Here is a 142,214-nt window from a genome sequence, read left to right as displayed (position 1 = left end):
TTTTTCTTGAAATTATGGTTATGTAAAAATACATCTAAGCACCTTTATGACGTGTCAAAATTAATTATAAATCTAAAATTATAGTCTTCTTAGAGATAGCTAATCACACACCCAATAAGCATTAAATTCAATCAATTATAAATTTAAAATCTTGGTCTTCATAAAAATATTCAAACAACCCCCATACACGCCAAAATTAATTATTAATTAAAAATCATGATTTATAAAATATAATGATTAAAGTGCACATTTAGTACTTTATTTGCTGCACAAGTTTTTTTATTTTGGTCATTTAATTTTATAAAATATATTTTTTAATCATTTAATCCTAACATAATTACTTTTATCAATGAAAGATCCTTATATTAAACTTTTAAATATTGATAAAATATTATCAAATATTAACATATATACTAAGTTTATTTTTTTAAATGATAATAATTGATATAAAAATAATTATTTAAAACCAATAATGTTAAAACTAAAGAACTTAATAGATTTTTTTATAAAATTAAATCAACAAATTAAAATCATATATAAACTTAGGAAACCAGAATTAACCTTCCGCCAAGTTGATTTTATATGGTTTTTGAATAGATTTTTATGAAAAAAATAATTGAAATTTTTAATTAAAAAGTATACAACAATCATTTACGAGATAACCATTCATAATTGATTTTAATAAACAGTATTAGTGTTTTGATATTTTTGAAAAGACCATGATTTTTAATTCATAACTAATTTTGACATGTAATATAGATATTTAGATATATTTTCAAAAAATTCTTATTTTTTATTTTTAAATTCCACTTTATTTTTTAAAAAATTAATCATATTTAAAATTAAAATTAATCATATTAATCAATTTTCTTATGATAATTTCATTTTTCGGGAGCGGGGAAGGTTCTGGGGCGGGAAAGTTTAATGAAGCCCGAAGACAAGTTCCCTAGCAGGTCGCAGCTCACGCCTTGTCCCGGCCTCGCCTTCTTTTTTTTTTTTTTTTTTTTTAAAAAAAAAAAATTTAAATAGACGTTCAAGCCCTAGGTTCCCCAATCTTCAAATGTTCATTCAAGTTCAGGCTCACTCCTTCGGTTCCTCCCTCGTTCTTGTTCTTCAATTTCAGACACTCCTCCTCAGATTTCGTCCTCGCAAGTCGCTCTCTTCCCTCATTCTTAGTCATCGATTTCACCATTTTGGCCGCTCCCCCTCACCCTTCATCTCCCCTCCTTTGGCAAAGTCGTTCTGCGAAGAAGCGAAGTCATCTTACGAGCGAGGTGCAGGTGAGTAAGCGCATCGCATTCCCTACATGTTCCCACTGCTCGAAATCCTTCCCCTCATGGTCCCTACTGGAATCGTTATTTTTATGCTTCGATTAAACTTGCTTATGTTTTTTCTGCCTATGCTTCTGATTCCATTTCCATTTTTCTGAAAATGCCATCCCATTTCCCCTCGAAATTAGCTCGGCTTTTGATTAGACTTTAGATAGGTTTTGGTCTCTGCTTAACTCTTTTAACTTATTGTTATCTACTTATCTTTCTCCATTAAAGAAACTATGGATATTTAACTAGCTCGTGTGTTTATTATTCATGAAATTTTAATATAAACGAGTGTTTGATTTGATAAACTTGCCCATTCTTCATGTGGGTGATCTCTGATACAGTGTGGCTGGCTGATGGTTCATAATCTTCTAAAATCAAGTAGATTCCTCAATCAATCTAAAAAGGCCCTTGGTTTGCCCATTGCCTATAGCCGTTGCATCTGTGATTCTAAATTTGCCTCAATGAAAAACATGAATGCTGAAGTTGCATCTAGTTTGTATACTTTTGGCTCCAGTGCAGAACCTGGCAGCATAGATTCCGTATCAGGAAGTGAAGATTCTAACACCTCATCATTGAGTGTTCAATCCACCCCTGAAATTGAAAAGAAGTATGTGCACCATGTCTATGATGCGATTGCTCCCCACTTCAGTTCAACCCGGTTCGCCAAGTGGCCAAAGGTTGCCTCATTTTTGTCATCTTTGCCGTCAGGGTCTCTTATCCTTGATGCAGGCTGTGGCAATGGGAAATACTTAGGCTTAAATCATGATTGCTTTCTCATAGGATGTGATGTGAGTCCTCCCTTGATTAAAATATGCGCAGATAGAGGGCATGAAGTTCTGGTTGCAGATGCTGTAAATCTTCCATACAGAACTGATTTCGGGGACGCAGCAATATCTATAGCTGTGTTACATCACTTAAGTACTGAAAATAGACGGAGAAAAGCAATAGAAGAATTAGTACGGGTTGTCAGAAGGGGTGGCCTTGTCCTGATAACAGTTTGGGCTGTAGAGCAAGAGGATAGATCATTGATTAGCAAATGGACTCCACTTGCAGAGAAGTATGTTGAGGAGTGGATAGGACCGGGAAGTCCATGTGCTCGGGCCCCTTCATCCATAACATTAGAAAGCATCCCAGAATATGATTTGAGTTGCTCAGATGAGCAACTGAGAATTTCCAAGGAGCATTCAACCAAGGAAATCCAGGAAATTCCAGATCTAACTAATCGGAGTCAAAATGTAGTGAAGGCGAAGGATGAAAAGAATATAAAGAGCAGACAGGAATATTTTGTTCCTTGGCATTTGCCTTATCACCGGGCTGAAATCAGTGGTGCATCTGCTCATGCTCTTGCTACTGGTCTGGCAACAAAAGATGACAAAAAGGGTGCTGTAGTGTACAACAGATATTATCACGTTTTCAGAGAAGGGGAGCTTGAAAGGTAAATACATTCAAAATTAATTTTGACAATCATTGTTTGCTAACTAGGCAGCTAAGTATTTAAGATTAAAATTCTCATTTCTCCTTAATTGTTTCTGAGTTTCTGTTTTTTTTTTTTTTTGGGCCAAACTCAGTTCCTGGTTAAAGAAGGGTTCTATTCACTTTATTTTTGTTACCCATCATGTAGCTTGTCCAATTTAGCTTTATGTTTGGTTCGCCTCATTTCTTGTGAGCATAGTGTTCATCTTAACCTAGAAACGGTTTTGAATAAACGAACTCGGATGAGATCAAAACTTGGATTCAGCTAAACCCACTCAAGGTTCAGATTGTTACTTGGTGAATTTAAGATGGAGCAAAATGCGCATTTGTAGCCGGTAGCTCAGAAGCTTCTTTCTTCACTTCTTTTGTGGGATGTGCTTGTTTTGTTGGCCTCTTCGCGTGTTTCAGCTCACTATAATTTTGGAATGTTCCTTTGTCTTAATCAGCGTGCTGATTTCGGCTGATGCCGGCTCTTCTTTTATGGCTGTTGCTAAGGAGGGTTTCATGATTCTGCTTCTTTGTATTCCTTTCTGTCTTAATTATTTATTTCTTGATCCAAAAAAAAAAAAGCAGGACTGTTTCAAATGGTTTAACATATGTGCCGATGCATAAGTTCTGCTTTTTTTAGATTATATTGCTTTTTTTTTTCTGCAGGTTAGTATCTGGAATAAACAATGCTAAAGTTGTTGATAAGTTTTTTGACAAGTCCAACTGGTGTATCATTCTTGAGAAGACATTGTGATCAAGAAAGAAATGTAGCTGATACGTCAATAACTTATCAATGAGAAGCGAAAGTTGAAGAATGACCACATTGTGCTTCTTCAGCTGCTATTTTGGAGCTCTCTGTTTTCCATAATCGTGCGAGGTAATTGATAGTCAGTTTGATCAGCCGATCACTTGCATCAGTTCGACTTAGCGAGGCTAGATTTTTCAACTTTGTATCTAATTTGACACTGAACCTGTAATTTTTTACAGTGGAAGGGGATTTGTAATTGCTGCAGCATACAAGGGGAAGCCGATCACTTGAAAGTTTTACCCATTATGGTGTAAAATTGCTAATTTGGTTATATTGATTTGAATTATGGAAGGAACACAATTCGACTATATAAGCATCAAGGATTTTATGCCTTGCTATTTTTATCAGCGTTTTAAAAACCAGACTGAATTGGCTGGTTCAACTAGTTGAACTTGGAATTAGCTCTTAGTCTGGTTTGGTTGATCCCTCAAAGCCCAAAACTTGCTACAAGGACACGGGTTAACAACCAGAAAAATCAGTTAAAAATAAAAAAAAAATCAGTTGAAAATGGAACTGGTTTCCTTAAAAACTGGTCTAAAATAATTAAAATTTAAAAAAATTAATTAGAACAAAGAACAGTCAAGAATAATTAATATTAATCACATATTTATTAATAATATATCATTTTATCAAGCAATCTTTAATTTTTTTTGAAAAATATAAATATTTGTATATATTTTTATTTAATTATGATATATAAATTAAAAATATATTAATTTAATATCAAGTGATTCATTTACAGTTTGTTTATGGTTGAATCAATGATTAGTGCGATTTAATGATCAGTTCAGTTTTTAAAACTTTGATTTTTATACCAATGAGGTTCATAGAAGATTTTATATTTTTACATTAAAAAATTATTAGTAAGAAAGCTTTACACTTACATGATTCAATTCAATACACTCCGAGTTAAATAGGTTGGGCATGTATAATTATTTCTTCGAAGATGCAACAAGAAATTATTCAGCAGATTTTCAATGGGCTATTGGCAAAGCTAGTAAGCCATGGTATTATTACATCCATCCATCCTTTTCATAAAAGATGATAACAAAAAAAGATTACATAAGGCTTTTGTTATTGAGTATATCTTCCCCTTTCAACCATCCCTACCAACCAAGGCGAAGAAAAGTTAAAGACATTACTCTAATTATGCTCATCATGGGTATGTCTTGCTAGAGCATCAGCTTTGCTAGCAAAAAGACATTACTCTAATTATGCTCATCATGGGTATGTCTAGCTAGAGCATTAGTTTTGCTAACAAATTCTCTATGCCTAAAGTTAATACTTGCAGTCCAATTTTTAGACAATAAATTATGGCCTTTTTGAATAATATCCTCAAATGGATATTCCTCTATTCCATCACGTGTGACAAAATTGATAGCTTCAATACAATTAGTTACAACTACAATATCTTTAAAAGTTTTTTTCAACAAAGATCCAAACCAAAGGTGATAGCTTTAATCTTTGTAATGGCTAGAGGAAGCGGTTTTGATGTGTTGCTAAAAGCAACAAACCATTGACCATCATTGTCCTGTACAATACATATTGACTCATTCTGTTGTGAGATGAGTGCTTGGTTTTGAGTCTGTGAAGAGAATTCCTCAATTTATAGTCCATTCAATTGTAGAAAAGCTTTGTATAGCATCACAGCTCGCGTAATTTTCATCATCACTAAATATGACTTTACATCTAAAGGTCCAAATCTCCCAATAGATATATGAAAAAAGAAACTACCATGAAATGCTGTTAGTGAATTTCTTGCCAATTTCTTCTTCGAAATTCTAAGAGATCCATTCTATACCATTCAAGTGCCAAAAAAGATCATAATGTTTAGGTGAGACGAGGTATCTCCATTTTTGCTTCGCTACATGACAGTCGTGTAGAAGATGCATCAAGTTCTCCTCCTCTCCACACCCCATTGGGCATAAGCTGTTGTTTGAGAGTCTCCTCTTTGCATGAAGTTCTTCTGTATGCACCTTGTTAGCTAACCATAAGAAAGATTTAAGCTTCATTTAAATATATTCTTACATTTTAAGGTCTTCTTTTATTCTTTTTTAGGCCTGGCACGTGAATATCACGATAGTGTAATGAGAAGAAAAACACTTGAAAACAATATATACCCTTTTTTTTTAATTTAGGCTAATAGTATATACAAAAAAATGAGTATATCAAGAAGGGCTTTTAAAACAGAAACTAAAAGTCCTAGAAGATGATCCAACCTAAAAGACAGATCCACAAATAAAAACTGAAGTACAGAAAAGAAAGGTGGTTAGACGACTAGGACTAATACCAACTCCAACGTTGAAATAGTCTTTATTGCCAAATTGGAGTTAATGCAAATGATTGTTTTGAATACTCATATAAAAGCAATAAGTAGCCAATTCAAAAATTGCCCTATTTAAAAAGGTCGCAATCACAGTGAATGAAGGATGAATGAACTATTTTTTTTTTTCCATGTGATATTTGGAAATCAGTTCAATTTGAGATATCCCGTAAGATTTTGAATAACAAAGCGATAACATCTTTGATATGAAAAGAAAATCATCCACATGAACCATAATGAAGCAATAAAAAATTATGGCTGCAAATGCAAGCGAACATATATGAACAGCACAAACATTAAATACTAAAACCAAACTCAAGAAACAATGAAAACAATATTTATACCTAAAATTACGTGCATTATGTGATCATTGGATTGTACAGATGTTTTTTTTTTCTTGTTTTCCACACATACTTTTATATTAAAGATAATTTTATTTGAGGTATTATTAAATGCTAAATATAAGCAGGCACTTCTCTTAATAAGAATTCAAATTTTGACTTATCCTCCCCTTTTTGCCATCTTGATTCTCCACATTTGCCCATATGGAGCTCTATTTCACCGCCCCCAAGATTGGGTTTCTCTAAGTTCTGCTTTATTTTCGATGGGGGAGTTCAATTATTTCAGTCATTAGGACTTGCTGAATAATATGGCAGAGTCATTTTCCAGCTCTGCTGCCAACATATCTCTTGCCAACTCATCACACTTTAACAGTGTTAATGCCAAGTGACAACAGTAAAGACTCATTTGTAAATGGAATAAATTGTGGAACTAACTTGCAAGCGTGCAAACGTCTGATACTTATGAGGATTGATTTTTAAGAAAGAGCAGTGAGTAACTAAATGAAAAACGAGTATAAATTATGGTGATTCCTTCACTAATTTTTCTTAAAAATAAATTAGACATGTCTCTCCCTATGCTACAGAATTTGAAAATGAGTAGTATGTAACAATAGTATTAGGACAGCGATTACAAAAATTACGAATAATGCATCCCTTTTCCTTCTAGATCATGTATTGCTATTCACATTTGATAAATATTATATCTTGATAAAGTGAAGGAGCTTAGCGTTTGGTCCCGGAACTTTCAACAATAGAGTTGACCATTTTGCCAAGTACTATTCACTACTTAGTTATACGAGGCACCGTGTTCAGTTTCCATGGTCACCGGTGTTCTATTTTTTTTATAAATTATTACCAAAAAATATTGATAAAGGCCACTTGAAAATTTTTTGACAATATCTTCCTAATATTTAGGGTCGCCCTGAGGGAACTTTCATACTACACATTTGGGTATTCTCTTTGGCATATGGATTATTAAAAAAAAAAAAAACATCATATATACAATACTTCCCACTTAAATGATGAATTTTCCAGAAGAGACAAATCGTATGAAATTATACGCCTGCGATGTTTTTATTCTTGAAATTAAAATCATTAATCTTGAAAAATATGAAAAATTTAAATCTGGATATAAATAACCACATTTATCATTTATGTGATAAAAAGCATCACAGACCACAGGTAAGGGTAGAGGTAGACAGTGGTGAAAACACGCAAATTTTAAATTCAAGGCATATTCTGATACTGAGGGGTATCATCATGTGCTCAAAATTATCGAGTTCTTTAGCTCCATTTGTTTAGGTCGCGTGCACTTCTAGTTTTGATATAATAGATGAATCACGCATGAAGCAGGTAACAAAGTGAGCACATAACATTGACTGCTACAAATACAAATCCTTCTAATAGTTTTAATATACACGCATAACGGGTGTTATTTGGCTAGGTTCACAGCATATTAGTAGTTTAAACTCCAATCATAAGGGACATGAATCACCTTCAATTCAGAAGTGGCAAGCAGATCCAACAATACTGCTGCGTCAGCTGGGTCTAAGTAATTTGACACATGCCTCAGTACCTCTACATCGTTCTTGCCAAAATCTATACTAAACCTGAGTAGTGAGTATCAATAAGGAGAGAGAATTATCATCAGATGTCAAAATCAATATCAACATAGTCATAAAATACAAAATGTATAAAAAGTCCCATTATTCACAAAATCGCTAAACAGTATAGTTGATTTTAAGCCCCATGCAAATATGCAGGGGCACACTTTATAGTTCATAACATTGGCTGTACACCTAATCATTAATATATCAATCAATATATTATTTAAAATCCATTGAAAATCACACTATTGAAAAGTCATGAATAATTTGGCCTTACCTCAAACTCCGTACAAAGTATAGACCTATATAGTTCTATTTAATTGATAAACCAGACTAAACTATTAATGTCAATACTCAATAGTAATGCATGCAATATTATTATTATTATTTTTTTAGAGTAATGCATGTATGTGTTCTTGTGTTTTTCACTGCATTACATTGAAGAGAAGAATAGATTTGCATGTGTTGTGTTTGGCATCTCTGCAAGATCCCTTTGAACCATTCAGAAATATATAATATTTGAAAGCTACAATCTCGTCAAGAGAGAATATGCCTGTAAACATGAGAGATTCAAGTTGTTCTTTGTCTAAATCCTGCGAGGACCCCTACCAGAAAGCATTCAACAAAATGTTAAGCATCGACCATAGAAGAACTTACCACTTAAGGATCTTACTAGCGTATGCAGTCTTCGTATTCAAATCAATGGCAAGTCCTCCACTTCTCAAGAAATTGCGAGCAGCGTCCATTAGTTCTTTGTCAATATCTCGAGGAGAATAGCATCTAAGTGCAGGCCCAGATCTGGTGCCACATACTAGAGCAAAATGAACAAGAGGCTCAGGGTAAGGAAGAGCCACCTGGTACGGGATAAACAACATAAAAGTGAGCGTCAAGTACGTTAAAATGCCAATCAACTTCATAGTGAAAGCATGTGGGCCAACAGATAATGAAACAGCCAAGAAGAAAGCACCAACATACACTCACGAGACCCATTGTTAATCCAAGTGCAAAAACTAAGAAAATCATTCAAAGTAATCAATCTACTTTACAACGAAGTTTCCAAGAGAGAAGCAAATGCAGAGACATAAAACTACGCCCGGGTTGGGGGGACATTAAAGATTCAGCCTCCCCGTTTTGCAATCAGACCTTCCATTATCAAAAGGGAATCTTAAGGGCTATCACAGGCCAAGTTCAGTAGGCAGTATGAGGAGACAATCCGGCACACCCAACAGGATGGATATAAAAGCTTAACTATAAGATCATCTTCATCTCTTTCAAGATCGAATATATTAAGAATATGAAATAACTTACCCTCAAACGTTTATCTTTTGCACCAAATGGCTTCAAAAGATTGTAAGGTGGCCGCTGGTTTCCCCGTAAAATGCCATTTTGAATGGCTGAAAGTGAGTAAGTGGACCCACCAATCACATATTTGAAGTCTCCAAACAATTTCCTTCTTTCCAGTGCTCCAGCTGGATGACCCCATTCTAAGATTGCATGAATGGCCATCATATTATAAAGATTGATGAAGAAAGCTAGGTTCTCTTCTCTAGACATATCCCATATTTCCACTCTTTGGAGCTCCTCTACTATTCTCAGATACCTTAAATGGTGGTAGAATTAATGACATCGGGAAAAATGTTAGATATATTGGTATAACTAGATGCATTGCCAAGTTAATGTACTTTTAAATTTCAAGCTAGGGGGCAAATATTAGGAAACCTCGCAAACTCCTCGCTTCTGTGGAGACTTATGTAATTAACATGATGGCCATCTTCAGAAACATAGGCTTCAAATATTGCACAAGACAGAAACCTCAGCCTTGATGCAATTTCTACTATAAGCTTTGGCTTTACAGTGGTTATGCCCCTCTGAATATTGTGACATTGAGAAGCCACGATTGGGTCATCATCCAAAAAACGATACAAGTGGTTACCATCCTCGAATAGATTCTCACTATGCCAAGATGATATCATCAGAGATAGGGAAAGATATTTTAGTTATACAATTGAACACATTTAAAACAATGGAAACAACCAAAAGAGGATACTTACTCAAGAACATGTTGGAAGAAGAATTTGCTAGCAAGATTCTGTGCAAACTCAACAGCCTATGCAACCAGAAAAGAATTAAAATGGATGGATATCATTAATAAAATGAAGATAGGAATTGTACTTAGATACTCAGTGAATGGTTTGCTTCACAATGTGAATGAAAATAGAGCAAGACCAAAACTAAGCAAGATCATGCTTAGAGATTCATGCACCGTTTGCCTGTTTGTACATGGGTATCAGGGTATTAAAGCAAGATCCATGCTCAAGACATAAAACCAAGCTCACCTCCTGCCTTTCCAAGTATTGATCTTCTGATAAGAAGTCCACAGCTTCTGAGCCAATAAAGCATTTAGTGAACCTTCGCATTTTGTAAAATCGGTCTTTTACAACAATGAATTCTTTCAATTTGCTGACAATTAAAGCCATTTCATCAAGAGCTCCACTACTAGACTCATCATCCTCTCCAGAAAGCGGCGGTAATGGAGCTTCAATTGATGGTGCTTTAGTGATGAGAAATTCAATCTTCTCATCGAGCTTACCAGATTCATCCAGGGCCTTTAGCTCACTCAAACCTCCAATAAGTATTTCATTAAAAAACACCTTGGGAACAGAAGTAGATCCAGAAATCTTCTCAAGCTCCTGTTTTCTACTTGGGTATATGTCAATATTGATTTCAACATACCAAAGCCGTTTCATATACAAAAATAGCCTAACTTTTTTAGATTCCTGGCAACCTAGTCTTGTGTAGAGTATAATCCTTCCTTTCATGGTTATGGGATATTGTGGACCTTCAGTTATCGGTTCCCTCCATTCATTTTTACCTTCCAAATCAGCATCGAGTGACATCCTAATATAATTAAGGGGGTTCCAAGATTTTTTCTCAGTAACTTCTTTATAATCCACGTTTGAGGATTCTGAAACATTCTTACTTTCATCATCAAAATTGCTCATGGGACCTTCATCACCTTTTCCGGAAAGGCGACGTAGCACAGTAGAGACTGCTACAGCACTTTTCTCCCTAACAAAATTCTTAAGTGCCACAGCCTTCTCAACCACACCATGACTGTCCGAATCAGACTCCACATCTAGAGAAAAGTTATCTGTGCTTCTGCTAGCTTCCATGCCAGGAACCTCTGTTCCATCAAACACGGGCTCTAGATTATTGCCCTCACTTGGAATTTCATCTGTCTTCTGATTCATTGGTGTGGATTCCATGTTCCCACTCTCGTTCATCCCTTTGGCCAAGTCGTTTTGTCCAGAAACCTCATCTGCAATTCCTTCTTGACTGGTAAACTCAGACCCTTTGCTGCCATCAACATTATCACCAAAGGAATTTAGTCCAACAATATTGAAGGGTTCATCTTCAGTTTCAGTCTTCATGACATTACTCTCGTGCTTATCTGTCATCTCATTCGTCTTGTCAGATATATCATATTGTCTATTGTCTGACAAGAGATCATCACTGCCAATATTTTGATTTTTTACCTCTTCTCGTGGTTTGGACTTTTCATTGTGGATAGTGGAAAGATCTCCTTCCAGCTTTTCAACAGCTTGAGAATTTAATGCGATTGTCTCCACTAACTCATTCTTTTCCATGTTGGAAGAAAGCTAGAGCTTGCTTGCTATTTCATGTAGATATATGTTGTACTAACCATATGCTATGCTGTAATGATCCTGCATGAAATACGCTTGATATTTGGATTAATAAGACATTAAGACCGTTATCTTATCAAACGCATATTCCTTAAGTCTTCCTTAATAAGAACCGAATCCAATCAGTGATATTTATAGCAAGCTTTTAATTCAATGCTACACAGCTGCTAAATGATAAAAATTTTTCCTTCCCCTACTTTAAGCTGGAAACAGAAATCAATGTATCAATATATCATCTGTGTGAACATCAGTATATAATATAAATTCTATTGAAAACTGCACAATTCATGAATCATGTCCTCACACTTCAGGAATGCATGGAAAAAGGCGTCTAATATGGAGTAAAAGTGTTGCTGGTAGTAAGTTTAACATGCCTTCAGCGCAGGTCACAAAGTTCCAGTTGATTATGACAGAAATAAATCGCCATCAGAAAATGACATCAAATTTAATCTTCTTGTTTTCTTCTTGTTTTTTTTTTTTTTTTTAAATAGCTAGAGAAAGGGCCAGGAATTGTCAAGGTAAACACTTCGCTGATCATTCCTACGAAGCGTGGAGTTCAAGCAAGGGAGGTAAGCCCAAAACTACTAACCTTTATCTGAAAAACAGATGCCTTATCTCTCAATAGTAGTCATGATACGCTCTTATGGTCAATAACGTGTCCAGGAGTTGAAGTGATCGGCCTTCACTTAAGAAATCTGAACCCAACGTCCTCGTACTCGGGTTCTGGGGGTGGAGGGGCTTCAAGAAGGCTGCCACAGCAGCAAGTGTTGCCAAAAGACGATGCAAGAAATCAGATTATCGAACGAAACGGCAAAGCGGAAAAATTGTCAAAGTAGCCTCTTCCTTAATGAACTATTATTATAAAGACTGACAAGATTTTCTTGGTCGATTGAATCAGGTTACTCGTCAATCAAACAGATCAGAAATGCCAAATTCTCACTTTCAGAACTTGCTTAGCAAATAAAGCAGAATGCCAGCCAACACAACATCTCAAAAACCCGTGGGCGAAATCAGAAACATCAGTCGTGTTCGAAGAAATCAATTATAATACCAGCAATTTAGCGGAACAGGCAGAGAAATTTATGGAGGCAAACTCTGAAGAGAAGATCGGATAACTTACAGATCTGATTGGAAGTGCTGAATTGAACATGAAACTAGAATGATAACTTGATCAGGAGAATGGATTTATCGAGAAAGGTTTTAGTAGAAAGCAGAAACGTTGAAGGTTGAATTCAAAGTCGAACTGCAGTGATGTCATTGGGGACCTGTGACTAGTTTCCTGATGAGTAGGCGGGAAGTCCGTGGGCTAAGGATGAAAATCACCAACAGCATTTGAGATTCCCCCGAATCCCTCCGGCCCCTCCTCCACTTATTTATTGCTCTACATTTGTTATTAAATTGATGAGTAAATAAAATCTTAAATTTTTATTCAAAAATCATTTTAAATTTTAAATTTTTAAAATATATAAAATAAATTTTAAATTATTAAATTTATAACAAAATAAATTTTAACTATTAAATTTTTAATATTGTTACTATATAATAATAATTAATATTAAATTTATAAAAAAATAAAACTTAAACATTAATAATGATATTAAAAAAGTTAATAATTAAAATTTATTTTATTATAAATAAAAAATTTAGGTTGATTTTTGAGTAATAATTTAAAATTTTATTTATTTATTAACTTTTTGTTATTGTACCATTCGATGCCACCATTCAACTTTGATATTTTAAGAAAATATCATCAACACATTAAAATTAAAATTAAAATTAAATTGTAAAAAAAAGAAAAGTAGATGATCATGAAATAATGAACCAATACTGCCAAGTGCTAATATGTTTTTTTTTTTTTTTTTTGGCGGGGGTGCCTGAATGAGAATCGAAACCACGGGCCCAAAAAAATAATCATTTCACAAATTTTAGTAGTTTAAATTTAATTCATATTTTGTCAAAATGATCACTAATTCAGATGATATAAATTTAAGGCTTTTAAAACTTATTACCTCCATAGTATAATATAAAATCATAATTAATTAATTCATAATTTATGAATAATGTTAGTTAAAATTTTAAATTTAAAACAATGTTTACATTTTTTTAATTTATACCCTTATTAAATATTTTATATAAGAAGCTTAATAATAATAATTAAAAAATATTTACATAATTTTTTTAAAAAAAGTAATAAATGGAGTAAGATTATAGTCACAAAAATAAATATAAATATTATTTAATATTTTATATTTTGAATCAGGTATGGTTTTTAAAAAAATATCTTATATTATGATTTAAAGGAGCAGCATGTAATCCTGTTAAAAAAGTTTACTTTTTTAAATATGTCTTTAGTTAGCAGATTTTTAGTAAAATCAGGCTTAAGTTTTTTAAAAAAAAAGTTTTACATAATTTCGGGTCAAATTCAGACCTTTATTTTAACAAGTTTAAGCCAATTAGGACACTTGGCTAATTATAGAAAATCGTTGACCGCTAGCTTGACGCATTTTTATATTTAAAATGACTCATCAAGCGAGTTAAACAAACCAACAATTTAACCCGTAAAAAACAATATGAATACATGCACATATTTTTTGTCCTTGAATTTTTTAAATGCTTGCCCTCTTTTGTAATGCCATGCTCAAAATTCTATAATGTTTTACGAGCTATTTTTACGCACATCCTGTTTAATGACTTTTTCTTTGATCCCTGGTAATAAAAGTTGGAGTAAAATACATGTTGATTCTTTTTATTTTATCTTAGTTACAGATATATTTTTTATATTTTTAAAACATGAACTTCCTTTATAAATAATAGTGACTAAATACAAATATTTCTTCTACTTTTATAATTATATTTTCATTCATCCAATCATCATTTGATCATTAAATTATATGCATTCGACCACAACACTCCTCTTTGAACATAGATGTGGTTTAAAGTTCATCTAAGTTACCTAACAAACAAACTTAATGAGTATATTTGTTTATACCTTTTAATTCATGTTTTACATTTTTAGTTATATAAACTTATTTATTTAGTAATTCTCTAAAAATATAAATATATAAATTGGAGGGAGAGAGGGTAGATAATTTGATTGTAATGACATATTAATAATTTTATTTTTAAACATAATTATAAATAAAAAGCATTTTAAAATTTTAAATGGCATTAAAAATTAGACTTACATATAGGTTTTAAAAATAGAAAGGAAGCATTGGTAATTTTTAAGAAGGAAAAAATGATGTTATTATATTTGACTCTAAAAGATTTATAAATGTTTCCTCCATTAAAAAATGAAAAAAATAGTATTTTTGGTCTCTACACTTTACTTATGTTTTATTATAAATCTTTACTTTTTTTATATTCTAAATCCTTACATTTTCCTCCATTTTGGTCCTTGCATTTTCAAATGAACATTAACGTTACATAAATAGTGTTAGTAATGCGGACATATCAACTAACACCGTTAATTTCATACTTATGTGTCAAACTGGTGTTGACATGAAATTTTTAATAAGCAAAAATTTTAAAAGAAAAGCCTGTACATAGAATTTGTGCATTTTGCTAATTATTTGAAAAATCTAGGTCAATCTTTTTATTTCATCTAATGTAGACATTTTTTTTTTAAATTTTTGCTTATTAAAAAACTACATATCAACATCAATTTGAGATGTAAGTACAAAATTAATGGTGTTAATTGATATGTTAGCATTATTAACATTGTTTTTGCTATGTCACCATTCTTCTAAAAATGTAAAGACTAATGTTGCAAATGGAAGAAAGTGTAAAAACTTGAAATACTAAAAACAAGGTGCAGGGCCTATACCAAAAATTTAAATAAAGTGCAAAGATCAAAAATAGTATTTTTCTTAAAAAATATAAGATATTTTTAACTAAATATTGCCTCTCAATAAAATGGTTATTTATTTTCAAACTAACATCAGTTTTTCATATTTACTCTTATTTAATATGATGTTTCGCTTTAAATAAGTAGAAATTGATTATTTACTATAGACACTTCTGTAAAAAAAACATGTTAATCACACTTTAAAATATTAAAAATATCTTATATTTTTTAACATTCAACTCTTAAAAAAACAGGGTTAAGGGGCAAATTTGCTTTGGAAGTTTTCAAAATGAAACACTGAGTACCCTTACATTTCACAAGGAGTAATGTTGCCCTAAAAGTAGTCAAAATGGAGTAGTTTCACTCTTTTCCATCTACTAAATAATGTTGACTAATGAAGATATGGAAAGTCATGAAGAGTATATAGGCAAAACCCCACATGACAAGATTGCTACTGAAATGTGGCATTTATTTGTGTAAACCCTAAAATGAACATAAGGGTCTCCATTTGATTATGCCATCCAACAAAGACAAAAGCTCAATCAAAAGAGAAAGTCAAACTAGGCAACTGGGTATGGGCCAGCAAGTTAAGAAAAGGAAACAGGTTAGGGCAATTGTGGGTAAGGCTTTCAAGTTGGGGTTCGCATGGATCTATAAAATAAGCAGAGATTCATATTTGAGCAACAGGTATGGAATCAAATCTTGCCATGTAACTTAAAATTGTTATTAATGTGATCCACAATAAAGTTGCATTTCTAGCCCTTTAATTGAGTATTGTGTTTTATTTTCAATTAGGTTAGTTAATGTAAAATGGCATCACCTAAAAATGTGGATTGGTCTTATGTAAAAGGGTTAATGAAGGAATTTGAGGATGAAAAGGTTCGAATGAGGGTGGGTACAAGACTATTGGCAAAGAGTATAGAGCATGTGATCTACAATGTGATCAAAATAAGGCTAGAAGTAGTGGGGTCAAGGTGGGTAAATAATCATTGAATATAGTAAGCATAGATACGAATGATTTTAAGGATATTGAGGACTTTAAGGATATTGTGGATGTTGCGCCATTATCAGTTCACTTGCTAATTAGGCTTGAGGATGTTGAGGAAGAAGTTAGGAGTGAGGGGGACGACAAACAACTTGAGGGAGTTGAGGTAGTTGATCTTGATTTTGAAGGTGAAGTTAGGAGTGAGGATGAGCAAAGACACAAGGATAATGAAGTTGGAAGAATAGTTGAAGTTGAGTAAGATAATGGTGACAACGATGAGGAAGCAATTGGTGTTGAGCATAGTAACATTGAGGTCGATGGAGTATGTGATCGACAAATTAGAGTGGAGCAAGAACCTCATGTTGTAGGTGATGATAATAGAGAGAATAATAGAGTAGCATTAGCTGAATCTAAAAGTGAGCACTCAGATAGTATGGATGAGGACTTTAGAGCTAGAAAGGGTGAAAAGGATAAGTCTAAAAGGTACTTGTAATGAAGATCAGTGCTAACATATGATTTTAAAAAATATTTGAACAAGCTCCATCAAGTCATGAACAAGTGGTTAGTTAAATCAATTGTCCAATTTCTTGTTATAATTAATAAAATTAAATTTTAGACACCAACTTTGATGTGGCTATATAAGGCTGGCAAGTATATCTCTATCTTACTGGCAAAATTACCCATTCAACATGCAAATATTAAGTTTTTACATTATTTTACCTAATTTTTATACTTAACCTAGCCTTTTCAAGCATCAATCAAGTGAACCCAATATCTAAAGGGTGGCCAAATATTTAAAAGCATTGAGAAAATAGTAAAATAAATACATATATATTATCGACCATAAAAAGAGAAGAGGAACTTAATGTCAATTCATACAAATGTTTAGAATAATCCTAAAGCAAAGAGTTTAGCTATTCGTAAACATAAAAAAACTATAACTACACAATTTTTTAACCACAACAAGATTATAGGAAGAGAAATGCATAAGAAACCAAATAAATGAATAAATTGAGCTTTAAATATCTTTAAAGCTTCAATTCTTAGACCGAACTTATCCAAAGCTCAAACCCTAACAAAACTAAACTCCTATAGTGTCTTTAAGTGTGTGTGGAATGTACTTTAGGTTGAGCTCTCAACATATATGCATCTTGCCTAAGCATTTTCAAATAAATAAAACAAAGCATTTTGTTAATAGTGACAAAACTTGCGAGCAAAAGTCACGACCTTAAGATGACTTTGACAATTTTGCACCGTTTTCACTATTAATAAAACTTAGCCTTTGTGCATCTAACTTTTTCATCTAAAAGCCTTCTAAAAGCATCAACAAAAATTTAGAAATGCATATAATCAAACTTTAAACCAAAATAACACAAACTTAGCCTAAAAATATCAAATACAAACCCAAAACAAGATACACGCTTTCCTAATTTATACAACCAAAATATACATAATTGTGCAAATACATATTAGAAACTAAGGAAAACATGTTCAAATGACATGAAATTCTAGAGGTTATCAGTTAAGTACATTTTGGGATTGAATTTTGCACATTTACAGGGACATATTTTGTCAGCAAAATAAATCATCAACATATATTGCAAACTTGCAAATGGCATACATTTCATTAACAATAATGTTAGACTTACAAAATTAGGCAATTACAACAATTGAGCCACAACTACCCTTACAGCACATATGCAAGAACAAACTAAATTGATCCATATCAATTACAACCAATTAAACTATTTTAACAAGAAAAAAATACCACCTCAAAAGCAACAAAGCCAATGCAACCTTCAATTTCTTCCTTAAAATTTGCACATTAATATGATTCTTCAGGCACTCTGAATTTTCTTCAATTCAATATATATAGAATCAATTTTTTGTATCAAGTTTTGAACCTACAACTCTGTTATACTCTCGTTTGCTTTGCTTTGCATTATACAACATATCAACATGGTCCAATAACTCATTTATCACCTCCCTGGACCTCTGACCCATTTCATCACACCACAAAAAAAAACCACAACACCCCCCCTATAAAATAAATAGAAATTAATGATGGCAGGAGAAATAAGGAAGGAAGGAAACTATAGAATGCAAACCTGGTGATAGTTTGAGCAACCATGAAATTTCTTACCTAGGTTACTCTCACTTTACAATGTCCATCACGGTGCTCTCAGATCACAATGACATAATACTATTTACCCTTGTAGTCTACCTTCCTACCACGCCATCTTAAGAATATGACCCTCCGCTTGCTTCTCGTTATTGACGATACAGAGTCCACCATTGTTGTCACTAAAGTAGGTTTCAAAACAAACCTTTAAGTGGCTCAACGTGTCTCTATCTTTGGATTGATTCAATTCTAGAACGAGATATTTGATTTCAAAAAGGGTTAAATAATGTGGGTATGTTAATACTTGTTGACTACAATAATTACATGGCATTTCAAGTTTAGATGTCTTTTAAACTGGCCCTTTTAACAAGTAGTAGACTACCATCCACCATTCTAATGGTTGGGAGCAACATTGTTCCATTTTGAACACTTTCGAAACAATGTTGTTTCTTATAAAATGTAAGGATAATCAGTGCTTTATTTTGAAAGCTTTAAGAGCAAATTTGCCTCATAACCTAAAAAATGCCTTATGTGTTTTAATAAATGGAGTACATTATTGGAATTTATAACTTTTTTTGCCAAAAAGAATTCACAACTTCCTAATAACTTTCTTATTGAAATTTGCTAGCCGTATGTGTTGTTAAGGGCTAGAAATGTTATAAATGTGCATATATTGTCTTGTTTTATGAAACTTTAAACAGTAGTACTTGTTCTTTTGATAGTTACATGTGTGTGTGTTTTGATCCACCTCATATAGAATGTCGATGGTTTGAAACTTTGAATCCTAGGTTCCTCATCCCTATCCTAGACATGCCATCAATGATTATTGTTGTGTGGAGGACTATAAGAGAAACTTTTTATAATAGTGTATTTAGTTAAAGAAAAGGAAAGGTAGGGGAGGGGTTTTAATTCCTTCAAATTTCTCCAATTTAAGTCATGTTGAGCATAATAAAAAGATTTTTAACGGAATCAAAATCAAAATAGAATTTTAAAAATATGATTGGTATGAAAATATACTCCTACTATAATTTTAATAAACATGTGTTTTTAAAATAGAAAAAAAAACCAAAGTGCCCATTTCCAAAAAAAAAAAAAATCCTTGCATCTGCCTCCTCCTTTCCAGCAAAAACCTACTCCTAAAAAAAAAAAATACCACTATTCAACGATAGACAAATTAATTGCAAAAATAAAGAAGCATAACTAAATCAAAGTACAAAAATATAAAGCTATCGTAATGTATTTAAAATGCATAACACCATGCCAAAATATTCACAATCAAATAACTATATTTGTGGAGATGACGATTGAACCGTCATCATTATTGCGCCAAACCTTTAATCGTCAACACATAAGAGGAAATGTTGTCATGGTAGCAGACCAAGGTCATGGTCGTAGAAGATGGGAGGAGATTGATCAAAAAGGTAAGGGAAATTATTGTTAGACCAAGGTCATAGTCGTAGAAGATGGGAGGAGATTGGCCGAAAAGGTAGAGGAAATTATAACACGTAATAATGGGGCGACGGATGAGTACATTAAAGGCATGACAGAGAGAGTTAGTAGGCCTACAATGGAGAGAAGGATGAGAGATTAAAGAGCAAAGATGTCTATCAAAAGCAATCCTCAAAAAATGCCGAGATTTAATTGTGAGTAGTATGAAATCTGATTCTAAGCTTTTTTTTTTTCTCGAATTTGATTCTCAACGGAATTTGATTTAATCCCACCAAACATATATACACATGGAAACCTTTTTCAATTCCATCTCCCTTATCAAAACTCTAACAAACCAAACACAACTTTGGAGGAGAAGGGAGGAAAAATTATCCCACCCATCATGTTTGCTAAATAGGAGAAAGGAGCTCCTCCTCCTATTTTTCCATCCAAATAAGGGTTAAGGATTGAAATTTCATCCTATTCACTTTCCCCCAACCAAAGCATGATATTTTAGTTTTTATTAAAACAACTTGAATAAGTAAATTGTTCTCATTTAGAGGATCCCGAATGATTTTTTCATTTTTATCGAAAGAATTTTAATAATTAACTTTAGTTGCATTAGGTTTTTGTTTTCAACTTTCCCTTATTAATCTCGGCATAAATCTGTCTTTATATAAATCGCCACAAGAGCGCCCGGACGAGGCCATGGGCAGATTTCCGCGGGACCGGCCTTATATCAATTTATCGATAGATTCAAATTTTGACTGATCGGAATTCAATAAGTATACAATACGAGGCGAGCTAGGTTATTAGGTTCTTTATTCCGGCGACGACGCAGCTGCGGGCTACATTTGATCACCGCCTATTAGATTCTGAGCCGAATTTGTAGTATGTTTTGGTGAGTTATATTCTTTTTTGCAGTTCAATTTATGGCAACTCTTGTTAAACTACGAGTAGCATGTCTAGGCTATCAATTTAGATTAATTCCAACTCTCGACGAAAATTTCTCACCTTTTTCGACTTGAAAATTTAGCTATTGATGGGAAGTTGGAGATGATGAAAAAAACTAGTGTTTGCGCGGTATGTGAGAACTCGAATCTAGCTTCGATATGCGCCATTTGTGTCAACTACAGGTACATGATTTGATTTGATTATTTCTTCATATGTTCTTTTGGATGGTTAATAATTTTCGACGGGGGAAAACTTAATTGATGTTCAGCTAACTTAAGATTTAAAATCTTGCCGTCCAAGCAGGATCTCTCTACTTTTTTTTTTTTTTTTTCCAATGATGCTTATTCTAAGTTGTTGCTTATTTACGAATAAACATCCCGTCGAATTTCTTATTTCCTGGTTTATATTATTGCGTCTACGTGCAATTCTAATTTCTCTACTTCTGGGTGGTGCATACCAGTATCTGTTGCTTATTTTACTCATAAATTTATTCTAGTGATGTTTTCATTGGCAGATTGAATGAGTATTATCATTCCTTAAAATCGTTGAAAGCTCATCGGGATTCTTTGTACGCAGCATTAAGTGAGGTTCTTGTGGCTAAGGTTTGAACAATATTCATGAACATTAAGCGTGATTATATTATTTAAATTTTTAGAATAACCCTCTTGAGGAAGTTTTGACATGACAAATTGACAATCTGCTTGTATGTCAGAGAACAATTTTTTTCCTTTTCTCTTTGCATGTTTGCATTTAATACGATTATTTTCATTCTTATTTCCCATTACAAGTCTATATTCCTTTTGTATTTACAACGTTAATTTCCAATCTACTTGTACATTTTGTAATTTTGTTTGGAAAAGGTTCCAACTTTCTGATTTCATATCTTTTTTAGGAACGCTGCATTATCTTCGTTCATTTTCATTAACATATTTGTATATGATGTTATACAAGGGGAAGGCAGATGATCAAAAGAATTGGAGAATTCTTCAACATGAAAAGCTTACAAGGTTGAGGGAGAAGCTCCATCATAGTAAAGAACAACTTGCGCTAGGTTAGAATTATATATATATATATATATAAGAAAGATTGCTATGAGATGGCATTTTACTCTCTTGGCCAAGAATAATCAGTAACCTTACAGGGAGGTCTAAGATAGAGAGTCAATCTGTTGAGCTGAAACTCAAGTTCAGCATGCTTGAAGCAGCCTTTTCTACGGTGTGCTTGTTTTTCTTTACTTTTCATTGCAAATGTCATTGCTATGGACATTGAAACGATATTATCATGTATATTGTCAATTTTAATGTGCATGAGTATGATAATGTTTGATACAGTTATTTTTCCTTCTGCAGTTGGAAAAAAATCGAGTTGAACAACTGGAGAAATTTTATCCCAATCTCATATGTACCCAGATTCTAGGGCATGTGAGTACTATTGTTATTATTAACCTCCAATAATCAGGAACAGTTTTGTGAATTATACACAGGCATTCCCTTCTACATTTGCGGGATTGCAAAATGTGTGTGTAACTTTCAAGTCTTGTTTTTTAGCTGAAAGTTTATGTTCCTACCATACTTTATAATGCCTTCTATGAAACTATTCATTTTCTACGAACTGCAAAATTTATGTTCAGTTTTTTTTTTTTTTTAACTGCAGAGGGCGATTACTACTGAACATCTTCATAAACAGTCTGTGGTCATAAAACAGATATGCAAGCTGTTTCCTCAACGACGGGTAAAGTTTTATCTGGTCATCAGTGCCCTGTTGATTGTCTCAGTGAATTGTGATTTATCAAGTTAAAATGCTGTTTTTGGGATATCGTGGTTTCCCTTGATGTATGGGATAAATTTGTCCTTTTGATCTCTGTTTGATGTTTAGCCCAAGGCTTTTTAAGGGCATTTACTTATTGGATGTGGTTATGATATCTCTCCATTCAGGGTGTGGTTTATTACTAATGTAACTATATGACCTAAGCCTTGTTCATAACTTTAATGCCTCAGGTGGTCATAGAGGTAGAGAAAAGTGATGGTTCTAGCGGCCAGTATGATCAAATCTGCAATGCACGCTTGCCAAGAGCACTTGATCCCCACTCCGTTCCATCAGAAGAGCTTTCTGCTTCTTTGGGGTGAATTTCTTTTCCTTGGAAAATCGTATGCGCATGCACATTTTCTAGCAAATCTTTATAAGGGTATCAGACAGCATATCTTTGTGCTTCCATGCTTAAATATGTAGCTATATGTGTCTGATAAATTTGCAAATTATAGCCCATTTCAACCATACTCTTTTAGCAGTTCAGAATTCTATCTCCTTATTTGAATTTTTTACTGCATAGTTACCTGTTATCATCATGTTTGTAAAACAGATACATGGTGCAACTTCTAAATCTTGTGGTTCACAACTTAGCTGCCCCAGCACTTCATAACTCAGGTTTTGCGGTAAGCTCTGAGTCAATATTCTTGTATTGACTCAATATCTCCTTGAAGCCCTTGTTCCAAACTTAGTTAAATATTCTGGCCTAGCTGTTGGCAAAATAAATAAATAAGTAAATATATCAATCTGGCCTAGCAAGGTTGGACCCAGACACATATATACGCATGTATATAAATTATTTTGCTCCCCATATTTTGATCCTTGATTTGTCATTAGACCCAAACACAGCCTTTTCGCTCCATGAATATTTCCTCCAATTACAATGTTCATCGTAGGGTTTATTATTTCATAATGGATTATTACCATTTTTCCATGTTGGCTTCAATGATGACTTTTTCCCCAGAAGGAATTCGTTTAAATGTGTAATGTATAATTTACTTTTACCTCAGGGTTCTTGCTCTCGAATTTGGCAACGAGATTCTTATTGGAATGCACGCCCCTCTTCAAGAAGGTATTTTGGGTGGAAATGTATTTAGCATGATTTATTTGGAGTTACTGGCTTCTCTGATGCAAAGTACTTTTAAATTTTCAGCAACGAATATCCCCTTTTCATACCCCGCCAAAATTACTGCTCTGCTAGTGGGGAAAATTCATGGTCTGATAGAAGCTCTAGTAATTTTGGTGTTGCTTCAATGGAATCCGAAAGGAAGCCTCGCCTGGATTCCTCTGGGAGAAATAGCTTTAATTATGCTTCAGCTTCTTTACATTCTGTTCAAACGCATAAAGATTTGCAGAAAGGGATTTCACTTCTGAAGAAGAGCGTAGCATGCACCACAGCTTACTGCTACAACTCTCTAGGTTTGGATGTTCCTTCTGAGGCATCTACTTTTGAAGCATTTGCAAAGTTATTGGCTATACTCTCGTCATCCAAGGAAGTTCGATCTGTTTTATCCTCAAGGATGGCTCATTCTAGGTACTTTTCATGACAACTGTATAGCACTCATGAAAACAAATTTGTAAATTTGCAACCTATATTTATGACCACGTGCCAATTCTCAATAAAATCTTCTACCATTCTGTGTCAGTGTATCCTGTATAAAAGATCGTTTTGGAAGACTTTTTAGGAGCAGAGTAGACTTTAGTTATAACTTTTAATTACTGCAACTTTTGCCTGACTCGACTGTTAGTGATGGAAATATTCTAAAACTTGTGTTGACTTCTAGAACAGACATCATATATTAAATAACAGAAATTTGTGATGTTTATGGAGTCATGGACTGCTGCAGGAAGCAATATAGTTGTCAGTAATGCTTTGTTTTGTGTCACTATTGGGGATTATTATATCACAACTTATTCAGGTATATGATTGGTAGCTAATTTGTTTGTCTTGCTAAAGCTTCTTTCATAATTGAAACTGGTCGTGAAAACATTATCATCAACCAGAACATCTTTCTAGGTTGCAGATGCTTAGCTTCTTTCACATTTAGGTTTTAGACTTTGAAGTAAAATAATTGTTTTAACATAATTGTTTTTGTCTTTTCAATCAGGCCATGCAAGCAAGTTCAACAGTTGAACAAATCTGTGTGGAATGTAAATTCTTCTATTTCATCTACCACTTTGCTGGAAAATTCTCATTCCGTGCCAACAACGGTATATGTTACTTATCATTGGTTTTTAGGAAGAAAATGCTTGAGGTTTTATTTCAATGATACAGCGCCTTTGGTTCATAAATTGTGCAATAAAAGAAGAGAAAATTTTCTTAAGAATTGTATTTAAAAGAATAGAAAATTTTGTTCACATATCTTTTCTAATATTTAAGAACAGGAAACTGTCAACACTGGTCCGGCTGTAGTTTGGTGTCTGCCATGGCTTACTTGGATAATATTCCTTTACTTGCCTCTGAAGTTTCTTTTCTTTTTTCTTTTCACTTTATTGCTTTTTCAAGCCCTCCTCGGGAAGGCAAGCTGATCTGGGGATTATACGCTGATATGCTTTGTTGTGTCATTTCTCATCCGGGTACAACGTAGTTATAGCTTACACACGACTCATTTTATAGTTTTTTATTTGTACTCGGATGTTCACAAGAGCTATATTGAATTCATCATCCATCCCAAAATGGGCTTTTTATTTGTTTGATGATTTATGGACTTTATCAGTGGTTTCATCATTTTTTAATTTCTTGGATTTATCCCCTTTTGCAGAGAAATGAAAATTACCTTCCAAGTTCTGCTGCCAGTTTTCTTTATGCCACAGATTTATCTGATGCAAAAAGTGAGTGCCTAATTGAAGGGTGGGATCTTGTAGAGCATCCAACTTTTCCTCCTCCGCCATCACAAAGTGAGGATGTTGAGCACTGGACTCGAGCCATGTTCATAGATGCTAAAAAGAAATGATCGTTATCCGCAACGGATGGTTACTCTCTCCCAGTATGTGCCCTTTCATTTAATTTTAATATTTTAGAACCGTTTTAAAAGTGACTGATGAGGAATAATATATGAAGGTTGGGCTGCTGCCTGCTGGGTTCATTCAAGTTGCTGTCCAGTAACTGGACATGGTTTCAGACCTAGTTGCCCAGCCCTTTGTTAACTTGCTTCTGTAGGACTTGTCCGTCGATTTCGTTTCACTTTAATATGTTAGAATAGTTGATAGGCTGCTAGGATGCAAATGAGCAGAGCTAAATTTTACATTGAAAAGTTCAAGGCTGGTATGTGTCAGAACTTTTGTAATTCAACTTGCACAACCAAGATATTGAGCCTTAATAACCTACGATTTTGCATCGCGCCTTTTGTTGTTATTTGAGTTCTGGCTCGTAATAAAAACTTTAGCCAACTCGCGCGCACAAGTGTGTATATATCCACCTTCTCTTTTCCTAACTGGAAAGTATGTTGATGTGTTTCGTTTGCCAGGTGAACGGTGAGAAAAGCTGACCCACGATTGCAGGATTTACGGATCATATGCGCTGCAGATTATCTGGGAGCCTCTTTTTTCTCCCTTTTTTCTCTGTACATATAGCATCTAGGAAGTTCTCGGAATTGAGACTGTAAATATTAGGTCTGCAGTAATCATAATTAACTTGTTTTTGTTGTCGAAGTTGAAGCTATTTGTCTTGATCTGGCCCTATTTTTTTCGAGCCCTATCATACTGTATTTTAGTATTGGAACTCTGAAGGTAATCAGTGTTATAATGAGCTCCGCAAGTTCACTATTCCCTCCGCTTTAACGACATCTAAACTCAACAAAATATGAGACGGTTTACCTTGTGTAGATAATTTTGGGAGGCACATGCAAATACAATTCCTTGATTATATTGAATCCCCGTGTTTCGTGGTTTGACCGCTGTTGTTGATTGAATTGATAAGTTTGCGGTTAAGTGTTCATGCATGACGCGGGTTTGATCTCATTTCTTCTCAAGATTTAACCTGACGTGATATCTGACAGTTTGCATTTTGCAGACTCGAGAAATCCACAGTCCTAGGGAACACACTACCCGTGACGAACAATAAAATCTAATTGTCGCGTCTCAGCTATATTTGCTTGCGCATCTTATACATGTATAATTTCCCCTTCCTCTAACTCGTCAAGCCCGGTGTCTGCACTCAGTGTGTGTTACTGTGTTTGCCTGAACGAAAAAAAAAAAAAATTGAATTCATAGGGTCTTTTTTTGGTTAATTGGTATAATTTTATTGTAAGGCTATCTATCTTGTGAGAAAATTTTAAGGTTAGTGCAACCTTGTGTGGAAGTTATCAATCAGAAGAAACCGAAGCAGGCTTTGGAATTTGAGAGAAGTGCATGTTACCATTGACTTTTTTTTTTTGGTTGACAAGCTAATTGACTTTTTATTTTGGTAAGAGTACAATGTTATAAGGGAGAATTACAATTATGTTTCACATAAAAAAATTAATTACTGTAAGGTCTATTAACAAATAAACTGAACTGAAAACACAATCAGTTGTCATTGCAATTTAGTTCAATTGTTAAAAACTTTATAGTAATTAATTTTTTTTTTGTATGAAATTTTAATGTAACTCTCCTATGTTATAATTGACTTTGATATTGCGGGAAGCATTTCTTAGGCATTTCTAAGAATATTGATCAGAAGTCTCATAAATTTCTATATCATTGCTATCATACACCTGTCTTTTATTTGCTATTTTATAAGTTTAGTTGCTACTATTTTAGTTGAATTAACGATGATGTAGTTTTTCAGTTAATCGTCTTATTATCTTTGATAAAAAAAAATCAATTTTCGTATTATCATGATATTTTACGTTGTTTCCATTGTCTTTCAAGGTGCCAAAATCATATTATTACTCATTCAAACTTCTTCTGAAAGGGTGCAGCATATACCTTGCTTGTAGTCTTGTAGGAAAATGACAACCAATGAAATAAACAAGTAATTCAATTTAATTGTAAAGAACCATTCTTAAAATGTGGCTGAACTGGTCCGTCGCAGTTGATATTTCGGGGTGAGTTTTGTGAATCGTGCCTCTGCCTCCTGAAACATTGATGCAAAGAATAACAAAAATAAATAATAATGGTTCTCGAACAACGTAATACTTTTTAATTTTAACTTGCATTTTAATCAAATAATTAAAAACAATTAATTTAAACAAAAGGACTTCATTTATGTCAAGAAAGTAGCATAATAATTATAATATGTAATTTAGATTAAAATATACAGAAGTCTCTTAAACTTTGACCCATTAGCAAATAACCCTTTTAAACTTTTAAATTTTTGTAGATAACCCTCTACCTTGAATTATTTTGCTATTTCATTGATAGTTCGTTACACCCCAGGTATCTTCTTAGACTTTATTTTTATTTGTTCATTTATTTTGTCATGTTATATTACTTTAGTGAAATAATGGATAAATTATCACTGGAGAGTTATTTGCATAAATGTACAGGTTAAATGGGTTTCTTATAAAGTTTTATAAAATATTAAAAAAAATTTCACACTACTCAAATTTCAAAGTGGTTTATCTCTAATTTAGACTTAATATTATATCTATTTTTTCTTATCATATAATTTATATCAACTTTGGAGATGATATATCGGTATTGGCATTATACTATATCATATGAGTTTTTTAATAAAATATATCATATGGGTTGACCGGCTTAACCTTCATACAATTAGAAGATTTTTTGTTGGTAATATACAAGATTGGGTTGGTAAAATTGTAATTTAAATGTTGAAAGGAGATTTTTTTTTTGGTCAACTAAAAGGACATTTTAACCAAAGAGCAAAATAGTCGTTTAAGTTAATATTCGTGGTTTTTTTTTTAAATAATTGGTGATTGGATAGAGTTAAATTCACCGTGATAAATCTAGGAGAGAATTATTTACACATAATTATACACAGATCACAAGGAATAGTACCATAAAATGATTTATCGGTAAAACAAAGTCACCTTTAAAATTTAATTTACTAAAGTTTTAAATGAATACCTTTAATAAAAGTATGAAGTTGATGATGCACATAATCATCATTCATTATTGGTGTGATTGACATTTTAAAGTCTTGAATATATCTTTAACCAGCGGTGGAAAATTGAGTTGTCTCTGTTATTCTGATAAGTTTTGTTTATTTTGTTATTTTCACGAAAATGAACAGCTGAGTAATTATATTATGGCGAAGAGGAATTGCCTTACACACACACTCTCTCTCTCTTCCTATTCTTGTTTTTGGTGCTTTGAGATTTGGGTTGTACAATACAGACACTCTTCTTATTCCATAAATTTCTTACTCGATCGCTTTCCATATCCAATGCCTCCAACTTGGAGTGCCCAAGTTGTCATAGGACTTCGTGTCTTGAGAACAAAAACTAGCTTTCACAAAAATTACATATTGCATGTAAGCATGTCAGGTTGATCATATATTTACTATGCATAGTGTATCATATCGCATTCTCTCATTATATAACATGCACCAAACAAATTGGTACAAACAAGCATAGATTGATCAAGCGTGAGAGACAAAGCTAAATGAGCTCTTCAAGTGGATTGCTATATTTTGGTACCTTGATCTTCTTAAGCCAGCAATTACGTTGTTCCAACCGATCCCTTTTCTCCACCATATTCTTTGTGTACTCCTTTCAGAATATCACATATAAAACAAGAACCAAAAATTCCTATTGTGATCCTCGAGTTTGGAAAATACAGGTAGATGCATAATTAATATATATTTTTCATGTATTAAGTACAAACTGACCTGTTTTCTTGCCCTTGATCTAGCGGCGGATTCTCTGTTCTTGATCATCCTCTTCTGCTTCCTTTCAAAATTCTCATTCAAGGTCTCATCTGAATAACGTCGCTTCCTTTCCGTAGCACCTGCTTCTACTTGTGATTTCGACGAACATGTTATCGGCAATGAAATTCCTAGCGGCAGAACCTTCTCTGAGTAACATGTTACCGAAACTGACTTACGAACACCCAAATCTGAGTAGTTAATCCCAACTGGAATCTGTAGCTGCATTTGCATCCAATTTGCCTGCTGTGACACCATCTCCGTCGGATCAATTGTGATCAGTGGCTGGACATCAGCGCCAATGTGATCCTGCTTTCCATTGTTCATGGCTTCCTCACGTACCATCAAATCTGCGACTGTTGTTTCCTTCAAGCTCGGTCGATTCACCTGGTTATCTATTCGGTTCACATGCTCTTGCACAACAAAGTCGCTCCAAACTTGATCCAGGGTTTTCTTGCTCATCGTCGCATTTAAATCCAGAAAATGAGAAACGGGCGAAGAGGATAATGGTAGGTTTTGCGTAATTTGACCACTCTCGGTTGAAGTCGTATTATTCAGAAGCTCATCAAAATTCATTCTAAACAAAGGCTTCTCGCACTTGTGTTCCAATATGCTCTGAAACTCATCAAAATTTTGGTTAGGCATAGACCCGTGCCGACGAAAAGTTACATAGTCAGGATGCGGGGCCTCAGGCTCAGCTCTATTTGTAGAAACCATAGCTATGTATGTTAATGACTCTTCCAACTACAGAAGCATGGGAGCCAAAGAAACTATAAGATGTTTCTATTACGAAGAGCTTGAGTCAAAATGCTTGTAATGAAAAAGGGCACTGGAGAGCGAAGTTTGAGCCGCCCCAAAAAATAAAATAAAATAAAATAAAATAAAATACAGAAATGAGCTAGAAAAGCCTGACTCGGATTTGGTGAAGGAGATCCTATTTTTTGAGAGACATAATCGGGAAATAAAATAGTCTCTCGCTTATCATCTTTAATTAAATCTCATTAATTCCTGATTCTTTGCCCCATATTGTTGGGATAAGCATAAGCTTTTGCTTTATATATTTGATAATAAAATTGATAATTGTTCACTTTCTTGTTTAGATATTTAATTATACTTATAAAAAAGAATCTTGTTTAGACTTTATAAGTGTTACCATAGATTTAACATTATTTTCTTTACTTTTATTAAATATAAATTTGAGTTCATCATGAATTTAAATTAATAAAAATTGATATCAAGTAGCCAGTGAACCACGAAGCCAGGGTAACTTAAATTTAAACTAATTTTCTCTCTCTGTCTCTTTCAATTCTTAAAATATTAAATTTATTATAAACTATTCTTAAAATTTTTTAATATTATGATTTGTAAATTAATATAAAATTTTATTATGAGACTGGACATAGATCCTGATGTACGGGTGAAGTTGTACCACATCTCAAATATGTGAATATGATTTCCTAATGTTAAGAAATCTTTTTAAAGCTAACAAATTGTATATGATCAAATTTTCACCATTAATTTTTTGATAAAAAGGAAGAAAAACAACAGATTTTTCATTAAATAATTGTGTAATGTGAAAATTAAAGTAAACTTATTTGGAGATGTTACTTTGTTATAAATAAAACATAAAATAAATTTGGAAAAATAAAAATAAAATTCCAATGATTTAGATTGAATATAAGTTAGTTAGGAACAAGATTATTTGGATATTTTGATTTGTTAAAGAGGTATTATAGAATAACAAAAAATACAAATATATTTTTGATGTTAAATACAAATTCAAATAATTCAAATTGAATGTAGGTAGGTTAGATCTTAGGTGTATTAGGTAATTTTTTAATTAAACAATTGAATGGATCACAGTCAATGTTGTTTTTGAAAAAACTAATCTATAAATTCTCATTTTTAGCATGTTTTGAATTAGGTCTCTATATATATATATTTTTTTTAATCAAACCCCAATATATTACTCCGTTGGATCCGTCCATCCCTACAAATTGAAAACACGATCCAAAGACCAATGGACAGATGCATAAGTTCATGCCATGTAAGCAAATGAGCTGTAGTTATAATGTTACAACTTGAGAGCGTAGAATCGATTGAGGAAGAAAAAGATTTTATTTTAAAGAAAACATTAATCAAGTAAATCCATTATTGGTGTAAGTTGCATTATTTGTTAGAAAGAAAAAGCAAGAACATACCACAAAAAAATATGAATCAAGAACCAGTATGAATTAATGTAAGGTCATTAGCGAAAGTTGCATTATCTATTAGAAACTTGCCCATTAACATAGTAGATGAAACTAAAGCACTAGCATGGATTAATGCAATATCCCCATGTACTATGGTTTATACACACATACAGTTAGGCACTAGTTTAACGATAACTATTCATTTTCTGTTTTCATTTTCCTTTTTGGAACTTTCAAGAGTAATTCCTTGTAGATTACATGGGCCTACAAATATTAATTTCATAAGTGGTCCTTGAATTTGGGTTAAAAACTAATTCATTTATGAACTTGGTTTATTAATGATGATTAAAATTAGGAGATTTTGTCATTACATTCTTTATATGCTTAGGAAAAAGTATACTCTACTTACCTCTATTTTTCAAAACATAAAATAGAGACCTAAAAAATTTACATAGGACTATTGCTTACAATCTCACAAAACTATAGAAAAGTTAAAACTCTTGCAACAATGATGAAGTTTTCCAAAGGCCATGGAAGGTTAATAGTTTAGAAGCAAAGGGCTGTTGATCGAGGGTGGGCAAGAGTGGGATGGGAAGAGAAAAAGTTAAAAGAGAATAAGAAGACACAAAGCTCTGATAATGTTTCAGAAAAAGATTGAGAGGGAAAGTGTATGTGTGTTTGAACATTGAGTAAATGAAGGAATGACGAAGAGTTTTTGCTGCAGCAACATTAATCTACTTGGAGGCTTAGTCAACATTCATGTGACCGATTTTTATCCACAGCAACAATTTCAAATGGTGTTATGTAGCTCTATCGGTCCTTAAATCTGATTTTAAATCTACAGGGATGAATGCAGATGACGGTGTAATTTATAAGGATCCAGTAAAAGAAAAGAAACTTGAGGGACTTGATTAAAAATAAGCTGAAACTCTAAGGATTTGCTATTCATTTTTCCTTTTTGAAATAACAAATATGAATTAATAGTAAGTAAGAATTGTTATTTTAGTCTTCCATCCTCTTGCTTTGCTTAAGAGAAAACAATGTAAGCTGACTTTCATAAAAACAATTTTTTTTTTTCATTTATACAGGAGTAAGGTAAAATAAAAAGTATTGAATTTAAATAAAGGCGCCAGGAATTTTCTTTTCTTTTATTTTTCAACTGTAACCTCGAAGTAGAGTCAGGAAACCTCCGAAAAGCCCAAGGTCGAAATCCGGAAGGCTTTGTCTATATTATCTTCTGGTCATTTTGATAGAAAGGGTGGCAAAAGCCCAATATTGTTAGGCTTTCTATTAGTTTAGCGAGAACCAATTCCAATGTGATTGTCTGGGTTCAATCCGTGGGGTGAAATGGACATCCAAATCTTCGTTGTCACATTTAGTAGCCCATTCAAGCAGTCTCTTCAAACTGGACCCTTCAAGTGAATTTAGGAAATTGCAGATCGATGATACTGACTTATTGTGGTTCTTCTCTCAGCAATTTAGCTTCTATTATTTGTCCCACCACTGGAATTATCAGAGCAGACGGTTCGTAATCGAAGACAAGTCCGATAGATAGGATCTGAAAATGGAATTCTGAGAGGGATAATGTTTTGTTTTTCTCATGCCTAGGAGTCCAGGACCACAACAAGCGGGAAGAACTCCCGACATGTCATCGTTAACGAAAATAGAAATTAAAGATGAGGAATTACCTTATTATTAATCAAAAGCAAAAACCTCAAGATTCATGAAGCTGCAGAACTCCACTGTTCCATTTATTCCAAACAACTGGGGACCTATAGATGTGGTGAAAGAATATAGATCGTGAAGGGCCTAAAGAATATATTAAAAAAAAAAAAGATTTTTTTAGGCAGTTTCGGAGGAATCTGCAGCACCCTTTTGAACTACTGGATGGGAAAAAAAGGTAGTTTGGGGTTCTTGACTAATTAAGGCGTATCGTTTTGCTGATATTCCTTCAGAATATGCTTTATGGTTGTTACCAGATAACCTTATTAGTTCCTTTAATACTTTTACACAGGATTTTACCACCGCTTGTCATTGCTTCCCACCAGCCACTCATGTGCTGTATGTGTAAAGCTCCTTCCAATAGATCAGGCATATATGTTCAAAAGCAAAAAAGCAAGCAGAGATCCAGCGAGAGAGCCAAATTTAACCAAACAAGTTGTCTTTTTTACCGAAGGCTCAAAGGAGATACATTTACTTGTTTTTTAAGTCATCCCTAGATCGGTCTTTTTTTTCCCCCCTGCCCCTGAGCAATGGATATACAGATCAGCTAATGGGAAAAAAAATAAAAGAAAAAGGATATGGCTTTTGGTCCGTAGAGAAAAATGGTTAAAAGTTGCGGTGGATGACCTAATTTTGTGGGCTCCATCCATAAATCTCAAGATAGATCTCTCCACTTGTAAGATGGTTGACAGACATAGGAGCTTTCTGCACTAAAATGCTGTGTGCACGGCATGAAATTTGTCAGATGCTGGTTTCTATGATTTGTTGTTAGTTTCCACCACTAAGGAATAAATGATGTACTCAATTTAATTAACTTGTTAAAGCTATCAAAGAAGGATAAAATAGAGAAGGATTGAAAAATGTCATATCTATTATTGAGATAAAGAGTATACTATATACACAAAAAAAAAAGATAATGCAATAATGACTAATAATTACATAATAATATCAAATAATATCTCCTAATAATAATTGAGATATACACATAATAATAATAGAAGATATTTGGAGAATATTCTAGATAACATTTTCCTTTAAATTTAAGATGGTTTAACAAAGAGCAACTTGAGTTTGTCTACCAAAAATTGAAAGTGGCTTGGATGAAAAGACTTTGTAAACAAGTTTGTCGGTTGATATTTGATTTGAATTGGAACAAATCGAATAGTGTCTCAAACAATATGATGCCGAGTAAAGTGACAGTCAATCTCAATGTGTTTGGTTTGCTCATGAAACACATCATTGTGAGTAATCTTGATTGCTGCTTGATTATCACAATAAATGTTTGTGAAAGAGCTCTGAGATCTTCCAACTTATTAAGTAACCAACAAAGCCAAAGTACCTTAGCGATAGTGTCTGCCAGTGCATAATATTTCAATTCAACATTGGAGCGAGAGGCTAATATCTATTTCTTACTTCTCTAAGAGATAAGGGAATGATCAAGGAAGATACAGAAACTCATCATAGATCGTTATCACGATCATCACCCCAATTGGCATTAGAGTAAGCTCGTAGAGCAAGAAAGGAGCTAGCAAAGAAGTGAAGCCCATGATACAGAGTGTCTCTAATATACCAAATTATCCAAAGAACTCTTGCATAATGAGTTGTGCGAGGCTCAGACATAAATTGGTTGACAACATGAATTGCATAAGCAATTTCAAGACGAGTGACAACAAGATAGATAAGGCCCCCAACCAACTAATGGTATTGAGTGGGATTATCTAACAAGGTGCCATCGATATAAATATAGTGAACATTCGAAAGGTGAGCTTGGGATATCAAATTGGTGGCATACTTGACTTGAGAAAGAGATATACCATCACTCCCATGATGGACCTCGAGCCCAAGAAAATAGTTTAATATACCAAGATCCTTCTTTTCAAATTGCTCGCCCAAGTATGTCTTGAGCTCCTGAACTCCCGTATCATCATTGTCTGTGATAATCATATTATTAACATACAACATCAACAAAATAATACCATAAGAAGTGGAGCGAACAAAAAGAGCTGAGTCATGAGGACAATAAGAAAAATCCAATTCACTCATATTGTTACTAAATTTAGCAAGCCATGCACACGGAGCCTACTTAAGCCCATATAAAGCTCGATGAAGACGACATACCTTGTCTTTTGGATATTGATACCTAGGTAGAGGCTTCATATACACTTCTTCTTATAGATCTCCATTTAGAAAGGCATTTTTAACATCCATCTGGTGAAGAGGTTAGTACCTAACAACAGCAATAGCTAAAAGGCTACGAACAGAAGTCATATGGGCAACAGGTGCAAAAGTTTCCTCATAGTCAACACCATACTCCTGAGTAAATCATTGGGCCACCAAGCGAGCCTTATGTTGCTTCAAAGAGCCATCAGAATGAGTCTTATTCTTATAGACGCATCGACAACCAACCAGAGTTTTATTATGAGGAAGATCAATAAGATCTCAAGTATGCATTTTGTCCAGAGCTTATAATTTATCCTCCATAGCTTGCTGCCAAAGGGGATCACGAAAGGCTTCCTTAAAGGATTTAGATTCTTGAAATTGGAGAATGGTAGAAAATTAATGGTAATCTCTTACACGATTGTGCCGAGAGTCGATAGACAAAATAGGCTCAATAGGCGTGACTTGTACTAGAGGAGCAATAGGTGTAATAGTAGGCACATTTAGAGTGGGCGCAGCATTGATCATGGAAATGAGCTCAATAAAAGAATCTATACTTAAGTCACTAGGAAAAAGATTAGTAGAAATATCTGTAAAAATATAAGGTGAAGAAGATGAGAATGATGAAAGATCGGTCAGATATGAAAACTTGATATTTTTCCAAAAGATAACATGTCGAGAAATACGAATATAGTGTGAGAGAGGATCCCAACAATGATAACCTTTTTACTTAGAATTATAACTAAAAAAACAACAAACATGAGGATGAGCTTTAAGTTTGTTTATCTCATGAGACGGAAGAAGAATAAAATAGGCACAAGTAAAGACTTTTAAAAACTATAATTGAGAGGATAATCATGGAGATGCTCAAAAGAAGAAAGGTTATCAATGATAGGAGACAAGAGCCTATTGATGTAAAAGATAGAGGTTAAGGCTACTTCACCCCAAAACCATTCAGGACAAGAAGAGGAAATGAGCAATGCTCTAACAGAATCAAGAATATGACAGTGTTTATGCTCAGCACGACCATTCTATTAAGAAGTTTAAGGATAAGAATATTGAGAAATAGTACCTTGAGAATCAAGAAAGGTAAGTAATCTGGAATCATGATATTCTAAAGCATTATCACGATGAATTTTTTTGATAACTTTAGATACTAAGTGTGAATTATAGTAACAAATTTGATATAAAGTTCAGGTAACTTAGATCAATGTTTCATCATATAAATCCAAGTAAAATGAGAAAAATCATCAATAAAAATCATAAAATATTGACATCCTCCTATAGAGGGAGTAGGTACAGGATCCTAAACATCAGAATGAATCAAATCAAATAGAGAATCAGCAATAAAATTATTTTTATGAAAAGACAAAGTGGGTTGTTTGGTAGTTTGACAAGAAACGCATTGTAAAGAATGAATATAAACATGACCTAAAAAACCACTAGAACTTAAATGATGTAATTTACTTAAAGAAGGATGAGCAAGATGAAAATGCCATAAGTTGAGAAAAGAATCAAGAGAAAAGGATGTGGAGGCAGCACACAATGAGGGAACACTAATCCCAAGTAGGTGCATTAAGGTGAGCTCGAACATGCAATCAACTTTACGCCTGACCTCGACAACCTATCTTGTTTGAGAATCTATTGCAACACAACCACGTTTATTAAATAACACATCATAACCTATATCAATAAGTTATCTAATAGAAAGAAAGTTAAAGTTAATGGTAAGAACAAAATATGTATCATGAATGGATGGAAGGCAAGGAGACGATATCAATATGACTAACAGGAATTTAAGAATTATTAGTAGTATGTATAGGATAGGTAGCAGAGTTAGGTGTCATAGAGGATAAGAAATTTTCGTAACCTATCATATGATTGCAATAAGCAAAGTCAAAATACCAAGTGGATTTATCGGTGAGAGTAGATAAGGTAGTAAATGGGCTAGAGGAACTAGAGATGAATGTGCGCAACAAAGTTTCAAGTTCAATCAGAAAGGGTCCCAAAGTAGGCTAAACAAGATCATATTTTTCCAACCAAAGACAGTGATTGCAACCGTTCAGGTAACTAATATATACTGAGCAATATGTGAATTTTTCATTTTTTTAAAGGAAAAAAAGCTTACTAAGAGAATGAAGGATTAAAAACACTAAACCAGAGACTGCAGTGCAAATGGCATGGCGCTCACACTAGAAAACTAATCAACGATCTGATTATTGAAAATGATGCGCTGGATGTTCTTTATCTGCTGACCAAACTTCAGCACGATCCAACGGTTAATGAATATGCAAATATCAATTTACCAAAACTGCCCTGTGGATATGTGAAAATAAATTTAAGGTGGATTCGAATTCATGACGAAGGACGGCAATACTGCTGTGAAAGAAAACTAATGCTCTTCAAAAACTGGTTTATCGTGGGAAAAAATATTATATGGCTTTGATTCTATGAAAGCTATCAAAGACGAGAGTGATAAACTAGAGAAGGATTGAAAAATGACATATCTATTATTGAGATGACAAGTATATTATATACAAAAAAATAGATAATACAATAATGACTAATAATTATCTAATAATATTAAATAATATCTTTTGATAATGATTGAGATATATATATAATAATAATAATAAAATGTGTTTAAAAAATATTCTAGATAACAACTTGTCTGACCCACAAGAGGCAGATAATGTTAAAACCGATCCATGGTAAAAACTAAAAAGCATGGAATTAATTAGCAAATGACCAGGTATTAACTAACACGTTGTACCACTTTGCCATATTGATGAGTTACGCGCCTTTAGCTTTTTATCTCTATTCTTTATATCTTTAAAGGGAGTTCCACGTAATCCTTCCTTCTCGTGTCACCCGGAGCCTATAATGCACATATTATATATGCCACTACGCAGTTGGTACACGAAAATTGAATTAATTAAAAACTCAAACATGAATCAATAATAGATCTTCAATTTGAAAATCCGAAGTGCTTAAATTAGAATGCTTATTCCACAAGCTAGCCGGCATGGTATCCACTTTTTTGATAGAAGGCAGGAGTGGCAGGGATCGTTTTTTTATAAGGTTATTAGGAATCTGGGGGATCATGTTATAAACTTTTTATACTTTTATATTTAACAGTTAAATAATGTGTAAGAATCAGTTAAGAAAATCTATTTACTTTGATTGCTGTTAATTTTAAACCAGCCACTCGTATGAGCTAAGATTGATGATGAGGGATCGATTCATGTTACATGAATCAAACCTTATTAAAATAGCTCTGCATGATCCACAGGTAGCAGATTTAACGATGGCCTAATAAAGACAGCTAAATCCACATGAAATGCACAAGAGATGCGGGCTTGATACCGCCATTATTGATAAAAGTTGAGCTGACAGTGACAGCGTTCGCTTTTTGGTGATGATAAAGGAAAATAAATAAAAGAGGAAGGGGAAATATACAAAAGGAAACTTGTTCCCTTTTCGAAAATCTTTTATCTCTACCTTTGAAAAAAGCATGTGTTGGTGTCGTTTATGGTGCCCATGCCTTTATCTCTGAGGTAGGAAGGGACGAGTTGATTAGTTGGGGGCATAATTCAAGTAGCCAATCCATAATCTCTCATGAGTCATGACAAAGTTGAGGCGTATCACTTTAATTAAATAATTAGTCTACTCGATCAAAACTTTGCTTTTCCAGGCCAAAACAAGATAAGCTCCATTGTTTTTTTCTCTGGCTGCAGGATAAAGAAAAATAATGCCCATCCATCATTCATCAATAATATTATTCACTAGTGTTTGGATGCTGAACGTATGCGTTAAGAATCAATTGAAAACTTCACACTTCAAAAGGTATCAATGTTAGCTACGGGGTATATAATGTACTATCATCATACATTCCTTTTTACTGCTTTCTTTCTCGTCTTTTATTCTGTACGTAAATTTCTTCTCGTCAATTATTATATACATACCATTATTTTGAAGGAATAATGGTGCTAGTATTATTGGTGGTATATACCATTTTGATTACATGGCTTTAGTACAAGTAACATGCACCGTCGAGTAGCGTGTTTTCGCAGTCCGTGCAGTTTCTGTTAACGGCACTGGACTACAAAAATCTGGCCCTCCATCAAATTGGGAGGGGACAGATCGGACGCTTGTATGGAATTTGCCGGATTCTGAAGTGGGACCGTTTGATGACGTGGAATTATTTCTGGGACCTATCACCCGTATAAATAAATATTAAGCTGGTCGTGGAAGTGGCGCCTTCATTCACACTCACGCTCACATCAGACAGAGACCAGTAAGGAATCACAATCACTAGAAGGCAAAAAAAAGAAAAGAAGAAGCAATGAGGTAAAGGACGGTGAGTTTCTTCTCATTTTTCTTTTCCGCAAAAGTTTGCATTCAGTCTTCTTCTTTTTTAATGCAGCGCTGTCCTGACATTTTAATTGCGTTTTGGACAGTTTCTCTGGATCGTAGTGGGAAGGTAACGACGTTAGCAAGTTGAAGTTTTCTTATAGCAGCTTCTCTAAAAGAAGGAAAAACAGAAAAGGTTTTGCTCTCTTGAAGAATTATTAGTTTTTCTAGACGTAATTTTTAAGTTTCATTTGTTTTCTTTAGTCATTGCGTTGCTTTTGATGCTTGTTTGCATGCGAGAAAATAATGGTGTTGATTTATTTACAGGAACTGAGCTAGCGAGTTTGTCAAATATATTCCGAGAACCAATTGGGCGTTTAATGAACTAAATTTGAAGCCTGCAGATTCTTTCAAGCCAAGGTTGGTTTTATTCGCTTTGCAGTGGGTTTGGTTCCTGTTTTGGTTCGGGGAAAGTCGTCTTTTCCGGCAAATTTTAGTTATTTGAAGCTGAAACCTGTCTGTCTTCTTTCTTGTCTTGTTTTATTTTTGTTTTGTTTTCTTTTTCTAGAACTAGAACTATTCCTGCTCTGATTCTGGCTAGTCATTCAGAATTTTGGTTGCTAGCTGGATGTTGGCACCATTAGTTCTCGTTTAGGATGCACTTAGGGACGTAGTAAAAGTAATTCAGCTTAAGAAGGGCCAGTTTCTTGTTTACACGTAACTGGCATATGATGATTTTTTCTATTCAGTGAAAGTTTCTTCATCTTGCTGCAAGACATTACAGAAAACATGAAGAGGCTGGGTGCTATTGCAGGACATAGAAAATCAAATTCTCGTTTCACTTCTGAAGCATTTTTTATTATTTATTAACCGCAATCTTGAAAGCAACAGCAAATTCACCAGCAAGCATTCATTGTCAACCATAACCTCTTTCTCCCCTTCTCTGTTCAAGAGGATATTAATCTTCTGCCAGCCATTTTCGTGACATATGCATCCAGTAACTTTAGAAATCATAAAACTCTATGCATGCGTTCTCCAATGATTTCTCCCCTTGAGACATGAATTGTGCTTTGCATAGCATAAGGCGATCTTCATCAAAGAATCACTGTCAATCCAGAAGAACTAACTATGATCACAATTTAGCCATGGGCCGACTTTTGAACAATGCTCCTTCTGGTGTTCAGTTTTTATGACCAGAAACCCAGTTTCTATATTTTTCCTAATTAACTCTTCCTGTTATGTTTGTTCACAGATTGACTCTCTGTTTTTTGTATTTAGGACAGCCTCTTTCTTTATTTTATATGCGAGAATGACGTATTTTTCCTTCTATTAAGTCTATGAGTTCTCCATCAACTCAACTTGTCATCTCAAAGAGGATGGGCATATATGAGCCATTCCAGCAAGTCAGCATGTGGGGGGACAACTTTAGAGTTGAAAACAGCCTAAATCCAGGTCCTTCACAAATATTCATGGTGAACCCTACCACAGAGCCCAAGGTCAGAAAAAAGCTTGAATTTCTCTTTCCTTTTGATGGTTAACTTCTTTTTGTTTGAAGTCCAGATTTATAACAGCTTTTTGAATGTGAATTCTCCAGACTGAATATATTCCTCATGAATCGACGGGACCCTCAGGAGATGATCAAGATCAGACTACTACAGCTGTTAGTAAGGTAATAAAATGCCATCGGTATTAATCTCTTGTTTGTATTAACACTGTTGTTTCTTTATCATTTTCCTAAAGTTTACCAATATTTCATTGAGCATTATTGCATCCGAGAATTAATATGGAGTGTGAAGAGAAGTATCTTTCGAGGATGCGTGCGTGTCTTGGTTTCTTTTGCCTTTTAAATGTTGAGACTAGAGAGCAAACCCGAATGCACCAGGACCATTAGTGCTTTTGAAGGCATGAACATGAACTCTCGAGTTATGACCTTATAATTACTCAACATTTACTTGTAGGTGCTAAGACGCTTGGCACAAAATCGTGAAGCAGCTCGAAAAAGTCGTCTAAGGAAAAAGGTAATGGGAAAATGAATTTAAGGTAGGCAGCCAATGTTTATCATCTGGTTTCTTCTTATTTTTCTTATTTTTTTAATATCAATTTTACAGGCTTATGTTCAACAATTAGAAACAAGCCGTTTGAAGCTCATGCAATTGGAGCTAGAGATTGAGAAAGCAAAAAAGCAGGTGAATGCTTAAACAAATCTTTCTAAGCTGCTTTCTTTATTTTTCCTATGTACATATATTCCTTTGTCTCATGTTTAAGCCTTTACTACATTGTATGAGTCCAGGGTCTGTATATGGGCGGGGCATTAGATGCTACCTATGTAGGAACTTCTGGACCAATAAACCCAGGTTTGCTATTCTGGATATCAATTTTAATTAATCTTCCTCATTATATACTTAATGTGCTTATCCCCCAAGCATTTTCAGAACATGAAGTACGGATCCTTTCCTTTTTATTTATTGATAGGATGTTATTGTTTCCCGCACATGTTTTTTGTGCATTCACCTATCAGGCATTCTAGTTTGTATCAAACATTCGTTTCACTGTATCAAATAGTGCATTGTCTTTGCAGAACACACGTCTCAGTGAGTAAATCAATTAGCCAACAAATTTCTTTATTTTTATTTTTTGGCTTGCACTTCTAGTTGCAACAATGCAAGTTAAATCATTTTTATTCTTTGATTGTAAGCCTTTTTGGGTATTATATGTATGTGTAGAGGTGCATTTTTGCCCCTGATATATTTCCTGAGGAACACCAAATACCCTAAAATTTTTATTGAAGCAAATTTGCTCATAAAATTATTGAAACGGAGTATTTTTGTCCTTTCCATCAAAATTGTCACGTTGACCTCAAACATTGACTATTAGAAATCAGACGGAAAGGATAAAAATGCTTCGTTTTAATAATTTTAGGGATAAATTTGTTCTAACAAAAACTTTAGGATACTGGATGTTCTTTAAGAAATACATCAAGAGCAAAAATGCACCTTAACCCTATATGTATTTAGCATAACCCATATGTTATAGATTAAAGGCGAAGAATGTGTCAACCAAAGCCCCTTTCTTAGATTAGTTTCCTTCATTTACAACATACGCAAGAGATTGGTTGCAACTTTTTCAAACTGCCCATATAAACTTCTAAATATGAAAGCTTTCAATAAGTTTTGAAGTATTGTGATTATGAATGATTGTATTCCTCAAAGTATTGTTCCTTCTATGAGGCAGGGATTGCTGCATTTGAGATGGAATATGGGCATTGGGTTGAAGAGCAAAATAGACAAAATGTAGAACTTAGAAACGCATTACAAACTCAGTCACCTGATGTGCAGCTCCATCTACTTGTTCGGAGTGGCTTGAATCATTACTCAAATCTTTTTAAGATGAAAGCTGACGCTGCAAAGGCTGATGTCTTCTATTTAATCTCTGGAGTGTGGAAGGCGTCTGCGGAACGCCTCTTCCTCTGGATCGGAGGATCTCGTCCATCTCAGCTTCTTAGTGTATGTACTCTTTATTTTTCTGATTCTGAAAATCTCCATTAGCCTCTTTTTTCTCATCTTACATACTTACAATCTACTTCCTTCATTCTAAATTATAAGATAATTTTAAAAGAATTTTGTTGTTCTAGATTATAAGACAATTTGAAAAGAAAAAGATTTCATTAATGATATTTTTCTAATAGCATAAGACTTATATACTTAATTTTATATACATAACATACTTATATTTAATCAAATCATGACAAGTGGATATTAATATGTTAATTAAATAATAACAAGTGTTTATTGTAGAATAAATAATTTATAAAAATTCAAATTTCTTGATTTAATTGGAAACAAACATATTAAATGTATAAGATTTTTACTTTTCAATATTACCCTTCAAGTGAAGAGGGAATTAAAATGATATTATAGTATACTCATTACATACCACAATATATGTTATTAATAACTAATTCAAGTTTTACGAAAAATGCTAATTAAAACTTTATTTTTTTTAAAAAATGTCCATATCTTTACATTTTTTACTTTTGAGTTTTCATAGAAACATGTGCATGATTTTTAAATATGAAGCTCTTAAGGGTATAAATGGTAAAGAAATATAAAATTTACCCAATATCCTATATTTTAGACTAAAAGATGTTTCTAGAAAGCAAGTTATGTTGTGTTATGGAGAGAATAATGATTAAATATTTAAGGACATTTTTAAAAATTCATAGTTCTGTTTTAAAAAAATAAATTTATTGGGTATCATTATTATATTTTATTAATACACATAATCTTATGTTAAATTATTTTATAATTTGAAGCTGAGGAAGTATCTTAGAATTGGCACTCCTAACTCCCAGAGATTTCAGTCACGTCCCCACCTTTAGGAATGTCATGCTGCAATGAAAAATTATTCTTAGGCTTTCACCTAACAGCATGATATAGTCGTAGTTATGTTCAAAAACATGACAGGAAGCATAGAAATATTGTCAGATTGTATACACACTTGGACATGCTAACTTCACAAAAGAGCCACTCAGCATAGTTTCAAAATGATGCAACCTAGTTGCTCCTGATAAAAGAATTTCCAATCTGATGATGAAACGATACAGTGAATATAGTTGCAATGCTGTTTATATCATGAAGCACTTGACATCTGCTTGTCTTTTGCTTCAGCTCATCGTGCCACAGGTGGATGACTTGACGGATCAGCAGATAGGAAGTTTCACCAAACTCCGGCATTCTTCTCAGCAAGCTGAAGACGCTCTCTCACAAGGACTGGATAAACTACAACAGAGTCTGGTCCTCAACATGGCAGCCGATGCATTGGACATAGGAAGCTTCGGGTTTCAGATGACTTCTGCCATGGAGAAAATTGAAGCACTAGAGGGTTTTGTAAGCCAGGTAACTCCAGACGTCAAATGTACCAAATTCCATTTTTGTTTTGTTTTTTGTTTTTTGTTTTTGTTTTTTGTTTTTTGTTTTTTTTTTTTTGCATTTAAGATTTCGTAAGGTCCTAAATCACACTATCTGAATGAATATGGTTGTCCACAGGCAGATCACCTTCGACAACAAACCTTGCAGCATATGTCTCGGATCCTGTCAGCCCGGCAAGCAGCTCAAGGCTTGTTGATCTTAGGGGAATACTTTCAGCGTCTTCGTGCTCTTAGTTCTCTCTGGTCGGCTCGTCCAAGCGATCCTGCATTCCAAACTTGAGATGCTTTCTGAAGTAGAGTGCTCTGCTGGCACCGTCTTTAACAGCTATAGTATTTGAATTAGTGGCAATATAAATATGGTTTTGTAGCTGTTGCTCGAGTTTTGTTGTGTGTGCCTGAAGCAAAAATTTAGGTAACTCGTTGCTCTTGAGATGCTCATGCTTGTACATAGACTTTTCATTATCTTCTACTAATATTGATAATGTGTTTATTAATATTGAAAAAGTGAGAGAGAGAGAGAGAGAGAGAGAGAGAGAGAGAGAGAGAGAGAGAAATACTCTCAATTCAAAATTAGTTCAGGTCTGCTCTATGACCATGTTTCAAACAAAAAAGAAGGGGTAAAAAATTAAAAATCCAATATGCTGTGAAATAAAAGAAACTAAGAAAGATAAGTAACTTGTTACAGAATATTAAAAATAAAAAAAATAAAGGAAGAAACTGGGGTTAGATTATATAAACAGACAAAAGAAAAGGCTGGTAAATTATTGGGTCATGTGTAAGGCTTACATATTCCTTTTTTTTTTTATTTTGAGCAAAAAAAGCTTACATATTCCATTATTCCTAATAATTTGTTGCTGTGTTATAGCGGTACTCTCTCATTGTGGGGAGTAAACATGGGCATAACGGTAACACTGGCTATAACTGTAATGACATGATGACGCGGGAGCCAAACCGTCCACAACTTTCCCTGTTTTTTCTCCAGAAAATTTTAAGAAAAATTCCCGGCTCTCATTAATCAAGAAGAACAGAAAAGCAGAATTTCAAATTTAAAAGAAACAAAAATGGAAAATTCGGGCAACATTTATTGGTGGACGTTGTCAGAACCTCTTCACTTTCTTCATGACTTCAGCCAAGTTGCTTTTCGTCACAGGAAAAAGAAATTAAATTGTGATAAAGAGAAGGAAACATAATATAATGTTTTAACTTTTAAGGCTTCGATCGTATTGAACACTTCTGGCTTTGATTCGTTCGATTGGTTTGGGTAAGCTTCAAATCGGAGAATTATGAGCAATCTGAGAACACTGTGCAGACCGCAACCACTGTTCTCCTTCATTAGTTGCAGACAATTATTCCGATCTAGGGCTTCATTTCGAAGCCCTAATTGCAAGCCTCGTTCAACATCGCCGTCAATATATTCTACATGGTTGGATCCTCCGGGTTCAAGCAGAATGGAGTTTGGGTTTCGCGGCAGCCAGAGGAGAACCCTGGTCAAGGCATCGAATTGGACTGAGCAAAAGTCCCCATATGAAACTCTTGGTAATTATTTTCAAATTTGTTTCTTTTGGCCTAGCTACTCCAGGACGTTTTTTATAATTGCGAATATGGATGTAAAGGCAAGATATTTCAACCATACAGAAATTTTGCAGCTAAAAGGATTGGTTTGATGAAGGTTGCAGTCGTGCTGATAATACAGTCCTTTCCTTAATTGGGGAGAGTATTTGACATATCTCAAGTATTAAAGTATAGTTATTAATACATCCAATTATAGCCTTACCACTAACCAATTTTGCAGTGCATTTTTATTTATGGAAGAGAGAACTGTCATCCTCTAGAAAAGACAGACAAGTGATAAATTTGGGCCTGTCAATGATGCTTTGTGTAATTGAGGGGTAAAAAATGCTTGTGATGGCTAGGGAATGAGTTAGCATTTATTGCTAGAGAAGGAGGATGTTCCTATGCATAATTATCTTAACGATTCTTCGTCAACTTTTTATCTGATGAAACACCAGAATTAGAAAGAGATGCTGATGAGGAACAGATAAAGAATGCTTATAGACGCTTGGCCAAATTTTATCACCCAGATGGTATGTACCTTCATCTTAGCTAGTTCTTTACTTGGAGTGTCATGTAAACTGTAAATGTGAACTTGATTGTGTTTATTGGTGGCGTGATCAGATGGCAATTTTATGTTAGTTGAGACTTGAGGATCTAGAAGTCTGAATTGCTAAATCGTTCCATAAATTTGGAGTTTCATTGCTCATTTATTGTTCACTACTCTTCAATCATACAAATATCAGTGCTCGGAACTTTTGTAGGCCTTGTCTGATAAGGGTCCCTGCATACTCTATTTGTACATATCAACCAACTAAAAATTGGGATTACATCAAAGATGGTGATTTTGATTTTCCCCCTCCCATTTTTAGCAGCAGTGTTTTAATAGCTCCATTTAAGGTGAAGCTTAGCCCTTGCGTTGGGTTGGCATTGTGTCCCTTACATCTTGTTTTGGATGTTTGACATTTTTTTTTTTTTACTAGTATGTTTCTGCGAAGCTTTTGTGACTATTTCCTTTCAAAATGCTTATCCAACATTCCAACTGAGTGCCATAAGTTTTGTCTGCGATCATTGCTATAATTCAGTGACTCACGTTATAGCTTATAGCACCACAATATGGCTCGAGGCTTTACCACATCTATAGTCTTTTAGCTCTCATGTAGCTCCCATATAGCGCCACTTTGCTTAGCTATTTTTGTGAAGCAGTAGCTCAAGCTGCAAGCACCATAGGGCAACAGCAGCCCTGCTATTTCAGTAGGTTGCCATTGTAGATTCACTCAGCCTTGGACAATGAAAATCGAATGATTAATTTATAGGGCCTTGAGGAGAATATTAAATTCCTGTGATGATGGCAATGAGTGGCTGGTCAACATGGTGGACAAAAGAACTAAATTGTGAAGCCCTTGATGAACAAAGGAACTCCACAAGAGATGAAGAGGAAATTGAAGGATGGTCTAATGATCATTGAGAGGACGTTGCATTTGATCAAGAGTAAATTGGTTTAGACATCTGATATCTTGGGATAAAGTTTAGACTTTAGACTGAAACTCTGTAAAACGTTGATTTCTTCTCTTAAAATACTTGATTTACAAATAATTATTATATTGTTTTGAGCATTTTACATAAGCGATTGACTTTCATATATGTTAGTAATTATAGACCGTTGCAAATTTTTTGACACATATGCCACAATTTCATATGGCCAACATTGTACAGCCTCTGCGCCACAAGATTAATAGCTATGGTTGTGACACAGTTGTTCTTATAAATTTTTTTTTTTAAAGATGTCACGAATTCATTCCCTTTTTTCCCCCCTTCTAGTCTATGATGGTAGAGGAACCCTTGAGGAAGGTGAAACAGCAGAAGCAAGGTTCATAAAGATTCAAGCTGCTTATGAATTACTTATAGATGATGAGAGGCGGCGGCAGTATGATATGGATAACCGAGTGAACCCAATGAAGGTACAGTTTTAACTACTTATCTGTTGACATATTAGTTGATAGGGCTGCTCTAGTGGTAACATGGCTTAGCCAGCCTTGTCTCATTCGCTCATTACTGTTCAGGGAGGGGCGGGCCAAAAAAATTGGGCAGTCTGGGTCGAGTTGGACACTGGGTCAAGTATTTTGGGTTGTTTGTCTTGGCCTGTTCCTGTGTGCCTTTTTTCAACAAAAATGAAAGGTTTTATATGAAAAAAATTGAGGGCCAAATATAATTCTACAGGGACTTGCATGAATATATATTTTTTTTTATGGAATATCATTTTTATGATATTTATAAAACGTTTTGGAAAAAAAATGTGACTCAATGGGAATTGGTCAAACTAGCCTGCTGCTAAAATGGATGGGGCTGATTCTGGTCTGAATGAATACGCACTAGGTGAGTTCACCCAGATTGAATGCTCTTTGATCAAGCATCTAGACATTGATCATTTTGGATTATAATGAATGACTCTAGGGCTAAAAATTTTAACTCAGGTTCTAAATTATAATTTTTCCATAAGCATAATATCAAAATTTAAGGCCCCCTATTATAAATGATGGTACTTTAAAGTATTGCCTTGTCGACTTTAATATCGGATGTATTCTTTCTTCTTTTATGACAAGAATGCATATCTTCTTGGCTTGCTGCAATACTTTTTGGCCTGATTACTGCGGTTTGGTTTGATCATTAGTGTGTTGTTCTGTATCCTTCAGGCATCTGAGGCATGGATGGAGTGGCTTATGAAAAAGCGAAAGGCTTTTTATCAGCGAGGTGATATGGCTATTGCTGCTTGGGCAGAGCAGCAACAGCGTGAGTTAAATATCCGTGCACGTAGTCTATCTCGTTCAAAGGTATTGTCACGTACTTGGAGATGAAGTCAACTTGCTGTTGGTTTTGATTCATTGGAATTAAGATCTTTGTGAAATTTTATCCTAGCAACCCTAATCATCTGGTTTTCAGTTGCCGCAATTAAGTTGAGCAGATATTAAAGAATGAATACATGATTTGATCTTCATGCTTATCATCACTTTCACCCTGGATTGGCTGCTGAAAATTTGTTGCTCATAAGTGAAAAATAGAGTTCAGTGTATTGTGAATGTCACAGAGAGCTCATGAATGCAGACATATCATAGTCAGTATTCCAGAGTCTGACTGGAAATATTTTGTGAAATCTCAGATTGATCCAGAAGAAGAAAGGAAAATCCTGGCCAGAGAAAAGAAAGCTTTTGCCGAAAATTTCAACAATACCCTTAAGAGGCATACGCTTGTATTAAAGAAAAGAGATTTAATGCGAAAAAAGGCCGAGGAAGAAAAAAAGAAGACTATCGCTCGGCTGTTGGCTGCAGAGGGTCTTGAGCTTGACTCCGATAGTGATGAGACACTGTAGCGGACATGGGCTTGGCTTTTACTTTCCAGGAATGATAAATGATATCTGATTTAATGCTATAATGTCTCCCAGCCCAAATACAATGCTTTCAATTACTGCAGTTTTTTTTTTTTCAAGCAAAATTTCACTCACTGCAGTCTACACAAAAGAAATGTGTACATATTTTGTAACTTGCGGTATAGAGTTAGTGAATAAGTCTTGAAATAGAGCATATTGTGATGATGATGATGTCAGTTAAGTTATGAAGCCTAGGGAAAATACTGATGGAATTTGAAGCTGACATCTCGGAGACTCGGACTCTGGATTTTTGTGTCACTCTAAATATCTTTTTCTTTTGCTAATTTCATATATTTAATTTGCACAGAAAGACCAAATAATAATAATAATAATAATAAGACTTGTGCAGTCTGATTTGCCTATGTTACCTTGTTTAATCCTGTCATATTCTTAAACGAGAGCTTACTTAGAGCCTCAAAGGAGCCGATTTGATGGTAAGTAAGCGACACTCATGTTTGGATGTTATGTAGGGGTCAGCAAAACACACTCGAGTACTTGAAGAAGACGAAAGCATCTTTTTCTTTCGAGTAAGTGGAGGTTGGTTAAACAATGAATTTCACTCTCCTATTAATCAGCAATCTAAATCTTGGTTTAGACAAACACAAGCTGTGTTACCTGTTAAGGGCACTGTCCCCCCTTCCCCATACTCTAATTCTGTTAGCTTCCCCAAAAAGAGAAAGAAAGAAAGAAAAGAAATGGACTGGTAACAGAATACTGGAAAGCTGAATTGGTTACCTCTTTTTTTGAAGTAGGAGTGAGCGACTGGTATGATTGGGAATCTCTTTTTAGAGCACTTTGGGTTCTGAATTTCGGCTCCTCCTTTTGACTCCTCTGTTATTGCCCTCCTTTTTCGCAGTAACTAATAATTATCTGCGGCTGTGAGTTGTTTGAATATACAGCCGCCGCCTTTACAGTTGAAGGCCCATCATCCATTTCCAAGCAGCCAGCCACAGTGGCGTCAATGATTCCACCCAAGACTTTAAAATCCATAGCCCTCACCCCTCCCTACAATACACCCAATAACTGAATGCAGCACTGGTACGTTTGTACATCTTACTCATTGCTGAACCAACCAAGCAGATGAGTCCAACTCCGCAGACGCACGACTTGACACGAGACACAGGACAGGAAAAAGAAAAAGCAACCCTCTTTTCTCATTTTTTTCAAACTCCGAATAATATGGGCTTGGGCTCCACTTAATGATCAGATTTCGGCTCTCAACATTTTCCAGGCTCTTCAACTGGTCCTTCCCGCTGTCGGCTAACAAATCACACCCTGGACCACTGTACCCTCCAGCCAATATGCCATTAATTACCCCCACACTCCATCCTCATCCTACTTATAACCCTGCATTTATGTCTCTGGTGGATACCTGGACTGCGTCCTACTAGCCTCTGCCCATCCTAATTCATTCAAACATGCCCTGTCCTGCCCAGTTCTGATATCAACAAAAACGTAATCGTGTCCGAGTTTCTTTTTCTTTCTTTCTTTTCCTTCTTCTTCTTATTCTTTTTTTTTTTTTTTAATGAACTTGAAATCTTTCTTCGTAATGTAACTTTCATGTGTTGTAACAACTGGTGGCTTGTCCATGTCAAACTGATCCCCCAGGGAACGAGTGGAGCTGAAGACCCCTAAAACATGTTTGATGGACCTGACTTGAGAGATATTCATATAAAGGGGCTTCACGGAGACAAAAAAAAGCAACGAGGTGGAATTTCACTTAAAAGCAATTATACACAGTCTGTGTTGTGAGGTGGGATCTCCTGATGTTGGTGGGGCCCTCGGGAGATCGGGATCAGATGGAGAGTCACCCATCAAAAAATTTACAATGCCAAGTAGCGGCCATCTCCTCAAGATTCATGCACCATTTGAGTGGCTAACCACCTGCGCGGGCGACACGTGGCATCCCTCGATCATTTGAGTGTCTTGCGAGATAAGGCTTGTTTCGATGCTTTTATAAGCACAGGATAAATTCACATCAACATCACAATCGTGGAAGAAAGGGAGTTCCGGCACCCTCTCACCCCTAAGATGCCTCATTTCTAAAAGCCTACGTCCATTACCAGAAACTATTAATCAGTGGGTTTTAAAACTTTGAAGCTTTGTTCGTCCATCTACATATGATCTCAAGGATAGATTAATTAATTAAGGAGGACAAGTCGTGTGTATGATCTCTTTTCAAGTGAAAAAAGTTGGGGAGAAAGGGCCTGGTTTGAAATTGAGAGTGTCTAGCCATGAATGCAAGTCAAAAGTGGCAACAGTTGAATCATAGTAGTCTCAAGCTAGAGGGACGCACTTGAGCTCTTGATCATTGGGTTGGCTTCTTCCTTCCTTCCTTCCCATAAATTGCAACGCAATCATTTCAAAGTCGTTTACCTGTTTTACGAATGAGTGCTATCATGCTCACCGGTTGACCCTCAAGGGTCTATTTCCTTATTGCCTCTTCTCTCACACGCGTTCTCAATATATGTTAGTCCCACCATTGCCCCTAACAACTCCAAAGCCCTGATAATGCTGCGCAACAAGTGCCTTCGCAATTTAATCATGCCTCTGTGTCTGCTCGAGCACAGTTAATTATCATGTTAACTTGGCCAATATGTTACTCTCTCTCTCTCTCTCTCCATATGTGTGTGGGGGGGGTAAAATCTGAATCCATGGCCGGTATATCAATAAAGAATCTCACTTTTAAATACGTGAAACGCATTTAAAAAAAAAAAAAGGCTAACATTTTGGGCCTGGATTCCCTAAATAATTGCGCTGCATGATTGGCTGCGGAATATCAATTTTGGTCGTATTAATCAGAGCGATTCAGGAATGAAATATATACGCGAAGTGAAGTTTTTGATAATAGAAGTTATTAGATGCCCCAGACGGAAAGAAAACTGTTACGTTATTCCACTTTCTTTCTTTTTTTTTTTTTTTTTTTTTGAGCAAATACGTTATTCCACTTTCACCTTGCCTTTCTCTTACTTTATTTTTTTGCTTTTTCCAAACACACTTGTTCGTCGTGCTCGTGTCAAGTTAGTGGGAGAACGTCTTCCTCTTAGAAAGACAAAATTACCCTTTTTGATGAATCGTTCTTTTTCTAAACCGGAAAGAAAATGTTATTTTCTGATATTGTTAATCAGAGAACCGAGCTAAGAAGAATGCAACAAAGGGGGAGTGGTCCCCTGAAGCGCAATTAATTAGAGTTAATACGATAAGCAAGTTGTGAAGATTAGACTAACGAAGCCCCATCCTCCCCACACCTCATCGCTGGCTCGGCTGGGAGGGTTACATTTGTTATTTGCTCTCTCTCTCTCTCTCTCTCTTCTCTTTTTTAGTTTCCCCACTCAATTCAATTCAATTTTCCATGTAAACAATCATTCCTTTGTATCATTTTCCTGTGCGAGGAGCCGTGGACCATCCAGTTGTATCCATCTAATATGAAAATGAAATATTCTTCTACAGAGACTTTTATAGGTAAAGGATCATGACGAGGATGAAAGAGATTTGGGCTCATAACTCGATCCGTCGTCTACCGTGTTTACTTTGTTATGCGCGAACGATTTGTATTGACCTAAACGACCAGACACTACCACCGTTTTGCGATTCATGCACAAAAGAGTAACACGCACTCGTGCGCACATGGTAATAATGACGCAACGCCTCGTTGACTCCTCCTCCCTTCTTCTCCACCGTAAAACTGAGATTTAAATTTGATAACTATATTTAATGCAGACATTGAATGCCTGTGCTATCCGAATCATTAAAATTTAAATTAATAGTTATGAATTTATACTCCACCTAAGCTTAATAAATAAGTGAATTTATCTTAACTATTGGTCTGAATTTTAATAGTTTAGATGGTATAGGTACAGTCACCGAATTTAAATTTATAGAACTGAAGCCTATTCTAGCAACCCAACCTTGTTCTTTTTTAGGTTCTTTCTCGCATGCATTTTCTCTTTTGATTTCTCTCTTATCTTGTCAAGGAAATAACACTTTTACTGTGAAATTTTACTCCATTAAACACAATTAACCAATAAAAATCATGGTAATCAAAGGTTTAACTCAAAAAATAATCACCAAGTTTTAGTTTAAATTCATGGGGTCCCAAGTTTTCATAAATAAAATGAGTTTAAAACAAACATAAAGTAAAAACAAGTTACGGAAGTATGAGAGATTTCAGAGAAATAAAAAAGAATAAAAATAATTGGAAAACAACCTATATGTTGTACAACAAGGCAAAGCATCACGGCATGTTGCTCTTTATGCCACGCATCGCAACATGTTGCACAAAAAATCAATAGATTTTACTGTCATTTGACAGCAAAATCGAGAAACTTTTAATACGTCCCGATTCTCCATCTGAATAACATGATCTGGGTGTTTATGAAAATTTCTTTATATGACTAACTAATGACGCGAGTTTTACTTTCATAACAAGTTACACCAGGAAGTTAAACACCTAAACACATGTTGACTACTTTTCAAAACTTTCACACAAAAAAGATATCCAAAACTTACAACAAATGCCAAAAACCTTTCCTAACACCTAAACCTTATCTATTAAACCTATGACTATCAACACAACATGTCACACGCAGTTAAGCAATATTATAACATAAATTTACTCCTCAACCCCTTTTTACCAAAAATAGAGGGGGAAGCAAATTTCTATTGCATTATACCTGAACCAATCAAAACATGTTTAAATTCTTACACTTGCACTAATATTTTGACCCTATCAATATATATATATATAATCATACACAAATTCTCAAGGTCCAAAATACAACTTAAATGTTTGCCGCAACAAAATAATGCAAGTGTGATGGCATGTAACCTAGAATTGACATCTATATATTATTACACAAAATAAATCTAAGCTAGAGGCATATGATAAGAATGTGCTAATTCCTAAAACCTTCTCCCTCTTTGCACCAAAGCTAGAGCCTAAAAAGTGTTAAATAAAAAGGGTGAGTCTAGCCACTCAGTAATCAATATAAAACCTACCATATGTAATTATATATCAATTATAAATCAAGCACATGCATATGAAACTAAGTACTTAAACCATACTTACACACACCATAACATCATCATTACTCATTTTATAACATCTTTATCTCACTCACACTAGTTGCATTGTCACAATACTTTTAGACATGTAACCATGACCTATTATTCACGTGACTTGCCACAACTCAACACATGTAACATGTCATATATTTACATAGGTAATGATCGATCAATCTTATACTCTCCTTATTTTTTCAGAACAAAATTGTGGGCTATAACACTGAATAAAATTTCATTCATGTGATTGGACTACCTAAACTCACCAATTGTGAAGTGTGACCAGGCTAAAGATCACATAACTCACTCTCAGACCATGACTTCCCCCATTCTCAAATCTCTAGGGTTTCTTATATTCTAGGCTACTCTCTTCGTTGTACTGATAGAGAAAGCTAGGTTCTATACTCCCATACACCGGATGACAGCCTAAATATCATATAAATTTTTATTTACTCTAAATTCCTAAGTAAACTCCTGTTTACCGATTATGCTATAAATGATACTCACTCATTTTCATATTTTCATTTATCATTTATCACATTCATACATTGGGTTCACGATCATGTGCCACCCAAGTGAGCATTCAATAACATTTCGTCACAATCTCCTCTTTTATTACACTAATCCATTTATTCACTAACACACATTTACCTCAGCACAACATCATAATTATCTTCCTAAAGACATATGCATATTCATAATTCAAAACCCCCTTGTTTTCATATTTTGCATTTCAAGCCAAAAATAGCATTAAGCACATTCAAATTTTTATACACTTATTGAAGCTAATACATGATTTTACATTAAAAATCAATCTATGCATGCAACATTCACAATTCACAATTAGCAATCGATTAATAATCAATTAACATATAACTACTCAAAGTAGGTTTTTCCCGGTTACCTCAAACTTTTAAGAGGTTAAAGGTTTACCCCTCAATTAATAGCTTCCAAGCTCGAATTTCCAAGCCAATAAGTGTCTCAAAGCTAAATTCTACAATTAATCAAGTTGATCTCCATTAATATAGCTAAACTCAATCATTAAACTCTCAACTCCGCTTCTAAATTGTCTAATACCCACTTAACAAGAGTTTAAGCCTATTCATTGGGTTTATCAATTATCTTTAGTCCCTAAAACCATTAACAAGCTATTAAAACTTTATTAGTGGCATCACACTCTTTCAACTACCCACATTAATATAAATTTTGGATATTTATAGTGCCCAATAACTCAAGATATCAAAGTTTATTACACTTAAGTTTATATATTTTAATCTACTCTCATTAATTTCATTTAAATCAATAGATTCGGACCCATAATCTATATAGACTAAAATTACCATCCTCATCCAAACCCTAACTCAAACCTTTAGAAAATGGAAGAAGAAAGGAGAAAAAAAAATTTAAAAATCTTAACTTGAATGATTTGAAGCTTCAAATCTTCTCAAATCCTTCTCTAGATCGTACCTTAGTGGAGAAAATGCGAGTTTCTCCATTTTCCTTTCCTTTCTATTTTTTTGCATCGGATCGCAACTAAATTCTACAGAATTTGTACCATGAGCTGCAGCGTCTGCCTCTACACGCCACGGCATATGGTACAGAGAAGGCAACTCTCGTCTGTAGCCCTATGCATCATGACGTACCACGCACGCATCACGACATATGGCACAAAGGCTTTTTAGCTTGTTTTTCTCTACTTTCTGGTCCCAAGTAACCCAATTTCACTTTGGACTTAAACTATATCTAAAATTCTAATTAAAAACACTTATTATTCTTTTCTGGTCACACACTACGTCAACTTACTTTATCATCCTAATTAAGCTTAGTAAATTAGGAAATTAAAAATTGGGACGTTATATTTACTATGCATGAACCGACAAATCCTTGGCCCTCCATGGCCTCCTAAATCTACATGTTCTTTTTTTTTTTATCGCAAAATTTGCTAAACATGATTTTTTTATTGGAAATATTTATTTTCTTATTGAAAGCAACCATGTTCCACATATGATTATACACTAAACGTGAGAAACTCTTTTGATGAGGATTCAAACCTTAACTTTTTATATTATAAGAGATTAGCTCTTTTTATCAAACTTAACTTATATATATTGATAGACAATACATGTCTTCATAATTAGAAAATGTTTATCTAGACATACTTTTTATATATCTTTGTTGTCAAGTTTTCAAGTAAATTCATCACATTTATATTTTTTTTTAAAGAAAAAGTAACTAATCATCTAGATAAATGCTTCAAATCTCTCTACGGTGTACTTCCTTCAATCTTATTCACAAATTACTTCTAGATTCTAACATGTTTCATGAATTTATAAAAAATTTTAAATTCATTAACTCTATCTAAAAATTTAATAATTTTTAACATTGTCTCCATTAATTATACATATTTTAATGATGTGTTTATTCTCACCATTCACTTGTGTTTAATGAGATAAAAAGAAAAACTTATGATAAAAAACATCAATGACATGTCTTATAAATTAGATTGAATTTTTTTCCTTTTCCTTTGCCTTATAAATAAGAATGAAAGGAGTATAGGTTTATATTTTTTTTTTAAAAAAAGAAAGAAATTCATTCTTGAACAAAATCACAGCTTTAATTAATTAAAAAAAAGATTAGTGCCCGAGATAACATTTTTAAGGGAAAAAATAGTGTGTTGAGTGTGTCACTTTATTTGAACTTCACACCAGGGCATAATGAAATTTGTACCAAACTATATAGAAGTAGGATACAACGTAAAGCATATATTGGCGAGCAAGCATAGTCTATCTAAATAAAAAGGATGCAATGGGTGGTTGGCACATAAGTAGGGGCTGGGATGGCCATACAGGGAAAAATAGTTTAGTTATCCTTACGATTCACTTTTTGTGACGAAATCTTAATACCATAATTCTACCAGACCAACATCCTTCCCAACATATATACGTCCCATTCTCCAAAATCTCACGAGCACTCCTCCAACCCAATTTTAATACCATCTAACTCACCCCAATTCACTATTTTGATCGCTTGGTCCCCCCCCCCCATTTTATTTATTTATTTATTTAAATGAAATAATCAATACCAGTAGACAATTTTAAAGTATAAATATGTATAGCGGAGATACTAATAATAAATTACAAGAAAAATGCCGGTGGTATCTTTAAACTTGACATTTTGTGGCCTCCCATTAATGAGTGAAAATGATCAGCCAATTAAAAACCTATTCGATAAGATGCACAAATGATGGACCCACTCGCAATGCTGGACAATCATTAAGCAGAAGCAGCTCCAAATCCTTTTTCCCCCCATCAATATCTGTCCATGGATGGATAGCAAGGCCTACTGGATTAATTAATATTATTAATATTCTCATACAAGCGAGCAGTGTTTTCATTTCCCCTCTCAAATTGAGGGGCCGAATGGTAAATTGGAGGGCACGAGAGAGAAACTGGAGATTACGAAACGCATGAGTAAGAGCAACCTCATCATTCTAATTCTTCCTTTGGGGAAATCAAACAGAACAAGATATATATGGGGAACACAAAAACCGCAAACTTCAATACACAAGAGTGGGAAGAAGAGGAGCAAGTTCAGTAGCTCGAGGAAGAAATTGAGGAAAGAAGAAGCCAAGGGGCTCTCAAATCAAAAGAATGCCAATCGAATAATGACCAAAGCCGAGCCAATCCTTGCATGACAAAAGGGAGCTTATATATTTAAAGCTTCAACTTTCACTTCCTCTCGCCACCTTCCACGGCTTCTTTTGCTTCATCATGAATAATTAATTGACGTACCAGTTTATCCAAGTAAATTAAATGTGCCCAGACCCCTGAAGCTTCTTATTCTTTAGCTTAAAGGAAGACAGGAGCACATATAAAAAGAAGAAAAAAAACTAAAAAGGTGGCTAAAGATGATCTTATGACATTGACATTACATTACTAACCCCTGCCTCACTTTCTATTATGCTTTCTTTACCCTCGCTCTCCATAAGTGTCTTGTTTCTTCTTTTAATTTTCAGTGTGTGTGTGAGTTCATGTTCATTTTTACCTCTCTTGCTTTCTGCCCATTACACAATGAAAATGGCATATTACCAATCATCCTTTCCCCTTTGTAGGAAACACCCATCATTGCCCCCAACAATCCTTTTCAACCTTAGAAACCTGAGTTTCTAAGATATTCCCTCCCTTCCATTCTTCCATTCTTTTCACTTTTTTTTTTTTTTTTGGTTCTTCTTCCTCTTTCTTGTTCTCATGCCTCCACTCTCACTCTCTCTCAATTTAAATATCTCCCTCTTCCTCACCTTTTCTGCTCCCATATCTTCTCCTTCCCTCGCTTCTCCCTTCTTTTCTTTTTTCCATTTTAATCCCATAAAGTCTTGCAATGGATCCTTCTTCCACCAACTCTGTCAATGGCTTCTACTCTTTTCTCACCAGAGGTATTGACGATCTCGAACGAGTCTATCTCTCCAATAACTTCATGTCAATCCAATTCCTTCAGAGGGCGCTCTCCCTTCTTCGATCCTGCCACACCCAATTGACCCTTCTTGTCCAGAAGCTCCATCTACCCTCCGGTGACAAGTGGCTCGACGAGTACATGGATGAAAGCTCCAAGCTTTGGGAAGCCTGTCATGTACTCAAGTCTGGCATTTCTGGAATGGAAAATTATTACTCTGCTGGCTTAAACATCACCACGTCTCTCGATTCTCATCCTCGTCTCACCCCACAACTATCTCGCCAGGTTAGGTCGATCACACTCTCCGTTTTGTTTTTCTTCTCTCTTTCTTGGCATACGGCGATTGAAGTTTTGGTCGTGAATTAACAGGCTTTTCTTGTTCCCCAAGCAGGTTATTCGAGCAATCTCGGGGTGTCGCAGGGAAGCTATGGGGCTGGGAGAAGAGAACAGAGCTTTAATCGAGACAAGAATTCAACCGCTTTCCCTTCGTTTCGAGGAGAAGCTCTCGATCGAATCGAAGCTAAACGGATTCAGCGGGTTCAGGGGAGTCCTGTACGCAATGAGAAATGTCAGTTCGCTGTTGCTCTCGATTCTGCTATACGGCCTGGTGTATTGCTGGCCCGATTCCTCGGATTTCATCCTGGGAGGAGAATACGAGGGACGCTTGTTCCTGGGATCGGCGTTCATGATTTCGGCGGCGAGGTTACAGCAGAGAGTGGCGGCGGAGATCGGCCAGTGCAATGGGGCGCCGGGCGTTTTATTGTACGAGTTCAGAAGATCACAAGTGACGATGGAGGAGCTCAGGGGAGAATTGGAGCGTTGGGGATCGCAGGGAATGGTGGTTGAGTGGGAAACAGAGGTTGGCATGAGAGAGAGAGTGGAGAATCTAAGAGGGCATCTTGGGATGATGAGATCTGGAGCAGAGAACATCATCGGACAGCTCGACGATTTCTTTGACGAGATTGTTGAAGGAAGGAAGAAACTTTTGGACTTGTGTAGCCACAGGTGATGAGTGAACGATCAATGGAAAAAAAAAAAATAGTTGAAATTGGAAACTGAAAGAAGAAAGCAACTATGTAGAGGAATCAGTTGCCGGGGTTGTCGTATCTTGTTCCGCCCTTTCCATTTTTCTTTCTCTCTCGCGCTCCTCTCTCTTTCACTTTCATTTTCATTTTCATTTTCTTCCTTTTTTTTTTTTCTTAACCCCTTTTGAGTTACTACACTTTACCATAGTTGAGACTTCTGGTGCCAAGTGTTTCCCGCAGCAGGCAGGGGAAAAGATTCTCAAATTGAATGTGGCTCCATATATCTGAGAAGATACAGGCAGTAGATTAATTATATTGCAGGAAAAACAAATTACTAACTTGTTTGCCGAACTTCGATTCCTCATGTATTATATAATATTATATAAATAGGAAGCAGATTAAAGGAAGAATTAGCCAATATCAGATGTCAAAAAATAAAATAAAATAAAATAAAAATCGCACTAATTGTAGCCTGCAGGCAGGTAACGTTAAGTTAGACAGTGATACGTTCGTTTTAATTTGGCTTCCATGGGTGGAACCGTGGAAGTTTTTGTTTAGAAACGAAAGCACTGAAAGAGGAAGTTAGCCTATAGTAAATGATCAATCATTTTGGTTCTGAAAGTGAAATGAAAAAGGGAGACCTAAGGACTGCAAGGCGAGGCCCATTCTGAGATTCCTGGACACTCTTTAATGTCAGAAGCAGCTTCTTTTTGCTCATGGAAAGCTTTTGTCCAGTTCGGTTCTCTTTGAAAGCAACGCAAATCATGATAAAAACTCGGCACACCGGTATCGCCTTACTTGCCAAGTCTCTCTCTCTCTCAGAATTTTGTTCTGCTTCAAATATTACTCAATCTTTCACTTTTTTGGGGCTTGGGGCAGGGGATGCATAACATGTTACAAAATTTGAACGGTTACTTTCTCATTTCAAACCGTATCTCATGCCTTTTTGTCCCTTGCCAGAAATTCATGCCTTGCCTCCTTATAAGGGTTTCGCAAGGGTGCTGCCTAAAAAGAAGAAACAATAAAATACGTCAAAACAGATGACTTCTATATTGGCTTTAGGCCAGTATGCTGGATGCTTCCACGGCAGAAATGGTGGCCAGGGCAATAAAGCAATGGGTGGCACCAAGGTACGTGGCCATTGCCGCATGAAAGAGAAAAGAACCAAAGTCAATGCAAAAGCTCGTCAGATATCCCCCAAAATACAAACAACTAGAATTGCCTGGTGTTTTTACGTTTTAATTTAACTTTGTAACTGTCGCTCCAGATTAAAGAAACTAGGAACATGGAGTCCCTAGAATAGTTCGTATGACATCAATACGAGAACTTAGCAGCTCGTAGTCGCTAGAACAAGTGCACTCCAAAGACCACTCCTGAATGAGTTCCTGTAATTACAGTCATGTCTTCCCTAAACAAGCAAAGGTACCTATAATATCAGTGGTAAGGAAACATTTTGTACAGTATACAAGCCCTCAGCAACTGTTGCCAAGTAATGATGTAAGCCGAGGCTACTTAATCTGTGTTCCATGTGCATGATCCAAATGAGCTTCCTTTACAAAAGGTCAGAGCAAGCACAAGAGCAGAGAGCCGAGGGGATGGGTTACCATGCAAAATGTGGAGGCTGCCTACTGTACTGGCTTGAATCAAATATCAAATGCTGGCATTGGAAGCTCGGAAGCAAATGCCTCAACCTGATTTCTGAGCTCAACAATATCTTTATTATTTTGAAGACCTTTGAGGAAGTCTTTACAAGATTTTCCATATTCCCTCTGTATATTGCTGGTAATCTGTGCTGCCTTCAGAAGAAAATCACCTATGATCTCAAAATCATCCTCTAAGCAACCTCTTGATGTCATCGCAGGAGTACCTGAGTATCCATGAAATAAGGGACTTGAGTACCCGTGAAACACAGGAAAGTTAAGAAAATCCAATATTACAAGACAAAAAATTGAATTTGTAATAAAAGGTAATTATCTATGCTTCTTGAACAAAAGCACGAGACTAGGATTATAGATGTTTTTCTTATTTTTCTACCAATTAAATCCTGTAAAAAATTAGGACACTTGTTCAAAATATATGGAAATTGGAGGTAAAAGAATTGATTACACTTGAAAATATTACAAACCAACAGTAATAGGCAAAGCATAGGTTAATTAATATACAAACGTCATGAACCTAATATAATTACTGCTGCAAGTATATTAACCATAAACATCACGTAGCTAAAATAAACAATCCATAATTTTATTGTACTATGGCAGGGCAGCTCACCGATTCGAACTCCCCCAGGTGAAATAGAACCATAAATGGCACATTTGTTGAGTGTGATATTACAAGCCTCACAGACCTTCTCATAGTTTCTATCTGCAATACATAATAAAATAATTTAGAAAGCATGCTTATAACAAGTTCAACCATGACATAATTATAAGAGAAGGGGAAAGAACAACGTCAGCAACTATCATATCAGGAGGCACACATAGATAAATAACAACATTGCTACTCCAAAAATAGGATCTGCAAAGCCTAAATCATCAGGGAAAATATCAGTAAAAACAATATCTGGGCTTTGAGAACAGCAGCGCACTACCCTAAGAAAACTAAATAACTAGTCATTGATCCTGTCGGACTTGTCACAAATGAAAATATTATCAGTACCAGTAACGTATGATTATAAGGAGGGGGACAATAATGCCAATGGTTTGACTCATTCACTTTACCACTAGGGAAAGCGAAAATCAACCAAGACACAGTAGGTCATCCAAAGAAAATTGAGAAAAAAGCCCAGCAAGCAACACTGCTCTCAGATCTGAAGGTGGCCAAGTAAAATTTAGAACATTCATTTTTAAAGCATTTATAGTATATTTTTTTATCATAAATGTTGAAACAAAATTAAAGACAGATTGGAAGAATACCAATTAAGCCAAGTGCAGTTAGGTCCCAGAGCAACAAGTGATTGTCAGTGCCATCGGTTACCAGTCTGCATTTTCTTTTCAGCAAAGCAGATGCTAACGCCTGTGCATTTTTCTTCACCTGTTGCATATATGCTTTGTAATCTGGAGTTGCAACTTGTTTTAAGGCTAAGGCAAGAGCAGCAATGTGATTATTGTGTGGACCTCCTTGTAAGGATGGATATAAAGCAAAGTTTATCTTTTCCTCAAAGTCATAACTACCATCACCCCCATGATTAAGAGCCAGGCCTTGCTTCCTAGGTTTTGGACCTTTCCTATAAAAGATGATACCTCCCCTTGGACCTCTGAGACTTTTGTGGGTTGTTGAAGTAACAACATCACAGTAATCAAAAGGGCTAGCAACTTCCTGTGAAATCCAATGTCAATATAGTTATAAACACATTTGAAAAGTGGACTATAAAATTCAAATAGCTTAACAGGAAATAAACAATCAAATAAAAATTAACACGTTTGTTACACAAGCATTTCAAATAGAAAAGAATACCAAACTTTCAACACAACTCAAATACATTTTAAATTTCTTCAATTGACAATACTATGCAACATAAGCCTAAAACTACATGACTTATCAGAAATAAAAGTATAACCAATGAATACTTCTTGATCAGAATATGCGATTTGACTCTCACTGGATAGATGTGAAAAGTTAAGCTGATCCATCCATCTTTAGTTTGCTTCATGAAGGTGATTTAGAGAAATGAATAACAATTGGCATAATTGGTCCTAAAATTAAGTACATTTTAATTCATAGTTGCAATTTCTGTGGAACATGAATGGGATAATATCATCATCATCATCATCATCATTATATATATATATATATATATATGAAAGTTGGTGAAATCAATACTGTTTATAAGGAGTCATGAATAGTACTTAATACGGCCACTATAGTAAGATGGCAAAAGGCGCCCTCTATTTCTTTAAGGTAACCAGTTAGACAGAAGCCTGGTCTGAACAATACTTAATTCAGCTCAATTGTCCTGTTTCCCAGAAAGAAGCTATGAACGATCTCTTAGATGTTTTAAACACACAGGCCGAACTGCCTCTAGCTCCCAAATGAGACTAAATTAATGTCAGTGATATCACATGAGTACCATCAATCATTTAAAAAATGCCAAAATTTGTAAAGGCAATTACTCAGCACAGACCTTAGCTGCGACAAGCCCGCTAACATGAGCCATGTCACACATCAAAACAGCCCCACACTTATCAGCAATCTTCCTAAACCTTGCATAATCCCATTCTCTAGGATACGAACTGCCTCCGCATATAAGCAGTTTGGGGCGATAATCATAGGCTTTTTCTTCAAGCTTGTCATAGTCTATGTAGCCTGTTAGAGGATTGACTTTGTAGGGAAGAGTTTCGAAGTATATCGATGCTGCAGAAATTTTCTTTCCACTCTGGGTATAATATCCATGACTCAGATGCCCACCGGATGGCAGATCCAAACCCATAATTCGATCCCCTGGATGCAATATACCGGTGTACACAGCAAAGTTGGCAGAAGTACATGAGTAAGGCTGAACGTTCACGCCCCACTTGCTTGGATGAAGATCAAACGCAGCCAATGCACGGTCACAGCAAAGCAATTCCATCTGATCGATAAACTGATTACCTGTGTAGTATTTGGCTCCAGGCATTCCCTCAGAATACTTGTTCGTCAAATGACTACCCAGAGCTTCCAAGACAGCTCTGCACACAAAATTCTCAGAAGCAATCAATTCTATTCCTGTGAACTGTCTCCGCTTTTCCTTCTCCATTATTTCGTGAATCTCGGGGTCAGCTACCTCCAGTGGCTGGTTCGCCCAAGCCTGCACTGAAGCTCTCCTGGCGCCATGCCCCGAATCGACAGCGAGCCACTTCGGAGGATTCGAGGAGAAACTCGACTGTACTTCTGATTTCCTCTTAACACACGCAGGCCGACCCATAAAGTCGATCGCTTCATCTTCCACTGATCCTTCCTCCTCCTCCTCCTCTGTTACTTCACTGGATTTGACCCTAACCTTGTCGTCTTGATCATCGAGCAACTGCAACGGCACAGGAGGGGTTGTATTGGAGGAACTACGAAAGCTCGAATTCTGTTGAAAGGAAACTAAATTATCATTAACATGGCCTGCCAAAGCCGGCGACGAAATTTGAGCGTTTAAGCCGAGAGATAGACCCGGCTGAGCACCCGACACATCCATATTTCCTAACTTGCAACAAGTCCTCAAGAAATGAGAGACAGAGATTTTTTACAAGGAAAGTAGCTCAGGGATAGGAATAGAAACAGCAGAAACAACGACAACACCGTCTGAAACAGGAAGAGTGGAAATATCGGAAGAGAGATCGGCGTGGGCTAGACGACGGACGAGATGTTTCCATAGGACAATGGGAAAAGCGGAAGGAAAGGAGTGAAAAATTAGGCTTTCGTGTCGAAACCGAGGGATGGCCTAAGGGATGGAAGGAGGTGAAAGAGAATGAACCTGGATGGCATGCGCGGGCAGGGGAGAAGTGCTTTTGCAGGATGGTAGTAGCCGGTAGCGTTGAAGATATGCAGAATGCGAGCGAGGAAGCGCGAAACAAAGGAATGGATTATTAGAAACTGCTTACCAAAATGAAGCATTGAAATCGGGCGAGGAGAGGGAACTTGGACGGAATGATGCCTAGGTTCAGCGGGGAAGGTGCTTATTGTTTGGGAAATCAGGTGGGCCCATTTACGTCTGTATTGTAACTCGTATGTCTAAGCCGGGCAATACGATCATGCAACTTACTCGTTAAAAAATATAAAATATTTTTTTAAATAATTAAATATTAAAAAATATAAAATATTTTAAATTTTTAAAAATATAATCATTTTTTAAATATATTTATTAATAAATAATTTTATATTTATTATAAAGTATTTAATAAAAATAAATATAAAAAATATGATTAATTTTAAAAAATAATTATTTTATTAAAAATAAAATTTAATTAAAAATATTTTATATTTTGAAACGAAAGGTACATGTTTTATCATGTTTTCATGTAAATAATTTTTAAGCATAGTCCTAACGATTTATACTATACCAAGAAACTTTTGCATTTAAAATCCACTTTTATATTTGAGTTTAAAAGGCAACTAGTAAATGGTGGCCTTAATTTTTACAAGGCACGGCTTTTTTTCTGAAATTATAGAATTTTAATAGTGAGTTTATATCGGTACCCACGATAATATTAATAGTATAGCCATTTATCTAAAGGACAAGATCATGATTATCTAATTCTCCCTCCATTTTTATATATAACAAAAATTATATCACACGATTTAAAAATATCAATTAACTGTAATAACTATGTCTGAAAAAAATGAACTAAAATGCTCTATGAATTATAATAATATTAATCAACATAAATATATATTAATTATTTCTCGTTAATATGAGCTATAAGAGATGATTTAGAAATTATGTAATAAATATTTATTGAAATTAGTGAATTTGCTCATAAAAAATATATGCTAAAATTGATTTTTTTAATGATAAAAAACGGAAGGAGTGCTATAAAAAAAAAAACAATACCAACACAATTGTCAGTTTTTTAGACTTCTTGCTAACAAATTAATGCTTTGTTTGGATGGGAGAAAAAAAAAATAGGGGAGAAAAGGAATTTTTTTTCTTATTTGTATGAGGAAGAAAAAGTGAGAGAAAAAAAAGTTGAAAAAAAAATAGAACGTGGAGCCTATTATATTTTTTTCTCAACTTTTCTCTTTATAAGTGAAGAAATTTTGAAAGTAAAATATTTTTTTTCTCTATCCCCCTCCTTTGCCTCTTAACTATGTTTTCATTGGACTTATCTTGGATCAGGTGACCTCAATGAAGAATATGATAATGATGATGAGCCATATGGTGAGAAAATATGAGACACATGGCAAGCTTGTTTATCTAGATTATATTTTCATTCTTTATATAAACACTAGGACAATATATATTTTTATGTTATTATATTTAATTTTAAAAAGTGCCCACTTTTAATTTTTAAAATATAAAAATGACATATTTTTATTAAATTATTTGATGTTAAAATATAATAATTTGAAAATAAATTTTTCAATGTAATTTATGCTTTTTTTAAAAAATTATAATAAAACATGATATATAAGGGCATTATAAATAGTATGTTATTTATTCATTTTCCTTCTTCTCTATTTTCTTTTATTTATCCAAGCAAGAGGAGTGATGATAATTTTTTTTTTAGTTTTTTCTTCTCTTTATTTTCCTTCCTTTCATTTTATTTTCTCTCAATTGTTCTTCCCATCCAAATGATCCAAATTTCAATAAAAATGCATTGATTATTTTTAATATAAATAGATGGTTTGATACTGGAATGATGTTTTATTACCGTACTCCATGCGCAGAGATAAAGATGGAGTTGTTTGTTTGTTTTTTTTTTTTTTACACCATTATGTGCAATGCACTAAACATATTTTTTTATGTTTATAGTAAAATATTTTTAAAATATTCATGACGCGCTAAGCATTTCTTAAAAAATGCCACATTTTTTTCTGAAAAAACAACTATTGAAATCATTTTTTAACATTTTTTTAAAAATCTTTTTGGGACAATACCAAACCGATAAGAGCCTCGAGCGTTAGAAGGAACATCTCTATCAACGAGTTGAGTCGAATTGACTTTATGGTTACCGCTTTGCAAACCTAAATAAGTTTGTTGATTCAGTAAAAAAAATTAGTTCAAAAGATTAAAAAAATAAAACAAAAATCAGATTAACTTCCTAAGTTAAACGGGACAGAAAACCAAACTTTCAAACTACTTGGTCCAGTCTCATGAAATTATTTTAATATAATTTTAATTATTTTTAATATATTTAAATAATTTAAAATTTGAATGTAGTATTTTCTTCATTAATATTTCACCCTTCTATTTAATATAATTTTAATTTAGTTCGTTGCTAAATTATTATTGTAATATATACTACATGCTGTTAAGGTTTGTTGAATATTGTTGTTGTTGAAATTATAAATTTAAATTATTTGAATTGTAAATGATTTTTTTTTGTCATTGTTGTTATTAGAGATTGTTATGAATTTTTTATAGTAATAGGTATTTTTATTATCTTAATTAAATTAATCAGGATGAAATGAATTATTACCTTTCATATATGAAAAAGGAAAAAAAATGTTAAATAAGTATTAAGTTACAACTGAATCTGAACTACATGTTGGCTAATTTTGTTATTTTTATAAAAGAGATCAAATTTTAAATTAGATTAAAGTCTAGGCTTATCGAGTCCTTTGTGCAATCTTGGATTCAGGTTTCAGCGCACAGACGCACCCATCATCTGTTACTTGCTCGTCAAATAAAAGCATAAAACCACTGACCACTTCAACTGGAAATCAGAAGACGACTTCGACGTTAGTCTGTAATGAATTGATTAATTCAAATCCCGGCAAGTTATATTACTCAAGCAACAAAATCTGAATACAGCGATGATGATCTCAGAATGACGCAATATTAAGCTCTGGGATTACAAACATGAACAACAGCAATGAAAGATATGCAAGGATAACGGAATGGTAAGAGGGGAACGAAGAGAATACGCCTATTAGGATATACAGAGGGAGAGAGACTTCACATAATACACCCCCTCAGGCCTCAATGCTGGCCATCAGGACCTTGTAATTGTATTCCGCATCCCTCACTCAATTTCCAGGCAAGAAGCTTGACACGTGCTCCTGCGTGGTTCAGTTAGCTGGTGTCTACTGGACAATCTAAGCCCAAAAAGCATTTTCGCATCTGATGGATCAGGCCCACTTCCACTTTCATCAACTGTCATGACACAGTCGCAGTGGCAGCCAGAGGCAAGCTCAAACTGTGGAATTGAACGCTTTGATGATAGATGGATTGATTGTCAAAAAGCCTGCCGCTCGTCGCTTCAATAACAGAGTCCTTTGATAATGCCCACAAGGTGTTTGAACATATTCCGAACAACTTTTCCTAACTTTTCCTAGCTATGCGGCTCTGATCGGGTCACGTTGCCGGCTGCAGAGGTGGTATGAACTGTTTTGCGGTTTTTGGTTCAATGATTGACGAGGAGGGTATTCTACCTGATAAACATCTTGTTCCAGCATGGAGAGACATGGAAAGGCTGCAGTAGTTCTGAAGTCATTGGAAGAACAAGGGCACTAAACCCAGGCTGACACTTGGAATGGAATTATTTCTGGCTGTGTTCAAAATGGATTCTTCGAAGACGCCTTCGATGCACTGCATGATATGCTGTGTTTCCATGAGATGCATATAATCCCTACTTTTTTTTTTCCAGCCCAGAAGCACAACATCCTTCCCACTTGTGCGGGATTGAAAGATCTAGATTTACTGATTTAGGCATAGCATTTCATGGATATGCCCTCAAACATGAGCTTGGCAAGAACTATCATCTGGAAGGATGTTATGAATAGTACAACTCCATTTGAACAACATAAATCATAATTCTTTGGGGAAATCGATCCAGTCATTCGAGGCTCCGATCATAAACTCAGTAATTTTTTAATCAAATACAATATGTAAAAAGTACAATAAAATCATAACTCAATTTTCTCACTTCTAAGGTATCAATAGTACAACTCAATTTTAACGACATGCAGATGTACAGAACTCATTATTTAAAAAAAAAAAAAAAAAGTCCAAATACAGCCTTCCAAATTCTGATTTATCCCAGTGAACAAGTAAATAACTTCCGTACATAAAAAAATCCCCCACCCCTAAAGATCAACGTTTGATAGAGATCATTGCAACCATTAATGCAGGGTCATCTAATCATTTACAATCATCTCTAGCAACAATAAAAGGGAGAAAGACGAAGTACATGTTTTGCTTCCATCTTCCACAAATAGATTGAATTCCTGCTGACTTCCTAAGCAAAGTGGTTGTTGTCTTCTAAACTGGCGTGCCGAATACTCACAAACGGGCTGGAAGTTTTTAGGCGAGCACAAAGGTTTAGGAGATGGGGATGTTCAAATTGCAAGTCCATCTGTGTATTTAACAGACAGATCTACATTCAAAGAAGAAAGCAAAATATTCGATTTTTTTTTTTTTTGGTTTTTACTTAGTCCAATGGTCTCTTAATTATTCAAATGTTGAAAAAGCATGAAGGGCTGAAGAGAGGAAAGACAGGTGTCTATAATAATTTTAATTGAAAAAATTCAAAGAAAGAACCAATTCTGACCCTGTTCAAAATTTATTGCACAACAATGTCATGAACTTGTGGCATATGCATTATCAGTTATTAGTTATAACAAGAATATTTCCAGAATGTTGATTTCAAGGAGCTTCTGGAATGAAATAAATATTGCAGAGCACTTGCAAATGACAACTTGTAAGGTACATTACATCAACCAGGTGCAACCTATAAGAAGATAAAATAACTGAAGCAATTCCAGTTGGATGACATTACTATAATACGAGGTTGGCAGATGGAAGTAATTTACTGCAAAAAGGAGCGATCATTTTGAAGGAATTATCTATCATCTATTCCAGCTGCTGCTGCTGGCTGTTCCTTGGAGTTGTCAGGAGTCACTGTAGCTTTCTTGTTGCCAGGCCCTGATGAAACCTTGACCAGTGCTGGCCTTAAAAGCCGATCTCTAAGCAAAAAGCCACGTCTGGATTCTTGAATGATGATTCCCTCTTTGCACTCTTGGGACTCCTCACGTGCTATGGCTTCATGTACCTACAACAAAAAGAATCCATTAAAACAAATTAAATGACCATCATGCCACTTGTTTAAGTTCATCTGCTTCTCATCAATTATGCTTTCTTCATGCAGAAATACATAATTCAATAAATCAAAATTTAAAAGAGGGGGGATTCTTGTACTTCATTTCTTTTTCTTAAATTATTTTTTTCCATGATTGCAAGAGTTATCTGATGAAAAACAAAGCAAAGATTACATGAAAGTGCATACAAGTTTGTCCACTCTCTGTAACGGGCGAAATTATTTCAAAAGCAGGAAGAAATGAAGTTAATTCACATATAAGATCAACATAGACCTTTTCAAACTTTACTTACCAAGGGATCAAAATGCTTGCCCACTGTTGCTACCACAGCCACATGATGACTCCTCAAAATCTCAACAAATTGCTTGTATATACCTTGATAACTAGCATCAATCTTTTTCTCTTTATCTGTTGCTGGTTTGATTTGTTGTTTGGTTCTATCAAAACTGTCCACCATCAACAAAAGTTTTTCAATGACTTCTACTTGGGCATTGGACTGTATGTTATGCTTTTCTTTCTCAAATCTTTTCCTAAAATTATCAAAGTCTGCTTGCCAACGAAGACATTTCTCTCTTGAAGCAACTTTCTCAGCTGATAGAGTCGACACTAATTGAATCAGTTCATTCTTTTGATTTGCCATTAATTTTATCCTCATCTCAACACGAGATGCAGTTATTTTATCTCCATCAAGGCTTGCTTCCTTGTATGCTTCGATGAGAGCCATGAAGCTGGATGGGGAAACTTTATCTTCTTCATTATCTGTCAATTTCATATCATTCTGAGTGTTCTCATTTTCATCATCTGTCTGAGGTAACCAACCAGAAACAGATGATTTAGCTTGGGACTTATGACAGGATCAATTACTGGTACAAAACCAATCTATGGCAATTTGAGGTCAATGATGAGAACCAATAACTCTAAGGCAAACACAGGTTATATTAGTTCAAATAAGGGAAACCAAGAGATTAAGTAATGAAAAACTCACTGGGAAAAATATGTCTTCTTCAATAATATCTTATCAATGATATTATGATACCAATGCTGGACAGGAGCAACATGGTAAAAGGGTTGAAAAGAATAGAGGGCAATAGAGCATTATTGCCAAAAATGGCCAGATTAAGCATACTGTCAATACTTACCGAGTGGCAGCCCATGACTCATATACAATAGGATCAGGGTAACAGTAAATAGGTTTAGAACTTTCCATATGGCTAGAAGCCAATGCTGGAGATAATATTCATGATTATAAACTTTAGTTTCATTGACACACACACAACAAAAAAAGGATCTCCAGACAAAGTGATGTTTCAATTAAGAGTCAAAAACCCTCAGTTCACAATCACCAATAAATAATACCTAATCGACTATAATCCAAAAGTCTGGAAACTTCCCCATTGCTTGAAAGGCACCGTTATCATTAAAAAAATGGGAGATTAAAATGTCAAGTGACAAGTGACATTATTTGCTTGCAAGTTTACAAGAGAAAAATCAGAACATTCAGAATTTCCTCCAGAGTCCAAATATGTTTGCCAGTCGATTACAACCTCATCTTCATCGTATATTACCATTGCATGTTAGAACTCTCTGTCACACTGTCATCTTCATTTTCCACACTTTCTATCAAAAAAGTAAGGCCCTGAAGAACCTAACCACTTCTTGCAAATATAAATCAGTGTTAGATAATTATAAAAGATCATTTATTAGCCTTCTCGTAAAAGCTTTTGGGATGAAATTGATCTTAACAGAGTAAAAGGATCCTCTTGAAGTTGTCAGGAATTCAATTCTTACTGCCCCCATTCTTCTGAGTAAACTAAATTTCGGCACAACACAAGAGATGGGCTAGAGTCTAGACTCCATATCCCCATTAGAGATAATCATTCCTAAGCCTTTTTGCCTTTTTCCAAGCAGTTCAAGCTTTTGGGACGAAACAGTTCTTAACGCTGATTACATCTATCAGGAGGTTTCATTTCACGTCATCCCGTTTAAGACTTAGCTTATACAAATTGAAATTCCGCCTAACAGCCTACTTTGCTTTCACTCTGTCATGAGCATACTGCTTCCCAGGGGTCTAGACCAACATCAGATGATTAAATTACAATTCCCAATTTCTGAAATTGAAACAATACAATTGGGTTGCTTCGGCACTACAAACCATCAGAGACAAGTTTTACCTAGATCAGTAATTCAATTGCAATACCGATTTACATGCAACTAGCTCACCGAATTTATCAACAAAAGAATTATGCAATTAGCGGGGTTATGCGTATAAGTTTTCAGAGAAAACGTACATTTGGACTAGAATCTCCGGCGGCGAAGTAAGGCTTGAAGATAATTCCTCGGCTACCATAGGAAAATGGGACATACTGGCTTGAAAACCCTAACATAGGCCTGCACGCATAAATAGGGCGACGAAGGGATGGATAGGGAAGAGATAAAAGTCTGATGTTGGGTTCTAGGGTTTTCAAGGGATTTGACAACAAGGATGCAGAACAAGGACTGGAAGCCAAGAGAGATTGATTGGTAACAAAGGCAGCCATTGAAAAGGCTATAGGGCCAATAAGCAATGGAATAACTGTGGGAAGCTAGAAAGAAAACCCTCAACTATACATACAAAAATGGATTTTGCTATCTTTCCTTGCCCTTATTTAATTCTCGCTCCCTACTCAGTAGGTGCAACGCGTTTGTCTGAGAAGGAATGGAAGGGCTTCCCCCAGAATTTTTGCAGAGGGATTGGCCAGAGACCTGGAAACACTCGGGACTCAGTAGAGAGGGGGCTTGTTGCGGTGGGCCTTCAATAAAATGTGTTGTCAGAATAAAACTTTTTTCTTAAATTTTTTTCCATCAACGGCAGAAATAAAACGTTTGATTTTATATGTAAACAGGTATTTCTTTGATTTTCTGACCCAATAAAAGATAGTATTTAAAAAAAATTATATTATATAACTAAATTTGTTGCATAAAAATAATGGCATAAAAGCATTTCATAAAAACAATAAGTCTATTGTCATGTATAAACCAAAGTAATATGACTGCTTTGGAAACAAAGTTAATGTTCATAATTACAATGACAATTAAAATAAGTTTAACTTCTTTTTTTTTATCTGAATTAAAATATGTTTAACTTCACAAAAACGGAGAAATGACATTTTTGGGACCAATACACTAGTATTTTAAAACAAGACCACCTTATGTTTTAATTTAGTATACTAGTTTTCAAGTCAGCTCGACTGCAAACAGCCAGTCAATGAACAAACATACAATACTCTTGAATTTGGATAATTGGATCAAATTATCCATACCTGTAAGAGTGGATGCCGTCAACATCATCTTTGACTCGCACAACAAATGTCAGAATTTAAAAAAAAAAATATCATTCCTAAAGGCTAATAAAATTTTCAATAAAGAACGGGTGATTATACAAAGGTTTAACTTCTAAAATAAAAAAATGCACAAAGTTATGCCGCTAAAACAAGTGAAAAATAGAGGGACAAAAAGCCAGTGAAACAAAGTAAACGAACCTCATAAGCATTCTCACAATTCACGTCACTTTCTCAATTGAAAGGCACTTTCCAAATGTTTCACACATCATAAGATCTTGTACTAATGACGAGTTCAACCCATTTAAACATAAAGACATAAACTATACCTGTATAGCTATACTAATATGTGCGGAACAGGGCATAACTACTATAGTTAACTTGCTTCTACTGCCTAGAATGCTCATTGGTATTGGACATCAAGCCAAGCGAGCATTTGTTGGTTAAAGAGTGGTCCAGTGGTTGGTCAACACCTTCAGTCTCATTGCAACCATTACTACCCTCATCTACCGTGCACCCAAAAGCATGAGAACCACTTTCAACGGGCTGTTCCAATTGAATGAGCTTACCAAATAGCTGAATTGAACTCGCACCCTGTTTTGCAAAATTGCAGTTCCGGGTCCCAGCAAATTCTGTGCCAGAGCCATGCAAACTACTCTGGCTTTCTGGTGACAAGCTATAAGACTGAGAACTGTCAATATTTGGCTCTGTTGACATAAAAGGTTTCATCTTGGGTACCATATTCCCAAATGTATTACCAATATACAGATGAGAATTACCAATTTCAAAGTTGGAGAGACTTGATACAGAAGATAGATCTTGCCTGGCTCCCTGCATGCCAGCAGGAACAGTATTGTAACTCAACAATGATTGGTTCAAGTGTCCCATTGTTGAATTGGTCAAACCTGTCATAAAGAAGGGGTCTCCCTCTCTATCAGTTGCCACCCCGCAATACTGAGCAGCTCTAAACCTTTTTGCAGGAGGGAATACTGCATTAGGGGGAAATGCAGAGGAAACAAGTTCAACCTCCCAGGGGCTCACTCGCTTTGCATTCTGCAAGACTTCAGGTTCATCCCACATAACCTATGATATAGAGATCAGAAACAGTATAAGAAAATACCAATAATATGAGACATGATAAATTCTACTGCATCTTTTGTGGCATTAAATTTCTTGTGACAACAAATATAATACCATGATTGATTTATGAAAGAAAATAAGGAACACAATCCTCCCAATCCTAAAAGTCTACATTATGTAACTCCCAACAAAGAATACACACACACACACACACAGATTTCCTATAACAATAAGAATTCAACATGTTGCAGAATGTGTGAACTATGAAGCATAAACCAAAGCCAGAGTCGCCCCATGTTTTAGAGAAACTATCCAACTTTTTCTAACGGGATTCTAATTCCGAAGAACTTAAAAAGAAAAGGAGTGGCAAGGCTCTCATGCATGTGAGGTAATTTTCTGAATTTAGAGGAAGAAATATTTGGCGCCACTAGATTAAGTGCCAACAACGTAAATAAGAGATATCTTGCTCCTTTCCCTTCTGATTAATACATCCAAATAGATGGCACTGCCTTTCTCTTACAGACCTACTTAAGAGAGTACTACCAACAAACTACCCAACTGGCACAGTATAAATAACTCTAATAACAATTTCAACCTAACTTTGCAAAGATATATCTAAAAAGAGTAATTTATCATTGTATTGCCACAATTGCCAAAAATCCTATGCCGTTGTAAATGTGAAGGCATGTGAGCTGCAAGTTGACCTTACTTCACAAGTAGCAATATGTGATGACTTCAAAACAGAAACAGAACACAATTTTAGCAGCCTTTTAATTTGATTGGGGGTAGTGACAGGCGCCGCCACAAATCATTTCCGTTCTCAATCAAATTCTAGTAATGCACCCAATGTTCTCTGAATCTAATGTAACTACAACCTTGGACGCTCCAATCAAGGCATCAAAAAAAGTTGCACAGGATAAAACCGCTAAGTTTCTATATGTGGAAGACAAGTGACAAGATATGGGGCAATATACAGACTACCTTACGCCTTTTTCCATGTTTGGATGCTGAATTTTAAAAAATAATCTAACTTATTTTTATCATATTTCAGCTTAATTTTTCTGTAACTCACACAACAACATTTTAAAAGCAACATTAAGCACACCTTCAAATTTCATTCCAATATTGAAAACAGACTCCAATAAGAAGCAACTAGGTTTTTTTTTTTTTTGGCCAAGAAATAGGTTTAATTGCACATCTGAAACGCAACAGATGCTTATGAATGAACACAAGTTTATGATAACGAGATGAAAATTGACATTCCATAACAGACCAAGCAATATAGACTTCCTGTGCCAAAACATTTCACAAGCAAATCCAGAGTTTAAGCTCAAGCTTAAGCCAGTTAGCTCTTTGTGGTTGACTTAAAACTACAGCGCTTCATGCCTGAAATTCTTTCTTTCTTTTTTTTTCCCCCACACGTCCTCATAGGAAGCAATTATCTTCAAGACATGGTCGATCATTAAATGTGAGCACATTTCTAAGTAGGGATTTAAATCTAACTAGTCTCTTCTGCTAGATTAACCAACTCCATTGGTTTGCAGTTCTTTCTTAATAGAACTCACCAAAGAAATACAGAGAGTAATCTTTCAGTTCTTTCTTCAATTTCAAAAATCACACACGTTAATCAACTTTCAAGCATAAACAAGCAGCAAAAGAATTTAACAGTCATACCTGAAGCATACGCCATGGAGAACCCCGCCAAAGTCCATTATCAGGCGCAGATGCAGAAGATACTGTCCCCTGAAACCATGTGATCCTGGACGAATCCTCTGTCTCCATTGCCATTTTAACTCTTATTCCGGAAGTCCACGCGACATTCCAAGCTTTCTCCACAACTTCTGCCTTCACCACAAAGTCCGACCAGCCCACCCTTGGATAATACACAACTTCAAATGGCATGTTTTGTGCTGCCAATTCTGCATTATCAGCAACTTCCTTGGCCGACAATTTCCCCTTCCCGTTCCTTGAAAACCCTTCTTTCCCTTTGGAACCTAGATAGCCCACTTGCTGCTGCTCCCCCTCAGGCTTATTTCTCACCCCACCAAGTTGGGAAGGCCACGAGGAGCAATCGACGGTAGTTAATTTAGCAAATCGCAAAGCTCTGCGAATCCCGACGAACATCGTCCCCCTGGAATTTTTCATGAAAACCACCGAATCACCAGCAACCAGCTTCTTATTATTGACAAACTTACTCCAGCCAGTAGTGAGCAAGTGCCGCCTCGGTGTGCCCCGATAAATGTGGCGAAAATCCCAGACGTTACCGTGAACATCCGTCACGTACAATGTCTGAGTGGGTCGATCGACCTGGAAGTTCAGGGGCGGAAAGATGGAGTCAGCACAGTACCTGGGAACAGAGAATCCACCGCCATTGTTCGCGTCAGAAGGCGTCAGAACCTTCGCAAACGACACGATCTTGTCATCGTCCGGCGCTTCCAAGGAATCGGCATAGTGATCAGAGTTGCCATCACTCAAAGGAAGGAGCGAAATCTTGGCAAAAACCTCATCAGTGGAAGGGTCGGCAAGAAATTCAACAGCGGAGACACGACAGGGAATGAAGGGCCTGTAGAAGACTAGAGGGTTAAGGTATTGAGGAGCCGACGAGGCATGCTCGATATGGCCCTGAGGGAAGTAATAAACCCTAGAATGAAGAGGAGGGATTCTAAAGGATCCACCGGCGCATGCTCGCCAGATTTTAGGGTCGAGACGGCCACCCTGAACCGGGGTGGGATGAACTTGACGTGACTTCGGAGGACGCATCGTTCAAAGAATGTAAGAGACAGAGTGGGAGACAAGAATTAGGTTGAGGGACAAAGAGGAAAGGAGGATTTTAGGGTTTTTAGACATGAGAGTGAAAGAAAGTGCAATGAGTTTGAGTATCTCATCGCGGACGTCTCTCGCTCGCTCTCTCCTAAAAACCGTTGCTGTGTCCGATAGAATAGAGACGATGGCAGAGTATCTCATTCAGGGGGGTGGGGGTAGAATGGGGTCGGAAATCAAACAGGCACGATAGCGACATCATGGATTCATGGTGCGTGATTACTTAAATGCCCTCAGGCTCCTCATCAAGTTACAGCCCCGTCCGCAACAGCTTAACTACAATAGAATCTCCACGTCACCCGTGGGGCCATCACCGCCTGGTAGGAGCGCCCTTCCTGTTCGCTTCATTTAGTTCTTAACGTCGCCGTCCAATAATCAATCATTGATATTGACAATTCCCCGTCACTCTGGTGTAACTTTAAGGTCCTGTTATTACTTTTGATTTCTACGTCAGCGTTATTGTCTTTTACTCGCGTATGCCTCTTTTCGTCCATGTGCTTTTATTAACTTTTTTATCTGATAACTAGTAAATATAATAAATTGTTTCAAAAAGAAATAAAAACAAAATCAGTAGATCATTACAGAATCATATCATATCACAGTAAGTATAAAAACAGAATAAATAACGATCCTAACAAGATTGAGTCGTAATTATATGTATGTTCAAAGGAGTTTGAATTAAAATGTTTTTACAGCTTATTCATTGATCATTAATATTAATGGTAACCGTCGACGCTAAGAAGATGTACTACGATTTTTGACTCTTCATATAATTAAACATTACAAGATGTTTAGAAAAAATTGTCATAAAATCTCTCATGAAGAAAATTGTTTTAAAAGACCAGAATCAGTTTAAAAACAAAACGCATGCTAAGTCTACCACCTCATACATCAAACTTATCACCTTGCATATCAAATATATTACATTGCATGCTAAGTTTGCGAGATCCTACATCCCAAGAATATTACCTTGCACTTTAAATTAATATTTTTTTATTTTAAATTATAAGATACTTTAAGAGAATATTCAACATTTCGAAATATAAAATACTTTAATAAAAATAATATTTTTATTAATGATACTTTTCCAATGCTATCCTTCCCATATATTCCTTCACTCCAATATTTTTTCATTAATAAAGTATTAAATGAAGGGTATTTTTAGAAATTTATATTTTTGTCTTGAAAAGATAAAGTTATTAAGTATTTAATGAGATTTATTGGTATATATAATTTTATCTAAAAATATCTTATAAATTGAAATGGAGGAAATATTACATCCTAAGCCTATAACATTACACACCAAGTCTAGGTGGGAAGATCATAGGTTTGGGGTGCAAGGCAACAGATATAGTATATATTTAATTCTTAAATTAATTTTAATTTTTCATATTATTATTTTTTTTTTTTTGAAGAGGGATTCATGATGATTTTTCCAAATGTTTATAGCTAAAAAAAATAACAGAAAGGCAAGAAAAATCCCTCGCGAAAGAGATGCGGGAAAATGCCGGGGGTTTTCGTTGACGGCCGTGCAGGCTTGTTATTTGGGAATGAAGAATAAGAAAGGAACGAGACGTGACAGTAACATTTAAGAATAAGAAAGGAAGGAGCATTGGGTATGTATGAGTGAGGCGATAAGCGGAGGACAGGGAAGTATGAGGGAACGAGAAACAATAATGAAGGCGAGTGAAGTCAGCGAATTAAATGGTTGGGAATTTGAGGTCTGGGCATGCATGTCTCCCTCAATTGTGCTCCAAGTATTTTATGGTACATAGCAGGTTTTGTCCACATGGCTATTTTAAGATGATTATGCTGGTTTTTTTTTTGTTGTATTATATGAAATTTTAAACAAATTTACCATTCATGATTTGTGGAAAAATAATTTTTATAAATATTATGTTTAAAACAATGCTAATATAATATTAATAATGTTATAATATTTATATTAAAATAGACACTCTCAGAATTTAATTTTAACGCTATAGTTGAAAAGAGAGGGAAGTAATGAGAGGGAAAGGGCGAGGGAGGAATCCCCCTATTCAGAGGGGAGAGTTGAGGAGGGAGGGAAAAATTATCACTTCTTATTTACTATAAATATTGCCAAATAAGCAAAGAAGAGCCTCTTCGCTCTATTTTCTATCCAAACAAAGGGATTCCTCCCCTCCTTTCACTCCAAACAGATAGGCAAAATGAAAGGAAAAACCTTAATAATTTGGTATAAACCCGATGCAATTTTTTTTTTTTTCAGTAACTTCGTTCATGTTTGTTTGCTTGTTTTTTGTTTTTCATTTTTTCTTTTTTATTTTTTGAGTTTGCCTTGTAAGGCCCGATATAAATTATTTGGAACTTCATAATGGGCCAATTTTTCCATTTGCATTACTTTGTTTGCATCTTTTTTGGTTTTTCGGGCCAAATTATTAGGCTAGTATTTTAAAACTTTCTTATATAACCTTAATAATCGATCTTTACTTGAAGAACATCGTACAGTTATTTAATTACCCTTTACAAGCTACTGTAGGCTTCACATAATAAAAGGTTAATAAATTCACTCTCAAATTCTTTACACTAAGGCATCTTATATTCTTAATTTTTTTAACGATGTTATCTCATCTTAATATTTTTTAAAATGATAGAATTTCACCTTATCGTTAGCATTTGATTGTATTGACCGTCAGTTAAAAAATTTTGACCAGTAGCATGCCATATCATGTCCACGTGTCTTATCTCCTATGGACCTTTCACTTCTCTCCTCCAAACCCATTAGATTCGATTCACGAAGCTTCACCAGATCGCCTCCTCCTCCTCCTCAAGATCCAGTCGCAACTTCAATGCCCTCACTTTGGTCCCGCACTTGCTTTTATCCCAAGATATCATTGCTTCCCTCTCTTCTTCAAGAAAAAGAACGCAAGCGGATCCTCGTGGAAGTAGCATCGCCAAGCAGGTTCCGGAGCAGCGATAGAGATCGGCGACGATAAGAGGTTCGGGCTCGCGATGGCGACCAAACCAATGTTCTGAGCAGCGGCGAGCAGGTTTACTTCAAGCGACGGCGAGAATCAAAGCGATTTCTGATTCTTCCACTGGTTTGAAGAGCGTTTGATTTCCGACAGTTTTTATTATCATTTCGTGTTTGGATAGTCTGAAATTTATAATTCAAGAAGAAATCAATCACTTAAATTACTCTCCCATTGCACTTTTGGGACTATTGATTTTGAGTTTTGGCGAATTGTACTCACGTAGGCAGGGATCGATGAAGAAGGAAGAACATGCTCGTAGTTTGTTTGGAATTTCTCTCTCGGACAGACCCAGATGGCAACAATTCGTCATTTGTTCTTTTGGGTTGTTCTTTGGTTATCTCGTTAACAGAATCTGTGAGGTGAATTAGTTACATGTACTGTTTTTCTCTTTTTCTTTATTTCCTTCTTTCTGTCATCGGAGTGCCTCCTCCTCCTCCAAATCGCCTTCCTCTCTTGTTGAAGCTTTCTTCGGTTTTTCTGATGGAAGGCAGAGGGGAAGCGTGGGAAAGGGGATGTTGGGTTTTCATCGAAAATGAAACAGAGAATAAAAGGAAGATGATGGGTTTCTTTTTCCGGAGAACATGTTAGATCCGTTGGGAGAGAAGAATTTGTGGCTGATTTGTTGGGCGACCGTGGATAATATTTTGTGGCTGACTCCGAACCGGGTTCACGATTTTGTTGGGTTCTGGGATCTTTCTGGAAAAAGATTGCTTTTGGCCGAAGAAGATTGAAGAAGCGCGGCTGCGTGGGATTTTTCTGGATTTTTTTTAAAATTTTTAAAATATGTCACAAGGGCCGTGGCTGCTAGCAATGCGGATAATGGTCAAATTGACTGTTGATCAACGCGATCAAGCTATCATACCTAAAAGAAAAATATTTCGGTGAAATTATGTCAGAAAATACTTAAGAATATAAAATGTTTAAATGTGTCTGAGCGAAAACTTTAGGGGTATATTTATATCTTCACCCTATAATAAAATACAAAAAGTGTTAGATTATTTAAAAAAAAATATCACAAGCATTCCAAAAAAAATTATTTTTAAACTCCATGTTAATGCTATACCAGCTAAGGATGTTCAAGATTGATTCAAATTAATTATACAAAATCAATTTTTTTGTCAAATTATGCGAAATCAAGTTAAATTAAATCAATATGAACCAATCAATACTAATTATAAATAAAGTTTAGTTTTATTTTTAATAAAAAATTAATTATTTTGATTTGGTTTAAGTTTTTGTTTTTAAAAACTTGAACCAAGTCAATCTAAGCTTTAAAATATATTTTATATGTTTTTATAAATTTTTTTAATTTTTTTTCAAATTTAGTTATCTATAAATCACTAATGAAAAATGTTATAATTTATTAAATGTTGTCTGTAATTTTTATGATAATTTTTTAATATTATAATAAGTGTTTTAAGAATAGTAGCAGAGGATATGGATCATTTTCATATTTTTCTCTCAATACATCTCTCCATATTTAATTTCAACTATTTATTTAATTATTATTTTGATTTATTTGTGTGGGAATATTAATTATGGCATTAAAATAAATAAATTATTCACTATTATCACTTAAATATTTTTAAAAATAAGACCACAATGCTTATTAACGATAACTATTAAATGAAAGTTATATTTATTTTTCTGTTATAATTAGTAATCTCACGAATTAAAGTTGAGATTGAAAATTGAGAGATTATTGAAAGAGAGTATGAAGATAATTCAAATCCGCATAGCATATTAGTGTTTAATAGGTAAATAATTGTTTGAAAATATTATTTTGTTCTCAAGAGATTTTTTCAATTAAAATACTAATTAAAAATTAAAAATCATTCGTAAATATGCGCTCATGCACACACATGTATATTGATCATTAAAATATATAAAAAATTAAAATGTTCCAATTTTAAACCAAAAGACTGAAAAATCGAGCCAAACCGATAAAAGAAAAAACAAATAAGTCCAAAGCTTTGCTAATCGGTTTGATTTTATTTTCAAAATTAAAGTACACCCAACTCATGAATATCATTAGTACGAATAGGGTACTCATTCACAAAACAATGAAACACAGGCTGACAATATAGCTGTTGTTGGAAAGAAAAATGGCTCGTGATTTACGCTTTTAAAAATTTACAGTAGTTTTTTCAACAGAAAAAAGAAAAGGAAACAAGGTTGTTATGGTCAGGTTGAGATAATTAATATAAAATAAAAAATTCAAATTATAAACGATGCAGCTTCTCTCGAGCTTAATATTGTTGCTAATTAAGTTCATGCATTTTAAAGATGTAATATAATTTCTCCCATACATTTTTTTTTTTCCCCTGTTATTGGAAGTACTGCACCTTCCTCTTTCTTCCCTCTTTTTCTTTCTTTCCACCGTCTGATAAAGGAACCAAGAAAAAGCTAACAAATTTGCCTGTGTTGCTGATACCTGTTGTGCGTAAATCCCTTAGCGTCCTTGTTTGATGGTCCTGTTGGATTGTACATATGTAATGTAATTTGAAATTAAATTTTGGATGAATATATTTCAGGGGATCGGAGTGGTTAAACAGTTCCAAAGCCTCATATGACCGAAAGAAAGGCGAGGCCCGAGGAAGATCAAGCTTTGAACTGCCCGACGTGCAATTCAACCATCACTACACCCTCTCTCAGCCAAGATACTTCTGCAACATTTCTAACTCTTCCAACATTTTTCCAAACACCTCATTGTCTCACCGACCTTCGCGTAACTTGATTTCTTTTGTATTTATTCAATTTTTACACAATACAGCAAGGCCGTTCAAAAACGTCCGAAGAAGTCACGTATATAGTCTTCCAATATCTTTTAAATTGTTATCCATTTTTATATTTTATATTTATTATTTAATTTACTTGATATCCGCCATCGTTTAGTGTTAGATTCTCTAAGTATGAGTATTTGGGAACCGACTATATTTCATTGGATCTTATGCAGATATCGATCGTCTGCAATTTTTAATGAATGTTCACTGCAGTTTGAATCAACTGATTTGGTTTGCTATAAACTTTGACTTAGTAGATTGAATTAAGTCAATCCATTTTTAAACTAGTCAGTTAAGATTTGGATCTAGTTTATCCTGATTAAGCAAGAAAATCACGCTAAAAGATCACCTAAAAGGAATCCCGGGTAAAAATAATCTTTTTTATCTCAACTCTCAAGTCATTTACTCTTATTTAAATGGGAAGAAAATATGAGAAAAAATAAAATTAAAAGAGAAAACAAGAAAGAAAACATATTTTCTCTTGTTTAATTTGAAAAGATTTTTTTTAAAAAAAAATATAGAGTAAAGCTTACTGCTTTTCTCTCTTCACATAGAGAGAGATTTTGTGAAGAAAATTTTCATTTCAATGTTGCCTTCCTTTCTTCTTAATTTCCTTAGTTCTGATTCTTCTGAACCTTCTTTTAAACACTGTTTCAGACTAGTCATATCACACACATCTTCACCCTTACTTTTGCAGCCATCATCTTCTCTATTTTTGATTTTTATAAAATGAACACAGTAACGTGGGGAAAGAATTTTTGTTGGAAAACAAATCAGGCTAATATTTATATATTTGCTTTTTAATCTTTCATTAATGTCCGTTAATTTGATTTCTCACGTGTTATTATATTTTCATTTTAACAAGATTACTCTTTTTGATTTTTAAATAAAAATATATCTTGCCAAATTCTTTGATGTTATAATATTTAGAGGGTCTTTTTTTTTTTTGCCTTCAATCTATTTTAATAAAGGTAGTGACTACTCCTCCGATCCTGTATATTAGTCACATTTTAGAAGCATAATCTAATTCACTTTATAAGTCACTTGTTGATAGAATTATTTTATTTCAAATTAAAATTTCCAAGCAGCCCTTAAAAAGTAAGAGAAAGAGATAGAAAAAATAATATTATAAGATTGACTTACTTCTTACCTTTTACTTTTTACTTTAGGGTTATATTTAAAATTTTACTTACTTTTATTTCTTATATTTTTATTATATTGATATTAATGAGTTTGGTAAAAATAACTTATAAATAAAGCAATGTGACATAATATATTTTAATATAAGGGTATTATTGTTATTACATCATTTGCCTTTTTTTTTCGTTCATCCAAACAAAACAAGTGATAATATTATCCCTCTAATTTTTTTTCTACGAACTTTTTTTCTCATCCAAATAGAGTATTAATATATTTGATTTGTTTAGATGGGTTAGTCAATATAACCCTTTAAAAAAAATCTAAGGGCATAATTACACTAGCCTAAATCTAGTTTTTTTTTTTTGAAAAAAAAAAAAGAAACATAGCTCAAAGCCAACTCATGTGTCGCACACTCTAGGGCAATCCCGAACAATTACGCACAAGCCACCCAGGCGCATGATAAAACAACGAAATCTCTTCCCAGCCCCTTTCAATGCTTCCTTTGCTACAACATCTGCTGTTGCATTTCGATCTCTATTGCTTCACACAATATCAGCATCCTATTCACAAACAACCATCTACTGGATTTCATGAAGTAGGTCGCCTTCTATATGTGCTCGTCCAAAATTTTTGAGTGTACCGCCTTTGCCACCGCCAGACAATCAGCTTCCACGCACTCCTTCCACCACCCCATCTCCTAAGCCCTCTTCAATCCCCATAACATGCCCCACACCTCTACATGGAAGCTACTGCCCCTTCCAATATTGAATAAGAAACTTCCCAAAACCAACCCAATATGATCACGGGTTACACCTCTGCATGTCACTACTCTCCCCGATCCCTCGCTTGCACCATCAACATTGAATTTAATATACCTCGGCAAAGGAACCTACTATTCTCTCAAGCTCTATGCCATACTCATGCCCTCTAACATGAGAAAATGGCCGTAGCTTGTGCAAGGATCACTTGCACGATCACACGCGTTCCCTTCAAAATGCAAGTGTTCTTGTTCAACCACAATAGATAGCATACAATAGCAAACCAAATGCATCGATTAGCTCTCCTGTACTTGATTCTTCGTGTAAGATTCCAGTTTATCCAATGCACATGGTTCCTATACCCGAAAAATGAACCATGCAAACTAGATGGCATAAGCTAGTTCCTGCATTCAAATGCCACAGGGCAATCCCTTGACACATGCAAAATATCCTCTCTCCCACTACAACACACAAAGTGGTCTTCCTCCATTGGCAATCCTCTCGACACGCGCATAGAATTCGTTAGAATTCTGCCCTGCAAGCATAACCATAGAAATGGTTTATACCCTTAGGATACCTTTAATTTCCATAAATTCTGCCACCATCTCCCTCGATCATCCCCCTGTTGGAGCATAAGCTAGCATAGGTAGACTTCATAATGAAGTCACCACTGTTCTCATAAACGAACAATCACAACGCTACTTATCTTTATTGCTTTTTTTACATCACGTAAAATAAATATTATATTTTACAATAAAATTGTACAAGTATGCTTGAAAAAAATTCTAGTCATTTCAACTTTTCAAATTTTCAAATTAAATCTTAGTAAAAACAATAAACAAGTCCTTTATGGGCACAGCAATATTCCCAGGCATTAATATATGTTTATACACGCAATAAGAAAAACCAATATTTTGGTTATGAAAGAATATTTCAATGTTATATCTTCTTCAAACTATAACTAACTCAAACATATAGCTAGCTCCTTAGCCACTATAACAAATTAATTTGCAACATTGAATGATATTAACACCATTATTATGACAGCAAAAGGAATCTATTGGCCAGTGATGGTTAAGTTTTACCATTTAGAATGTTGTTAATTGCCCCAATGCACTTGTTTATTTTTCTGAAATGAAATCAAGTAAAAATCTGGCAATCAATAAATGAAATAGGGCAATAAACAATAGTCAATGGACAACAAACAATATCAAAATCAATAAGTTGCCTTAAGATGATTTAAAAACTTGAAATGAAAATAAATTAAATAGAACAATGAACAATATTTTATAAATAAATGAACAAGTGAAGTAGAATAATGTACAAATAAAGTATAACAATTTTGATATTAATTTAAATGATGAACAATTGTATCATTTTTTTAAAAAATTTAATATTAAATAAGGATTGTTGGACTGCAATAATATTTTAAAAATTTAAGAACTTTGATTCAAAATAAGTTTTCAATGAGCCTTTATTGATATTTTTCATTGTGTGTGTGTATTTCTTTTCTCAACTTACTTTACTCCCTCCTCAAACCTCTTTCGTCCGTCCCTTCTTGCTTTGTTTTTTAATATATTATTATTATTACTATTTTATTTACTCTTATATATATATATATATATATCATTTTTATTTTAATTACTATTACTGTTATTATTTTCATTTTAAAAAATATTAACTTGAAATTTTATCCTACCTTAAATTAAAAAATATTTTTAATTAATTTATTTACCTTCAATTATTCTTCCTAATTTCTATTACCTCTAATTAATTCTAAAAATTTAAATTGAGATGTTATATTTACCATATTGAACCTATTTTCAGTATATTCATTTTTTCTATTACAAATGTACGACTGTTTTTCTTCGAATACATAATATTAAGTGTTCATTTAAAATATTTAAAGAGGTTAGAAATTATTCTAAAAGATTAAAAAATCAATATGATGAAAACCAAACGTTAATTAACTATAACAACACTGAACAAAATAAGATGATAAGTTTTACACAAGATTAAATTAAGGAATGAAGGTAACACTGAAACATGTAATTGAAATTACTAAAATAATCATCATCGCTTTTAAAAAATCACTGTACTGCCTCTTTTGTGATAAAAAATACACCACATTATTACTCATGATAGCTGAACTAAGTCTAGAATATCTCAAATCTACATTTGATGCGATGGTATCTTGGTTAGCACGAATCTATGGCATGTGATATTTCCTTGCTCATTCTAAATTTCAAGTAGCATGCAAAATAAAGTGCTCCCTCAATTTGAAATTTGAATTGTTGGGTCCAACGAAGACTTTTCAGGAGGCCCCACTCAGATACGAAAAACCAACGCGGAGGACCTAAGTAAATTGGTTAGGTCACGGCATTGGCTATCAATGGCTCAGAAGGAAGCTCCCAAGAAATCACCGCCTTCCTTGTGTTTTTTTTTTCTTTCTTTTAAATTATTTATTTAATCATTTAATAATTGAGCAGCATCGAACTCAGAGGCTTCGATTTAAGTAAGACTTTTACACCTATTCATTGCATTAATTGTCAATAGTCAGTTGTCTTGAGTTTGAATTTAGCCTTAACATGATTGTGTATGTACGCAGGCGCGTATCTTCCTCGTTTTTTCTTTTGTTTTTTTTTTTAATAAGGAAGGACTAGGTTAAAAATAAAATTTTACTTATTGCGCTGCTTTACAAAAACTTGCAACTGAAACTAAACATACAGTGGTATGAAGAAAAAGAATATTGTGATTAATGAACACTTGGTCTGACTGTAGATGTAAATGACACAAAACTTGGTGATAAAAATGAAGTTCGTTCTTCCTTCCTTCGTTGCTTGTCCTAATGCGATGGGAATTAACAAATGAAAGACAGGTCAAACGTGTCCAATTATAACACACATCTAAACTCAAGGCGTGACTGGCGACAGACGCCATTGGAGAGAAGGCAATAAATGTCATGGGTAATCAGTTTTGTCTGGCCGAACCTTTGACGGTCTACGGAAAAGCTCACTATTCTGAATCCTATTTAACCTCTAGTTTAACGGTAGTGACAACATGACCTCCAAGTCATAATTGATAGTTGTTGGACTCGGACTCGTTCCTTTTTTGACATTCCGCTCCCACGTTCATTTCGATGCCCTCTCTGAAACAGACCCAGCACTCGATTCAGAACTGGAAAATGAAGTATCGCAACTCTAACAAGGTTTCTGCCAAATGGGTTCCCATTTTCTCTGTCGTTTCATTCCTCCTGGGTGTGCTCATCGCAAGCAGGTCTCTTCCTCGCCCTGGATTTCAATTACTTTGATCTTTCCGTTTTTATTTCCAAGCCAAAACAGAAAAAGAAAAATGAACGAAAACTAGCGAGTTAGCTTGATATTCGTATTTCAATTATATGAGCTCTATCGTGACTGGAAATCGCGGTTCTTACAGGATATGGGAACCTACTGAATCAAACGGCCAGCTTGTTTCGTTGCATCGGAATAATAAAGAACTGCAAGTCGTCTCCAAGGATTCTACTTCTGAAAAGGCATTTCCCCCCTGTTTTTCAATTGCATTTCTAAAAGCGTTTGATTCTTTTCTTTGATCTTAAAATCTTTGGGTTTTCTTGCTATATCAGAAGCCTGTACGAAGTCAGGACGTAATAAGCGAAGTTTACAAAACCCACGAGGCTATCCAGTGAGTGCTGTTTTGAATCTAATTCCATTTCCCTAGATTTGTCTGCAATGGCGGTTGTTGTTGAATATTTACTATTCTTTATTTCTTTGGATGCATGCCAGATCTCTAGACAAACAGGTTGCCATGCTTCAAATGGAATTAGCAGCAGCTAGGAGTTCTCGAGAAATGGGTGTCTCAGATGGCTCTGCGGCGACCACCTCTGAGAAATATACGGAAGCACCTCCCAGAAAGAAGGCGTTTATAGTAATTGGCATAAACACAGCTTTTAGCAGCAGGAAGCGGAGAGACTCAGTTAGGGAGACTTGGATGCCACAAGGTAATGGATTGCTCGGGAGAGTGGATTTTATCTCTAAGTGATGGATTGATTTCTCATGGAAGTTTGGGTTTTGCAATACTTTTGGCCAGGAGAACAGCTTCTTCGATTGGAACGTGAGAAGGGAATTATCATCAGATTCATGATTGGCCACAGGTAATTACTTGGATGATTCTGATTGCAAAGCTTTATCCATTAACCACATGATCACTTGAATCAGGATAGAGTCGTGTATTTTCGTAACTGATGTTGACCAGTAGTGTTCAATAAGTATACTTAACAGGTTCTAAAAGGATTTCATAAATACAATATGAAGCTGCAGTACCTTAATTCTATTCCTTTTTTGAATTATTGCCTAAGAGAATGGCGAATGACCACAAAATAGGCTTTTGCCATCTCTCCCTACCTGTAGCCCTAGAAGTGTCGGCCGCAAGCTACTTGTAACCCGTTTCTATCTTCTTGTTACTGTAAATGGCCAAATATTATTGACGGCTTATCAACCTTGAAGTTACTCCTTTCCTTGAAGCCTACGTTGTCATTTCTTATTTTCTCGTTATGTACCTCTTATTCAAGAATTAATATCACTTCATTTCTCTGGTCATTTTGCCTATGCCTGTACTCTGACAGCCATTGTTGCAGCTAGATCTCCAATCCTCCAAATTTAGCTGTTGTAAAGAATTAGGAATTAGGGAGTATTTTCAAAATCTTGTATAAATGAAAGCAACGGCTTGGAAAAACTATTTTTGGGATCTGGGTGTGATAGCCACAATTATTGCATAAATCAATACTTTTTTATAAGAGATAATTGGATGCAAATTACAACATTGTGGAATTGACATGATGGATTTCTGTGGTTGTCTCAGTGCAACTTCCAATAGTATTCTTGATCGAGCCATTGATTCAGAGGATGCCCAGCATCATGACTTCCTTCGGCTGGTAAGAAATTTCATTATAATTGTTCAAGTGAGAATAATCTGGAATATCTGGCAGGGATCATAATATTGATTACGCATTATTGTGCAGGAACATGTTGAAGGGTATCACGAACTGTCTGCAAAGACAAAGACTTTCTTCTCTACTGCAGTTGCTAAATGGGATGCAGATTTTTATGTCAAGGTGGATGATGATGTCCATGTCAACTTAGGTATACGCTGTCTCAGGATTCTAAAATTCTTTCTCGGGTTTCCTGCTATCCTCACAGAGAAGGTTTTTGTTGTGTTGCTAATTAGGTGTCTTGGCATCAACTCTGGCTCGTCATCGTTCAAAACCGAGAGTCTATATTGGGTGTATGAAATCTGGACCTGTTCTGGCCCGAAAGTAAGTCCACTTGATCATTTTTTGGTCCCATTATGAGATATAGGTTCTATTCTCTTCTGTGCCCCGTGTAGTGGATTGGTTTTATCTTAAGAATTTGCTTTCATAATTCTAGGGATGTCAAGTATCATGAGCCTGAGTTCTGGAAGTTTGGAGAAGAAGGGAACAAATACTTCCGACACGCCACTGGACAGATATACGCAATTTCTAAGGATCTGGCTACCTTCATTTCCATTAACCAGTAAGGATATGGTTTTTCGTTTAGTAATTAATTGCTACCTACCGGTTGCCAAGCAATGCATGTTTAATTTTTGGTGGATATGAAGCAATCAGTTCAGTCGTTTAGATTATTTCACAGCTGAACTGAATTTCCTTGAATGTGAAATTTAGCCTCAAACCTGATTTGCTATTGTGCAGAATATCATTTCTGGGGATTTTAGTAAAAGCAAAAAACTTATTACTAGGTTAAATTCTTTAACAGGATGGATACGTAAAATGTGCTTAAATTTATAAACTCAACCCATGGAATGCCATCTCTCACGTTGCATACAAATATAATATATAGGCTCTGATGTATGCTTGGCATAGAATACTGATGGGAGTACAAATTGTGAGTGCAGGCCAATATTGCACAAGTATGCTAATGAAGATGTCTCGCTTGGTTCATGGTTCATTGGTCTCGAAGTTGAACACATTGATGACCGCAATATGTGCTGTGGGACTCCTCCAGGTATGCTATATGTCTCTGATTTTTTTCTGCTCTCAATAACTACCAAGTAATATAGGTTCTTCTGGATGCGGTTCTCATATGGGATTGATGCTTTCTTATAGACTGTGAGTGGAAGGCGCAGGCAGGTAACACATGCGTTGCTTCATTTGATTGGAGCTGCAGTGGAATCTGCAAATCAGTGGAGAAGATTAAATATGTCCACCAAAAATGTGGTGAAGGGGAAGGAGCTGTTTGGAGTGCTTTATCTTGAATTGATTCAGATGACGAAGGCTTTTGCGTGGTTGGAAGAAGGATTCATTGTTCGCTTGACTCTGGAACTAACAAGGCAATTTTGAGACAGAAATCCAACCAAATACATAGAAATGACAGAAAATTTTACACCCATCTAAGGCTGGTTGATTATTTTCATTGAAGCTGTTCGTTCAAGTCTGGAATTGAACGGCATGAATATGGATTTACAGATCTGTTCATACCTTCTGTCTTGCTCTTGGAAGTTGGAGGATATGGATAGGCCTCTTTTTTTTTTTTTTTTTTTTTTGCCCCTCTCCTCATTTTATATTCGTTTCTCTTTATGGTTGATTTATTTTATTTTATTTGTCAACATTCCTCTTTATAGATATGTGTTGTGTTCTTTGTAATGAAAATCATTGTCTTAATTGTTTCACTGATACGGTTCAATGTGATAATATAATTTATATATCCAGGGATGATCACTTGCAAGTGTACTGTACCTTCATTGCTCACTTTTCTTGGGCGGGGTGATCAATTTGTAAAATTCGTCTACATGCTCGAGCTACCTAACCTCCTCCTAATTTAACAGAACTGAAATGATATAATTTCTTGAAACAGAAGAGTTAAAATTACTCTGAAGACAGCAGAGCATCAGAAACTCTGTTACCAAGTGGAATATTTTCCGTCAAGGCCGTCACGTCACGATTTATGGAAGTGAGTTAGAGATTGACATGGAATCTGCACATGCTCTGCTTTATGGGCTTTCAACTGATTTGCAAGATCATTCAGCTCTTAGTGGTCAAAATTCCGGACATGTTTCCAAATCAGAACCTAGCAATCTGAAAGCAAGAGTACATTCCAAGGAGGATTGGGGGAATCAAGTTTTCACTGAGACCTAGCAATCAGTGAGGAGGAAGACCCGCTGAATTATAATACCAAAACACTTTTGTTTTCAAGTATCCATGTGTTTCCAAATGGTTATCTCTTACATTTCATCTTCCATCCAACCCACAAAATCATGCTCAGTAAAAAGCTGAAACCGCATCAGTCTTCAGGTAGTGATCGTAGGCTCGTAGCCTTGTATGCTTCGTTTGCATCAAACACAAGCATGCGATGCTCATCCATCATGACATGCACTCTTCGGCAATGATGGTCATGCAGCTTCACCTTCACTTTTGAATCATTCCCCATTTTGCATCACTATAGTGCTCTTCACTTTTTGGACGCTGTTGCTCTTCCAGAATTGATGTCGACTGGGTGCCCAAGTTTTCCCCTTTTAAAATAAAAAAAAAGGAAATTATTTATCTAGATACAAAATGCTGATCTTCTGATAAATCCTTTGCATTAAGCACCCTATTGATGGCGATTACTGACTTCCGAAGATTTCCTGATGTAACAGCAAATAATTAATGTGGAACTTCAGAATCGACATAATAAAAACATAGGGGATGAAGATATGAAGTGTTCTTAAAGTTAAGTAGAAAGATTTTGGCCTTTTGCGTTGGGCACCAAATAATGAAGCGGCATTAATCCAATTGATTAGTGCATGACACACGACACAACAAGCGCTGTGGGATGTCCGGGACTGCATGGGAGGTATTCATTGATTTTATAAGCCACGTGCCTCCCACATGCACACGATCATTGGCTGTCGGCCGCAGACATACGAATCATCATACATATATAATCCATTCTGTCGCACGTGATTGATTCCTCATTTTGGCTTCACCAAATTATTCAATATCATACCCGCCCGCTTAACATGTTTCGTCTGGGGAATGACGTTTACGACAACTTTAAAGTATTTTGTTTTAAAATATAAAATAATTTAAAAAATTTAAAATTTAGTTATTAAATGAAGAGATAATTGAAATGATATCATCACATCATAATTAAGTGTGTTGAAATACTTTTAAAAATTTATAATTTTGTTTTAAAAAAAAGTTTGTAAAATGTCATTTTTCAAGATCTATTAATATGTATAATCTTATCTCACATTGTCATAGTATAAAGGGCCTAGATTATAAAAGATCTTTGTTTAACTTTGACCAGAGTTGTATTCATGTCAATAGTTAAGCACAACATTTTACTCCTATAAAGTATTTCTAAGCATGAGAAAATCATTTTGACAACGAAAAAAATTTATTTAAAACACTAAGAAAATCACGGTCAAAAGTTGCGTAAGTCAAAGCCCTCATGCAGGGGTAAGCTTATAAGTGGCAAAAGTGAGACACATGGATCGCGTGGCGAGAAATGGATTATGGGCCCCAACCCCTCAAAACACGCTAACCCCGTTACCTATACTTCGATGCCGTCGTAATTTTAATTTTAGTTTCTGCGTATCGCTCTGGTGGAAACTCTAGTTTTAGACTCATACGTCTATCACTTGGTTTCATAATTTAGTTATGCACCCCTGAACAGCATTTGCTAGTGCAATGGAACCATATTCTCATTTCCACCCAATCGAATGATGGACAATTATTGATCATTGATGGTTTTCAAGTTGTCCAACAGTAATTTAAAAAAAAAAACAAATGCTTTTACTAAAGTTAGTATTCCTGTCATCTCAAATTATAAGATAATTTTAAATAAAATTTTACATACCAATAAATTTCATTAAATACACTCAATAACTTTATTTTTTTAAAATAAAAATAAAAATTTTAAAAAATATCTTTCATTTATTAATAACCTTAAATCTATACTAAATTAATATTAAATAGAGTGAGAAAAATGATAATATTAAAATAAGCTTATTTAATAAAATATTAATCTTGTCAAAGTTGTGTCTTTTATCTTGGGATGTCAATTTTTTTTTTAAATGTCTTAGTATAATTTAAAACGGAGAGATTAATATAGTAGAACTTAAAATATACTAAGGAGCTTGAGGTTGGCGGATAAGGGGGCAAGGTTTTATTGCCAAGGCCATTGTTGGTAATTACTGTCTTTGATTCTTTTGACTTATTGGAAACCTCATTCCCAAATTATGTCGCGGTTTGGAGTATAATAGAGCTGTAAAAGAGAAATTAAACAAGCGGAAAAAAAACAAAAAAAGAGAAATTAAACAAGACAATAAAGGGTGTGATGAGCCTATGATTCATGGAGCAACCTGCGCATAGGTAGTTTCAAGCATGATCATCTGGTTGTTGGGACGAAGGACGATTCAAATCTCATTAATATATTGAATTAAATCTTGCCTTCGCCAAACTCCAATAGGATAAAATAATCAACCAATGAATGAAGCGGTCCTCCTCATCCTCTTTCTCCTCCCCGTGTTCCAAGTCTTGATGATCGTTTTCCGCTCTTTTATTTATCTTTAATTATTCCACATGTTGACCAAGTAAAACTTCGCCGTCTTCTTCACAAACTCCCAAATGACTTGGTCTTCTCGTTCTCATCTCCATCATTCTCCTCCATTTCCTCCATGCTCACCCTTTCTATTCTTCCACTCTCACTTCGATCTTTCGCGCTGATATTTTGTGAACTACGGTGCAACATGGCTGATCATGAACATGGTCGTTATGATCGCTACCACAAGGTTCATCATCATCACCATAGAAGCACATTCCTGCCGATGCTGTGTTCGGGGCCGTCTATGATCAAAGACGTGAGTGTTCCACGGTGGGGGAACCGGACGGCATCGTTCTCCGACGATCCCTCGTCCCCTAGAATCGGCTGTACGGGTCAAGTGAAGAGGAACAACAAAGTAGCGGGGTTACCTACCACCTCGCAATCACGTGGATTCACCAGCCTCACCAACAAAAGCAATGCTTCAACACCCCCCTTCTCTGCTCTGATTAAGTACTCCAAACTCAGGAAGATTTTCTATGCCAAGAGTCTAACCACTAACACTCCCGATACTGCTCACACGGTGACGAGTTGTGGAAGTAGGCGTCGATATGCCGTGAGGAATAATAAGAATAGAGACGAGACTTGTGTTGCTGTGAGCATTGATGAGATGGACCCTCCATTGCCGGTGGTAAAGCGAGCACAGAAATCGGAGGAAGAAAGAGAAGCGGAAAGTCTTTGGAAAAGGAGATCTGGCGGGGTTGCCTTGAAAACTCTTCAGCTTCAACACATTCATCATCCAAGGCATCTTCTTCAGCCTACTGGTGTATGATTGGATGCAATTTTTTGTTTTTGGGCTAAAGATGAAGTAAATGATCTTTAGTTTAGCTTAACCAACTTTTAGCTCGGAAGAGTTTCTTCATTTTCATTAGTACCCCCGTTATGGTGACGCAGCACTACCACTGGGTCATAGATCGAGGCCCTTGAACCCAGGTTAACCAGAAAACTCATCACTGTCTCTTGAAAATGCCGCAAGGTGTAAATTAGTATAGGAATAAAGCAGCCCATTAGAAATGGAAGCTGCAAGCAGTTCAAACCTTGGAGGGCGCAATGTTTAGAGAAAATCGTAGTCCTTGGGAATCTGCGTCTCCAGAATGAACCGATGGATCATTGCTGAAATTTATGATTTGTCAAGCCACAGAAACAGAAGTCGGGAGAGAAGAATATATGGTACTACCACAGCTATAATCATGGGGAAAAAAAAAAGTATTTTACACATATTTCTAGACATTCGCAGATTGAAAACTGTTGAAAGCTCGAGCTCTCACAGCATATCTCGTTCAACAGTTACCCAAGACTAGTGTTCAGTCAACATCATGCATGTTAGCAAATACAAGACAGTGCGCGTATGGGAGGAAAATTCAATCCCGACTACAATGGACGCGGCCAGGGTCAATGATGTTAAGCTGTGTGAAATCACACACACCGCAGAACACTTCTAATCCAACAAACATCTTTCATCTTTTCGTTCGTTCTTTCTTTTTTTCTTCACTTTTTTAAGATAAAAATAGAAAAAGGTGCTCAAGCCCAAAACAACAAAACATTTTATGAACTGTCGGTAAACGTGAGAAAATCGTTTTAACCAAAAACAAAAGAACTCGAGAGAACCATCGTCAAGAGTCCAGAACTCTAATGGAGGGGCAAGTATAAGCGTTAAGGTAAATGTGATACACGTATTGCGTGGGATAGTATGAATGGCGCTCAAAACCCGCTAATTTGATCACCTGTTCTTTGACGCCGACGTTATTCGACTTTTTTGCGCCGCACTATTCTTGTAAATGCCATGTGGTGGTTAACAGACTAACAGAGTCACAGTCGAGTGGTATGATATTGTGCAAATAACGTGGCCCATTGGAAGGGTCTATAGAAAGCCCATAACAAATCAAAATATTCACAAATTATACATGATACATCTTATTTCCTTGACTAGGTGTAACATGAGGGGACTCACCTAGTCACAATCAACATCAATAGACTCTAACTGATATGCTCAGCTTAACCCCCCCCCCCCTTCCCACCCGGCTAAACCAGCTCAAGTGCAGATTAGATTCGGCGCAGCATAGAACATGACAAACAAAATGGGCATGATGAGATGCAACTAACATGGGTCTTCCGATTTTCGCTTCAAGGGATAGGAAGCATTGGACCTCCTGTGCTAATTCAAGTACGCAACAACCCTTTTTTAGCTAACACATACAGTGTGATATTTAATAAATCTATCCTAGAATCTATACCCATACAAGATTTAAGTGTCTGTTGGATGATATGTCACCATCACCCTTGTTCCTTATAAGGAGTCCAGATCAATTTGCTGACATCAACCTCCAGACCGCCTCTTCCAGCAGCTTTGAGATGGCGATCCAAAACTTTTGGATCGGCACATATAACATGCTGTCCTTTCCTGTATTGGATCAACTCTAGGCTCTGAAGGGTAGTCAATATATCTTCAGCTTTTATGGCTGTCATATCACTCAGCTCCTGTGGAAAAGTAGCCAATCACTAGTCAGGGATGGTGAGAGAAATCCCAAAATACATAATGCCATAAAATAGTCAACTACTAAAATATCTTTCGTTCCACATCATTATTCAGCATTGTAAGTAATAAGTTTTAAGATCATAAAGAGACTTTCAGCAGTAACCACCTCCTATGAGGAACTCGATTTGGAATCGTAAACAACCAATATTATATGGATGAATTAATCCAAACACATGTATTGATGTACATAACTAAAACCCAATCAGAAAAAAAATTGAACATTGGTATCAAGTGATAAAAAAGGAATTTTATTTCCAGACAACTTACTGATTTCATAATTAGTTGATTTCTTTAACAGAAATAACCAATTCACATTTTGGGCAAAGAAAGTAATAGACACATTTCAAGAAAGAAATACAAAGGATGCTTACCTTAATAGATATATTACCCTTATGCTTCTTCAAGATGTCCAAAAGAACCCTGGTCCAATATCCTCGGTAGCTCAGCAACCCAAGGTCAGAAAGGGGTCTTTCAGGTGTGCCAACTTTGCCCTCCTTCTTAGAAAGTTCATATGCTGCTCCATGTTTGAAATAATAACGGATTTTGCTTATATAGGACTAAAACATATATGCGGGATCTATTATCCAAAGAGATATAGAGCTTACAGAAAGCTATTAGAAATTTGCCATAGCCTTTCCTTTGGTAGGGTGGAAGGGTGAGGATGCACGCCAAATTATAAGATTCCTCTGAATGTTTTTCCTTCATGATTAAACGTAGAAACAAGCACTGATAAGGCTAGCCATCGTAGAAGGAAAAATACTAACCAATAAGTATGAAAACAGCGGTGAAGAAAGCAGAAAAGAGTTAAGTGCTTCATATCACAGAACTATTATAACTGTCTGTGTATGTACGACATAAAATTAACTCCTCTTGAAATTGAAGCTACCACATAATTAAAATAAAATAATTAAGTAGGGAGCTAAACTACGTGATAAATGACTCATGCTCCTCTAAAGTTTAAAAAAGGTCCATATTCAGTATATTTATAACAGACAAAATAAATGGTCCAAAAAGTCATTGGAAGGTCATACATGAATTTGAAACATCTCATTCGTAACAAGAGTAAGTAACAGCAAAGAAATAACATTACCTTGGAGAAATAGCCAACCATATGGCATCCTCGATCATCACATTCACACAAAACATAGAACAGAAACAAGTCTACATCATAATAGAGGGTCTTGTGATCAAGAAACAACTTTGCCAGATAACAGAGATTCTGCCCATAAATCTTGTTCTTTTTGCCATCAACCTGTTTTTACAGACAAATTGAAGGCAACCAAAGAAAACAAAGTATCAAATCAAAACAATAAACACACACAGAGTAACATAGGAGAATATCATATTTAGTTTACAGTTAGTAATTGACTGTTAAATAATTGCATGGTGTGCTTCTTTACCATTGAAATGAAATGTATCAGAAGATAAATTGACAAGAAAGTTCAATATCAGGCATTGATCAAGTAAAATCATACTAAAATGCATCAAAGGTAAAAAATTCACCTAGAGTCCAATCAATCCATAAATTGAACAGATGTAGATCTCGAGAAGATTGAAAAATGAGAAAAGCACAAATCCCACCAACAATAAAGCATGTGCATTGAAATTCACTGGAAGCCATTCAACAATGGAGATCGACAAAGCTTTAAAAATGACCAATTAAAAGAGAAAAGAGGAAAAAGGATCTTTAAAAATCAATTGCCAGAAACATGATAAAATATCGACTATTGACTAGAAATAACAAAACAACACAAGCCATGATAACAAAGTACCTCAAACATTGACAGAGTACCACTTCTGTATATCTCATCACCAGGGGGATGCTTAAGGTCACATTTCCTCTGCATGAACAAGGTAAGGGGAAGAAGAAAGGTATATAAGATAGTTCAGGTTAAGTATGTAAACCAACAAATTACTTCTTTTTCTTTTTGAGGACAAACATATAGGGAAGGGGAGGGCAGATTTTTTTATTTAAGAAAACAAATCCAACTAAAAACAAGGACATAGAAACAAAATAAATTTAAAACCTAAAAATTTAAAATTCATAAAGTTGAATGGACTCTAATTGTGAAGTGAACATGTTTTATACTAGTTTTTCAATAGTTTTCTAAAGATGCAGTCAAAAGATTAGTGATCCATTAAAAGTGGCATCCCCTTTATAAACGTTCAAGTGTTTAAGCAAATCTTAACACACACCTACACAAACGCACGTGTTGGGATGCTTTTCTTTTCTTTTCCACTCTTTTTTTTTTTTGGTATAAGAAATTTTCAGCAGCTGAACGAGGTTAAATTTTAACAGCTGCTATGACTCCTCAGAAGCTAGAAAGTGGGTTAAAATGGTGCAAAGAAAACACACCTTATATTGATTTTCTTTTTTGGAATTCTTTTGACACGATAAAAGGCTTTTCTTCTATATGATAGTACTGATAAGAAATAAGAATACATGTAACTAACACCAGTTGAAGTAAACTACAAATCCTCAAAAGAAAACAGACATCATTGCAAAGCAGAATAGAAAAGAAGCTAATCAGATGCACACTCCTTCAAAAAAGCATGGTTAACTAAAAAATAACCGCTCCATAAAGCAAAAAAATATAAAAGGAAATTTGAAGCACAGCTCACCATATGCCTCTGAAGCTGTTCTTTGCGCTTCATGAAATTGAGACAAAATTCACAAAAGTACAGCTTCACACAGTCATTGTATTCTGGTGGGAATGGGGAGAAGTACCAAGTCTCAATCTCATATCTTCCAAGCTCAATAGTGGCTATATTTTTCACTTTTGTAAATTCCTCATGCTCTCGCAAGCTAGCGGCATCAAGTTCCTCATGCCCCTCCTATAATGCAGCAATAAAAAATGTGTGACAAAATTATAAGAAACAGAGTAGCAACTGGACGCAGGATAATTTGACCAAAATATGCAGATTTGTCTCATCAACATATATATATGCAGATTCTCATAGGAGAAAGTAATTATCAGCATCAAGATCTAATGTACTTCTAACTTGAGTTTCATATTGATCATGCAGTCAATCTCACCAATCTACATGTTTCGTCATCCGACTTCATGAGTTAATTTCTCTCTGAAAAACCACACAAGCCAAAAAAAAAAAAAATTGCAATAAGAGATCTTTCTCTTTGCACGTAAAGTGTTTTTCATTTCTGAAAGGTCCCGAGAGTGAGAGGGTTCAATTCTTTTGTATTTTTATCTATTACTGCTCATCCACAGAAGTCATATAAGCAGCAAAGCATAGAAAACTGCTTATTTCAAGTATAAATTTGCTCAAATGTATGAGCTTTTGCAAGGGTACCAGAACTAATTATGTACACTTCCTAACAATCTGTAGGGCAAAGGCCTTAATTTCAATTAGCACTCACTTATCCCAGAAACACATAAGCACAAGGAATGAAGTCTAGTAGGTGTCTTTCGAGCAAGCATGCAATTGATCAGGATGAGATAGAACTCAATACCTCTACATGTGTCTCATCAATCTTCCTCTTTTGGTGGCGTGTCATCTTCAAGCTTGTCACCTAGGAATTTACAAATGCAATATTCTAAATGAGAGGCAGACAATATTAGCACAAAGATGGCCAGCTCATGTGACAGCAGGTATGTATAAATCATTCCAGGCTACCAATAAATGGAGGAATAATAGTTCTTGGTACCTGAAGCCACCCAAAATCGAAAGAAGAGAAAGGAAATAATATATTTTCATAGAATAAATCAGTTACAATGAAAATGCCCAAGTTCCTAAAACAAATTCCACCAAGCCCCAGGGTTTATTTGGAAAAGCAGAGCTATTTGGCAAAAATATAACTATTACCTTATCCTCCACTTTCTCATCAACAACAGCCTCCACTGAATCAAGATCAAGTTGCTCTAGCTTCACCCACTCGTCAAGCCTCCTATTAACTACCAAGAACAGATATATAAAGAATCAGAGACTAATATGATATCTCACTATTGCAATTAATTAGAATTTCGACCAAACGTAACCAGATGTGAGATGGCACGGCGATAGTTTGGCTCAAAACGGTTGACATGAAGTGATAATTAGAAAAGTACTAAGAAATAAGTATACCAAGCATCACGTTCACAGGCATCAATCAAGTAGCTCTCACGCTACAGAACCAATTTTCATAAATTCAAAACCTGAACCAACATCAATGTCACGCTCAGACACATCATAGCCAAAACCCTAACCATTCAGAATCACGCAACATCAAGGTGCCGATAAAATGAAGGTCTTACACTCAGTGTAATGGACGTAGTACTCATAATCATTGGGGCCACCGGTTGGAATCTTGCGGCGTTCAATGACTTTTACAGGGTGAAACTTTCCATCCCTCCACCGGCACAAGACCCTGGTACCAACCTCCAGGGGAAGCAAAGCAATCCTTCGCTTCTTTGACTGATCGGATTCCAGCGGCTTCTCCGAAGCCATTTCGACATCTCCCGTGTGCGGCAAGGGTACTCCATCGGCAGCGGGAGCTTTCCCGTTACCGGCGACAGGTGCAGAACCGTTTTCCGTGCTTGTCGGTGTCTCTAGCGAGCCCATTTTCCAGTCCCGGTTCCTGCGGCTCCCGATCCCGGTTTAAGTGGCTCCCACGGCAAAGACAAGGAATACAGACACACAATTGAATTAGGCCCATGGACTGACTCTCTTTCACACCCCAATTCCCTTTTTTTTTTGGGGGGGCCAAAACTGCAAAACAGCCTCAAACGTTTTCTTTTTCGACTTGACCCTTGGATGCCCTCAAGACCTCTAATTTGGGAAGAACGAGTTGTTTCAAAGAAGAAAAGAAAAGAAAAGAAAAAAGGCTTAAAAGAGACATTATGATACTAATCGACAACTCACAATAATCTAAAATTCTATAGTGTGTTATTTTATGAAGAATAATACTAATTAAAATAGTTTTATAATTAAAAAAACTCAATTCATAAATTCAAATCAAGTATGAAAGATATAAATGGTTTAACCGTTTAAATAGAAAAATCAAATGACACAATTTTACTTAATTTAGGATTTTCAATGGATAGATCATATCCAAATGAATATATTTTATCCTTATTACATTAAAACAATGTAAACTAATTTTTCTAAACTTAAATTTAAAATAGAATAAATTAATTTTCTAAAGTTAAGAAAAATAATAATAACTAAACTAATTGAACTCATGAGTCTAAATATCTTGGATTGAACCCAATATGTCAAGAATTTTTCTCTAATCTTTTAAAACTCCATTTGCTTTTAGAATTTTTGAAATATCTTCCTTACCTAATTACAATTAGTTATCAAATTTAAGGTAATCAAGGGTCTAACTTCAATAAGAATTACCAAGTTGAATTTTATAGAAACGAAGATCCTAAGTTTTCTCAATATAAAATACTTTTAAATTCACATATTTATCATCAATTAGTAAAATTACTATACGGAAGCATGAGAATTCAAATACCTTGTAGCATTTACAAAAGATGAGAAAAAACATTGCTTTTGGCAAAAATAGCACATGTGCCATGGCATACTGTAGATGCACTGTAGCATGCCATCTTTGTGTCATGTGCCGCGACATGAAATTTGACAACATTTTGCTGCCAAATGACAACACACGAGATGAGCTTCCGACATGTCACAATTCTCTATCCGACATCTGATTGAGATGTTTTAAGTGTCTACAAAGACCTTTCTTCTAACTCTAGCTAATGGCACCAATTTCACAATGAAATCATTTTTCTATCAAAAGTTAAATATCTTTTACAAATCTCTCTCTTTTTTTACATAAACATGCAACTCAGGTGTCTAAACCATAACACAAGTACTAACAGCTTACACCAACCCTCAGACCATACCCAATAAACTATTATGGACTTGTGCAGCACACCACAGTCAAGCCAATCCACATAAATCATAATTTCAACAATCAACCCTTTGATTAACAGTAACATAAAAAGGGCAGTAATTCCATATAAAATTCACAAAATAATCATTAATGTCATCATTTACACTATATCTCACTTGCATTAATATTTTGACCCTATTAAGCTTTACAATCACATATCAATAGCTCAAAGCATAAAATACACAAGATATTTTCAACAATAATGCAAGTAAATAAAAGAATCACATGAGATCCTAGTTAGCAAATTAATAATATTAAAATACACATGATTTAAATTAGGAGGCCTACAGGTAGGATTTAATCAAAATCCTATACCTCTAATCATTTTCTCTTATCTTGATCCAATGAGTTGGACCCTGTAATATTGAAGAATGAGCAATGAATATAACCACTCAGTAATCAAAATTAATCTAACCTATATAATTGCATATCAATTAATTACATATGCAAATGACAATAATTTTACGCTCATCATATGCACATATTTCGAATATAGCCTCGCCTATAAAAATAACAACTATGTGATCAGGCATGCAACACATAGGATCAAATATATTTCAAAAATGCACATCTTAAGGTCACAATAATAACAATTACATGTGCCTAATTAAAACATGCTAAACCACAATAATAACAACTATATTGTCAGAAATAGAATATGCATGATCAATGCCAACCTTATACTTTCTTGATGCCTTAGACATGAAATTAGTGGCTACGCCCATAAATCAAGCTAACCCAGCCTTTTACTTGTGAGGAGCTATCGGATCAGGGTAAACCCACTCACTTGTGATCTTTGATTTTTTTCTCATACTAACAACTATACTATGTCATACCTTTAATTTAGCCTTCTCATGAATCGATAGAGGCTAATTAGGTTTGAGTTACTTAAAGAACAAGTGAGACAATCTTAAACCAACTATGAAACAATGACTACCTCCTAATTTCAACGATCAGTATTAAGGCTAGCATCCAATTTCAGTAGTAAGCCACTATTACCACATAGATTTAACACAACTACTTCTTTCCTTATGTGAATTTTTTCCATAACAATCATGCTATGCACATAATAACACCTACTATGCAAAACTATTAACAATTTCACATTATACATATTCACCACAAGACATATCCATCATGCTCTATGTACCTTGTCAAACACCATAATTCCATAATGTTCATAACTATATATCTACATATGCATGTTTTTATTGAATGACATGATTAACACGTGCAAGATACACATAACACACTTGTCATTTCATCAACATATAACCACACATATCACAACACCTTGCCAAGCTTTACATCAAATATGAGCTTTATACTAATAGTGACTTTTCAAACAATTATCCAAGCCAAATCTTTTCCCAATTACCTTAAACTTTTAAGAAGTCAAAGGTTTACCTCTCGAAATACAACTTCCCAAGCTTCTCCTCAAGTTTGAATAGTGCCAAAATAGTCAATTTAGAATTAAAGCACAAGGATATCCATCAATGCCCTTATTTGAGCAATTTTCAACATTCTAACTTCGCATTCTCTTTTTATCTAAATCACAAACTCACTCCCAATCATATCCATTAGGTTTATTAAGTTTCAATAACTTACATTATCATTAATGAGTAATTAAAACACCATTAATGGGTTCAAAACCATAACAACAACCCTTATTAAGACAGATTTTTAGGTATTAATAGTCTTCACCAACCAATAACTTATAAAATCATTAACACTAGATTTAAATACTCTCAACAACTCACATTTTCACTATTTTAGCAAATGAATTTGGACCTATAACTCAAATGGATTACAAATCATCATTACAACTAAAACCCTAACTTTTCAACTACAGAAAATGGAAGAGAAAGGGAGGAAAAGAGTTTAAAAATCTTACCTTAGATGTTTCCTAACTCCAAAGTACTCCCAAATCTCCAAAGCCATAAGCCTTGATAGAGAAATCACGTTTGCTCTTCATTTTTCCCTTTTCTCATTTTGATTTATATGGATCAAAAATCACCATTACAACTTAAATCCTAACTTCTCAATTAGAGAAAATGGAAGAGAAAGGGAGGAAAAGAGTTTAAAAATCTTACTTTAGATGTTTTCTAACTCCAAAGTACTCCTAAACCTCCAAAGCCATAAGCCCTGATAGAGAAATCATGTATGCTATTCTTTTTCCCCCTTTTCTCCTTTTGATTTTCTGTTTGATCCATGACCAATGTATCAAAAATTTTGGCCATGCTCTATGGCGCATGGCACAAAAAAGGCCTTTCCTCCGTGTATGTTAGTTGTGCACTGCGGTGGACGTGCTACATGCCACAACATATAGCACAAAGATACTCCCTTCATATTTTCTCACTTTTTGACACTCAAGTGATCCGACTTGGCTTCAGACTCAAATTTAAGACTAAAACCATAACTAAATGCACTTATTAAACCTCTCTAGCACACACCATATTAATTCGAATAATTACTCTCTTTTACTTAACTTAATTCTGATTAATTTTCAAGGATTTTACAACTTCTTAATTATTTAAAGCATCCCTAGTTAATGAATTCAAGGCTTCTTTCATCCTCTTAGTTTTAGATCTAGTCATTAGTCCTCTAATACCCTACAATGAATCAAATGTACTAAATATTGGATTATAACTCATCCCTTAATCCTTATCATTCCCTCTCTCTTAAAGAAGATTCATCCTCGAATCATATGTATTAAATAAAGAAATGTCTATAATGTTGAATGTAGCTTATACATTCCCATAGGAGTTAGGAAGGTCTATATTTTAAGCAATATTATTAATTCATCCAACACCTGAAAAGGCCTATTGCCTTTTGGATGTAACTTTGTCTTCCTCATATTTGAAAATCTTACAAGCTTGAGATGTACCCAAACCTAATATTTAAGTTCAAAGACAATTTTTCGGTGCCTTTTGTTAGCTTGTTCATCATACTGCTCATTTCTCCTTTTAATTAAAGCATTCACCTTAAAAGGAGAATAAAACGTAGAATATGTATTTAGGCTTAACATAAAATTATGGCTCAATTTTCCTCCTCCAAGTGTATACTTGTGTATTAGGCCTTTAATATAGTATTTTGGACTCCCAGCACTTATTATAGTCTCTTGAGTATAAGTATCTTCACTTAGATTTTACTCCACTTAGATAACTTGGCTTTTGGTGATTTGATGACATGTAATACCTTCTAAGACATGGTATCAAGTTGTCACATAATCCAATAGTCTAGGATTGGATTGCGAAATAAGATGACATCTTAGATGTCAGTAATGACACCTAAGACATAGTTGTCATACATACTGCCATCTAGGACTAATTTGCCAAATAGGATGCCATATTAGACGTCACATAGGATGACATCATGGATACTAATTAGGTTGCCACATATGATCACATCATTTTCCTCCTTTTGAAGAAGAGTCATCCTTAACTCTTGAGGATCTTTCAATAATGAGCTTATATATTTATTATCTATTCTCATTACTGCATCATTAAATCTCTGTAATGGAGAATCAACACAGCTAGAAAAGAATGATTATGAATGTTAGTGGATAAAACTTTTTTAACCTATCTCTTTTGTTTGTCTTTCTCTAGCTCATATACACTCTCTTAAATATTTTCACTCAAATAACTCCCACTCATATTTTCACCTTTCTCTTTATGTTTGAGGGGATTTTCTTCAACCACAAGTATGGTATTTTGAATAAGAAAGTCTCCTTCTACACATTTATTTACGTTATTTTCAATATTCAAGTTTTCTTCTGCCTTTGTTGATTCAACTTCTAGCTCATTATCAAGGACAATGGTGGCCATAGATTCTACTCCTTTGAATTGTAGGTAGTTTTTGAACTCCTCTTTTTCTTGAGTTCTTACTTCTTATCTACTTGAGGTTACACTTGTAAAGAACAGACGGTAACTAAAGCTTCACTGGTTGATACACCTTTACCATCATATTTAGACTTAGATTCTTCTTGGGCCTTAGAATCCTTCAGTTTAGAGGTTGATTTTAAGTCCCTCCAATTAAAAGTTAAAGGTTTCAATTATTTTTTTTGAAACCTTTTCTTAATTTTAATGGCCTTATACACAAACTCTTCCTTATCTATAAAGGTATACATACCCATTTTGTCTTTGATTTTCAGCCTAAGCCCATTAATAATTCTAGCCATGGAAGCTTTATTATCTTCATGTACTGTAGCTCGCATTTTAAGTTAATCAAGATCATATACATTCTCCTTCATAATCATTGAACCTTAGTTAAACAATCACAGCCTTCTTTTTAATTCTTTGTAATAGCAGTCATGCACGTACTTAATTTTCATATACTTCTTAAGCTTTTCCCAAGACTTTAAAGGCTTTTTGTGTTAGAGTTGGTGCTTCATTAAGAAATCTTCCTACCATATTAGTGCATAATAAAAAAAATTGATGAGTAGCAATTTTTACCTCGTTTTTACTAGGTATGTTATTGAATTGAAAGATTTTCTCAATTTTAAGTTCCTAATCAAGATAGATATCTCAATTTGGATTACCCTTAAATGATGGGTATTTAATCTTTTGGTCGGAAAGGTCAAATTTAGCTTGAGATTTCTTCTTCTTATTAGTGGATTGAACTTCTTCTTCATTATAAGAAGAACGGCTTTCATCTCTTTAGGAAGCTATGGATTTTATTTCTCTAAGTTCTTTTTTGAGTTTGGTAAGCTTCTCTTGGAAAGCCTTAACACAATCAACTTTAGGTTTTTGAAAAAAGTTTTCCCTTGAGCGAAAATACTCAATCATGATATACTTGAAAGTTTAATATAGCAAAAATAATAAAGTTTGAACCTTGCACGCTCGCTTATGTATTTCACTCAATAGAATATCACTCGTATTTATCACTTTGTCAATGTGTAATTAAACACTTTTCACTCAAATTCAATTTGGCAAAGTTGTAAGTGAGAAATGATATTGTGAGACAACAATTACGGTTAAACTAACGTTAAGTTACATAAGAAATGTAAAGATGAGACATAATAAGGTAAGTAAGATAAAATGAAATTAGATGGGATATGAGATTAGATGAGATATGATTTGATAAAATAAGATGAGATAAAAAATAAATTGAGATAATAGAAGATACAGTAGATAAGATATGATAAGATTCACCAAATTAAAAAATATACAAATTCTATTATCTATTAGATTGAATCTCTGCTCTTTCTTTTTTTTAACTATTTTATTTAGATATACTTTTCTTGTCAACTCTCTCCTTTTTTTTCAATTATCTTTTCCGTTTGGAACATGTTACTTTTTGTTTCAATCTAAATCTATAAGGGAAAGAGATCCAAGAATCAATAAGAAATCAAAAGATTTTTTATATATATAAGAGAACAAAAGGAAAAAAATATAAACAAATGAATAGATGAAAAAAAAATTGATGAATGATATATGGAAGAAAGGATGAACGAATAAATAAGATGAATACAATAAATAATGAAGAATAACGAAAGAACACAATGGAAGGACACAACCTAAAAAAGCAATCAAGGCTTTAAATATCAAATGATACGAGACAACCGAACGATAGCTTACAATAATTCAAAATCCTACAATGTGTTATCTTAAGGAGAATAACACTAATTGAAATATCCTTACAATTGAACAAATTCAATTCATAAATTCAAATTAAGTATGAAAAATATAAATGGCTTGACTATTTAAATAGACTTCTAAAAATTTAAATGATGCAATCTTAGTTAATCTAGGATTCCCAAGGGATAAGTCATATTCTAATGGATATATTTTATCGTTATTTGAATTAAAAAAATAAATTAATTATTTTTCTAAAATTAAATTTAAAATAAAATAAACTAATTTTCTAAAGATAAGAAAATTATAATAATTAAACTAATTGGATTCATGAGCATGAATATTTTGAATTAGGCCCAAGATGCTAAAAATCTTTCTTTGGTCTTCTAAAAATTTATTTGCCTTCAAGACTTCTTAATCGTTTAGAATATCCCTAGTTAATAAATTCATGACCTTTTTCGTCCTCTTAACTTTGGATCTAGTCATTGATTCTTCAATGTCCTAAAATGAATCAAATATACTATATGTTGGATTTTGATTTATCTCTTGATCCCTATCACAGTGTCACATCTCGAATCCCTGTGCAGTAATTTGACTTGCTCAATAAATAAATAAAAAAAGCTAGCATATCTTTTTTGATTTAAAAGAAAGTTACGACCATGCAAGAAAGCAATCATGTCATGCTACAGGTCATGAAGTTTCTGCATAAGATATGGGTCAATCATTAATAATCATAATATATAAATTTTTTTAGAAAACTTGGTGGGCAAACATATCCATGCACTTATTAATTTTTTTAAAAAAATATGATTAAAAGTAATCATTCAATATTTCATTATCAGATAATTGATTTTGTTAAAAAGTTTGAATAATAGACAATTCTCAATAAAATTGTGTTGAATGAGGAATCAAAGTAGATATTAATCTTGTTAAACTTGAAATTTTAATAGGTTGAGACCTTTTAGAATATCCAACGATTTTACAACAATGCTAAAATGATAATCAGAGAATCTCATAATCCATTACCTTTGTGCAGCATATCTTATTTTAAAAGGGTCATGCATGCACGCATCAAAGAACCTTATAATCCATTGCCTTTGTGCAGCATATCTTATTTTAAAAAGGTCACGCGCGCAAAGAGATAGAGAGAGAGAGTAACTACAAAACACACACACAAGAAGACACACCAGAAACTATTAAAACACACATACACATGCGCGTGCACGCAGAGAGAGAGAGAGAGAGTAATTATAAGACACACACACAAAGAGAGACAAGAGACAGAGAGAGTAATTACAAAACACACACACAAGAAATTATTAAAATCCAAACATTTATGATAAATTAGAATAAACTAACCACTCCACGAAATCTATCGAAGAGATTAATACACAAAATTTAAGAAACTTCATGATTATCAAAACCACATAAGACCTATCAGTCAACGAAATATCTAGTTTTTTTTTTTTTGGGCGAATGGGATAGATCAACATCGTTTACTCCTATGATTAGAAAATCATTGGTGACTGCTGATGTAAGCTAGAAGCTTAGACAGTTAAACTACAATATGGTTAGGCTAGGGCAGGATTAATATAGCTAGACTCATTGTCAACTCATTTATATATTATTGATAAATGTTGATGATAATTATAATGTAAATTTAATTAATAGACTTCAAGTCCTTATAATTTATCTCAACTTTAAATCAAGTCTATGTAGTTTATTTTATTTAAATTGAACCAAGAATATTGCTGTTTTTAAATTTTAAATAAATTAAAAATCATAAAACACCTCCAATTATCTTAACAAAATAAGAAAAAGTGATTAATTGATTAACTTATTTAAAAATAAAAAATTTTTCTTATTTAAGACCATGAATTGCATACCAAAGTTCTAAAAGAAAATTGCATTAGACCTTCAAGTTGAGGCAATTTTGAAAAATGTAATTACTACCTCAACAATCAAATCAAATAATTACAATAAAGACCACCTATTCCTTCTAAAATATGCCTTAAAATAAAGACATAAGGGAGTGTTTTAAAATATATTTATTTAATCAAAATAAAGTACCGCCTCAACTAAAATATTGTCCAATTCAACTCTGGAAACATTGAAAAACGTACATTTTCAGGCATTAAAAAAGGCGCAGTAGCTTGAATTCAAATTCGACACTCACTCACATATTTAATATTTATCAAGTTATAAATGAAAATCAGCATTGATACTCTGGGTGCAATAGATATGCAGGAAGCGAAATATAGCGCGCGCGCGCGCACGATATATATATATATATATATATTTGCCTGAATACAAAGTACTTTTCTTTTTTGGACAACTGAATACATAGTACAAACTTTAAGGAAGACAGAGGTTACATAATTTATACGCCCGATGAGTCTCATGCCGAGCACCAGTCCTTTGAAAATTAATATTGTCATCATATATACAACTTCTTTACAAGGAAACAGCTGATGGTGCCCTAAATTCTCGCAGGTATTGCCACAAGAAGGAAAGCTTCTGTTCCGTGCTTCCTCCGAGTATGAGTATAATGAAATCCAAGCCCCTCTATTACAAGTAAACGCAAGCAACGCTCATCCACTGTACAGTTTACTCTCACTGCGAACGTACAGCAACGTCAAACTTTCCCCGCCAGAGCAGAGCACAACTTCGTGCCACACTAGAAAATAGTGGCCGGAGCCCTGTCGCTGATCTCCAGATACATTTTGCCATTCTCCTCAAATGCCCAGATACTTCGCGTGCAAAAGGTATCGGATAATGTGGATGTCAGCCTCAAGTAGGCATTAAAAAAGTCAAGGAATCCATCGCTCTACCCATTGCGCTCCTCTGGTTCACTAGTAAATACGTCCTGCTTAGATCGCTTGTCATTAGACAAGCAATCAGCAGGAACATATGCATATCCTTTAGGTAACATTGAATTCTTCATTGATGCTTCGTCTGACGTCATAACCAGCTCTTTTCCAAATGTCTCTTGATGCTGTAAAGCATAATATGCCATAACCAATTCAACAACCACCAACTAATTTGTTACGTTTCCAACCAAAAAAAAAAATTAAAAAAAAAAAAGGAAACACAAACTCAGACATCCAAATCAGTGACTCTTTGCAGCCAAATTCACCTTTCTTGATTTTGATCTCCATCCACTGTCATCCGAAAGATTTCTTGATATGATGGAAGCTCTGTGAGGAATCTGCTTGCCCGAAAACTGCACCCTCTCAGGATTCTTATGATTATAATGGCTTTGTGAAGTTGAACAGTCATCTTCCAACTTTGGGTCACTGTCCATGGTAACAGCCACATGTAATCGACGCTTAGCAGACACTGAGCTGTCCACAGTTACATCATCCGACCTTTGGACAGCTTCACTGCATGATCTGTATCCCTCCGTGTTCCCTTTAAGGGATGTCGTAGCTGATTCTGAACTACAATCAGGAAGGATGAAAGGGCTATGAACCAAGACAGACCTAGCAACATGATCTCTTTTCAAGGCAAGTATGTCGTGTGAACATAGAACCAATTCCCGCTGAAAATATTCACAAGAGGGATGGCCAATCATCAACAAAGGCAGCAGACAGTTGAATAAGCATAACAAAAATCAGAGATGTAAGACTCTAACTGAAAAAAACCAAATAGAGAGAAATTTCAACTAGAATTTAGCAAAACCCAATGTTATTGGTGTGGAAAGTGGGCTGATGGTGCACAGGCCCATTAGCTAACTCAACCTAACCCTAAACTTAGTCTTATTTTCTGTTATAATTTTCTCTGCTGATTCTTAGGGATTAGATATTATTTTATTCTATTTTGTTCTGATATGATATTATCATATCTACCTGTACTCTATATATATGCTTTTCTTCTTTGAATATAAGTTCGGTTTTCACAAAACCATCATGGCATCAGAGCTGCCGTCAGCCTGTACCCAGTGTCCTCCTTCATCCGTCTCTCACGTGCGCTCTTGCTCTCTGACGTAAATTGGCATGCGTCTCTAACTGTCAAGTGAATCTCTGCCCTAAGCGTCTGTTCGTCTCTGTTCTGAGCGTCTCTGTCTGACACAGCGTCCTGCATCTCTGTTCGTGTTGTTCTGACGTAACTCGCAAGCCCATCAACATCCTTTGTCTTTGTTTTTTCAATCACAAGCTGCGAGTGCAAAAGGGTGCTATGTTCACCCAAGTAGTGACATATTGAGGTATTCCGTTCCTATGTCACTACGAATGTCACGTTTGTCAAATCACTACCTTTCTTTCCCAAAATACCCATTTAGGGGGAGAATGATGGTGAATGGCTAATTTGTGCCACTAATAATGGTCATTCAAATAATATACAAATCAGTAGTCCTAGTGTGAGCCCTCATACATTACAAGACCATTCCTCCACTATATTTATTCTAGATCCCGAGCCTGAAACCAAGCCCGAGCCCTAGCCCAATTTTGAGCCCGAGCCCGAGCCCGAGCCCAATCCTGAACTATGCTTGGATGAATTAGTGACAGAACAACCTGAACAGCACATCAATAGTGAAGATCCCATTGTTGCTCTAAGGCGAAGTCATGATTCTCAAACTAGGGGTAATCTTGAAGATCTTCAATGGCCTATTGCTCTTAGAAAGGCAAGAGGAGTTGCACCAGACACTCCATGAGCAGGTATGTCTCCTATGACAGACTCAATTCTCAATTTAAGAACTTTATTGTTGCTATTGATAGAGAGAATATACCTAAGACTTTCGAGGAGGCCATAATTGATCCTAAATGGAAGGCAACTATTGATAAAGAGTTGAAAGCTCTAAATACAAATCAGACATGGAAAATTGTGGAGTTGCCTCCAAGAAAGTCAATTGTAAGGAGCAAATGGGTTCTCACAAAGAAATATAATCTTGATGGTAGTCTCAATAAATATAAGGCACGATTAGTTGCAGAAGGCTTTACTCAAACGTATGGCATTGACTATCAAGAAACTTTTGCACCGGTGGTGAAATTCAATACTATAAATGTTCTACTTTCTCTTGCTGCTAATTTAGACTGGCCATTATTTCAATTAGATGTTAAGAATGCCTTTTTAAATGGGGAATTGGAAGAAGAAGTGTATATGGAGATTCCATTAGGACTAAGAGGTCCAGAAAATGTAGGTAAAGTATGTAGGTTGCACAAGTCACTGTATGGCTTAAAGTAGTCACCCAGGGCTTGGTTTGAGAAGTTTACCCATGCTGTAAAGGGATTTGGCTATGTTCAATTTCAGGCTGATCATACACTATTTGTGAGACAGTCTGGTCAGTGAATAACTACTCTAATCAAATCGTGTATGTGGATGATATAGTGAAACTAAAACAACGCTTGGCTAACGAATTTGAGATTAAAGACCTTGGAAATCTAAGATATTTTCTAGGTCTGGAGGTTGCTCACTCTTCACAAGGCATTAATTTATCACAGAGAAAATATATCCTGGATTTACTCAAGGAAACTAGAATGTTGGGGGCAAGATCTGTTGATACCCCAATGGAACTAAATTGTAATCTGGAAGTGAAACCTGATGGGAAGGCAATGAATAAAGAAAGATATTAGAAATTGGTGAAAAAACTCATATACTTATCTCACACAAGACCTAACATATCCTTTGCAGTAGGAGTGGTGAGTCAATTTGCAAGCAATACTCGGAACATATGGAGGCAACATACAGGATTCTTAGATATTTGAAAACCACAACTGGAAAGGGTTTTTTCTTCTCAAAGGGGAATAAGAAGAATATAGAAATCTATACAGATGGCAGTAAGAGAGCGCTGGGATCAGAAAAAGTAACAGATGTGGAAATTTACATTGATGCAGACTCGGCAGAAGCCACCTATGATAGGTGATCCACCACTGGATATTGCAAATTTGTGTGGGGCAACCTGGTTATTTGGAGGAGCAAGAAACAACCAATTGTTTCCAAAAGCTCGGCAGAAGCTGAATATAGAGAATTAGCTTTTAAAATTTGCAAAGGTATATGGGTTGTACAACTACTGAAGGAACTTGGTATAGAAATGAAGGTTCCTATAAAAATGTGGTGTGATAGTATGGCAGCTCTCAAGATTGCAAACAATCCTGTTCAACATGACCATACTAAGCATGTTAAAATTGATAGGCATTTCATCAAAGGGAAAAATTGAAGCTAAAATCAGAGATCTGGCATATATTCCCTCAGGAAATCAAGTTGCACATATGATGACCAAGCCTCTTGTTAGAGCAAATTTTGCAGAGATGATAAGGAAGCTAGGAATGATCAATATCTATTCGCCAGCTTGAGGGGGAGCGTGGAAACTGGGCTGATGGGGCACAGGCCCATTAGCTAACTCAACCTAACCCTAAACTTAAGTCTTATTTTCTGTTATAAATTTCTCTGCTGATTCTTAGGGATTAGATATTATTTCATTCTATTTTGTTCTGATATGATACTACAATCATATCTGCCTGTACTTTATATATATGCTTTTCGTCTTTGAATAAAAGTAAGTTCAGTTTTCACAAAACCATCAATTGGAATGCTAGAAGGTTAAACAAATGAACAAATCTCAAATACACTGCAGTGACAGAACCAATGGAGTACAATACCTTCCTGTTCACAATTTAAAAGAGTTACCTTTATCTTTTCACGTTTGACAATTCTTTCACAAAGGAGACGTAATCTCTCTAACTCAACCTGCACAAGAGAATTCACACAATCACCCTAGCCACTTGATTAACTGAAAAAATAAATAAGCTACATCACCTATGACTGGCAACGCTTCTGATAGAGGCCGGGCTCATTATTTTACAAATACATAACAATACTCTTAAAAAGTGACATTCACTATAACCATGGCCATCATCATGTACAATCACTTTGATCCTTAACCTAATTAAACATAGAGCTATAGTCATTGACTAGTTATTTGGAGTTCAAAGGTTCAATCACTTTTAACAAAATTAAAATAGAAAAGTGAATTGGGCATGCAGATGAGCCCATATCAAGAAGCAAGTCAATATAACCCTGGACAATACCAGCCCCTACGATACTGTGTCCAAGTTAGGGGGGAGTGCATCCTCATGCACAAGCAATTTTACCTTATACCATTTCCCAAATCTCTATTATTCCTTCTCCACATCTCCCATAATAGTCAAAATCTAACCATTTATAGTCCCAACAACTATTGAGTATCTCTAACCTCGGAGACGGGAAAAGAATAAGCAATTATCAGTGGTAGTCAAAAGTAAATGCCAGCATGCCTAGCCATGGCGTTTTATTTATTGTAGGTCACAAGGTTAACATAAGGATTGTCACCCTAACAACATCAGTTGGAGAAGGGGAGGGCTATAGCTACAGCAGAACAACTTCACTCCAAAAACATATTTATAAATTTCTTTTTTGAAGAAAAGAATGGGTACCATCATACAGACAATAAAAGGCAACCTCTTAATGAACAAAATCATCTGAATTCTGTCGAACCCAAGTACCCAAAAAATGGAGTCATGCACAGTGCACCACATAGCCTTCAGTTACAAATGACTATCCCTTCAACGAGCAGAATGTCTGCGATTCCTTTACTTTATTATCTCTGATGTCCAAAGATGCAACAAATATAACCAATATTCAAAAACTTGGGACAGCCACAGATTCAGGGCCAACAACTCTATGTATAAATATCAAAATATTGACAAAACATTGTGACTAGAGATTCAGAGTACTAAATAAAACAAATGTACATTTCAAACTAATGTTTCAGGAGCAACTTCATTTCAAACTAATGTTTCAGGAGCAACTTTGAGGAAAGATGGAAGGAGAAATCTTACCCTAATTCGCTTGATACTTTTTAACTCTTCAATTCCATGTTTTTGGCTCTCAGCCTGAGCAATTGAGAAATAATGACATAAGGTACAATTATCCCAGACATTCAATAAGAATATTTTACCAATAAAAACAGACCTTTGCCCTCTGATCTGAACCATGCTTTTCACAGTAAGCCCTGTGCTGCAGCTTGCCACCGGCAGCCCTCACATTCATGTAAAAACCAGCACTTCTAGCGCAGGATGGATGAAATGTGGTCTGACAATGGCCATAGCTACACTGCATTCACCGCATAAAGAACTGCTTAGAAATCATGAATCAAGATAATTAATTCCAAAAGACCATGGCTATAAGATAAAGTCAGAAAAAAAGCGTGGGGGGAGATTTTGATGTCATCATTACTTTTAAGCATACACCATGCTTGCGGCGGCAGATGCAACAAGTGTCAACTCCTTTCAACAGAGTTTCCTGGCATTCAACACTAAACATCGTAAGTATTAGAGTAATCGCATGCTCAAATTTTAAATAGCTTAGGGAAAGGGACAGGTTGAAGTTACATGTCTTGTGTCAAAATATTTCCAAAACATCAGAAATCTTATATTCAGTGATAGCACATACCATTCCTTCAACAGCATTTACTTGTCCTCTTCTGAAAGTCGACTCCAAAACCCACTAGAACATATTAAATATATCAGTATGTCACACTCACGCAAAGTAAGACATTGAAAATGGAAAAAAGTGCCCCCAAACAAGTAGCTCAAATAACCTCAGCACAAAAGGCATGGACCCAATGACCATCTGAAGACTTCCTGTAAGCACCGGAAGTACCACCACATATCCCACATTCCGCAACAAAATAAGGTTTCTCCCAGGAATTTATAGAAGGTTGCCCAGATACTCTAGATGATAAATCTTCACACAATTCACAGTACCATGGACCTGTAAATTCCTTCACACTACGATAGCAATCCAAGTGAACAGCAACCTGAAAAAGAGAACTTTATTAAGAATAACATATCATATGCTAATTTCCTGAAAATCAAAAAGGTTTGCAGCCTTAGAAAAATCCAAGCGAACAGCAACCTTGCAACCGGAGCAGATAAGAATTGGGTTCAATATAGTTTCAGACCGTCTACATGTATCACATGATTTGGGATGTTCCTTAGAAAAATCTGCAGCTGGCAGACCGAGATCTGAATGTTTTCCTGATGAAGTCCTAACCATAGCTACTCTTGAAAGTGTTTCTTTTGCCCGCGGCATTGGCTGAGAGAAAACACCAGTCCTCCCACTGAAAGTGTGCTTTAACAAATTCTGAAAATAAATATAATTGAATGTTAATAACAACCACAAATAATGTCACCTTAAGATGAGAAATTTTATTAAAATATAAACTTGTATATTTAACCTCAGGCAGTACAGATTCTTCAAAGGCATCCTTCCGTAATGAAGAAACCCTAGATGATGATGCTGCTGCTGCAGTTGCAGCAGCCAACACTGCTTGTGCTTCCTTGTGCCTTCTCTCTTTTCTGCCTTGCTTTATTGCTTCCCTAAGATCACGGAGATACTCGTTAACAAGTACAGCATCCCACCTTTGCTGGTGTGTTGTGTCAATCTCCTGCGGGAGACTCCTAGCTATACTTGCAATTAAATTATCTGCAATTATAAAGGAAAGCACAATCACAAGTTAATATGATGTGTCAAAAACTAGATGGGATGCAATTATTTTAACTGATGAATTGATTTAAGAGTTCAATGATAAAGAACATACCAGCAAACTTCTTCCTTGCAACTGCATTCTGCAATAATCTATGTTGAAAATATATTAGTTCACCCTCCACTTCATCTTTCGGACAAGATTCTAATAAACCCATATTTCTAGCCATAACCAATTGCTCTGTATTTACTCTATCAGCCTTACAAATGTCACTGCAAGTTACTCCTGGATTTTGGTGACTAGAGCCACCACTAGCCCCTGAGGATCCATCCAAATGAAAATTTTCTTCCTCCCTTTGACCTGCCAAATGTCAAATCTATTATGACTGATCTGAAAAAAACAGTTAAAAAAGAAGCAAGGACTCAAATGCAGCTTAATCCAGAAAACCAAAAAAAAAAAAAAAGACTCAAATGAAACTCACATATAACATCCTTTGAAAGCACCCCATCATGAATCTGTGATAACTTTTTATGGACGTGTGGGTGAATGTACCAAGAGTTTCCTTCAATCTTCCTGCATAACAAAAAATGAATATGCTGATAGAAACATATCCCCTTGAACTGAAGCAGAAATATTGATAGAACTCATATCCCCTTAAGCTCAGTGTTAATGTTAGATAAAAGTCCTTAGTACACATATGCATCAAAAAACTCCCGACAACACATATTGTGACACATGCTAATAACATTACAAGATTTAAGATTATTTGAAATTCCAAACTTAACAGCAACCAAGATAAAATGCGAGAAACTACCCCACTGAACCCGCAACTAATTTGCATTCATATATTTGTTATCAAAAACAAACATTGGATTGGTGTCGTGCCAAAGAAGATTTCCATTTGACACGCCAATGCTTCATAGATACTATCATGATTATGATTGGCATAAAGGACTGGATGGGAGAGAATTTCAAACAGTAAGATTTCAATATACAGAGAGATGAAGTATGGCCAAAGTTGAAAATTAGACAATTAAAACAACCAAATGTCTCATAGAACCAAAGAGAAATATCCAATTTGAATAGCTCACATGAAACCAGAAGCAGGTAACTCTGCAGCAGAACAAGAAGAATGGTGGTGACCAGAAGAAATAGAATCAATAGCAAGCTTTTCTTCCAAAACACCTCCAGATAAGCCTATTTTGCCACGTTTATGTGCATTCCCTACATAACAACGTTACACAATGTAAATATAGTGAAACAAAATTCGATAAAAAGAATTTGAATATAGGGAAACTACAAGAATTCATAAGCACTCGTAAAAGTAACTCAGACAAATATGCAATGAAAATCAACTCTCAAATTTCAACATACATAAAACCATGCAGGCCCTATTTGGTACAAGGTATTGCATTTTAAAGCACTAGGGCTGGCCTTGGGACTGAGAATAAGTCTTAAAATGATGTTTGGTATATCATATGATTTAAAAAAATGATACTGGGATTAAACAACAAAAATTTTTTGCAAAAAAGACACAAAAACCCTCATCTTCCTTCCATTCTTGCTGCTGAACCCAAACTCATCCTTCCTTCCATCTTCATCGTGCTTTAATTTGCCTCAGGAAACTCAAGAAAACATCATCGTGCTTTAATTTGTGTCAGGAAACTCAAGAAAACAATACAGATCCGAGTTCAAAACATCCATATCAAAGTTTGAAAATCCATATTCATCTCCATTCTTCTTCATGCTACTCCCAATCACCAAAAAATTTTCAGATCTGTGAGGCACCGTTCCTCTTCTTGGTTCATCCTCCGAGAGACACAGATCAACCCTGCCAAGAAATTTTCACCCCTCCATCCTTCCTTTTCTTTCTTTCTAGGTGTCATTGGTCCGCTGCTTCATCAATTCACTCAACTGTTCCCCTGGGTCACCATTAGTGTTCTTCCTCCTCCTGGTTCAAGCTTCACTGTTGTGCCTCTGTGTGGTTGTGGGAAGCATCACCATCACCTTTATCACTGTAAGGAAGGGTGGAGGGCAGAGGAAGAGACAAGAGATGGGTGCAGGGTAGAAGGAGATGGGAAACGGGAGGGATCAAGAGCATTTTGGTCAGGAAATAATCAATCTCAAGATTTATTTTCCAATACCAAGGGGTGGGTGGCATTGAGTAATCCCACCTAGGTGAAGCCATACCTTGTGAGATGGGACGGGGATTAAATTTCCCATTACCCCATGCCAAACATGAAAAGGAGGCATTACCCAATACCAATTCCAATCCCACCCCCTTATTCCTGTTTACCAAAGAGGCCGTAGTTCTAAGTAGGAAAAAAAAAATCAGCAAGAAGACATAAGCTTGTATCTCAACCATAGTTTCATTATGAAGCCATACCTTGTGAATCAGAAAATGCATCCTCAGACTTGGTTAATTTCTGCACAAAATAAAAGTACACGCAAATAAAAAAATTATGAAAAAGTAAAATTATTTTCCACCTAAGTGAAGCATGTAGCATAGGAAAGAAAGCTCTGAAGAGTCAAAACTAAAGTATAAATATACCTCTCAATTTTTTACCGCAACAAGTACATGAACTAAGTGAATATTGCATGTTCACTTCCAATAAGAATCACATTGCAATTACAATATGCCGAACAAGTAAATAGACAAGAAAAATTAGAAAATCGAAACACCATAAACCTATCAAATGACCATCAAAGCTTTGCACAACTTGGCTCACTCCCAAGTCAAAATATCATCAAGAAAAATTGGTGTTGGACGAAAATCAAGTAAATAATTATTCAAATTCCATGATGAGTTAAAATCCCATGTTGGATAATATGCCCATATACAGAAAACCCAGACAACCTAGCTCCCATAAACTACAAGAACCCCGCAACTAGTGCTGAATACTAGAGAGTGGAGAGCAGTGAATGAGTCAAAAGATAATGAGAGTGAAGTGAGTTAGCCAGTTAGGGTTTTTATCAGAGATTATATCATGATGAAGCAGCATGCTGTGCAGGAAAATATAAAAGGGGGAAGACAACCGAGCTTGACAAGCCACCCGAGCTAGGCTCTTGGCTTTAGGTGCTCGCGATTCTCGCCATCTCACTTCAGGTGCTCGCTGATCTCAATCACTCTACTTCAGCCTTCAGGTACCTCTAATTATCTAATTCTTGTATAATATACTATGATTCTTGCATACTATTCTTTGATTCTCAAGTTGAAATTAGACCTAGCCCTTGTATAATATTATCCCCACTGCAATGGTCTGCATAACTAGCAACTTAATATTATCAAATAGGATGGCTTCCAATTTGATATGATGCTTGTATAATAATAACAAATTTTTTATTGTTCCATTAAATATGAGTATATTAAATTCCCTCTTCTTTCAGGTATGCCATGTTAGGGGTGTTCATAGGCTCAGTTTGATTTGGTTTTAGGCAAAAACCAAACCGAACCAAACTAAAACCAAACCGAACTGAAACATTCAGTTTACACATATATGGGACCTAATCAGTTTTTATGGAGCTCGGTTTGGTTCGGTTTTATTTTCGGTTTGGTTCGATTTGGTTAAGGTTTAGATCAGGTTTCGATGCACTTATTTGATTTTTTTTTCTTTCCATCTTTATAATGGTGCAGTGTATTAGAATTAAATCTAATTCTTTTTGGCTTTTTTTTTTCATCAATAGAGATATAAAAATATAATAAAATTTTAATGTATTAACAATAATTAATCATAAAAATTGATATCAGTTTATAAGATTAAAATTATTTAATATTATGCATTTCCATTCAAGTCTTTTAAAAATGTTTATCTATGTATTTATATTTTAATAAATAATAAAAACCTTATTATACAAAATTCAAAAAAAAATGCTTCTTGTAGATAAATTGAATGCGCAAGGCTTTCAAGTTGCAAATAATTAAATGATAGTCATAACATGATTATGATTATTATAATTATTTGATGTTATGCATTTCCATTCAAGTCCTTTAAAAATGTTCATATATTACTATGAAAAATTCAAAACAAAATGTTTCTTGTAGATAAATGGTTTTATATTTTATAAATAAATAAGTAGTATTTTTTTTTAATCAAGTCTGGTTCAGTTCGGTTTCTAATACTCAAAACCAAAACTTGAACCGAACCAATCAGTTCCCATATCATAAAAACTTAAACAGACTTGATTGTTATTCAGTTTTGATCGGTTTCTTTCGGTTTGGGTTGGTTTGAATCAGTTTTGAACACCCTTATGCCATGTGGTGTGCAGTAGATCTTCCTTGAGAATTCATGATAATATACAGCCAAAAGATATTAAATTTCCTCTTCTTTCTCGTGTCTTCTTTGAAATTTGATCTTATGACTATATCAAACCTGTAAGTCCGACTCCCTTAATTTGATCTAATGCTTGTATCATATTATCAAATATCACGACTTCCAATTTGATCTGATGATAGATGATGAAAAGGAGGATTTGGATGTAGATTAAGATTTTTATCTTCATCTCTAATTTAGACTTCTAAACCTCTTTTACTTATTTTCTAGAATTTGTTTGATTTGGATTTTTTAGATTTACCTTGAATTTAAAAATATTTTCATTTTCCCCAAAAAGGGGCTTAAAGACCCAGCCCTAAACCATTTGAATAAAGGCTAGGACTCAAAAAAAGGGAAATTTTTGGAAAACCAGGCTTAAGGGCAGGGCCCACCCACTTCCCATCTCTATAATAAATAGCATAGTCCCACTAGGACACCACTATGAGATATCCCAAAATCCTAACAACGAAATACAAAATCCCAACACATCACTCATAGAATAACCCTAAATTCCAAATTAAGGACCCAGACAACAATAACGTGCTTAATGAATTAGCCAAGAAATAATTAAAATACCCTCATACAGCATCAACAAATGTCCAAAGCCAAACAATGTCATTGAGACACAGCATTCACAAGACAGACCACCATCACTTTCATGCTGTGCATTCTAAAATATTTCCACTAAAATTAGAGGAAGCTCAGGAACATGAAATGTGTGAGAGAGAGAGAGAGAGAGAGAGAGCGCAAAAGAAAAACAGAGTTTCATAGCATTTTCAGAGTCTTGGACAAGTAAATAATCCGACCAAGCATTTAATAAGCAGCTCGTTCAATTCCGGATCGCACCCTTTGTACAAGTGCCACAAATTGATATAGTAAAATTATAATCAAAATCAAGTACAGATTAGGAAGGAGCGAACAACAAAAGAGTGCAACTTTAACACGCATTTCCAGAACTCAGATTATATGTGACTCCAATGTCACAATGCTAATGAAACCTACTATGATTGGGATATAAAACAAATTTGAGTTTTCTTATCATGCATTTATTTTTTTAAAAAGTTACAAAACATTCAGAATTATGAATTAAAATATCCAATTAATCTAGGCTTCAAAAAATGATAACTACTACAAGAAAAAATTACCGTTTCAGTTGTATCAGGAATGGATGCCTCATTTGATGTTTCAGAATTTTCATGTTCAGATTGACCTCCTTTGACCTTGTCCATTAGCACTCCGTTCTCACTAGAGATCACCCCAGGTGAACATACCGCTTTGTTATCTTTCAAAATCCTGATATTACCGGTTGTTCTTCTCCTTGATGGCACTGACTTAACGGCAACAGGATCCGGCAACTCAGAGTCTGATATCTGTGGAGTATCAGAACCATCAGTGATTCCAATTTCACCCTTGGATGAATTGGCAGGCTTGAATTTGACTTTCAAACTTTTCTGAAATGCATTAGTATATACATGAGCTTTTAGCCAATTGACTATTTTGAGTTGCACATCAGGGGCCATGCAAGAATCCTGAAAGAAGAAAAAAGAGAAAACTACAAGTTAAAGCAAAAACACTCAAGCACCACTTGCTGCATGTTAGACTGAAAATATTTTAAGCCTTACGTTAATATTTGCACTTAAGGAATCTGAAGAAATGCCAATCTCCAAAGCTACATCTTTCAGATCAACTTTTCCTCGATCTATCAACTGCCAGGGAGCAACTTTGAGTTTCAGGATTCACATCACGATAATTACACTATATGCTAAACATGCAAACGAGTTTAATTTTGATGCAAAATACCTTTTTCAAAACAAGTGCAAAACCAAGGGAGTCAGGTGCATTGGCAATCTCATCAGACCTCCCCACCACTGCAGTATCATTTAGTTGTGGCAAACTACTGCATTCTGATGTTTCGTGAGCATGTAACTGACAATCAGACAACACTTCATCTGGTGGTTCACTATGACTCAATTTATCAGGACTACCATCACAAACTATCCCAACATTGCCTCCATTTTGGCAACCAATTTTCAAATTGTAATGCCTGCCGGCTGGAAGGCTGTCAGCAGAAGATAAATCACTACCAAAACCTACAGAGCCACCTGAATGCAAGATGGCACTGTGCTTGGAACAGAAAGCCCGCAACTCGATCTGATCATACAAAACACATGAGAGCACATAATCAACTCCTCAAACAAGGCTGGGATACTTGTGATTAAAAGGGGGGGAAATGATGCTAAAAATGTAGAGCTGTTCCTAAGTTGATCCTAAACATCTTGTTTATTTTTCCTTTCCTTTCTTCATTAGGATGGAAAAAGAGAATTAAGGTTTGGTGTTTCTACAAATCAAGCACACTCACATTGTCATGACCATTTTTTGCCCAAACCTCCATCCTGTGGCTAGCTTCCCTAGCACATAAAGGATGGAAAGAAGACCTGCACGATCCTGTAACATCACCCAGCAGCAAGGAATTATAAGCTATTAAACAAGAACTTGAACTGTACTACACAATGAAGAACCTCAGCACCAACCACCAGAGAACACAACAAAGCTAACAATTGAAAATAACTACCACTCAGAAGTATGGAATCAATGAATTCCAGATACAGCTATCAATACATCAAACTACTGATGGTTATAAAGCATATCTGAAACATGATACTTGAAAAGGAGGGGGGAAAGCAGCATTTATATGCGGGAAAACTACATAAACAGAACTGAACCACAAATGGCATACTACAAACCCCTCCAATGGACCCTTTTTGCACACCCTCTAGAGGGCCACTTTTGTAATCCACTTCAAAACCATAAAAGAAATGCTATACTGCAAAATATAAACATATTTATCAACTTATGAAACTTTTAGTGCTGTTGTCAGAACAACTTTGTTTTAAGAGCACAAACAACCCAGCTTTCAGCAATAGAACTTTCTCCTCAGTTGACATATATCACATTGTTGTTTACACGAAGTATGATATAACAAGGAAGTAAATGAAGTCCTCAAGAACAATAAAATCAATGCATCCTTCAATCACACAGAAAGAGACCAATGTGACCATTCCAAGTCAAATTGAACAACAATAACCCTTGCAAAAGATAAACGAAAACAATTTCTTCAATAGCACATAAAAAATGATTGATGAAGAATAGCCCAGCAGAAATGGACAAAAAAATTGACTCTGCTGCAAACCTGCCATTTTAAGCAGGGATTGTTTCCCTTTATACAATAGATGCAAAATATCATGTTTTGGCCATTTTCACCCTTCATCTTGAAGATGTTATGCATTAAGGCTCAAAGTTAATTAGCAAAATTCATATTGGAATGGCATCATGAACCCAATAAGATGTAACATTATCACCCACAGAAAGACTGATTCAAAACACAAGATGCATCTAGTCTGCATCATAAAGAAGTAAAACTAGCAGCTACCTTTTGAAAACCAAATCCATAAACATCATATTTCCACTTTAGCTTAAAACATAGCCCCATCTCTCATCCGAAGGTCATTTAAATGTCATTAGAAGCAGAGTTAAAAAGCACTCCCCCTACTTCAAGTCTATGCTCTGATTAAAAAAAATGTAGAGATTTAGGCAGCTTTTGGCATATAGGCATCCTAATTATAAAGGACTCTGAAACCTATATATATATATAATATCAATGAATGGATCATGAGATATACAAAATTATAAAATAGCATACTGTTGGGATATATACAACGCTGAAGTTTTAAATTTTTCATAATTGCTACATCCAAAGATCTTGTTAATAGGTTTCAAGTGCTTGGCAAAACTAAAGAATGCACATACCAAACATCACCTAAAAGATTCTTCAAATTTCAATGTATCTCATCATAGTTTGGCCACTATAATGATAAATGAGTACCAATGCACACATTATCTCTTGGTGTAACAAACTTAGAACCTCACAGAAAAGGAAGCAAAACAAACACAGAAGACTACATAAAAGATGTGAACAAGAACCACGTCTTACAAAATGCTACTCGAATTGGAAATACAATATTGATATGCCATATTCTGCTACAAAAAATTAACACCTAAATAGAAGTATTTAACAAAATCTCCCTTGCCTATTCCCACAACTTAAATTGGTTTATCATAAAATAAATAAGTTTACTCAAATGTTTAACCAAATTGAAAACAACAACAACAACAACAAGCCTTTATCCCACTAGATGGGGTCGGCTACATGGATTGCAAGACGCCATTGTGCTCTATCATTTATTAAGCTTTTAGAAATATTATTAATTAAGAGATCACGTTCAACAATTTCCAAGAGTGTTCTCTTAGGCCTTCCTCTACCTCTCTTAATCGGACTCAAAGTTATATGTTCCACTCTTCTCACTGGTGCCTCCCTTGGTCTTCTTTGTACATGCCCAAACCATCTCAACCGATTTTCTACCATTTTTTCCTCAATAGGTGCCACCCTCACTTTTTCACGTATGTGCTCATTTCGAATTTTATCTTTACGTGTATGTCCGCACATCCATCGTAACATTCTCATCTCTGCTACTCCAACTTTATGCTCTTGCTGTCTCGTTAGAGCCCAGCATTCACTACTATATAACATTGCCGGTCTGATAGCAGTACGATAAAACTTTCCTTTAAGTTTATTAGGCACCCTACGGTCACAAATAACTCCTTTAGCTTTTCTCCAATTAAACCACCCAGCTTGAATTCTATGTGAAATATCTCCACTGATTTCGCCATCATTTTGAATAATGGCTCCCAAATATCTAAACTTTTCCACTTGAGGTATAATTTGATCTCCCAATTTCACTTCGAAATTATTTTCGAATAGTCCTTTACCAAATTTACAATATAAATATTCCGTCTTACTTCTACTCAGACGAAAACCTTTCGACTCCAATGTCCTCCTCCATAACTCAAGTTTGCAATTAACCTCTTCTCTTGTCTCTGCTATAAGAACTATATCATCCGCAAAGAGCATACATTTCGGGATTTCCTCTTGAATATGTTCCGTCAAAACATTTAAAATCAAGTTGAACAAATAAGGACTCAGAGATGATCCCTGATGTAGTCCAATCTTTATAGGAAAATCCTTTGTTTGACCACTAGGCGTTCTTATACTAGTTTTTACCCCCTCATACATATCTTGTATGGCTTTAATATAAGCAATCCGTACTCCCTTTTTTTCCAACGCTTTCCAAAGCACTTCTCTTGGTATACGGTCATAAGCTTTTTCCAAATCAATAAAAACCATGTGTAGATCTTTATCTTTACAACGATACTTTTCCATTAATCCCCTTAGTAGATAAATCGCCTCTGTAGTTGATCTACCTGGCATAAAACCAAATTGATTCTCAGAAATACTTGTCTCCAATCTCAACCTGTGCTCAATTACTTTCTCCCACAATTTCATTGTGTGGCTCATGAGTTTAATCCCTCTATAGTTAGTACAATTCTGAATATCTCCTTTATTTTTATAAATAGGAATTAATGTACTTCTCCTCCACTCATCAGGCATTTTCTTGGACCGTAAAATCACATTAAATAACTTAGTTAACCATCTCACCCCTTCTTCACCTAAACATTTCCACGCTTCGATAGATATACAATCAGGTCCGTTAGCTCTACCATTTGCCATTTTCTTAAGAGCTTCCTTTACCTCCTTATCACGTATTTTTCGATAGAATGACAAATTTTGTTCTCCTTCACCAGTTACTAAATCCTCCAAGTTACTAGATGAATCCTCTCCATCATTGAAAAGTTTAGAAAAATAAGTCTCCCATCTATTTTTAATTTCATCATCTGTAACTAAAATTCTTCCCTCTTCATCCTTAATACACCTTACCTGTTCTAGATCTCTTGATTTTCTTTCCCTACTCTTGGCAATCTTATAAATATTTTGCTCTCCTTCCTTCGTCTCAAGGTTCTTATAAAATTCTTCAAAAGCTTTGGAACGAGCTTCACCCACAGCTCTCTTAGTTTCCTTCTTAGCCATACGGTACCTCTCCCAATTTTCCTCATTGTTACACAAATGTATGGCTTTAAAACAGTTCTTCTTATACTTGATTTTGTCCTGTACACTATTATTCCACCACCAAGACTCCTTATCTCTCGGACCAGAACCTTTCGATTCTCCCAAAACTACTTTTGCAACCTCCCGTATCTTTTTAGCCATATCCTCCCATATGATGTTAGCACTTCCCTGAGAATCCCAAATTCCTTTATCCAAAAGATTTTGCTTGAAAATATCTTGCTTCTCACCTTTTAATTGCCACCACCTAATCCTTGGTGTTACTACTTGTCCACGTTTTTGGATTTTACTCATAATACACACATCAAGGACTAGGAAATTTAACTTAAACAATTGCAACAAAAATGATCACTCCAGTTAGTCTGAGTCAATAAATATTTATTGTTCTTGCATTTTAAGTATCATTCTGCATTTCTAAATTATCTGCCTTTGTTCAGTCCGATGTTTGCATTCATGATCATTACAATTCTTAAAGTGTAAGCCTGCACTTGAAAAACTACTCGCATAAAAACATTGCAAAGCTGATGAATTGACCAGTCTGAACCTTGATACAAACCTTTAAAGTTAATAAAATGCAGAACAGAAGGATCAAATGCTCATTAGCATTGGATAAAGTCACTCACATTCACTAAAATGAGTTCACAACACAAACTAGTTTCGAAATAGCACAAAATTACCAGACCATCTTCCATTAGCAAATGCCCCAAAATCCATTGATTATAGACAAATACAGGGATGTGACTAGTGACATGAAACAGCGGACATGTTTTCAAATCAGAGCTCTAACAGATACACAATGATCAACAGTTCCCAGACACTAGAATGTTCTCCAGAATACCAGCCTACAAAATAAAAATTGGGTAGTACCAGAGGGCAACAAAACATACCATGGCTACATCGAATACATGCGCCAAACTTCACCTTGCAAATATTACAGAATAATTTTTTCCGGGATTCCTGAACTCCTCCTACATTCATAATAGGCTCCATCTTCTTCAAATCCTCTATGTAAGCCTCAGGCATCCACAAACAACAAAACAAGTGAGCAAATTGCACAGACCCAGCACTTTCCTCAAGTCTATGAACAGGCTTTAAAGCACCACCCTTCTTTGGACAAAGCACACAAGGATGCACCATTTCACCGATGTAATCCTTTCGTTTGCACCAAGAGCACAACCAAGACTCGTCTGCATCATCTTGCACACCGTAGCACTTCTTATGAACTGCAACTCTACAAGTAACGCAGACAATTAATTGATTGGACTCTCTACTGGTGTCTCCCCTGCAGCAATAATGGCACAGTGGAAAGTCTCCGTCACAAGGATTAGCCATTAAAAATTTCTCCAACCCAGCTTCACCACCCAAAAGCTTCCTTCTCTTTGAAGGGCGCTCAGAAATGAGAGAAGTCTTATTCCTACATCCTAAAAGCCATTCTAAACTACAGGACGATTCAAAAGTACCGTAACCCCTGTCATCCTGAGCCAAAACTCCCGCTGCAACGCTGTTACTTTCCATAACACGATCTTCATTCTTCACAACCTCGCTATTTAGGTTTCCATCAGGCACCTTGTCATCCACGTAACAAGCTACATTTGACCTTGGAGCATTTCCCACTGGTGGAATAGAAAAACACTTCTGAGCAGCTAAACTAAAAGAGGACGATGCCTCCAACAAGTTGTCTATGTCCGGCAATTTCAAGTCTCTAAAGTAATCCTCAGTCTCAACCCAGATGTTTGAACCACGCGACTTCTCACATGCTCTAGACGATTTCTTGTCCGCCCCCGAATAGGACTTCTTGTGCCGCCTACGACTTTCAGAGTGGCGGTTTAAGAAGTTTGTCCACCTACTGGGCAGTGTAGGCACCGTCGACGTTGAAGTCTCTTCCGCAACGTCAAAAGGCGAGCGCTCACTGAGCGCTTTTATAGCCTGCGAGTAGTAATCAATTTCAAGTGCAGTGGAGTTATCAGAATTTCCCGGTCGGGTCCCCGGGGATTTAACCGGAACCGTCGAAACCGTGCAAGGCATGTTCTCGGTTCCGCAACCTCCTTCCGCACCCCTGCCCTCCATCTTCTTCCTCCGGTGACATCGGCCCCCGGTCATCGCCGGCAACAAACCAAATAACCACTTAAGCATACCATCGTTGAAATCCTAACCCTGTCCTATGTCCTGCTCCAACCTCGCTCAGGTTGCCCTTACCACTGTGCGGAACCCTGGCTCTAAAATCCTAATCAAACTTCGGTTTCCGTATTCACGTGCACAGTGTGAGGGGGAGGTTAGGATAAGCCCCGGTCTAGGGTTAGGGTTCAGTTATTCTGGTTCGTATTCTTTCGGATCCGTTTTTTAGACTAAATTGTTTTCTCGCAGTTCGATTTCGCTTTCAAGACCAGAAAGAAAAGAAAAATTAAAAAAGAAAGGGAGAGAGATTCGCGTTTCTTGCAGGCAGTGAGGGAGGTTCGTTTTGACAGATATTTTTATAAGCGGGTGTTTTCTACTGCTTTGCCGCCACAGGATTGCTTTCGTATACCATATATCAATTCACGCGTGGCATGTTTATGACGATCACCTCGTCGGTTCCCTCGGGTCCCCTGTCCAGTCTGGCAGTGTCAACAATTGCGACTCACGTGGCCCCAAAAAAAAAAAAAAAAACCATTTCAATAAAGACAGCATAAAACATTTTCAATCAAATATTATTTTTTAATAAAATAATTATTTATTTTTAAGTAAATATCATTTTTTATATTTATTTTAATTTAAAATATGATTATTTTATTTTTTTTAAACATCTAACATCTCACAAAATGTCTTAAATTTTAAGCAGAGGTTATTAATATTTCTTTTTTTTAAGCTGAATAGTGTATACATGTTATTTATGATTAATTAATCATTAATTGACAAGTAAGTATGTTCGAAAATTGGAATTGGAGATGGAAAAACTTCAAACAAATCACGCAACTCATTTGTAATGTGAAGCCCACGCCTAGGGGATGATTCTTTCCCCTTCCTTCCCAACCTCTTCTCCTTTTCTTTTTTGTTTCTAACCATGAGACCATAATTTTAGATAATCTAGATTGGATGTCTTTCAAACTATTTCATTTTATTTTACTTTTAATGTATTTTTAAATTGTTGTTATTAAATTTTATTATTTATAATTCTTATAATTTAATATTATAATAATAATAATTTTATAGGATATCAAATACGAACCGTCTAAATTTTAATTTAATAGTTAGAAAAGGAAAAATATGAAAGAAGATGGGAAGGAAGATATTAGAATCCATACCCACCCACATCTACGTAGTAAGTAAGATGGATATATCATGTATCTGGTATAAAACTCAATAAATAAACAGAATTATAATTATAATTATAATAGTTTTGTCTTTTTATAAATTATAATTATAGTTACATTAATATTGATGGTATAATTGACAATGAATTTATTTGATTTTGCTTCCAAGTGAATTTATTTGTTCGGTTTAACTTTGAAACAAAAATTGTGCACGTTTTTTACAAAAAAAAAAATCCATTTTTGGATCTTCTTTTTTTTGTTGGTTTTAAAATGATCCATGTTGTGCCTTCTAGAGAATGGATAACTATTATAAGCTAATTTGTTGTTTGGTCCGAACAAGCTCATTTGTTTAATGTGAAGAGCATAAATTGTCTGGCACAGTTAAAATCCATGATTGCGACGCCTGAAAGTGCTTGAAGTGTCAAGGTCAAAAAATAAAAAATGCTTGAAGTGAATGGAAATGTGAAGTTTATTTATCATCTGAAATGAATAAATATCCTTTTGTATGAAAAAATAATCATATAAGTGGAGCTTAACAGCAACTGTGTTAATGAGCCATTTTTTATAGCAAAGTATTGGATATAGCATGTTAATTTGTACCCATGTTTATTGGATTGCTTGTATTTATAAGTTAATATCAATAGGTCTTGCAAGAATTGGAAAAATAAAATTTATTATTTTTTGTCTGAAAGCACAATGTATTTTCAGCTTTACTTGTGTTATTAAGAAATCACTAAAAAGTTCAAAAGAATTTTTAAGAAAAAAAAATCAATTATTTAAACATTATAGTTTCTTGTCATAGCTCAGTCTTTATTCTTTTCGTCCATTATCTCCATTCATCTGCATTTGTAAAATAATAATTGAGCCCGATGTAACTCATCCTATGTGGCACTAATGGCGTTAAAGATAGTTTAATTAACAGCCTCATTAGTGCCACGTCAGATAAAATATAACAATAATGATTTTTTCAAGTAGTTAGAGTTAAATATAAAACACATGGTAAAGCTTGAGGTGATGGCCTTGCTGATACGAATGATTTCCTTTCAAATATCCATATGCACTTTACTTTGGGACTATGGCTCTTGGTCCCACGATCACCCATTTGCCAATCTCCTTGTATTTCACTTGCTTCCTTCACATCAACAAGTTCTCGATCATGCCACTCACCTTTTCAGTTTGCACCAAGCTATGTAATGGTTGTAACGGCATGCCCCCAGCCCCTTACGCTAATGAATGCGGTACTGGCGCATGTCCCCTCACAAACTCACGTGCAACTTTTCTGATAATAGTATATGGGTTATTTCTTATCCCGCCAGAGAAATCTTTCGGAATCTTTTCAAAGATCGAGCCTCCAACCTCTCCTACCTCAAGGAAGTTGTGGCCAACCTTAGTACCATTATTTATATAACAACATGACCCCTAGCCCCTTACGTTAGCAAATGCGGTGCCGGCATGTGTCCCCCGATAGTATTAGGGTTAGCCACAACTTCACTAAGGTAGGAGAGGTTAGGAGCTCGATTCCTGAAAAAGTTTTAAAAGACCTCATTGATAGAGTGAGGAATAACTCATGTACTATCATGGGAAAAGTCGCACGTGGGCCCATTAGGGGGCACGTGCTAGCACCGCATTTGCTAGCATAAGGGGTTAGGGGCCGTGCTATTATCATGATCTTACTTGGAAACACTTGAATATTGATCTAAGCTTCATGATCATACACACATATATGTTTGCACTACACAAACATACATATATTTGTCATTTTCTTTTTTGTTTAATATGATTATATCAACAAGTTCTTCCCTTGAGATAACTACTTACCATTCCAATAGGTTTGGAAGTTTTTTAATGTCATTTTGAAAAGCACTCCCATAACTAGCTCTGTGTTCATCTAAATTGTAAGTGCGCTTCTCATTACTTGCAAGTTGTTTGTGAAACTAGAAGGTCCTTTATTTTTATTACCAAGTGGTTAAAAGTCATAATGAATCATCTAAGGACTCGATACAATTATTGAGTAAGTAATTACAACCCTAACCTAATTCACCAAATCAACTTGAATTCAAAGAACAAACGTATATCTAGAAAACGTTTAAAAAAAAAGGCTAGAAGAGTAAAGATCCCATTGTATTTGCATTTATCATAATAGCCCATTGTATTCAGATGTATTTCATAACAAAGTCATCCGATTGTCTTGCTTTCATCTTCATTTTTGCCATCGTTATTCAAGTTTGGATTTGTCGTTTTGTTTCTTGCTTTCACTTTTAAAGTACATTGTCTCGAACCCTGTCATGCATTTTGAGTTGGTTTTTTTTTTCACCACTTAAATGTGCCTACTTTCAAGCACTTAAAAAGATTTATTTTGTATGAATACAGCGCTAATGAGTATGACAAATAAGAAGATTTTTAACACCATTAGCACCACATATGAAAAGTCATATAAGACTTAGTTTTTTTTTTCCCAACAAACAAGGAAGTATGAAGATAACAACAAAAATATAAGGATTGAGTCGCAAAGAATTAAAATGCGAGGATTGAATTGCAAACTTGGTATAATCACAAGAATCAAATAATTAATTTTTCTAATTTTTAACAATACACGTGAATGTTTAATAACACGAAAGGGAAAAGTTCATAATAAAAAATAACAATATTTGTTTTAAAAAAATTATTGTAAATGGTAAATTTAGACTTTGTAGTAATTTGAAGATTTATGTTCGCCATTTTTATTTATGACTTTATATTTATGTAGACAACAAACTCACTCACTCATGTTCAGAATGTCCACAACATGAGATATTTTTGTTAACTGTTACTTGGTTTAAAATGCATGGGAGCATCTTTTAATGTAATTTCTATAATTACACCCTTAATTTATTCATTATTGTTTTTTTACAAAGGTGGGTAAGAATTTAAATTATTATTGTTTATGCACTTATATTAAATATTTATTGAGAAAATAATTGAAAATAAGTATAATTTTTCAAAAGATGAGACTTTTAACCTTCCAATATGTAAGAGTATAACATTAACAACTTTACATGTCTAATAGTTATATGAACTAAAAATCATGTTCTTGAGACTTGACATATGCTTGGATTAATGTAGGAGATGAAAATAAATGAAAGCATACATGTTTCATTTTATTACATGTCTATTTGATTCTAACTTGATTGTTTACCATGAGAAGGTCACGTCATGTTCAAAGCATGAATGATTTTAGATAGGGCTACACATCAACCATATCAAATCGAGTTTATAATCAACCCAAAATTTGATTTGATTATGCTTATGGCTACACTTTATAGTCTGCAGACTAGTCTAGTCTGGAAGAACCTAACATGAGACTATATTAAGTTTGGTCTCTAGGCTAGAGATCAAGTTACCATACTAATGCTTTTTTTTTTGTAAGGTTGATTATTTGAAAATGTAGAAAGTGGATAGGCCGATATAGTTTCAAAAAAAAAGCATATATAGTTTAAAAAAAACAATGCACTATTGTTCAACACCAATTGGCAAAAGAAATTATAATTATAAACCAATAACAATATCCTATTTGACAAATTGACCTTGCCCGCTATATAAATCAATCTTTACATTGATGGAATAAAAGCTAAAAAGCACAAAACAATTTCTTGAGGTGACTCAACAACATCTTCAACACAAACAAATGGCAAAACAATGGCAAGGAGTACAATACTCTAAAACTTTTCTTTAAACAATTATCACAACTATGGTGGAAAAGTGTCTGTCAAAATAAATAGAAGTCAACAAATCCCATTTTATTTTAAAACAATTATATAACTTGAAACATTACCATGGTAGAAAAGGGACTACCTTGGTATAAAACGATAAAACATAATTTTATGAATTATTTCATTTTTTTTAAATAATTATCATGATAGAAAAGATTTTACCATAGTAGAAAGAATTAAATTAAATAAATAAATACTGTCATGATAAATAGAATTAAATTCTTTAAACTGTCATTTTTTAACATTTGGAATCCCAAACATTTAAAAATAAAAATAAGTGTGAAAAGCCCATATGATCCTATAAAAGTTAAAAGATAATAAACAAAGATAAAATAGGGATTTAAAAGCCGTTGTGCATAACAAAAACTTCTATACACATCATGACCATCCCAAACAACACCCAACAATTTGCTCTGCCACACATACACAGACAAGAAAATCACGGTTAAGTTACATCTATTCAACATAATTTATATAGAGAAAGTCAACATAAATTTATCTAACATTCGACTTTGACTTATGCAATACTACATTTATAAAATTGTCCTCTTATGGCCAATTAGGTCAAAATATCATTTTCCCACCCTCATGCTCCCTACAAATTCAAACCAAAATCATAGAAAAGACCATTTGGTCTAACTCAATAAGCAAGCCAAAAGACATTACCCAGTACCTACATCATCATGCCCTTTTCAAAACATTCGACGTTGTAAAATGTCATCAATGTCTCAATAAATTAAAAATATATTTATCAACAATGCATGATTTATAGTTATCCCAAAGCATGTGATATGTAAAACTTGTTTAAAAGACATGATCACAAACACAAGTTCATATGCTTAATAAATAACAAAAGCACTGATATTGGTAACAATGCATTATTAAAAATCATAAATTTAAACCCATAAAATTAAAGTAGTTCATACCATTGAGCCTTAAGGCTTCTTTACAAACTACATAATTGATTCTTCTCCTGAAAAATGTTAACTATGGAGGGCGAGACTAAAAAGTCTTAATAATTAATGCTAATTCATGATAATGCATGTTAACAGTTACTTGTGACCTTGCTAAATAGGAAATAATAAAAATTTACAATCCAGTTACAAATAGATATTATATTGCATGACAACAACTACCTTTATCTCCCTCAATTTCCCTCAAGCTATAGTCCTCAATCGGTGCTAGGTCACTCGGCCAAAGATAAACTAACCTGAATCTTTACAAGCCACCTATTAAGTTTCTAATAGGGGTGTATCGTGTGGCACTACATACACTAATGATAGCAAATCTCCCAACACCTCCCACAGTAGTCGTGCATGAACAACCATTGAACCAGTCAATACAAAGATCATATATTTTATAACAATTTCTCACGACATATATCCCATTTATCATCCCATTTAGCAAAAACATTTCAAATATTGCATTCACATTTCATATTTCTAAAACATATTCATTATACTTTTATAAGCATGTTTCTCAAACACTCACACAAATAAAAGTAAGCAAATACCAAACACAAATTAAAGTATGTTTACCTCATGGTTTTAACAATAAGTTACCTTTTACAGTTTTCCTTTCTCCACAATCTTCACAACACAATCTACAATAATTTTTCACATCACATAGCATTAGTTTCAAACATTGAAACTAATAAACAATTTTGATAATAGAGTTAGAGAATATTACTTATTTTTCTAATCTCCTTGTATAAATTGATTACAAGGTTAGCATGATTAACTAAAATTCTAACTCCCTACTACCATAATCATACCATTAACAAGTTATAATCAACCTCCAAACCTCTAACGTTATAATTTTCTTCTTCATTCATTAAATCTACACAATAAATATCAAAAAATGATCAATTTAGTCTCAAGTTTAGAATTATCATTCTAAAACCTTGTATACATGTTTCTAATCCAAAATAAATTCATAATCACCACAAAGGAACAACAATTTTCTTCTAAACTTTATTTTTTTAAAAAATTCCAGTTCACTATTACTAGTAAATCTCTCCATCCCTATTGCATTTCTATAATTTAATAACATCATTTCACTTGTTAGAACTATTAAACAACAATGATTCCCTCAAGTGATCCTTAATATCACAATTGCAACATTTATAATTCATACAAAAATTGCTAATATTCTCATTCAATTATAAACTTCAAAACCAATTCATTTAATAATTAATACAACATTCGTTAAACTGAAATAAATAATTAAATTTGAATAAACCATCGTCGTATTCATACGTAACAATTTTCTCAATTAAAACCTAATTTTAATTCCTCAAATAAACTATTTGGACAAATTTAAACCATACAAACTATTACTCTAACATCGTTAGCTTTATTAAAATAAATAAATAATCAATTGAAATGCCTGTAAACTCAACATCTGTCAAATCTTAAGTTTTTCACTATCAAAAAATTTAAAACTAAAAAGGCTATGTAACTAAGACAGCTATTTATAATACTTACACAATTTTAAAAAACTTAAAACCTCATTCAAAATATTTTGTTATAAAGTTTTGAATCAAAAATCACTCTCTAGTTTCTCTTTTACACTCATTATATTTCTCCCTCTCCGTTGGACGGTGTAGAGGAAAGAAGGATGAAAGAATGAAAAAAAGAGAGAGGGTTGAGGGTGTTTTTAAAATATTAGTGTGGGTCCCGTGATGTATGCCTCCCACCTCTGTTGCTCCCCTTTTCTTCTTTTTAAATTTAAATACTCCTTCAACCTTTCGTCTCTTCCTTTCCCTTACTTCCTTCCTTTTTCAGTCACTTTTTTTATTTCTTTTCATTCCATTATGTCAAAATTGGATCAAATATTAAATTAGAAAGGTTAGCGATTCACGATTTATGTAGTCCAAATAACTTAGACCAATGATTGAATTAATGATATAATAATTAAATTAAAAAAATAATATGTGTATACAATAATTTAAATATAGTATTTAAACATAAAATTGCTACTTAACTTTAAAAACAAAGTATTTTAAGTTTACCTTGATTTAATAAGTCACATGATATAATATAATATTAAATAATTAAAAAAATTGGTCATTTTTAAAATTTTTTTTGATTAAAAACATAAAAAGAATCATTTTTTAAACAGTTTGGCTTTTAAAAATCGAATCGGGTTCCTGACTTGATTTTGATTTTCAGTCTGATCATTGGTTCAAAGCAACCTAATTTGGCCTAACTCTTTAAATGATTTTTTCAACTTAACCGATCCATTAGGTTGACCGGTTGATAATTTGACCGTTTGGTTTGGTTCAATTTTTCAATCACTAACCACCATGATATTATAAATTCTCAAATCAACTTTTATAATTTTTTTATAATTTTTTAAGACTCTCATAAAATCCCAAGGACATGAAAATTTATTTCTATATTTTTTGGAAATATAATTTTAATAATATTTTTATAGTTATAAGTATTCAAGTATAAAAGCAATTTATGTAGTTTAATTTAATTCCCTTTGGCCTTATTAATTCTCTGTCTCCAAAAAGTATGTATTGAAGTCAAGACCTTAAAATTTATCTCAAATAATTACATGATAATTCCTAGTTACCCTAGAATAATTTCTTTATATTCTCACTTAACTTCTAAAAATAAAAAATGGGATGTTAAAAGGAAGAATAAAGCAGAAAGGTCTAAATAATAGACCAGCTATGAGGGGAGAAGAAACTTTGATTAATGGTAAAAAGGAAGAAAAATCACAAATCGACGACGATAAGGAAGAAGAAGCACAAATTACTCACAATAAGGAATAAACATACAAAATTTGACAGTATGAATGTAGATTGATACTTGCTTCTTTTGTTGTCAACTATGACAACGCTTGAGATGAAGGAGGAAGAAGGTGGAAGGAGGCTGATTGATAATATTGCTGCTTTATGCCTTTAGATCTATATGATGCCTTCACAATGATAGCAATAAAATGTTAGATAAGAGGAAGGAAGCGGATTTTGTTAATTATAGGGAAGTAGAAAATAGGGAAGGATAAATTAAACTCAAGAAGGTTAGAGTTCTTATATTTCCTTATTTTTTAATACTAACCACTGGGCCAGACCAGACCATATGTCCAGGGGAGTTAGTTTGTGCCTGATCTAACCTGATAAAATAACTCCGTTTGGTCAACTTGATCCTTCATTAGGTTTTTTTTTGCACCAAACTACATAGGATTTAGTCAGATCATACTGGGTTACATTGGGCTACCGAGGTTCATATACTGCCCTGATTCTAAAAATACTAGTCCTAGATAAATATTATTGATAGTTCCCAAGCATCTCCATTGTACCACACATGTTTTTATTTTTTGTCTAATAGAAGTTATTATTCTATGAATTTTTTTTTTGCAAAAACATTGTAAATAACAAAGAATACCATTTTTTTCCTGAGATGAATGATACCTATTTAAAAAACTATTATGTGTGTGTGTGTGTTTGTATATGACGATATTAAGTTTTCAAAACACAAGGCTTTTGACTTAAAAATAGAGTTGTGAATAAAGGTCAAGCCTAATTGGCTATCATTTTAATCTTTGCATTTTTTAATGGCTAGGCTTGAAAAAATAAAAGATTTGAGCATGAAAAGGTTTTTAAAACCTATACTTATAGATGCTGGAGACATTACAAAGGTACAAAATTTCTAACCCTTAAGTCCCTGTATATATAATTTACTTAAAATTTTGAATTAATAAATGTGGATAATAGAACTTTTTATTATAGTTGATGAAAATGAAGTTATTGATATTGTTGAAAATTAAAATAGCATCATCTTCTATAAATAGACTCTTTGTAAAGGTTTCAGTGTTTTATTTTTGAATGGATATTGATGATAACAAGGACTAAATTTTTTATATTTAATTAAAATACTTTGTAATTTATATATTATCTATTAGCATGACTAAAAAAATTAATTTTAAAGAAATTACATGGACTCTCAACCTGATTTTAGAATGTTGTCAATGAGAGAGAGTTTGGAAAAATGTTAATTTATATGATAAAATAACTCTTGAATGCATATATTGAAAAAATTTATATATGGTAATACAGGTTGGGCCTCACAAAAAATATGATGGGTTGGATTAGAGAAAATGAGTTCATTTAGATATGAGATGATTTTAACCTATTTTTGTATAGCTTGTACCCACAGTGGGCTAATTCAAGGGTTGGAGTGTTAGCCTTTTTTTTTTTTTTTAGGATAACAAATAAGTTGAGAGGACAAACCTTTACTTGCTCGATCGACAATGACTCTTGACTTCTTAATTAAATTTTAAAATTAATTTTATTAAATTATTTTAAACTCAAAGCATAAAAGTAGGAAAACGAGTCAAATAATCAAATTTTAAAGGAGATGTAAAAATAACATTAATATAACATATCTTAAAATCGGTTTTCAACTTCATACAATATACTAAAAAATTAATATACCTCCCACGAATTGAAATTAAATCAATAAATGAGTCACATAATTTGTCCCTTATAAGTGTCGGTGTAGTGGATTGTAATTTTTTATTACATTAAATAATAATATTATTAAATTGTATAAAAAAGAATAATGAAATTAATAGTTAGACCAAAAAATCAATGAAACTAAACAATAATTGCAAATTAATACTTTTTATATTTGTATTGTCAAAATTCTTTATAACCTATATTATGAGTAAAAATATTGAAAAAAATATAGAATTGATGGAGCATTAGACATTGTCTAATTATACAATTT

General features: G+C 34.7%; 14 protein-coding genes and 1 long non-coding RNA gene across 24 annotated transcripts; 8 read left to right on the top strand and 7 right to left on the bottom strand.

Annotated features, from left to right (window-relative positions):
- The first annotated feature begins 1,020 nt into the window (after positions 1-1,020).
- LOC129294180 (tRNA (carboxymethyluridine(34)-5-O)-methyltransferase) lies at positions 1,021-3,996 on the top strand. Of its 2 annotated transcripts, XM_054932366.1 has the most exons (4): positions 1,021-1,280; positions 1,661-2,754; positions 3,447-3,657; positions 3,768-3,996. In XM_054932366.1, the coding sequence occupies exons 2-3, from the start codon at positions 1,673-1,675 to the stop codon at positions 3,532-3,534; spliced, it is 1,170 nt and encodes a 389-aa protein (XP_054788341.1). In that variant the 5' UTR covers positions 1,021-1,280; positions 1,661-1,672; the 3' UTR covers positions 3,535-3,657; positions 3,768-3,996. The 2 variants fall into 2 exon arrangements, with proteins under 2 accessions (XP_054788341.1, XP_054788342.1); XM_054932367.1 differs by having other exon boundaries at positions 1,021-2,754.
- Positions 3,997-5,209: 1,213 nt separating this feature from the next.
- Positions 5,210-12,906, bottom strand: LOC129294504 (uncharacterized). 3 transcript variants are annotated; one of them, XM_054932938.1, is made up of 9 exons: positions 12,684-12,906; positions 12,153-12,312; positions 10,196-11,584; positions 9,911-9,966; positions 9,579-9,812; positions 9,168-9,459; positions 8,517-8,713; positions 7,748-7,862; positions 5,210-5,572 (listed from the first exon to the last, which is right to left on the bottom strand). In XM_054932938.1, the coding sequence occupies exons 3-9, from the start codon at positions 11,504-11,506 to the stop codon at positions 5,480-5,482; spliced, it is 2,298 nt and encodes a 765-aa protein (XP_054788913.1). In that variant the 5' UTR covers positions 11,507-11,584; positions 12,153-12,312; positions 12,684-12,906; the 3' UTR covers positions 5,210-5,479. The 3 variants fall into 3 exon arrangements, with proteins under 3 accessions (XP_054788913.1, XP_054788914.1, XP_054788915.1); XM_054932939.1 differs by having other exon boundaries at positions 5,210-5,554; XM_054932940.1 differs by lacking the exon at positions 5,210-5,572 and having other exon boundaries at positions 7,607-7,862.
- Positions 12,907-20,613: 7,707 nt separating this feature from the next.
- Positions 20,614-26,470, top strand: LOC129294721 (uncharacterized). 3 transcript variants are annotated; one of them, XM_054933193.1, is made up of 14 exons: positions 20,614-20,846; positions 20,982-21,081; positions 21,414-21,501; positions 21,851-21,950; positions 22,041-22,114; positions 22,249-22,320; positions 22,553-22,630; positions 22,897-23,021; positions 23,259-23,331; positions 23,716-23,777; positions 23,859-24,239; positions 24,814-24,916; positions 25,212-25,282; positions 25,468-25,609. In XM_054933193.1, exons 2-13 carry the CDS (start codon positions 21,002-21,004, stop codon positions 25,251-25,253), a joined length of 1,278 nt encoding a protein of 425 aa, XP_054789168.1. In that variant the 5' UTR covers positions 20,614-20,846; positions 20,982-21,001; the 3' UTR covers positions 25,254-25,282; positions 25,468-25,609. The 3 variants fall into 3 exon arrangements, with proteins under 3 accessions (XP_054789168.1, XP_054789166.1, XP_054789165.1); XM_054933191.1 differs by lacking the exon at positions 25,212-25,282 and adding an exon at positions 26,173-26,470 and having other exon boundaries at positions 20,619-20,846; positions 22,056-22,114; positions 25,468-25,692; XM_054933190.1 differs by lacking the exon at positions 25,212-25,282 and adding an exon at positions 26,173-26,470 and having other exon boundaries at positions 20,620-20,846; positions 25,468-25,692.
- Positions 26,471-27,613: 1,143 nt separating this feature from the next.
- LOC129294811 (ABSCISIC ACID-INSENSITIVE 5-like protein 3) lies at positions 27,614-30,338 on the bottom strand. Its single transcript, XM_054933310.1, has 3 exons — positions 29,481-30,338; positions 29,290-29,361; positions 27,614-27,761 (listed from the first exon to the last, which is right to left on the bottom strand). Exons 1-3 carry the CDS (start codon positions 30,231-30,233, stop codon positions 27,690-27,692), a joined length of 897 nt encoding a protein of 298 aa, XP_054789285.1. The 5' UTR covers positions 30,234-30,338; the 3' UTR covers positions 27,614-27,689.
- Positions 30,339-39,805: 9,467 nt separating this feature from the next.
- Positions 39,806-45,361, top strand: LOC129294315 (transcription factor TGA7-like). 4 transcript variants are annotated; one of them, XM_054932567.1, is made up of 11 exons: positions 39,806-39,947; positions 40,048-40,136; positions 40,268-40,360; positions 41,275-41,436; positions 41,535-41,609; positions 41,899-41,958; positions 42,049-42,126; positions 42,231-42,294; positions 43,172-43,443; positions 44,608-44,835; positions 44,986-45,361. In XM_054932567.1, exons 4-11 carry the CDS (start codon positions 41,278-41,280, stop codon positions 45,145-45,147), a joined length of 1,098 nt encoding a protein of 365 aa, XP_054788542.1. In that variant the 5' UTR covers positions 39,806-39,947; positions 40,048-40,136; positions 40,268-40,360; positions 41,275-41,277; the 3' UTR covers positions 45,148-45,361. The 4 variants fall into 4 exon arrangements, with proteins under 4 accessions (XP_054788542.1, XP_054788543.1, XP_054788544.1 ...); XM_054932568.1 differs by having other exon boundaries at positions 39,888-39,937; XM_054932569.1 differs by lacking the exon at positions 39,806-39,947 and having other exon boundaries at positions 40,030-40,136.
- A 571-nt stretch (positions 45,362-45,932) lies between these two features.
- On the top strand, positions 45,933-50,100 carry LOC129294317 (uncharacterized). The gene is made up of 5 exons (XM_054932571.1): positions 45,933-46,403; positions 46,877-46,951; positions 48,240-48,379; positions 49,112-49,249; positions 49,576-50,100. Exons 1-5 carry the CDS (start codon positions 46,151-46,153, stop codon positions 49,783-49,785), a joined length of 816 nt encoding a protein of 271 aa, XP_054788546.1. The 5' UTR covers positions 45,933-46,150; the 3' UTR covers positions 49,786-50,100.
- Positions 50,101-58,848: 8,748 nt separating this feature from the next.
- LOC129294305 (uncharacterized) lies at positions 58,849-60,728 on the top strand. The gene is made up of 2 exons (XM_054932551.1): positions 58,849-59,637; positions 59,744-60,728. Exons 1-2 carry the CDS (start codon positions 59,281-59,283, stop codon positions 60,359-60,361), a joined length of 975 nt encoding a protein of 324 aa, XP_054788526.1. The 5' UTR covers positions 58,849-59,280; the 3' UTR covers positions 60,362-60,728.
- An 819-nt stretch (positions 60,729-61,547) lies between these two features.
- LOC129294304 (serine hydroxymethyltransferase 7-like) lies at positions 61,548-65,976 on the bottom strand. Its single transcript, XM_054932550.1, has 4 exons — positions 64,501-65,976; positions 63,293-63,695; positions 62,649-62,741; positions 61,548-62,244 (listed from the first exon to the last, which is right to left on the bottom strand). Exons 1-4 carry the CDS (start codon positions 65,536-65,538, stop codon positions 62,021-62,023), a joined length of 1,758 nt encoding a protein of 585 aa, XP_054788525.1. The 5' UTR covers positions 65,539-65,976; the 3' UTR covers positions 61,548-62,020.
- A 4,607-nt stretch (positions 65,977-70,583) lies between these two features.
- On the bottom strand, positions 70,584-73,897 carry LOC129294314 (uncharacterized). Its single transcript, XM_054932566.1, has 3 exons — positions 73,391-73,897; positions 71,395-71,907; positions 70,584-71,056 (listed from the first exon to the last, which is right to left on the bottom strand). The coding sequence occupies exons 1-3, from the start codon at positions 73,637-73,639 to the stop codon at positions 70,847-70,849; spliced, it is 972 nt and encodes a 323-aa protein (XP_054788541.1). The 5' UTR covers positions 73,640-73,897; the 3' UTR covers positions 70,584-70,846.
- A 707-nt stretch (positions 73,898-74,604) lies between these two features.
- On the bottom strand, positions 74,605-78,495 carry LOC129294313 (auxin response factor 17-like). The gene is made up of 2 exons (XM_054932565.1): positions 77,174-78,495; positions 74,605-75,502 (listed from the first exon to the last, which is right to left on the bottom strand). Exons 1-2 carry the CDS (start codon positions 78,257-78,259, stop codon positions 74,807-74,809), a joined length of 1,782 nt encoding a protein of 593 aa, XP_054788540.1. The 5' UTR covers positions 78,260-78,495; the 3' UTR covers positions 74,605-74,806.
- Positions 78,496-81,067: 2,572 nt separating this feature from the next.
- Positions 81,068-82,220, top strand: LOC129294680 (uncharacterized). The gene is made up of 2 exons (XR_008589425.1): positions 81,068-81,692; positions 81,821-82,220. It is a non-coding gene; the product is annotated as an uncharacterized LOC129294680 (long non-coding RNA).
- Positions 82,221-88,999: 6,779 nt separating this feature from the next.
- On the top strand, positions 89,000-92,716 carry LOC129294127 (beta-1,3-galactosyltransferase 7). The gene is made up of 11 exons (XM_054932268.1): positions 89,000-89,290; positions 89,450-89,546; positions 89,637-89,695; positions 89,797-90,011; positions 90,101-90,164; positions 90,872-90,944; positions 91,032-91,152; positions 91,238-91,325; positions 91,438-91,563; positions 91,943-92,052; positions 92,154-92,716. The coding sequence occupies exons 1-11, from the start codon at positions 89,154-89,156 to the stop codon at positions 92,300-92,302; spliced, it is 1,239 nt and encodes a 412-aa protein (XP_054788243.1). The 5' UTR covers positions 89,000-89,153; the 3' UTR covers positions 92,303-92,716.
- Positions 92,717-95,312: 2,596 nt separating this feature from the next.
- Positions 95,313-97,276, top strand: LOC129294518 (uncharacterized). Its single transcript, XM_054932945.1, has one exon. The coding sequence runs from the start codon at positions 95,708-95,710 to the stop codon at positions 96,401-96,403; it is 696 nt and encodes a 231-aa protein (XP_054788920.1). The 5' UTR covers positions 95,313-95,707; the 3' UTR covers positions 96,404-97,276.
- Positions 97,277-97,461: 185 nt separating this feature from the next.
- Positions 97,462-102,798, bottom strand: LOC129294517 (histone acetyltransferase of the MYST family 2-like). Its single transcript, XM_054932944.1, has 9 exons — positions 102,418-102,798; positions 101,990-102,078; positions 101,637-101,696; positions 100,790-101,002; positions 99,940-100,008; positions 99,258-99,419; positions 98,773-98,866; positions 98,539-98,681; positions 97,462-98,109 (listed from the first exon to the last, which is right to left on the bottom strand). The coding sequence occupies exons 1-9, from the start codon at positions 102,722-102,724 to the stop codon at positions 97,906-97,908; spliced, it is 1,341 nt and encodes a 446-aa protein (XP_054788919.1). The 5' UTR covers positions 102,725-102,798; the 3' UTR covers positions 97,462-97,905.
- A 9,086-nt stretch (positions 102,799-111,884) lies between these two features.
- On the bottom strand, positions 111,885-131,829 carry LOC129294426 (uncharacterized). 2 transcript variants are annotated; one of them, XM_054932797.1, is made up of 20 exons: positions 130,322-131,829; positions 125,775-125,860; positions 125,216-125,566; positions 125,038-125,121; positions 124,888-124,944; positions 124,561-124,785; positions 121,492-121,531; positions 120,197-120,329; positions 119,587-119,678; positions 119,220-119,465; positions 118,857-119,104; positions 118,535-118,762; positions 118,218-118,436; positions 118,070-118,123; positions 117,854-117,919; positions 117,590-117,730; positions 117,457-117,510; positions 116,267-116,326; positions 112,779-113,183; positions 111,885-112,637 (listed from the first exon to the last, which is right to left on the bottom strand). In XM_054932797.1, the coding sequence occupies exons 1-20, from the start codon at positions 131,565-131,567 to the stop codon at positions 112,470-112,472; spliced, it is 4,203 nt and encodes a 1,400-aa protein (XP_054788772.1). In that variant the 5' UTR covers positions 131,568-131,829; the 3' UTR covers positions 111,885-112,469. The 2 variants fall into 2 exon arrangements, with proteins under 2 accessions (XP_054788772.1, XP_054788771.1); XM_054932796.1 differs by having other exon boundaries at positions 124,561-124,944; positions 130,322-131,828.
- Positions 131,830-142,214: the final 10,385 nt, after the last annotated feature.

This window comes from Prosopis cineraria, unplaced genomic scaffold, assembly GCF_029017545.1.
Source record: "Prosopis cineraria cultivar Desert tree isolate PC_DT_omini unplaced genomic scaffold, ASM2901754v1 PC15, whole genome shotgun sequence".
Lineage (NCBI taxonomy): Eukaryota > Viridiplantae > Streptophyta > Magnoliopsida > Fabales > Fabaceae > Prosopis > Prosopis cineraria.
Note: the sequence above shows the minus strand (reverse complement) of the source record. Positions and strands in the feature narration are given on the sequence as shown.

Bases quoted from the DNA above. Each gene is read 5' to 3' on its own strand.
- LOC129294127 (XM_054932268.1), top strand. From the start codon at position 89,154: ATGCCCTCTCTGAAACAGACCCAGCACTCGATTCAGAACTGGAAAATG. The intron at 90,165-90,871 runs GTAATTACTTGG...TGGTTGTCTCAG, and splicing joins AGATTCATGATTGGCCACAG to TGCAACTTCCAATAGTATTC. The intron at 91,326-91,437 runs GTAAGTCCACTT...TCATAATTCTAG, and splicing joins GGACCTGTTCTGGCCCGAAA to GGATGTCAAGTATCATGAGC.
- LOC129294180 (XM_054932366.1), top strand. From the start codon at position 1,673: ATGGTTCATAATCTTCTAAAATCAAGTAGATTCCTCAATCAATCTAAA. The intron at 2,755-3,446 runs GTAAATACATTC...TTTTTTCTGCAG, and splicing joins AGAGAAGGGGAGCTTGAAAG to GTTAGTATCTGGAATAAACA.
- LOC129294313 (XM_054932565.1), bottom strand. From the start codon at position 78,259: ATGCGTCCTCCGAAGTCACGTCAAGTTCATCCCACCCCGGTTCAGGGT. The intron at 75,503-77,173 runs GTATGACTGTTA...TCTATATCATAG, and splicing joins CTCCATGGCGTATGCTTCAG to GTTATGTGGGATGAACCTGA.
- LOC129294504 (XM_054932938.1), bottom strand. From the start codon at position 11,506: ATGGAAAAGAATGAGTTAGTGGAGACAATCGCATTAAATTCTCAAGCT. The intron at 9,813-9,910 runs GTAAGTATCCTC...ATCTTGGCATAG, and splicing joins TTCTTCCAACATGTTCTTGA to TGAGAATCTATTCGAGGATG. The intron at 8,714-9,167 runs GTAAGTTATTTC...ATCCCGTACCAG, and splicing joins CAAAAGATAAACGTTTGAGG to GTGGCTCTTCCTTACCCTGA.
- LOC129294517 (XM_054932944.1), bottom strand. From the start codon at position 102,724: ATGGGCTCGCTAGAGACACCGACAAGCACGGAAAACGGTTCTGCACCT. The intron at 101,697-101,989 runs GTAATAGTTATA...GTAAATTCCTAG, and splicing joins ATGAGAAAGTGGAGGATAAG to GTGACAAGCTTGAAGATGAC. The intron at 98,110-98,538 runs GTAAGCATCCTT...ACTTTTCCACAG, and splicing joins AGGGTAATATATCTATTAAG to GAGCTGAGTGATATGACAGC.
- LOC129294811 (XM_054933310.1), bottom strand. From the start codon at position 30,233: ATGGTTTCTACAAATAGAGCTGAGCCTGAGGCCCCGCATCCTGACTAT. The intron at 29,362-29,480 runs GTCAGTTTGTAC...ATATTCTGAAAG, and splicing joins GATCAAGGGCAAGAAAACAG to GAGTACACAAAGAATATGGT. The intron at 27,762-29,289 runs GTACCAAAATAT...TCAATGTTTCAG, and splicing joins GCTGGCTTAAGAAGATCAAG to GAGGCAGAGGCACGATTCAC.
- LOC129294518 (XM_054932945.1), top strand. From the start codon at position 95,708: ATGCTCACCCTTTCTATTCTTCCACTCTCACTTCGATCTTTCGCGCTG.
- LOC129294721 (XM_054933190.1), top strand. From the start codon at position 21,002: ATGATGAAAAAAACTAGTGTTTGCGCGGTATGTGAGAACTCGAATCTA. The intron at 21,502-21,850 runs GTTTGAACAATA...ATGTTATACAAG, and splicing joins GTGAGGTTCTTGTGGCTAAG to GGGAAGGCAGATGATCAAAA. The intron at 22,321-22,552 runs GTGAGTACTATT...TTTTAACTGCAG, and splicing joins GTACCCAGATTCTAGGGCAT to AGGGCGATTACTACTGAACA.
- LOC129294314 (XM_054932566.1), bottom strand. From the start codon at position 73,639: ATGGCTGCCTTTGTTACCAATCAATCTCTCTTGGCTTCCAGTCCTTGT. The intron at 71,908-73,390 runs GTACGTTTTCTC...TGGTTACCTCAG, and splicing joins CCGGAGATTCTAGTCCAAAT to ACAGATGATGAAAATGAGAA. The intron at 71,057-71,394 runs GTAAGTAAAGTT...TTTTTGTTGTAG, and splicing joins GCAAGCATTTTGATCCCTTG to GTACATGAAGCCATAGCACG.
- LOC129294317 (XM_054932571.1), top strand. From the start codon at position 46,151: ATGAGCAATCTGAGAACACTGTGCAGACCGCAACCACTGTTCTCCTTC. The intron at 46,404-46,876 runs GTAATTATTTTC...ATGAAACACCAG, and splicing joins GTCCCCATATGAAACTCTTG to AATTAGAAAGAGATGCTGAT. The intron at 48,380-49,111 runs GTACAGTTTTAA...TGTATCCTTCAG, and splicing joins ACCGAGTGAACCCAATGAAG to GCATCTGAGGCATGGATGGA.
- LOC129294315 (XM_054932567.1), top strand. From the start codon at position 41,278: ATGAGTTCTCCATCAACTCAACTTGTCATCTCAAAGAGGATGGGCATA. The intron at 41,959-42,048 runs GTAATGGGAAAA...TCAATTTTACAG, and splicing joins AAAGTCGTCTAAGGAAAAAG to GCTTATGTTCAACAATTAGA. The intron at 44,836-44,985 runs GTAACTCCAGAC...GGTTGTCCACAG, and splicing joins TAGAGGGTTTTGTAAGCCAG to GCAGATCACCTTCGACAACA.
- LOC129294304 (XM_054932550.1), bottom strand. From the start codon at position 65,538: ATGGATGTGTCGGGTGCTCAGCCGGGTCTATCTCTCGGCTTAAACGCT. The intron at 63,696-64,500 runs GTCTGTGCTGAG...TGGATTTCACAG, and splicing joins GCGGGCTTGTCGCAGCTAAG to GAAGTTGCTAGCCCTTTTGA. The intron at 62,245-62,648 runs GTGAGCTGCCCT...ATGGATACTCAG, and splicing joins ACCTGGGGGAGTTCGAATCG to GTACTCCTGCGATGACATCA.
- LOC129294426 (XM_054932796.1), bottom strand. From the start codon at position 131,567: ATGCTTAAGTGGTTATTTGGTTTGTTGCCGGCGATGACCGGGGGCCGA. The intron at 125,567-125,774 runs GTGAGTGTGCTT...TTGTATGATCAG, and splicing joins CAAAAAATGGTCATGACAAT to ATCGAGTTGCGGGCTTTCTG. The intron at 119,679-120,196 runs GTGAGCTATTCA...TTTGTTATGCAG, and splicing joins TTACCTGCTTCTGGTTTCAT to GAAGATTGAAGGAAACTCTT.
- LOC129294305 (XM_054932551.1), top strand. From the start codon at position 59,281: ATGGATCCTTCTTCCACCAACTCTGTCAATGGCTTCTACTCTTTTCTC. The intron at 59,638-59,743 runs GTTAGGTCGATC...TTCCCCAAGCAG, and splicing joins CCCCACAACTATCTCGCCAG to GTTATTCGAGCAATCTCGGG.